This window comes from Melozone crissalis, unplaced genomic scaffold, assembly GCF_028551555.1.
Source record: "Melozone crissalis strain CALT ecotype California unplaced genomic scaffold, PUWL_Pcris_2 ptg000075l_1, whole genome shotgun sequence".
NCBI lineage: Eukaryota > Metazoa > Chordata > Aves > Passeriformes > Passerellidae > Melozone > Melozone crissalis.
Window position 1 is genome coordinate 2,437,445 of NW_026535852.1, and position 144,179 is coordinate 2,581,623.

The 144,179-nt window shown below is 46.0% G+C and overlaps 2 protein-coding genes across 5 annotated transcripts in view; one reads left to right on the forward strand and one right to left on the reverse strand.

Annotated features, from left to right (window-relative positions):
* Window positions 1-12,651: 12,651 nt before the first annotated feature.
* Window positions 12,652-116,563, reverse strand: DYRK1A (dual specificity tyrosine phosphorylation regulated kinase 1A). 3 transcript variants are annotated; one of them, XM_054290015.1, is made up of 12 exons: window positions 116,510-116,563; window positions 80,083-80,160; window positions 42,042-42,247; window positions 27,731-27,823; window positions 26,381-26,569; window positions 25,490-25,637; window positions 22,969-23,255; window positions 20,656-20,802; window positions 20,214-20,354; window positions 19,251-19,557; window positions 18,661-18,785; window positions 12,652-16,149 (listed from the first exon to the last, which is right to left on the reverse strand). In XM_054290015.1, the coding sequence occupies exons 2-12, from the start codon at window positions 80,090-80,092 to the stop codon at window positions 15,526-15,528; spliced, it is 2,277 nt and encodes a 758-aa protein (XP_054145990.1). In that variant the 5' UTR covers window positions 80,093-80,160; window positions 116,510-116,563; the 3' UTR covers window positions 12,652-15,525. The 3 variants fall into 3 exon arrangements, with proteins under 3 accessions (XP_054145990.1, XP_054145989.1, XP_054145991.1); XM_054290014.1 differs by lacking the exon at window positions 116,510-116,563 and adding an exon at window positions 116,002-116,167; XM_054290016.1 differs by lacking the exons at window positions 80,083-80,160; window positions 116,510-116,563 and adding an exon at window positions 57,991-58,047.
* A 21,280-nt stretch (window positions 116,564-137,843) lies between these two features.
* The window catches only part of VPS26C (VPS26 endosomal protein sorting factor C), a 19,505-nt gene continuing 13,169 nt past the window's right edge, over window positions 137,844-144,179 (forward strand). For both annotated transcript variants that reach the window (XM_054290017.1, XM_054290019.1), the window contains exons 1-2: window positions 137,844-137,915; window positions 142,765-142,908. In XM_054290017.1, coding sequence (XP_054145992.1) covers window positions 137,859-137,915; window positions 142,765-142,908 — 201 coding nt within the window. In that variant the 5' untranslated portion in view covers window positions 137,844-137,858. The remainder of the gene's footprint in view (window positions 137,916-142,764; window positions 142,909-144,179) is intronic.

Here is a 144,179-nt window from a genome sequence, read left to right on the forward strand (position 1 = left end):
TTATATTATATTATATTATATTATATTATATTATATTATATCGTATTGTATCGTATCGTATCGTATCGTATCGTATTGTATCGTATCATATATCATATCATATTACAATACATTACATAACATTACTTTACATTACATTCTATACATATAATGTATTTATATGTATCTTATATGTATTATATACATCATATTATGTATATAATACATATAAAATATAAAAAACTGAAAATCAGGCTCTGAGATTTTTTTTTGGTGGAAAAAAAGAAGAGGAGAAAGAGAATTTTCTGTTATTCAGTCCCCTGCTGGTATCAAAGAGCTGAGTGCACTCAGATATAGTTTTATATTATGTCAACAGATTATTAATCTCTTATTTTTATTATTATTAGTATTAATAAAATTTAAATAATAATAAAAATCTAAATAATAATAAAAATTTAAATAATAATAGAAATAATATTATAATTTAAATTTCTATTTAAAAATAAAATAAAACTATTTACATTTTTTCAAATAAAATAAAAAATTCAATTTAAATTATAATAATGATAAAAATTTAAATAATGATAAAGATTAATTTTATTATTAATACGTTATTTAATTAATAGTAATATTAATTTTAAAATTAGTTTTACATCATGTAACTCCTGGAAAAGGGACAGAGATGGCAAAAAGAATCACTAACTTTTCAGGGGAAATTATCACCTTGCACAGAACTCAGGGAAAATTTGCCTTTATACAAATAAATCATGAACCCACACCCTGCAAAACCAGGAACACATTATCTGCATTAACACGGTGATGTTGCTGATAAATGTTTCGCTACAATGTGCTGGAAGAAGAACAAGAAAACAACATTTTAATCAGTGTTTGAGTTCTGTTTGGTTGGTTGTTTGGGGGTTTTTTTCCTTATTTTTTTGTGGTTTTTGGGGGTTTTTTTGTAGGTGTTTTTTTTGTTTGTTTGGTTGGTTTTTTTGTTTTGGTTTTGGTTTTTTTGTTTTGGGTGCTTTCTTGTGGTTTTTTGGGGTTTTTTTGTGGGGTTCTTGGTTTTTTGGTTTTGATTTTTGGGTTTTTTGTGGGGTTTTTGTGGTTTTTTGTTTGTTTTTGCTTGTGTGGGTGTTTTTTGTTGGTTTTTTTTTGTTTGGTTTTTTTTGGTGGGTTTTTTTTTGGTGTTTCTGGGGGGGGGTCGGGTTTTTTGTTTGTTTGTTTGTTTGTTTGGGGCTTTTTTGGTTTTTTTGGTTTTTTTTTTTTTTCTCAAGGGAATTGAACTGTTGTGACTCCAAATCAGGAAATTTGGTGCTGGGGCCCAGGAGCGGAGTCGTGCGTTGAGCTCAGGGCTGCGCAGGGATTCCTTTCCCAGGTTAGAGCTGCAGTGCCAGCAGAGCTGCTCACGCTGCTGCTTTGGAGAAGCCCCGGTGGTTCTGGGTGAGCAGCAGGAAACACGAGGAGATTTTATGTGCAACAATTCATTCCTAGGAGGAATGAATTCTTATGTTTGGTTTTGTTCTGGTCCATGAAAATGGATGTTTTCCTCTAAACGTCTTAAGATTCGGAGCACTCGGGAGTGTCCATGCTGCCGCTGGTTCACAATTTACCATTTTCACATGGAATCAGTGCCGTGGTTTGAGAGGAAGTGAGGGGTTTTTGGGATGCTGTGGTCAAACCAATAGTGCTTAGCTTTGAATATTGGCACCTGGTGTGGCCACTGAGGACATGGATCATCATCGAGGTGGGAAAAGACCTCCAGGACCATCCAGTGCCACCCCAGCCCCACCAGCATCACCCCAATCCTGTCCCCAAGGGCCACATCCAGACTGCTCCTGAGCATTCCCACAGACAGTGACTCCAAACCTCCTCCATGACAGCCTGGGTTTTTAGATTAATACTGAAAAGCAGAGAAAAATGGGGTTTTTTTGATAAATGTTTCTCCTATAAAGTGCAAATCAGTCAGAGAAGCTCAAATCACTCACAGATATGGGAAGAAAAGAGGGAACTCTCCGCCAGACTCTTCCTTGAGCTGTATTTCATGGAAAGATCCCTGACACCAGCCAGGTGTTCCCTTTTCCACTCATTTTCTTTCCTCCATATCCCCATCCTATCTCAGGAAAAACCCCTGTCCTTGCCTACTAAAAATCAGAATTGCATCAGAAGGGTGGGTGGATCTCCTAAGGGTTTTATTCCTTTCTTTTTTGTGGCTCCCTTAAATTCTTCCCTTTCTTTGAGCTTTGTCCCCTCCCCTCTGTTCCTGTCACGTTCCTCCCTTGACTGACGTGCCCAAGTGCTCCTGCTCTGGACCCTGCATCAGACCCAGCCACCTGATACAGCTCAGCTGTTTCTCCGAGGTTTTTCCTCTGCTCTGGGCTTGGGCAGCTCCAGAAACCTTCCCTTGCTAAGGGAGCTCCAGCTCTAGAAATCTGCGTTTCGCGTCCCATTCCTGCAGTGGCAGGACTGAGAAGCATCCCCAATGGCAAAGATGCCTTTGCTATTTTTGCAGATCCCCCCAGCGGCATTTGTGCTCTCAGGTTTCCCCCCTGGCTGGCTCTGGGATTTTTCCCGTGTCTCTCATTATTAATAGCTGCTCCTCCTTCGTATCTCTTACCTCAAATCCACTCTCGGTTATTTCTGTGTTGACAGTTGCAGCCTCTGCACTTTATCTGATCCACCAAGCGTGGCTTTCCCCTTCTGGAATTCTGTTCTGCTGATGCATCCTGGTCTGAGTTAGAACTTCTGCCTTGCTGCCCCAGAAACAGCACAAACTCCCCTTCTGCTGCATTGGAGCTTTTCAAGTTCCCCAGTGAACATCAAAACATCTTTTTGGTTTTCCCAAGTGGTGGAATTCAGCCTTGGGAAGTTTCTCTGCCCATGGCACACCCAGACAAAATCCAGAACTCTGGGTTTGGACTCTGGGATTTTTGTTTCTTCAGCAGAGTCTTGTGAGCTTTTCCTTTGCCTCTTACTTGAGATAAGCCCCAAACTCCTCAGTAAATTCCCTGTTCCCACAGGGAAGGAGCAGGGACACCCATCCAGCAGAACTGGAATAATTTGTCTTATTTGCTGGGTCAGGTTGTGCCCAAATGAGAAATTATTCCAACAGATCCAAAAAGACGCAAGACTGAAACAATCCTTTATAAAAAGCTCCCCTATCACAGATTTTTGCAGCAGGGTTTGTAAGTCAGAAAAAGTGAAGGAGTTTGGCTGAAGCTTCATTGTTAGAGAATCAGCTCAGAGCCTCGACAGGAAAATCAGGGGTCACCATCACTCCAGAGCAGAAGGGAGGGGCTGCACACACCTGAATTTACTCTCCTTTCACAGAATCATGGAATTGTTTGGGCTGGAGGGGCCCTTAAAGCTCATCCAGTGCCACCCCTGCCATGGCAGGGACACCTCCCACTGTCCCAGGCTGCTCCAGCCCCAGTGTCCAACCTGGCCTTGGGCACTGCCAGGGATCCAGGGGCAGCCACAGCTGCTCTGGGAATTCTATTCCAGGGCCTCCTCATCCTCCCAGGGAAAAAAAATTCCTAATTATCTGATCTAAATTTGTAATTTCTCAGTGTGAAGCCATTCCCTGTGTGCTGTCCCTGCATCCCCTGGCCATTGTCTCTCTCCAGCTTTCCTGGGGCTCCTCCAGGCCCTGCAAGGCCGCCCTGAGCTCAGCCCAAAGCTTCTCCTGTGCAGGTGAGCAATGCCAGCTGTGCCAGCCTTTCCTGCCAGCAGAGCTGCTCCATCCCTCTGCTCATCCTGGAGCCTCCTCTGGGCTCTCTGCAGCAGCTCCAGCTCCTCCCTGCGCTGGGGCAGCTCTGCAGGTGGGAAATCACCTGAGGGACACAGGGACATAAACCCAATCCCATCCCAATCCCTTTCCTTCTCCTCACACAGCTTTGGATGAAGGCACAGATAAATATTCTCTCCTTCTCCTAAATTAACACTTGAGGGGAAATCCCACCAGGGTGTGTGGGATTAAACCAACTTCACCCCAGTTCATAAATGCACCATCAGTGTCCCAGGCCAAACCAGATTTAATTTAAATTTTCCCTTTAAGAGAACACCTTAAAGTGAAGTTAAACCAACTAAAAGTGAAAAGAATGAATGCTGAGGCTCTTTTTTGAACTGGCTTTAATTCTGCAGCCTCAATGCAAAGCATGAGGCCCAGCAGGATCTGGAAGGCTGCTGCATCTAAAGATAGGCTCAGAATTTGGGAGTGCTGAGGGCAGCCAGAGCAGCAGCTAAAATTAGAGCCCAGCAGCCCATGTCAGAAGTGTCAGGAACCCACTGCAAATTCAATATTTTGAATGTTTTTCAAGCAGGCCCTTCCACCCGGGCAGAGTGGAGTTTATTTCAGGTAATGATGGGGAGTTACTGCTCTGAATTTTTCCAAATTTGAGGGAAAACCAGTCAGGAGAAAAGGCCCTGCTCAGATCTGCTTTTTCCTCCTTCTCCTGTTACCCCTCCCAAAGCCTTGGTTGGATTTTGCACCACGCCTGCCCCAGCTCCCAGCTGTGGGACTTTGGCCAGGGCTCAGGAAAAGGGGGACAAGGAGCTTTTTGTGGGATGCAGCTGGGGCTGGGCCTGGGTTTGGGATCAGGGGGAGCTGCAGGGCAGCCCTGGGAGCCCTTACATGGACACAGTTTGGGATCTCCTGGGATCTCCTCCCAGATTCCACAGGCAGCAAGGGTGGCCAAGCAGCTTTTTGTGCCTGGAAGCAGCCAGGAAGCTTTTCCTAACCTTCAATAATTGGGATTGATGCCCCTCAGTGTCTCAATTCTGATTTTCCATTATCCATCATGATGCTTCCCCAGTGGATCCTGTGAGTTACACCACATGGAAAAGTTTGGATTTTCCCACTCAAAAATTCCAGTCCATTGCAACTTTTCAAGCAAAACAATTTCACCTCATAAAGACAAAGTTGTGCAGAAGGTCTGATATAAATACCAGTACAAATACCAATATAAATACCAATATAAATACCTGGGGTATTATTAATTCCTACAGACTTTTTTGTCTTTTCTCATTAAATAATCAGCCTGAGTCTTTCCAAAGTTACCCAAAAATCAGGCACCTGTTCAATACACCCTGCTGACCTTTTGCTTTGCTCAGCCTATTGTTTTTTTGGATCTGTGCCCTTACATGGACACAGATTGGGATCTCCTCCCAGATTCCACAGGCAGCAAGGATGGCCAAGCAGCTTTTTGTGCCTGGAAGTAGCCAAGAAGTTTTTCCTAACCTTCAATAATTGGAACTGATGCCCCCAGGGCTGAGGGGGTTCTCCTCAGTGAGTTAATTCTGATTTTCCATTATCCATCAGTGGATCCTGTGGGACCCATGGCAGTGACTTACATCACATAGAAAAATTCGGATTTTCCCACTCAAAAATTCCAGTCCATTGCAACTTTTCAAGCAAAACAATTTCACCTCATAAATACAAAGTTGTGAAGAAGGTCTGATATAAAAACCAGGTGTAAATACCAATATAAATACCAATATAAATACCAATAGGAATACCAACAGAAATACTTGGTGTATTTTTAATTTCTACAGGGTTTTTTGTCTTTTCTCATTAAATAATCAGCCTGAGTCTTTCCAAAGCTACCCAAAAATCAGGCACCTGTTAAATCCAGCCTGCTGACCTTTTGCTTCACTCAGCCTATTATTTTTTTTGTTTGTTCATACAATCAAGGTCTCTGCCTTCCAGTCTCCATCCAGGAGAGCTTTTCCATTCCCTTCATTTCTTCTCCTCCCCCCGGGCCCTTCCATGGAGCTGCAGATATCCCAGTGCCATTCCCTGGGTTCCAGCCCCAGGGAGCTTCCTCAGGTTTCTCACAGCTTTCCTGAACTCTGTCCCGGTTTGCCACATCATTTCTGGGATTTGCCATCACCCCCTTCCCAAATGGCTGCTGAGGATACAGAAAATGAGAAAATCTTTGCACCAGGACAGGTTGGGACTCCCAAGAGTTTTTCCCCTGGAAATTTCCAATTTAGGGAGAAAAGCTCTCTCAACCATTTTCACACCTGTAAAGCAAAAGGTTATAAAGACAAAAAATAAACAAAAAACGGGGAAATAGTTGAATAAAAACTAAAAAGTATTAATGGAGCATTTACAGGTCCAGTGGAATCTAGTCAGAATTATATAGGGAAAAAAGCACAAAAAAAAAAAAGGACAAAAGGATGTTCTTTCCTTCTTCAGAAGTAAGAATAAAGAAAGAAAAGGATGGGGGAGAAAAAGACCTGCAAAAGAGTGAAAATAAGCAGGAAGAGTTACAAGGATTGAAAAGAGAGGGGGAAAGGGAAAGGCAAAGGCAAAGGCAAAGGAAAAGGCATAGGAAAAGGAAAAGGAGAAAAGGAAAAAAAAGGAAAAGGAGAAAAGGAAAAAAAGGAAAAGAAAAGGAAAAGGAAAAGAAAAAGAAAAAGAAAAAGAAAAAGAAAAAGAAAAAGAAAAAGAAAAAGAAAAAGAAAAAGAAAAAGAAAAAGAAAAAGAAAAGGAAAAAGAAAAAGGAGCAGGGAAAGATCAAGAAAGGAATCAAGAGGGTTAAGGAAAAGAATCTTTTCATGGAGGGGAGGAGAAAGCAAATACCTGAAAAATGAGTGAAAATTAGGTTAAAGCACCGCAGGCAGTGGGAATGGGAAAGGAAAAGTAGAGAAAAGGGAAGGGAAAAGCAAGGAAAAGACCTGAAAAGCAGAGAAAAGTCTCTTAAGTATTGAAAAGGATAAGGAGTGGGAATAACAGCATGAAACAAAAGGAAAATATAAGAATAGAATTGGAAGGAAGAGGGGGGAAAAGAAATTAAATTAAATTACAAGAAAAAGCGTGGAAGAGATGGGGAAAAATGGGAAAAGTCAAAGCAGGGAAAACCAGGGAGGGGATGGGAAAATGAGCAAAGGGAAGAAGAAATGGACCTGGAAAACATATGGAAAAAAGTGGAGGAGGAAGGGGGAAGAAATTTGAAAAGCACTGAAGTGAGGAAAGGAAGCACAGAAGCACCCAAAAATATTGGATTTATGAAGAAAAAAAGAAGGAAAAAAGGAGAAAATATTGGAAAGAAGAGGGGGGAAAAGACCTGAAGGGAAAGCAAAGTGGGGGGAAACAAATGCAAATCAATGGAGGCAAAGGAAGTGGGAAAGAAAGGCAGGAAAAAACCAAGCAGGAAAGATGGGAAGTGAAAAGAAAATACAGGGAAAATAATGAAAATAAAGGGAGGGGGGTGGTCAGAAAGATCCTGAAAAAATAATGGAAGAGAACTCAAAGGAAGGGAGGAAAAGTCAATGCAGGGCAAAATCTGAAAGCACCAAGAAGAAAAAGGGAGAAAAGGAAAGATTTGGGAGGAAACCAAAAGGGGAAGGAGGAGGGAGAGGAATGGAAGAGCAGGGGATGGGGAGAAAGAAAAAACAGAGAAAGAATGGCAGGAAAACAAAAGCAAGGAAGGCACAGGAAAAGCTGTGAAAAGAGAGGAAGAGAATAAAGAGATACAGGGAGAAGGAAAAGCAGAAAAGATTGGGAAAGCAACAGGGGACAGAAAACAGGGGAAAGCAGTGGGGAAAGAAAAGAAAGGCAGAGATGGAAAAAGAAGGGGGGGGAAAGAAAAGCAGAGGGAAAATTCAAAGCTGAAAGGTGGGAAAAGGAGGGGAAAATGTGAAAAGGGAGAAAAAGTGTAGGGAAGCGGAGAAGGGTCAGAGTGGAAAGCAGGGAAGGGGAAGGAGAAGCACTGAGAAAGAACAGGAATTTGGGATGGGAACATAAAAGAGTTTGAAGTGCTTCTGAAGAGGGAAATGAACTGCAGCTTCAACTGAGAACCAAATGGAAAGGGCACTGAAATTCTTCTAGCCAAAGTGACAATGCTGGATTCTGACAGAACTCCATCACTGCTCCCATGAAGGAGCTCTGGGACACCTCTGCTTCTCCAGGCCCTGGCTCCTGAGATTCCTGATTTCTCCTCCTGGTCACTGTGACACTCAAGCTTTGAGAATTTCATTCCCAAATGGGGAATGGGCACAGCCCTGAGGCTGCCAGAGCTCCAGGAGAGTTTGGAGAACCCTGCCAGGGATTGGGATGGTTGGGGTTGTTGGGATTGTTGGGATTGTTGGGATGGTTGGGGTTGTTGGGATTGTTGGGGTTGTTGGGATTGTTGGGGTTGTTGGGGTTGTTGGGATTGTTGGGGATTATTGGGGTTGTTGGGGTTGTTGGGGTTTTTAGGGTTGTTGGGGGTGTTGGGGTTGTTGGGATTGTTGGGGTTGTTGGGGTTGTTGGGATGGTTGGGATTGTTGGGGTTGTTGGGGTTGTTGGGATTGTTGGGGATTATTGGGGTTGTTGGGGTTGTTGGGGTTGTTGGGATTGTTGGGGATTATTGGGGTTGTTGGGGTTGTTGGGGTTTTTAGGGTTGTTGGGGGTGTTGGGGTTGTTGGGATTGTTGGGGGTGTTGGGGTTGTTGGGATGGTTGGGATTGTTGGGGTTGTTGGGGTTGTTGGGGGTGTTGGGATTGTTGGGGATTATTGGGGTTGTTGGGGTTGTTGGGGTTGTTGGGGTTGTTGGGGTTGTTGGGGTTGTTGGGGTTTTTACGGTTGTTGGGGGTGTTGGGGTTGTTGGGGTTGTTGGGGTTGTTGGGGGTGTTGGGGTTGTTGGGATTGTTGGGATGGTTGGGGTTGTTGGGGTTGTTGGGGTTTTTACGGTTGTTGGGGTTGTTGGGGGGTCTGGGCAGGGCCAGGAGCTGGAATGGATGATCCCTGTGGATTCTTCCCACTCAGGACATTCCAAGGTTCTGTGGTTGAATTCCCTCAGCTTATTCTTGACTCCAAAGGTCTCCAAATTGGGACTTTCCTCGGAGTACAAATCAGGAAAGGTTTTGTTGAGCTCAGCTCAATGTGCTCCATTCAGGACGAGCCTTTCTTCCTGTCCTGGGTAAAGGGAGCTCCATCATCATCATCATCATCACCATCATCATCATCATCACCATCATTATCACCATCATCATCATGCTCATCAATATCATCATCATCATCATCACCATCATCATCAACATCATCATCATCATCATCAATATCATCATCATCACCATCATCATCATCATCATCATCATCACCATCATCATCATCATCATGACCATCATCATCATCATCATCACCATCATCACCATCATCATCATCATCAAATCACCATCACCATCATCATCATCATCATCATCATCATCATGACCATCATCATCATCAACATCATCATCATCACCATCATCACCATCATCATCATCATCAAATCATCATCACCATTATCACCATCATCATCATCATCAAATCACCATCATCATCATCATCATCATCCCTGCAGTATCAGAATTATCGATTCCATCCACCAGCTGCTGCTGTTGATGGGAAGGAATCCTGGATTCCTGCCTGAGCCTGAGCTGGCTGGCAGGAAAATCTGAAGGAAAAGAGAGCTTGGAAATGGTAAAGATGTCCCCAGGAATGGGGATGAGAGATCCTGAAGAAAGATTTATATTTTGGATTTTCTGCTTGAGATCTTCCATTAATTTCTTTAGAACAAACATTTGTTTTTCCATATATCATTTTCCATACATCATTTTCCAATCATTAACTCCCTGGTTTTGGACAACCAGCATCCATCAAATCCATCTCCTTTCTCAAGGGGAGGCCCACAGGAGGGGGATTTGGTTATTAATTTGGTCATTAATTTCTCCTGCCTTAGCCAAGCTCCTCTTTTATTGCTCAACACCACAAGCAATACCCATAAAGCCTGAAGTTCCAGGAAATTGTTAAAACTCCTGTGATTTTGAAAGAAATTCATTAGTCAGTGCTCAGCAGGACTCGGTGATCACACAACAGTTTTGAGAAGTTTTTAAACTGTTTATAACAGAATCAAAGAAAGCTTGGGGTTGGAAGGGACCTTAAAAATCCATTTCCACCTCTGCCATGGCAGGGACACCTCCCACTGTCCCAATGTCCTTTGCCAGTGTTTTACCCCTCATGGTAAAAAATGCCTTCCTTGTATTTACCCTAAATCAGCTCCTTGATGTTGGAAGCCATTCCCTGTGTCCTGTCCCTCCCTCCCCTGTCCCCAGTCCCTCTCCAGCTCTCCTGGAGCCCCTTGAGGCACCAGCAGGGACTCTGAGGTGTCCCTGGAGCCTTCTCCAGGCTGAACAACCCCAGCTGTGATCAACCCTGATGCTCCACAACATCCACCACAAAACATGAGCAGCAACTACAAACCCCTCAGGTTTAGGCAGACCCCATAAATTTGCCAGGGCTCCTACGGAGAAGTGCTGAAATCGAATCCAGGCTCCTTCATCAGTGAGGAAGGAACAGCTCAACAATCATCAATGAGGTGGAAAACTAAACACCAACTGCAAATTTCCAGCATGAAGAACCTGTAGAACCCCACAAAAACGGGGATATGGAACAGAAAACCACTGTTTGACTGCTTTGCTGTGCAGGTATTGTGCACTTTAACACGAATCATTCCAAGTAAAATATCACAGAATCCCCAAATCCCTGAGGCTGGAAAAGCCCTCCCAGCCCATGGAGTGCCAGCTGTGCCCGTTGCCCAAATTATCAAATATTGGGCCCAAGAGACTGAGGAAGGGAGCAAGACTTGAAGCAGGCTGGGCTCATGGTTGGTAAAACTTGGACCATCAGAGAAGTGGAAAGGAGCCAAAACATATCCTATTGAAAATACACCTTTTTATAGAAATTGGTGATGTGCTTTTGGTTATCAGCTTGCTTTCTGCCCTCAGTAGCTGCGGCTGGCAGTGCCCAAGGCCAGGCTGGGGCTTGGGGCAGCCTGGGACAGTGGAAGGTGTCCCTGTCCATGGCAGGGGTGGGACTGGATGAGCTGTAAGATCTTTTTGAATTTAGTCCTAGCTGTAGAATCATTTAGGTTGGCAAAGCCCTCCCAGCCCATGGAGTGCCAGCTGTGCCCCATGGGCACCCTGTCCCCAGCCCAGAGCACTCAGTGCCACCTCCAGGGCACACCTGCAGGGATGGGCACTGCAAAGCTCCCTGGGCAGCACCTGCCAAGGCCTGAGCTCCCTTTCCATGGGCAAATTGCTGCTGCTGTCCCAGCTGAGCCTGCCCTGGCCCAGCCTGAGGCCGCTCCCTCTGCTCCTGTCCCTGTTCCCTGGCAGCAGAGCCCGACCCCCCCGGCTGTGCCCTCCTGGCAGGGCCTTGTGCAGAGCCACAAGGGCCCCTGAGAGAATTCCAATAAATAAATTATCCAAAAGTCAGGCTGAACACCAACTACCCTCAGGAGATAACTCCCAGCAGTATCTGTACTCTGCAGCCACTTCTCCGTGTGTTTTTGACCAGACATTTCCTTTCTATCCAAAATTCTAGATTGATCATATTGGAATAAATTTGTTCTATAAACCAAATAAAACCGGTTCTGTGTCACCAGGTTGGAGTCTGCACTCACTCCCCCCTCAGGAAGGATGTTCCTGATGGGCTTCAACAGGAATTCTTCCACAGAGCATCTTCAAAGATTTCTTCAGCTGTCCAGTATAAAGTATAAGCACACGGATGGTGTGATGAAAACAAGGATGGCAGAGTGATAAATCATGGAGGTGAAGTCACATTTCCAGGTGGGTCCAAGCCTTGTGGCATGCAGGCCCCTGCAGACACCGCGGTACTTACAGGATGGAATCCTAAATCCTGGCACGGCAGCCACTGCCCAAGGAGCACTCAGGATGGAGAACCATCTACATTTTACAATCTTTTAATGCAAAGAACTGAGGCTGAAAGGTTGAGAACTGCAATCCTGGCAGGGATGAACAGACAAGGAACCGAGAGAGAGGCCCAGGGATGTACCTGCACCTCCTGCACACGCCCAGCAGGGCTGGGTGCAGCAATTCCAGCTTTCACAACGGGTCTGAAAACATCTGAGGTTTCAGAAGAGCCACAAGAGCTTTACAGTTAAAGGATTTGAGGAGGTTCATAATGTGAGCATATTTTTATGTGGAATAGTTTCAAACTGGAGCTGTTACTCCTGTTCTGCCAGGCTCTGGTGGCCACCAGCTGTAGCTCAGCAGTCCCAGAGCTGAAGGAGGACCTGGGAATGAATAACCTGGCTGAATCACTCCAGAGACACAGAGAACTCCGGGAAAACTCGGCAGAACCTGCAGGAAAATCAGCTTTGTCCCAACCAGGTCCAACTGCACCCCCAGCCAGGGAGCTGGATTGCAGGAGGAGCTGGGCTGGGCTCGGGGGATGACACCAGGCCAGTCCCAAAATCCCATTCCACGGCCCCAAAACCAGCTCGGCTGGGATGGGGAGGAAGCTGCAGAGCACATCAGAACACTCAGACTGAGAGATGAGGATTGAAGAACTCCAGCACAGTCCATGGGCATCGAGCAGAGCTGTGCTCACACATCAGTGACTTGCAGACCTCGCTGGTTTTCAATTAAAAACTCCAAATTAGCTGTTACGCCTCCAACTTTTACTTTCATATTTTTAAGTCTGTTTCAATGTATCTGATATTTACACATTATAGTATAATTATACCTACCATACCATGGCTTGGAGTAGGTTAATTGCATAGGAAGACTTACTACGTTTACATTTTTTTTCTTTGTTTTTTTTTTTTTCCTTAAATTACTCTTATTTTTTTTTTTCTTTTTTTTTTTTTTTTTTTTTCCTTTTTAAAAAGCACAGTAAAGAGTCTGAGGACAAATTATTCAACTGTTTATCATACATAAGACTGCATGACTATAATACAAAGGGCTTGTCTTTTCATTTAACGTTACAATATACACAGCAAGTCCGGACTAGATCTTACAATCTGAACACAGGTATTTAACCTTTTCCATGCTGTTTATGTTTACAATGCACAGAAGTCCTGTAACCAAACTGTGTAGTAAAGCACACAAAACTGGACTGTAACATAACACAGTATGCAGAAGCACTGGATTTTATGACTTTTTTTTTGTTTTGTTTTGTTTTGTTTTTCTTCTTGATGTAGAGGTTATTTCTTTGAACTGCTTTAGGTTTGGTGGGGGTTTTTTGGCGCTTGCTAAGGGGTGGCGCGTGGTGTTACCCAGATTCCACATTACCCTTCTGTTCCTAGACAGCAGTAAGAACTGGATTCCTTTGATTTGATATTGCTAAACTCAGCATTCTTTTCTAAGGTGACAGCCTTCCAAATCCCATAAACTTCTCTGAATTACTGAGCTTCAAAAGAAAACCAAACAACAACAACAAAAATAAACGGGGGAAAAAAAAATCCGCTTTCATCCACGGGGTTGATGTGTCGGTATAAAATGAAATATCTGATTAGGAAAATCATGATTTACAAAAGAAAACCTAATCCCAAGGATTCATTCCCATTCACATGGTAGTCAGCTGCTGTGTTGCCACTGTTGAGTATAAAAAATTCCACCTTTTTGACTGAAAAAACGACTTGGCCGCACGGAATTGACCATTTGCTGCTGAAATGAACTTTTCCAAGGGCTGACTGGCAGAGGTAGATCACTGCTTCTGTAAGAGAGGATGGGCAACACTGTTCATCTGGGATGGGCAAGCAAGAACTCACCTTCATTCCTTCACCAAGGTGTTTCTTCCTCATGCAGCTTTTTTTTTTTTTTTTCCTTTTCCCACAAAATAAAAATTAAAATTAAATCTCTTGGATGGGCCCATAAATTTTGCAACTGCCAAGCTGACTGTGTTATATTAAGGCAGCGTTACCCAAAAATTAGGCACCTGTTAAATACAGCCTGCTAACCTCAGGTCTCCCTTGAGGGTTTTGCTTTACTCAGCCTATTATTTTTTTTTTTTTTTGGACCTGTTCATGCAATCAAGGTCTTTGCCTTCAAGTTTACAATTTTGTTAATAAGGAATACAAGAATCAACTGCTGGTTTCATAGCTTCTGGATCTAGTGTCCCTTTTAACCTTCAGAAGCCTGAACACATTGATAATGTAACAGATGTTATAGTCTCCAAGTAGATGTCAATCTATTATCTTCAGTACACAGATTGCTGTAAATGTATTGGCTATGAATTCAACAACAGTTCCAGTTTTGTTTAAGCAATAGTACAGCCATAATTTTTCAACTGACATTTAAAAATGGTCTAGTTACACCTTGTGTCAAAGTGCAGAACTGCTACATTATTGGTTACAGACATCTATGTGCTATAAAAACAGCTTTGGTACAATAAATTATCAAAAAAGAAAATAAATTTTTGTAAAATTCACAGCATAATTGTGAGGCAAAAAAGCAGTCACATAAAATTCTGCATTTTTTTTTTTTTTTAAAAATGTTCAGGATGAACAGAAGACGTCTTTGTGCAGAAGTAATGGTGGAGAAAACCACGTGCCGAGAAAAAAGCAAAAGAAAAAAGTAAAAAGCAGGAAGGGACACAGTTGTAGCTATTTCCATCAAACGCAAACCACTACTCCTGTGACCTTCAACCAATAAGGAAGTCAACTTTATGACACACGCAAAGTGACCTTGCAATACCTTACAATAAGTGGGTCACAAAAGTCTATTTTTTTTAAAAGAAAGGCCTCTTGAATTACCCATTCTCTGTGTTTTCAGCATTAAGGACTGTCTGCAAAAGCATGTCCAAAAGTGATTGCATCTGAAATGGTAGGCTCTTCTAACTTAAGAGTCCAAATCCATAAGGCCAAAGGTTATCCCAAAGACCACCACTTAGACCTCCCCAGGACTGGCCAGGACCGACCCGTTGATTGCTTCTCAGTGCACCTCAGTTATGAAACCAGTCAGATTTCCATCCTAACTGCCCGCGGGCTCCCAAAGGTGGCACCCACAGAATTCCCATCACAATTGCTGCTTTGATCCTCAGTAGATTCAGAAAAGGAGAGTTCTGCTCACCGCCACTTGGCATGCTCAATGTGCCTCACAAACTCCGTCACAACCGTCCCTTTTTACAGCTGAAGAATAATATATTTGTGTAATCTGAAGGTCCCTCTTTCTTACAGTACTGCATTTCTGTGCCCATGGTTGTTTGGGGAACTAAAAAAAATATATATATTACTCACTCCCCCTCCCACCCAAAAAACTTCAAAGGGCCTTTTTTTAGAAATCATGTGCAATGCCTTTAAAAAGAAACTAGTTTGCAACTATGACTAACATTTGAACGATAACCCCTGTCGAATGAGAGCAAAAAAAATTTTTTAAAATTAAAATTAAAGTTAAAATTAAAATTAAAAAAATCAAAACCCCTCCCCCAAAAAACCAAACAATGACTAGGTTGTGGCAAGTTAAAATGGGGGAAGCAAAAGGTGAACACCACTAAGCTATCCGTTAAGGTGGGTCCAGACATGGCTCTTAAAAAAAAAAAAAAAAACCAACCAAAAAAACCTCCCCCCAGCAAAAAACCAACAAAACAAAAAACTTCATTGTCCCTTTGCAATCTTTTCAAGTTTAAAAAAATAGTCAACTTTGCCCTCCTGTAGCGGTTCAGTGAGTTTATCTCCTTCTGATTCAAGCAGCTTTGCACTTTGTTTTTTTTTTTTTTTTTTTGGAAAAACACCACTTCTATAAAAACACACAAGAAACAAACTTAGTTTCAGTTTAGTCACGAGCTAGCCACAGGACTTTGCTGAACACAAACTCCTGTCATGGGAGACTCTTCTCTATCAATGCCTTGCCTCATGGCAAGGTGTCCTTCAGTCATGTAATGGGCAGGACCTGTGTTAGCGGAGAACTGGTACGTGGGATGTCCGGCTAGGCCAGTTTCTTGGCGCGGATTAGAGTAGACTGTTAAATTCATGTCCATGGCTCCGTTCTGTCCAAAGTCCAAGGTGTTAGCAGCCACCGGGCGGTTCTGATAGGCCTGATTGCCTTGGTTACCAGTAGAGGAGGAAGATGTAGAGGAAGAAGTAGTTGAGGAAGACAGGGATGTCATGGAGTGGTGACTGTGGCCCACCTCCATAGAATCCTGGGTGGAGGAGCTGTTTGTTGGAGAATTGTAGACTCTCGGCCTGGTCCGGCTGCCCAAGGCTTGCTGTCCATGGTGGTGGTGGTGGTGGTGATGGTGGTGGTGGTGGTGGGAGCTGTTGCCGTGGTGATGGTGTAATGCGTTCTGTTGCTGAGGGTTGACGTGGAAGGTGGTTTCCTGAACCGGGTGGTTCTCCACGGTGACCTGGGTGGGAGCTTCGGTGGCTGTCCAACCGATGGGAGGGGGAAACTGCTGCCGAACCTGCAGAATGCCAAAATGACAGCGCTGACTCACGGCTGCCCTTCCACCCAAGCACAGAATCACAAAGGTTGGGAAAGACCATCCAACCATCCAAAACCATCCAACACCATCCAACCATCCAACACCATCCAACCATCCAACACCATCCAACCATCCAACACCATCCAACCATCCAAGACCATCCAACCATCCAAAACCATCCAACCATCCAACACCATCCAACCATCCAACACCATCCAACCATCCAACACCATCCAACCATCCAACCATCCAACACCATCCAACCATCCAAAACCATCCAACCATCCAAGACAATCCAAAACCACCCAACCATCCAAGACCATCCAACCATCCAAAACCATTCAGTCATCCAAGACCATCCAAGACTATCCAACCATCCAAAACCATCCAACCATCCAACACCATCCAAGACAATACAAGACAATCCAAGACCATCCAACCATCGAAACCATCCAACCATTCAACACCATCCAAGACAATCCAACCATCCAAGACCATCCAAGACAATCCAACACCAGCCAAACATCCAAAACTATCCAACCACCCAACACCATCCCACCATCCAAAACCATCCAACCATCCAAGAACATCCAACCATCCAAAACCATCCAAGACCATCCAAACATCCAAGACCATCCAACCATCCAAAACCATCCAACACCATCCAAGACAATCCAAGACCATCGAACCATCCAACACCATCGAACCATCCAACACCATCCAACCATCCAAGACCATCCAAAACCATCCAACCATCCAAGACCATCCAATTATCCAAGACCATCCAAAACCATCCAGCCATCCAACACCATCCAACCATCCAAAACTATCCAACCATCCAAAACCATCCAACCATCCAACACCATCCAACCATCCAAAACTATCCAACCATCCAAGACCATCCAACCTCTGATCACCATGTCAACCGAGTGTCACATCCAGTCAGTTCTTGAACAACACATGAGAGATTAAGTTATTCATATTTATGCCAAATTTCAAAATGTTAACCAAACCTTGATGTTGCATGATTATTCTAGAAATGGAGGCATGCCCTTAAAATTAATTTCCAAGACTTTTCTATATTGAACAATATATGAGAGATTAAGTTATTAATATTTATGCCAAAATTTTTTAATCTTAACCAAGCCTTGAAGCTGCAGGATTATTCCAGAAATGCAGGCAAGGTACTTAAGAATAATTTCCAATGCTTTTCTATCTCGAACAACACATGAGAGATTATTTATGACATTTTTAAAAAACATTAACCAAGCCTCAAAGCTGCATTATTATTCTAAAAATCCAGGCAATGTACTTAAGAATAATTTTCAATACTTTTCTATCTTGAACAACACATGAGAGATTAAGTTATTTGTATTTATCATTTTTTTAAAATGTTAACCAAGCTTTGCAGTTGGACAATTATTCTAGAATTTCAGGGATGCCCTTAAAAATAATTTCTAATACCTTTTTATCTTGAACAACATGTGGGAGATTAAGTTATCATATTTATGCCAATTTTTTTAAATCTCAACCAAGCCTTGAAGCTGCACGATTATTCTAGAAATGCAGGCAATGTACTTAAGAATAATTTCCAATACTTTTCTATCTTGAACAATATATGAGAGATTATTTATGCCATTTTTAAAAAACATTAACCAAGCCTCAAAGCTGCATTATTATTCTAAAAATCCAGGCAATGTACTTAAGAATAATTTTCAATACTTTTCTATCTCGAACAACACATGAGAGATTAAGTTATTTGTATTTATGTAATTTTTTTAAAATGTTAACCAAGCTTTGCAGTTGCACAATTATTTTAGAAATTCAGGCATGCCCTTAAAAATAATTTCCAACACTTTTCTATCTTGAACAATATATGAGAGATTATTTCTATTTATGCCAATTTTTTCAAAATGTTAACCAAGTTTTGCAGTTGGACAATTATTCTAGAATTTCAGGGATGCCCTTAAAAATAATTTCTAATATCTCTCTATCTTGAACAACATGTGGGAGATTAAGTTATTGTATTTATGCCAATTTTTTTAAATCTTAACCAAGCCTTGAAGCTGCACGATTATTCTAGAAATGCAGGCAATGTACTTAAGAATAATTTCCTATACCTTTCTACATATATCTTATGGAAAATGAATGCACATCCTGGATGTTATTTTCAATCACTTAAAGGGAGTCTGATAAGTGACTTTGTTGTCAAAATTATAGGAGCAGCTTTACATTATAGTAATAATAATAACAGTGTTATAATACTTATAAAAATAAAGCCCTGACCTCTGGCTCAGGAGCCTGGAGAGAATAAGCAAAGCAAATGAAATTAAAATGTTGTAGCTCATACCTTGAAAGGTGCCAACAGCATTAGAGGAACCACTGGAACAACACAGCTGATTAAAGGCTACTAAAAAAGCAGTTTTTGGCTACACAGCAAAGAATGATCTACACTGGGGAGAATCTCTGGTTCTGTGTGCCCTGCCTTACCTGTGGGCTGTGTGTCTCACAGTCCATGGCCTGCACGGCAGCAGTGAAGTGCCCACCGCTGTGTCGATGCTGGTGCGTGGGGTCCGACCGCGCCCTTCCGCTGTTGCTCGTGCCAGAAGATCCACCTGGAAAACCCCGACGTGCTCAGTGACCAAAGGAACACAGAATTTACAGCTATCAAACAATGGCAGCATGGAAGGTTTGTAAAGTGCTTCAAGGGAAAAGTGTAACATCAATGTTAATCACTCACATTTTTGCTCATCTAGTTGGGTTTTTGGGGGTTTTCTGTTTACCTGTCCCAGCTGATTAAAATAATTGTTTAGTGATCATGACTGGTATTTTTTTGACAGTATGGAAAAAAAATTAACTAAAAAATTGATATTTCAGAGAATCATGGAATATTCTGAGTTGGAAGGGACCCACAAGGATCATCCAGACTCCCAACAATCCCACCTGGGCATTCCCGGCAGTGCTACCAAAAGCTCCTGGAGCTCTGGCAGCCTCGGGGCTGTGCCCATTCCCTGGTGAGCCTGTTCAGTGCCCAACATAACGAAGCAGAATTTTATCACCTGTTGATGACCAAAACCCACCTGAGCTCGAAGATGTACTAGAGGTGGTTCCTGAAGACTGTGACTGCTCCATGGCAGGACTCGTGGACACGCTGTTACTCGTGTTGGTACCTTCGTCCGCCGTCTTCTTGAAGAAACTGTGCTGCAGGGCGTAGTAGGGCTGGATTCGTGTCTTGGGGTCATAGTCAAGCATCCTTAAGATGAGGTCTTTGAACTTCAAGTAGTCAGCTACAGTATGACCTGACTCCCCGGCACGGCGCCCGCCCGGCCCTCCTGTCTCGACTCCCAGGATATTGTGGAGTTTGCGAGTTGCCGGTGGTTTGTATTCCTGTGGGGAGGGAGGAATGGCTGGCAATCAGTGTGTGAAGCACAGATTCTGTACAAAAACTCAAATCAGAAAGCTGTTCAACACAACAGGAAGTGTTATTTAATTGACAAGACAAAACAAAATAAACAACTATTACAGCGTCTTGAGTGGGTCGCTGCTGGTGAGAGAGAGACGGAGAATCTTGTTTCTTGATCAGAAGGCTGGATTTATTGATATATGATATATAATACATTATAACTATACTAATAAGAATAAAGAGAGAGGTTGCAGATGCTTGCTAAGCTAAAAATAGAAAGAAAGAATCTAAAACAAAGTTGTGTCCAGGGACTCTGTCCCTAGCTTGCACTTTGTGATTGGCCTCTAATTATAAACATGGAACATGAGCTAATCAAGGTGCCCCTGCTGCATTCTACAGCATCTGATAATAATTGTTTACTTTCTCTTCTGAGGCCTCTGCCTTCCAGAAGACACAGAAATCTGAAAGAAAGGATTTTTGTAAAAAAATGTCTGCAACAAACAACAAAACTGCATTTTCAGTAAGACGATGCAAAACAAACAACTCAGCTGCGTTTTCAGTAAGACAATGCAAAACGAAGTAACAACTCCCCATTTTATATATTTTTATATATATTTATTATTATCCTAATTTTACCTACCCTTTTTCCATCTTTGGTCTTCTTCAAGTTCCAAGTGCTATCTGGCAACTTCTCAAAGAACTTTCTTGCTTTGGGTGCTTGGTCGAGGATGTGGGTTGGTGGAATCCCCAAAACTTCCACTATTTTATTCATCTGATCCACCTGTCCCAAATAAAACGGGTTGGTGAAGGACAAGTGACAGCCAGCCCAGCTGTGGCACAAATGTCAGCTACTCACACAAGTTCTAAGCTAATTAATTTAAGAAAAATTTAATATGGACAAAACAAATTAAGGAGTAAGAGGGAGACACAGAAAATGATGAATAGATAATTTTGTGTCCTGACAAAAGTCGTGTTATTGATGAGAATTACCAGATTTTCCTAATTGATGCATTCCAATAAACAGATGAAAATCATGCTGGGGATTAACAACAAAAAGCCCCAATTCCTGGGAGATAACTCACCTCATTTGCCCCACTAAAGAGAGGCTCTCCAGTGTGCATCTCGACTAAAATACACCCAAGGGACCACATGTCAATAGCAAGGTCGTAAGGCATTCCCAGTAGCACCTCTGGTGATCGATAAAAACGACTCTGGATATATTGGTATATCTGCAAGAAAAGCATCTCCAAGTCACCATCACACACAGCACCCCAAGGGAATGAAAATCCCAAGAGACAAAACACAGCTGCCATGAAATCCCATTCTGGTGCAGGGAAAGAGGAGGTATCAGGGATAATAAAATATATACGTGTATTACATTAATAAAAGTATCTAATTGTTAATTTTCACAAAAAGAGCAGGAAGTTCAGCTTGAGTCATGTCATGTTTTTGTAATTGTGGTTCTTAATATTTCAAAATTATCTTATTAATAATAAATCATGGATTTGGATAAATAATTCAGATGTGATTTCACCTGGTCTGTTCCTTCAGCCCTTCCTTTTAGTTTATAACAAAAAGTTTTTTGTTATAACAAAAAGTTTTTTTATTAATCTAAATCTCTGTTTCATTGCTGCTTTCAATCCAATATTCCATATTCTGATCCATTCTCCCTAAATTTATCCTGGGAAAAGGCAATGGGGTGCTGCTGACCAGTGCCAGCTCCTCAAGAGACAATTGGGGCACTTTTGGTGACCTCAGTCCACGAATTCCTGAATTCTTTTCCTACAGATCCAATCTGCAGCGTCACTAATCATAAACAGGGGATGTGCTAAAGGAATGCTCAGGGAAACAGGAATACAGATGGAATAAGATAATAATAAAGAGTATTTTATTTATTTATACTTAATTTTTTGTTTTATTAATTATCACTGCAGATTTCTACAACTAAGTGCTGGTGCATTCTCCTCTGACAGCACAAAAACACAGACAAGGATAAAGAAAAAAACATGGAAATTTATAACATGGTGGATTTTTATCTACTGGGGCACTGAAGGAAGTGGTGGATTGTCAAATTGTTCAAAATAAGGTGTGGATGTGACATTTTTGGACTTGGTTTAGTGGTGAACGTGGTGCTGCTGCTTCATGGTTGGACTTGATCTTAAAGATCTTTTCCAGCCTTGAAAATTCCGGGATTTTGAGCTCTTGTGGCCTGTGGATCTCTATTTAAAATTGAGTTATTATTTTAAAACTGTTGTATTTGCATTTCCCCCAGATGAAGGGAGGAATGATAAATCTGACTCCATGTACTCAGAAGGCCAATTTATTACTTTATGATATTATATTATACTAAAGAATGCTAAACCCTACTAAAGAATACAGAAAGGATGCAGACAGAAGGCTGAAAAGATAATAATGAAAACTCCTGACTCTCTCCAGAGCCCTGGCACAGCCTGGCACTGATTGGCCAATGAGTTAAAATAATTTACATGAAACCAATGAAACAATCACCTGTGGTAAACAATCTCTCAAGGATTCTTTAATATATTGTATTAAAGAATGCTATACTAAACTATACTAAAGAATACAGAAAGAATAGTTAATGAATGCTAAAAAGATAATAATGAAAACTTGTGACTCTCTCCAGAGCCCTGGCACAGCCTGGCACTGACTGGCCAATGAGTTAAAATAATTTACATGAAACCAATGAAACAATCACCTGTGGGTAAACAATCTCTCAAGTATTCTTTAATATATTAAACAATGCTATACTAAACTATATTAAAGAATACAGAAACGATACTTAAGAGAATGCTAAAAAGATAATAATGAAAAATTCACGACTCTCTCCAGAGTCTTGACACAGCCTGGCACTGACTGGCCAATGAGTTAAAATAATTTACATGAAACCAATGAAACAATCACCTGTGGTAAACAATCTCTCAAGTATTCTTTAATATATTGTATTAAAGAATGCTATACTAAACTATACTAAAGAATACAGAAAGAATAGTTAATGAATGCTAAAAAGATAATAATGAAAAATTTGTGACTTTCTCCAGAGTCCTGGCACAGCTTGGCCCTGATTGGCCAAAGAGTGAAAATAATTTATATGAAACCAATGGAACAATCACCTGTGGGTAAACAATCTCCAAACACATTCCAAAGGAGCACAACACAGGAGAGGCAAATGAGATAATTCTTGTTTTCCTTTTCTCTGAGGCTTCTCAGCTTCCCAGGAGAAATATCCCAGGTGAAAGGATTTTTCAGGGAATGTGAATGCCACATAAAACCATCATGAATGAAGCTCAATGAGCTAGATGAGTCTCACAACATAAAAATCCTACATTTTTCACCAGCACAAACAGAATTCTCACCCATTTTCCCCCCAAACTCACCCTCTGCCCAAGCTGACACGAACTGCCAAAATCCACGATCTTGATGGCGCTCCTTTTGGGGTTGCAGAGCAGGATGTTCTCTGGTTTTAGGTCACAGTGAATGATGCTGAGCTCGGGGGTGGCCAGGAAGAGCAGGGCCGTGCACATCTGCTGCGCGAACTTGCGCGTCAGGTTGAGCGACACGCCGCGGAAGTTGGTGTTCCTCAGCAGGTCGTACAGGTTGTAGGACAGCATCTCAAACACCAAGCACAGGTGGTTCCTGAACATGAAGTGACGCTTCAAATGCACTGGGGAAAAGGAGGAAATGGCATTAATGCACTCTGGGAATGAGGCGTTGTCACAACACGGCGTGGAGGAAGGAGGAGCGGCAATAAAATAACAGAGCGTCGTTTTTCTTCCCTGGGTCTGTGGTGTTTATAAAATATTTCTGACAAGGAGGCAGAAATTTCTGTCTTGGAGGAAAAGAGGACATTTCCACATCCTCAGGTGCACCTCAACAAAACTGGAAAATCTTGTGAAATCTTTCAAATGCTTTAAATGATGTGTAGGAACTGAGTAAAATAAGAGCATTGGGTTTTTTCCTGGTTCAATGTATTTACAAAACATTTCTGCCAATTTCTGCCATGCCTGGGGTACAGAGGGGCATTTTCCACATCCTTGGGTGCAAAATCTTGTGAAATCTTTTAAATGCTTTAATTGATATGTAGGAAGCTGGGCACTGAGTAAAACAAGAGCATTGGGTTTTTTCCTGGTTCTGTGGTGTTTACAAAATATTTCTGCCATGCCTGGGGTACAGAGGGGCATTTTAAACATCCTCAGGTGCAAAAATTTGTGAAATCTTTTAAATGTAGGAAGCTGAGCACTGAGTCAAACAAGAGCACTGAGGTTTTTCCTGATTCCATGGTTTTTACAAAATATTTCTGTCATGCTTGGAGGACAAGAGGACATTTCCACATCCTCAGGTGCACCTCAGTAAAATTGGAAAATCTTGTGAAATCTTTTAAATGCTTTAATCAACGTGGAGGAACTGAGTAAAATAAGAGCATTGGGTTTTTCCTGGTTCTGCGGTGTTTATAAAATATTTCTGCCCAGGAGGAAGAGGTTTCTGTCTTGGAGGGCAAGAGGACATTTCCACATCCTCAGGTGCACCTCAGCAAAACTGGAAAATCTTGTGAAATCTTTTAAATGCTTTAATCAATGTGTAGGAAGCTGGGCACTGAGTAAAACAAGAGCATTGGGTTTTTTCCTGGTTCTGTGGTGTTCACAAAATATTTCTGCCATGCCTGGGGTACAGAGGGGCATTTTACACATCCTGGGGTGCAAAAATTTGTGAAATCTTTTAAATGTAGGAAGCTGAGCACTGAGTCAAACAAGAGCATTGGGGTTTTTCCTGATTCCATGGTTTTTACAAAATATTTCTGCCATGGTTGGAGGACAAGAGGACATTTCCACATCCTCAGGTGCACCTCAGTAAAATTGGAAAATCTTGGGAAATCTTTTAAAAAGTATCTTTGAAGTTTATTGAAAGTTTAAGCATCTTATTTAAGCATTTATTTAAGTTAAAAGCATCTTTTAAATGCTTTAATCAATGTGTAGGAAGCTGGGCACTGAGTAAAATAAAGGCATTGGGTTTTTTCCTGGTTCTGTGTTATTTACAAAATATTTCTGCCATGCTTGGAGGACAAGAGGGCATTTTCACATCCATGGGTGCACCTCAGTAAAGCTGAATTAACCAAAAACTTGTGAAAGGATTATTATCAAAGTAACTTATCACTCTCTTACATATACAGAAGAAATATTTAATTGTGAGAATAATTTAAAATACACAATGACATCACTGCAATTTATAAGCTGATTACTTCAATTAATAAAATTGATCAATAATCCCAAGGAATTGTATCAATTTCCTTTCCATTTATGAAAGGAACCAATCCAAGACTTTTTTTTAATTAAATAAGTGAAGTATTCATCAGATTCCTCTGGCCAACAGTTTGCTATTGTAAAACCTTCAGGTTGCCACAAGCAAATTGAAATAGGAAAAACATTTCAGAGAAAAAGCAACACGCTCCCCTTTCTGGCATAATAAAATCTTGAATATGAGCACCATGAGAATCCAGACTTTTAATTAAGGTGGATTTTTGGTCAGCTTGGTGCCCATGGATTTATTTTCTCCATTCTCCCACAGCAGCTCCTTCTGTGTCCTTCACACCTCACCTGAGATGGAACACTTTGCTCCCACCCTGGTGCCATTTCCTGCCACACATCCTTGTCCAAATCCCTGTTTCTCACCTTTGGAATTCTCCTTCCCCCACTCCATGTCCTGCTGGGCCTCCTTCACTTGGTTCCAGCTCCTCCCCAGAGTTCCTGAGCTTGCTGGACCCTCCAGCTTGGCAGGAACCACCAAATATCATCACAAATATTCCAGAACAGATTTGGGAATCAGCCGGAAGCAGCCTGAGCTCCACAGCAAGATCCAAACCATTCATAAAGCAATAAAAATGAGGAGTATTTAATGCCATACCTATGTAGTATTTCATCTCAGTGTCATGTTTGTTCATCAGCTCGAGCAGCCTCACTTCAATCTGGGCCTGGTTTAGGAAAGCCTTCTTGTTTTTGATGATTTTGATGGCCACCCACTCCTGCTCCACTCGGTCATAAGCCTTCACAACCTGCAAGAGAAAAATCCATCAGGAAAATCCAACTCTCAAACCCACCCAAACTCCCTTGTTCACCTTTTGAAATTCAGAATTCTCCTTTTTAATTCTATTTCTTCTGATGATACAATAAAGCTACAACTCATTTGGTGATGTTTATTGCAGTGATGTCACTTAATATGCAAATAAATTATCTAAACCAACACTGTAAAAGGACTGGTAAATCTGAGAAAAACTAAAACCAACAAAATCAAATCTCCATCCTGATCCAGCTGTCATTGTTAAAGCAGCTTCAAATCCAAGTATTTCCCTCAAATTCCTGAATTCTGACTGAGAGAAGGTGTTGGCTGCAACTTTAGCCAAGGTTGCAGCTTTGGCTAAAGGGGCAACCAGTCAAAACAAATGCTGCTAATGATATTTATAGGAGGTAAGATCCAGCACTATTGTCTGAAGTTAAAAATCCAATTCAAACTAAAAACCTAACTCAAACTAAAACCAAAGTAAAAACTTAACTCAAACTAAAACCAAACTCAAGTTAAAAATGTCACAGATGGCAAAAGGTGGAGGAGTTCTCATTGTAAACTGAAATAGAATTAAATGTTTTCTGTAGTAACATGAAATAGCACAAAATATGAGAGTCTGAACAGGCACTCAGGATAACAGGAGTGAGGAAAAAGAGTTTTAATTTCAAAATAAAGCAGAAATAACACTTTAAATAAACCACACCTGTGATGCAGTGAACACTAAGGAGCCTTTACCTGTCCAAAGGATCCTTTGCCTATCAAGGAGTCGATCTCATAGCGGTCCATCCACTTCTCCCCATTTTTCACAATGTAGTCGTAGTTGTCATCATCATAACCATCATTGTAAACTTTCCTCTCCTTCTTGTGACTGGAATCATCTCCCTGGCCCTGCTGATGCCGCCGTTTTTTTTTTGCATAGTAAACCTGGAGGGGAAAAGGAACTTCCTTAAGAGCCTTGCTTAGAACAGCAGCTCAGGAAAAGAGGAAAATCAACTTTTATTCAGCATCCTGTGCTTTGAAAGTGGAATTTCTACAAGTGGAAAACCAAGCAAGCCTCTCCTCCTGTTGCTGTGGTTGAGTCAGGTCATAATTCCAAAGGAAAGTCTTGAATAATTGAAAAACTGGGAAAGCAGAGCTAAAGAAATGTACTGACACTAATAAATAATAGTAATAACTGATAAATGTATTAATACTAATAAGTAATAGTAATAACTCTGATAAATGTGCTGAGACACATTTATATAATATATATAATAATAATAACTCTGATAAATGTTCTGACACTAATAAATAGTAATAATAACTCTGACAAACATAGTAACACTGATCTCTGGAGTCACAGGTGCCAAAGGAACAGAAACACCCCAGCACACTGTGCACACAGTGAAATTCAAAATGCTAACTAGCCTGGAAACAAGAATTACCATTGATGTTCCCACAAAACTGGGAAAGAATTCCAAGAAGTCATTAATCACCATGAAAATCCCTTCACATTCCTTTTAATTGTCAAAAATTTGAAACTAACTGATGCTTTCCTGCATTAACCTGAACAACTTTGTATTTTCTATTTGTCTATAATATTTAATTCAATAATTAAGGGAAAACACTTCAGCATTTTCCTTATAAGCTAATCACCATAAAAATATCTTCACAATCCCTGTAATTGTCAAAAATTTCAAACTAGCTGATGCTTTCCTGTATTAACCTGAATAATTTTTTATTTTCCATTTGTCTATAATATTTCATTCAATAATTAAGGGAAAACACTTCAGCATTTTTATTCAAAGCTCTTAGAAACATAAATAAAGTTTTATTGAGCTCAAATTGTGCTTGTGCCACTCGTGTCTCCTTGTCCTGGAAGCTCAACATTTGTTTATAAAACAACAGAAAATAAATCCCAGGATAAAAGATTTCCTGTGTGCTGGACAGAAAACAGGACTGTGACAGCCATGACCTCAAACAGGACGTGAACAACTGAGAGAAAACTTGATTTTTGGATCTCTTGATGAGATTATTTGTAGAAAATCCATTTAAATCACGTGTTGTAACAAACATCAGTGCATTGAAGGCAGCTGCAGGCATTACCTCATTAATATGCTTGTAAGTTTTGATCAAATCTACGGAGAGTTTCCTCAGTGGAGCAGTGGCTGGATCACGAAAAGTTTGGGGCATCCGCCTCTGGAATGGGAATATGACAGAAATTAGAATAAAACTAGGAATTTAATGGTACAGTTACTGCATCAAATTGTGAAATTCCTCATGGAAATGAGCTATTTAAATGCAACAGGTTTTTTTTAACTGACAGTAAGAAAAACCCCACATCCAGTTTAGTTACTTTTTGATATATTAATAATTTTAAATGTATTGAGAATTTTTCAAAAAAGGGTAAATTCCACGATTCCTATCTCTCCTGCCCCTACACCCAACAGGTTTAATCCAAATCTCCTTAGACAACAAAGACTCTCCTCCATCACTCCTCGCCCTCAGGACTGACACGTGAACTGTCACCACATTTAAGGTACACACATATTTAAGTTCACAGGAACTGCTGGAGAACTGGGCCAGCTCACCACATTCAACTGCATTAAATTCCAAATAAATATTGGAATAAAATAAAACCAAAATCCAGGACTACCAAGAGATAAACCATCTCCAAAAGCTGTGTCCAGCACTGCTGGACAAGCTCTGGGAATTCTGTCCCACCCAACCGGAGCCTGATGGGGACTCTGGAGAGTGGCTCAGCCTGCCCCTCTCTCCATCCCAGAGCACAGATGGCTCTGGAATGTCCCCAGGAGGAGCCCCCAGAGCCCCTCTGGGCTCTGCTCAGGGCTGGGCACTGCCCAGGGCAGAAGTTGTGCCTCCTGTGAGGGGAATTGCTGGGCTCAGGCCCTGCCTGTGGCTCTGGGGCCATTGCTGGGCCTGGAGCAGAGCCTGGGCCTGCTCTGAGCTCTGCACACAGGGACAGACACAGGGACAGGCAGGGACAGACACAGGGACAGCCAGGGACAGCCACAGGGACAGCCACAGGGACAGCCACAGGGACAGACACAGGGACAGGCACAGGGACAGCCACAGGGACAGACACAGGGACAGACACAGGGACAGCCAGGGACAGACACAGGGACAGCCAGGGACAGCCACAGGGACAGCCACAGGGACAGCCACAGGGACAGACACAGGGACAGAAAGAGACAGACACAGGGACAGCCAGGGACAGACACAGTGACAGACACAGGGACAGGCACAGGGACAGACACAGGGACACCCACAGGGACAGCCACAGGGACAGACACAGGGACAGACACAGGGACAGCCAGGGCCAGACACAGGGACAGACACAGGGACAGGCACAGGGACAGACACAGGGACAGACACAGGGACAGCCACAGGGACAGCCACAGGGACAGACACAGGGACAGACACAGGCCCAGGCAGGGCTGAGGCCCCTCTCTCTCCCTGGGCTCCTCTCCAGGCTGAGCAGCCCCAGCTCCCTCAGCCTTTCCTGGGCATGGAGCTGCTCCAGGCCCTTGCTCAGCTCCAGGAGCTCCTGGCCCTGCTGTGCTGAGGAGCCAGAGCTGGGCACAGCAGCCAGAGGTGCCCCCAGGGCTGGGCACAGGGGCAGGGTCAGCCCTGACCTGCTGGCAATGCCCATCCCAATGACCCCCGGACACTCTGCTGGCCCAGGGACAGCTCGGTGTCCCCAGGTCCTTCCCCAGCAGGGCACCCCCAGCCTGGGCCTGGTCCCCCTCCAGGTGCAGGACAGAAAACCTCAGGGTGAGTTTAAGCAATTCCACCAGAGAAAAGGTTGTTCTGTGCATGTTTTCCACCAGAATTATTGAACTAATAAATGAGTTATTAAATGGAGATGTCTAAAGAAGGCCTGGAGGTGGCACTCAGAGCTCTGGGATGGGGACAGGGCACAGCTGAGATTCATCCTGAGAGACCTTTCCCAAACTAAATGACCTGGAATTCTGTGACAGCAACTTGAAAAAGCAGAAATCACCTCCTGTGACTGAGGAGAGTTTGCCATTGCCAAGTCTACCTTCTATTTTTTATACAATAACTTTATACTTATAACAGTTGCTGTAAAGAATCACATCAAAGCGACCCAAAAAAGGTCTCACAGAAAGAAATTATAGAGAGTTTGTGCTTCTGAAACTGGACATGCACTGAGGTACCCCAGGGACCACCCTAGAAAGCCAAACTCCCCTTCTCCTCCTGTGTGGGCAGGGGGAAAAACCATTAATTTTATTTTATTACAAGTACAAGCACTCTGTAAACATCAGGAAACTGTTTGAAAGTTTCCTAAACAAACCATCAGACATTTACAAAACATTTTTGTTTCTTCCTTTCATCTGGCAAACAATGTGGCCCATGAAATAAACCCCACCTCAAGGGGATCTTCAGGATCTCTCCCTCAGCACTGAGCAGCAGCAAGTCCTGACCCAGCCGTCATTGTTAAAGCAGCTTCAAATCCACACATTTCCCTCAAATTCCTGAATTCTGACTGACGGAAAGTGTTGGGATATGGGAACACTGGTGGGTTTGCTGGTGAACAAACCAGGAGGTGGCAGAGGAATATCAGGAATATTGGCAGGGCTGCATGAGCAGAACAGGATTTGATTCTTGAGGGAAAAGTCTCAATGTGGAAGAATTCCATAGTTCAGACCAACTATTCCCACAAAAAATTGCCTCTCATTTGGAAAGGGAGTTTGTATGCCAAGTCTTGATGTTTATTTTCTAATTTTTAAGTCAAATTTGCTTGCTTACTGCAAAAATAAAGATCGAATTTACACTCAAATAAACAGCCTGGTGAAACAAAAAAATTATCTGAATTATCACCATCCAAAAATTGTAAATAATTCAAATTCTGCAGGCTGCTGCAGCCAGTCCCTTCTTTAACAATTGTGCATTTTTACAGTCACACATTTCTGAGCACACTCCTGAACCTGCATGAACTTCTCAGAAGTTTGATTTTGCCCCCCTGGGTTCACAAAGTTTTGGGATGAATTTTTTTCCTCACACTTTTATACTGTGAAATTTGTAATATTCCCTTCTTTTTTCAAGAGAGAGATTCTTTCTTCCTGATGACGGAGGAGCATGGAACAAATAATTTTGTGTTCTATACAACACTGTCCAAACCTTTATTGTTGGGGCTACTCTGATTTCTGACTTGGATTTAAGGAATGCTCAACCACCAAAGAAAGGAGGAAAAGGGGAAAAGGGGAAAAGGGGAAAAAAGGGGAAAAAAAGGGGAAAAAAAGGGGAAAAGGGGGGAAGGGAAGGTTTCGGGAAGGGAAGGTTTCGGGAAGGTTTCGGGAAGGTTTCAGGAAGGTTTCGGGAAGGGAAGGGAAGGGAAAGGGAAGGGAAGGGAAGGTTCCGGGAAGGGAAGGTTCCGGGAAGGGAAGGGAAGGGAAGGGAAGGGAAGGGAAGGGAAGGGATGGGAAGGGAAGGGAAGGGAAGGGAAGGGAAGGTTCCGGGAAGGGAAGGGAAGGAAGGGAAGGGAAGGGAAGGAAGGGAAGGGAAGGGAAGGGAAGGGAAGGGAAGGTTCCGGGAAGGTTCCCGGGAAGGTTCTGGGAAGGGAAGGGAAGGGAAGGGAAGGGAAGGGAAGGGAAGGGAAGGGAAGGGAAGGGAAGGGAAGGTTCCGGGAAGGGAAGGGAAGGTTCCGGGAAGGTTCCGGGAAGGGAAGGGAAGGGAAGGGAAGGGAAGGGAAGGGAAGGGAAGGGAAGGGAAGGGAAGGGAAGGGAAGGGAAGGGAAGGGAAGGTTCCGGGAAGGGAAGGGAAGGGAAGGGAAGGGAAGGGAAGGGAAGGGAAGGGAAGGGAAGGGAAGGGAAGGGAAGGGAAGGGAAGGGAAGGGAAGGGAAGCTCCCATTTCACCAGCTTCAGTCTCTATCTGGTGGCCAGACAGCCACACTGCAAGCTCAGACCTCCCTCAAACCAGAACACAAATCAATGAGCTGCTGCATCTCAGGTCTGAGAGACAAGAAAATACTTTAATTGCAATTCTAAATTGCAATTAAATAATAAGGAAATAGCCATAAAAATGTCCCATTTATGTGTCCTCAACACACTGGTGACAAAGCACATTTTATGGCAACTGTGACTTTTAACTCAGCTGCGCTGTTTGAACTCCCGGCCTTTGGGGATGGAACACACAAATTCCTCTCTTTATGGGCATTTTCTTTTCTGTCCAAACCGATGGCATTGTTCCTTTTAAAAATATTTTTTATTATGGAGAATCCTGAGCTGTTTATGGAATGCTTTCATTCAGATTTTTTTTTTTTTAATCCGCATTCATTAAAAGAAGAAAGAAAAAAAGATAAATTTAGCTTGTGCATAGTACATGTTCCACTTCACAAACAAAAGAATGAAGTTTTCATTGTGTCAGGTCAACTTTTAGCAAGAATTCCAAATGGAATTCTTTAATTGACTTGCATGGCCTCACTGATGACAGAGACAGCTGAAGTTAAACCATCATTAACAATAATGTTGAACAGGTAGTGGGAATATCTGAATTATGGATTTTAAACTGGTGCTGCAACATGAACATGGCAATGATCTTGATGGGGTCAATAAAATCTCTGGCCAAGATGTGGTCAAAAAACATCAAATTATACAGATAATTATTTTTATATATACATATATATATATATATACATACACACACACATGTATATATATATTGATATATATACACATACATCTTAACATATTAATATAAATATATATTATATACTATATGAATATAATTATATATTATATGTACTATATATACTAAATATAGTATAATTTTATATATTATATTGTATATAATTATAGTCTATAATATATATTACATTATATATTCTATATTTTATATATTGTATATTATATCTTACATATTATATATTGTGTATTATGCATTATATACTATATACTATATATTTTATATTATGCATTATATATTATATTGTATTGTATTATATTAATTTATATTATATTACATTACATTATATTATATTATATTATATTATATTATATTACATTACATTATATATTTATTTTATAGATTATATATATTGGGTTTATATATGGTATATTTGTTTTTTAATATATGCGAATTATGTTAGATAATCAGAGCTGGAAAGGTGTTTAACACTCAGCCTGACCTTCCCATTCCAGGTGTTTCACAAAAGCTGAACCGCTGGAATTTGTTACCAAAATCTCACCTCAGCTCCTTTATCAGGTAAATCAATTTTCTAATAATTTTGTAATTAAATGAAAAGAGTTTCAGGCAATCTGAGCATCAAAACACAGCTGGAAATAAAAAGAAACTTTGAAGTTGTGACAACTTTTAAGCCCTTATCTTTCATTCCCATCAGGCTGTGTTGAACTCAAGATGGAACCAGTCAGAACTGGACAGAGAAATGTGAATTTATTGGCACTGCAGGAGAAAGATCCCAGAGATCCCAACTCTCCTGTTCTCCCCGGACCAGGTGCTCCCACACTCCCTGAAACTCCAACACTCAGCAGCCATGAAGGGAAAAAATGTAAAAAGACAGAGCTGGAAGGTTTAAAGTGTAATTTAAAACCTCATAAATAACTGAAAGACAAAACAATCTGGCTGCTCTTGGAGTATCTTCCTGCAATTCTTTGATCCTTGTCAGTGATGGGTGTGGGGACCACAGCCAGAAAGCAAAAAATTCAAGAGAAAATGATGTAAATAATCTTTTAAGAACAACTTAATGTAATTATTTCTATTATTTCCATTTATTATAAATACAGATAATTTCTATAATCTGAATATAAATTGTCATTACTGTTCCCTAACCTTTCATCTGCAGCTGTGAGTGATTCCCTAAAAACCAGAATATGGCCTGCAAGCCACTAGAACCCCAAATGCAAGCAGGACTAAAACCAATAAATTCACATTTATTCTCTGCTTATGAATTAAATTCATTCCAGGAACCTGAACCCGACACTGCATAAAAAAAGGAGTCAGAAAAAAGAAATAACGGGGCAGGGCGTCCTGAGGGAGCCCCGGGCTGGGCCCGGGAGCAGCGCGGCGGCGCGGCCAGCAGGGGGGGCGGCAGCCCGGGAACGGCGGCGAGCGGGAAAAGCCCCGTTCCCGAGCAAAATCCCCATTTACAGAGTAAAAATCCCCATTTCCAGAGTAAAAATCCCCATTCCCGAGCAAAATCCCCATTTCCCGAGCAAAATCCCCATTTCCCGAGCCTAAATCCCCATTTCCCGAGCCTAAATCCCCATTCCCGAGCAAAATCCCCATTTACAGAGTAAAAATCCCCATTTACAGAGTAAAAATCCCATTCCCGAGCAAAATCCCCATTTCCAGAGCCTAAATCCCCATTTCCAGGGCAAAATCCCCATTTCCCGAGCCCAAATCCCCATTTCCCGAGCAAAATCCCCATTTACAGAGTAAAAATCCCCATTTCCCGAGCCTAAATCCCCATTCCCGAGCAAAATCCCCATTTACAGAGTAAAAATCCCCATTCCCGAGCAAAATCCCCATTCCCGAGCAAAATCCCCATTTACAGAGTAAAAATCCCCATTTCCCGAGCCTAAATCCCCATTTCCCGAGCAAAATCCCCATTTCCCGAGCCTAAATCCCAATTTCCCGAGCAAAAATCCTCATTTACAGAGTAAAAATCCCCATTTACAGAGTAAAAATCCCCATTTCCTGAGCCTAAATCCCCATTTCCCGAGCAAAATCCCCATTTCCCGAGCAAAAATCCCCATTTCCAGGGCAAAATCCCCATTTCCCGAGCCCAAATCCCCATTTCCTGAGCAAAATCCCCATTTCCCGAGCAAAAATCCCCATTTCCCGAGCAAAATCCCCATTTCCCGAGCCCAAATCCCCATTTCCTGAGCAAAGTCCCCATTTCCTGAGCAAAATCCCCATTTTCAGAGCCCGACTCCCCATTTCCAGAGCCCGAATCCCCATTTCCCGAGCCTGAATCCCCATTTCCTGAGCAAAAATCTCCATTTCCTGAGCAAAAATCCCCATTTCCCGAGCAAAATCCCGATTTCCTGAGCAAAATCTCCATTTCCCGGGCCCAAATCCCCATTTCCTGAGCACAAATCCCCATTTCCTGAGCACAAATCCCCATTTTCGGAGCCCAAATCCCCATTTCCCGAGCCCAAAAATCCATTTCCTGGGCCCAAATCCTGACTTCCCAACCCCAAACTCCAATTTCCAGAGCCCAAACCCTGATTTCCTGAGGCCAAACCCTGATTTCCTGAGGCCAAATCTCCATTTCCTGCACCCAAATCCCCATTTCCAGAGAAAAAAATCCCCATTTCCTGAGCCTAAATCTCCATTTCCCGAGCCCAAACCCCACTTCCCGAGACCAAACCCCCATTTCCTGAGCCCAAATCCCCATTTCCATAGCCCAAATCCTGATTTCCAGAGCCCAAATTCTGACTTCCAGAGTTCAAATCCCAATTTCCAGAGCCCAAACCCTGATTCCCCCAGCCCAAATCCTGACTTCGAGAGCCCAAATCCCCATTTCCAAATCCTGACATTTCCAGAGCCCAAATCCTCATTTCCCGAGCCCAAACCCCAATTTCCACAGCCCAAATCCCCATTTCCATAGCCCAAATCCCAATTTCCATAGCCCAAATCCCCATTTCCATAGCCCAAATCCCCATTTCCATAGCCCAAATCCCCATTTCCATAGCCCAAACCCCCATTTCCATAGCCCAAACCCCAATTTCCACAGCCCAAATCCCCATTTCCATAGCCCAAACCCCAATTTCCAGAGGCCAAATCCCCATTTCCAGAGCCCAAATCCCATTTTCCGAGGCCAAACCCCAATTTCCAGAGCCCTCTGGAACAGCTCACCCTTCCAAAGAATTTATTTATGGAGCACCCAAATGGGCTATTTTAGGGCACCCAAATAAGTGACTTTTAGGGTACCAAATGGTGTTTTAGGGCACCCTAACAGTTCACTTTTAGGGCACCCAAAGAGGTTCTTTTATGACACTTTTAGGGCACCCAAAGAGGTGACTTTTAGGGTACCCAAATGAGTTACTTTCAGGGTTCCCAAAGAAGTTTTAGGGCCCCCAAACTGTTTATTTTTAGGGTACCCAAATGGGCTGGTTTAGGGCACCCAAAAAAGTTACTTTTAGACCACCCAAATGGGGCATTTTAGAGCACCCAAGAAGTGACTTTTAGGGTACCCAAATGAGTTACTTTCAGGGTACAAAGAAGTTTTAGGTCACACTAACAGGTTACTTTTAGGGCACCCAAATGAGGTATTTGAGGGCACCCAAATGAATTACTTTTAGAGTACTGAAAGTAAATTTTGGGCACCCAAAGAGTTTACTTTTAGGGCACTGAAAGAAGCTTAATGGCACCCTAACAATTTACTTTTAGGGCACCCAAAGAGGTTATTTTAGGACACCCAAAAAGTTACTCTTAGAGCACCCAAATGGGGCATTTTAGAGCACCCAAAGTGTCTTTTAGGGTACCCAAATGAGTTACTTTCAGGGTACCTAAAGAAGTTTTAGGGCACCCAAACTGTTTAATTTTAGGGCACTCAAACAGGGTATTTTAGGGCACCCAAAGAAGTTACTTTTAGACCACCCAAATGGGGCATTTTAGAGCACCCAAGAAGTGACTTTTAGGGTACCTAAAGGAGTTACTTTTAGGGTACTCAAAGAAGTTCTAGGAAACCCAAACTATTTACTTTTAGGGCACCCACAGGAGTTATTTTTAGGGCATTCAAAGAGGTTATGTTACTTTTAGGGCACCCAAATGGGGTATTTTAGGGCCCCCAAAGAAGTTACTTTTAGGGTATCTAAATGAGTTACTTTCAGGGTACAAATAAGTCTTAGGTCACCCTAACAGTTTAATTTTAGGGCACCCAAATGAGGTATTTGAGGGCACCCAAATGAATTACTTTTAGGGTACCTAAATGATTTATTTTTAGGTTACCCAAAGAAGTTTTAGGGCACTCAAGCTGTTTACTTTTAGGGCACCCAAAGGGGGTGCTTTAGGGCACCCAAAAAAGTGACTTTTAGGGCACCCAAAGAAGATTTAGGGCACCCAAACACTTTACTTTTAGGGCACCCATATGGGTATTTTAGGGCACCCAAGGAATTTACTTACAGGGTACCTAAATGAGTTCCTTTTAGTAGTTACTAAAAGTAACTACTACTAATTAGTTACTTTTACCTAAAACTAAGTTTTAGGACACCCAAAGAGTTTCCTTTTAGGGCACCCAAACGAGGTATTTTAGGGCACCCAAAGAAATTACTTATGGGGTGTTTTAGGGCACCCGAACAAGTGACTTTCAGGGTACCTAAATGAGTTATTTTTAGGGTAACCAAAGAAGGTTTAGGGCACCCTAAGAATTTACTTTTAGGACACCCAAAGAGGTTATTTTAGGGCACCCAAAAAAGTGACTTCCAGGATACCTAAATTAGTTATTTTTAGGGTACTGAAAGAAGATTTTGGGCACCCAAACAATTTACTTTTAGGGCACCCAAAGAAGTTATTTTTAGGGCACCTAAAGATGTTATTTTAGGGCACCCATATAGGGTATTTCAGGGCATCCAAAGAATTTACTTTTAGGGTACCTAAATGAGTTACTTTTAGGGTTCCCAACAAAGTTTTATGACACCCAAACAGTTTCCTTTTAGGGCACCCAAATGAGTTATTTTAGGGCACCCAAAGAAATTACTTATGGGGTGTTTTAGGGCACCCAAAGAAGTGACTTTTAGGGTACCCAAATGAGTTACTTTCAGGGTGCCTAAAGAAGTTTTAGGGCACCCAAACTGTTTCTTTTTAGGGCACCCAAAGAAGTTACTCACATGGCAAACAAATGGGGTGTTTTAGGGCATCCAAAGTGACTTTTAGGGTACCTAAATGAGGAAGTTTTAGGGTAAACAAAGAGGTTTTAGGGTACCTTAACGGTTTACTTTTAGGGCACCCAAAGATGTCATTTTAGGGCACTCAAAGAAGTTATTTTTAGGGCGAAAAAATAACCAAAGAGGTTATTTTAGGACACCCTAACAGTTTACTTCTAGGGCTCCCAAATGGGGTATTTTAGGACACCCAAACAATTTACTTTTAGGGTACCTAAATGAGTTATTTTTAGGGTACTGAAAGAAGATTTTGGGCACCCAAAGAGTTGACTTTCAGAGCATCCAAAGAAGTGACTTTTAGGCTACCTAAATGAGTTACTTTTAGGGTACTGAAAGAAGTTTAAGGGCGCCCAACAGTTTACTTTTGGGGCACTAAAGAAGTTATTTTTAGGGCTCCCAAAGAGGCTGTTTTAGGGCACCCTAATAGTTTACTTTTAGGGCACCCAAATGGGGTATTTTAGAGCACCCAAAGAAGTAACTTTTAGGGTACTTACATGAGTTACTTTCAGGGTGCCTAAAGAAGTTTTAGGACACTCAAACTGTTTACTTTTAGGGAACTCAAATGGGGTGTTTTAGGGCACCCAAAGAAGTAACTTTTAGGTACCTAAATTAGTTACTTTTAGGGTACCCAAAGAAGTTTTAGGACACCCAAAGAGTTTACTTTTAGGGCACCCAAATAGAGTAAATTACGGCACTCAAAGAAGTGATTTTTAGGCTACCTAAATGAGTTACTTTTAGGGCACTGAAAGAAGTTTAAGGGCACCCAAACAGTTTACTTTTAGGGCACCCAGAGAAGTTACTTTTAGGGCACCCAAAGAGGTTATTTCAGGACGCCCTAATAGTTTACTTCTAGGGCACCCAAAGAAGATACTTTTAGGGCACCTAAATGAGTTACTTTTAGGGTACTGAAAGAAGATTTTGGGCACCCAAAGAGTTTACTTTTAGGACACCCAAAGAAGTGACTTTTAGGTACCTAAATGAGTTGCTTTTAGGGTAACCAAAGAAGTTTAATGGCACCCTAACAGTTTACTTTTAGAGCGCCCAAATGGGGTATTTTAGAGCACCCAAAGAGGTTATTTTAGGACACCCTAACAGTTTACTTTTAGGGCACCCAAACTGGTTGTTTTAGGGCAAGACATTATTTTTAGGGCACCCAAACAGTTTACTTTTAGGGCACCCAAATAAGTTAATTTTAGGGCACACTAAGAAGTTACTTTTAGGGCACCCAAACAGTTCACTTTTAGGGCGCCCAGTTAGATTACTTTTAGGGCACCCTAACAGATTATTATTTTTACATCTGTACCCTAGCAGGTTATTTTGGATACCCAAGCAGGTTGGTTTAGGGCACCCAAGCAGTGACTTTTAGGCTGTGCAAAGCTGGGGCACCCAGGCTGTCCCAAAGGTCCAGGTCCCTGCTGACAGCGGGAAATTCCAGGAACTGCAGCTCCCAGACCCAATCCTTGTCTGTCTGATGGGTGGGAGCCCCTGCATGGAGAGGATCCAACCTTAAAGGATCAAACTCCCCGAATCTGCCTGAGGTCACCTTTTCCTCCTCCTGTTTCTATGGGTTCGTTAAAATCAAACTATCAAGGCTTCTCCAACAGCCAATTCCTTTTGCTGCATATTAAAATCTGGAATTTCTGGATGATAAACACTGGAGAAAAGGAGGCTCAGGGAACAGGGACAGGAGCAGAGGGAGCGGCCTCAGGCTGGGCCAGGGCAGGCTCAGCTGGGACAGCAGCAGCAATTTGCCCATGGAAAGGGAGCTCAGGCCTTGGCAGGGGCTGCCCAGGGAGCTTTGCAGTGCCGATCCCTGCAGGTGTGCCCTGGAGGTGGCACTGAGTGCTCTGCGCTGGGGACAAGGTGGGGATTGCTCACAGCTGGGACTCATCCTGGAGATTTTTCCCAACCCAAATGATCCTGGGATTCTGTGGGATGAACTGGCAAAGGCAGAAGTCACCTTCTGTGACCAAAGAGAGTTTGACACTATAAAAGGTTGGTTTGTGTTAGAAGCTCTACAAAGAGATGACAGAGAGAACAAGTGGTGGGATCCCACCTGAATAAAACCACCTAAAGATGCTTCCAACCATGTTCTCTGCAAGGTTCCTTCCCAGAATTGACATTTACAGGACAGAACTTTATCAAGTTTTTGGATAAAAACCTTTTCTCAAGGCCAGAGAGAGGTGGCAGCACATCCATGGCAATGCCTTGAATAAAAAGGATTCCTGCAGGAATGTCACAAAGAAAGAATCTGTAACATGCAGAGATCAGTGGGACACAAACCCCCAGATGTTGGCAGATCACATCTGGAGAGAAAAGCACAAAGCCTTCAACCACAGAGGTCAAGGTTCTTATAAGAAAAAAAGTTATTTTTTAATCAAGATGAGCCAGAGCTGTAGAAGGGCAACCCAACAGAAAGTACAAGGAATTTATCTGCAGAGAGACCAGGTCCAGAGCAGGTGATCTGAGCCACCAGCAGGAGATCTCAGCTGGATTTGGCTGTGCAGATAAAATCAGAAATGCACTGCAAAGACAAAAAGTTCCCACAGAGGCTCAGACAGAACCTCCACCCCAAGCAGGAGCCTGGTGAGGAGAACTCTTGGTGGGACTGGGTGATGGCAGAAGCACAAGAACCCGAGGGAGGAACGAGGCAGGGAAGGGAAGCAGCCAGCTGGCCACCATCAAAGCCAAGAACATGGATTCTATAGAGTTGTGGTGGTGGTGCAAAGACAGCTTGATTGCCATGGCCAAGGTGGCCAGCTGATTATTTCCTCACATGGATCATGTCCACACAACCTAAAGTTCCTTGAGTTTGTTTCCAAAGTCCCTTGAAAGGATTCAGGTGCAACTTTTCTCGACTGACCAGCCTCATTGCAGAAGTTCTGGGAGACCTTCAACTCAAAAAACTCAAAATGAAATGCCTCTGTAGATCCTCAAGCTACATATTATTGTATAAGAGGTTTCCTCTTCCTCCTGGAAAGGAAACCCATCCCTGGCAGCTCCATTCACTGGAGCTCTCCAAACCCTGGCCATTCTCATTCCCTCCAATCCTTTCCTCCTCCTGCCAAAGCATCTCCCCACCGCCCCAGAGCATCTCCTGATGGTTCTGGAGACTTTTCTGCCTAAAACATCCTGAGCAGCAAAAACACTTCAGCTCTGTCCTCCTCAGTGAAACATTCCTCATCAGTCTGCAGCAAATTTTCAATTTCTAAATTACAGGTTTTGTTGGAACTCCTCTGCCCTTATGTTTCCATAACTGGGCCATGGAATTTTTGAAAACCAACAGAATTCCCACTTATCCAGAGCCACAGCAGCTCTTGTGGCCCCTGGCACTCTGAGTTGAGGAGCTCCTTCAGCAGTCCTACCTACTCAAATAAAACCTATTTTGTGCAAACTTCTGTATTCCAAATACACCAGCCAGTGACTCTGCATTAATACTGCCCATCAGGATAAGTAATAAAGCAATCAGCTGCTAGCAAACAGCACAAAAATTTAAAAACCAGTTATTATTTTAAGAAGAGCTTTTCACAGTTCTCCCCGTGGCCAATATTTCTCTCCCCTTATTTAAAAAAACGTTACAAGTAGAATAAATATGTTCCAGAAGTTTAGAAATAACTTTAAAAAGTTTTTTTTGAAGTTATAGTATACATATACATATAGATACACATATAGATATACATATGGATATATATGTATATTATATCCATATATACATATATATGTATATAATATGTATATATATGTAATATATATATTATGATACATAATATATATTATAATATATATTATGTATTATAATACATATATATGTATATACATATATCTGTGTTATGCATATAATACATATAATATATAATATAGTATATAATATAAAATATAGTATCATCTATAACATATAAATATGAATATACATAAATATATATGAAATATGTATAGATATGGTATAATGTAATAATATTGTATATATGCATATATTTTGTGTATATATTATGTATATGTACATATATGTATATATTTATATATACACATATATATATACACGCACACATACATAGTTATATAAAAATATAAAATATATAAAATATAAATAGTTTTAAATATACTGTTGTATGTTAATTCTATCCTTACAGAGTTGGGAGTTAATTAGTTTAAAAATAAAACCCTACAAGAATAAAAGCCCTGATGCTGTAATTGATGGCTGGATAATGCAGGGACACAGGGGACGTTTCACAGGGGTTCAGAGTGACAGGACATGGGGGGAACGACCCTAAACTGAAGGAGGGCAGGGCCAGATGGGATCTTGGGCAGGAATTGTTCCCTGGCAGGGTGGGCAGGGCTGGCATGGAATTCCATCCCTGGATCCCTGGCAGTGCCCAAGGCCAGGTTGGACACTGGGGCTGGGAGCACCTGGGACAGTGGCAGGTGTCCCTGCCACGGCCAACTCATCTCTAAAGGTCCCTTCCACCCCAAATGAGCGCACACCTCCCTGTTCAAGAGCTGCCAGGTGCAGGAGCGGCCCTGGCCGTACCTGGTTTGTCAGGGGGATCGGCTGCTCGAGCTGCTCAGCGTAGGATAAGGCCGAGACCTGCTGGTCACTGATGCTCTGCTGCCGCCGGTCACTGTACTGCTGATGCGAATGGGACATCTGTCCAGCCATCTGAAGGCCAGCAGCATGGAATGAAAACGATGGTGCAAGCCGAACAGATGAAGGTTTGCATGCTGAAGTCTCTCCTCCTGCAAAGACAAGGACAGGGTTAGCAGGGGATGGGGGGAGAATCCTGCCCTGGGTTCTGAGTCCTGGATCCCGGAGATCATTGGCACCCAAGGGTTGTCACACACGGGGGGTTCCATAGGGATCAGGGATCCCAGAATTGTCCTGCAGGGCTGGGCAGGGACTTCTCACAGGGACACAGGGAATGGCCTTAGGCTGAGAGAGAGCAGGGTTGGATGGGATATTGGGAATGAGGAATTGTTCCCTGGCAGGGTGGGCAGGCCCTGGCACAGCTGTGGCTGCCCCCGGATCCCTGGCAGTGCCCAAAGTCAGGCTGGAGAAAACCTGGTCTGGTGGAAAGTGTCCCTGACCATCAGACCATTGTCACACACGGGGGATTCCACAGGGAGGGATCCCAGAATCACCCTCAGGGAAAGGTGATCCGCAGGGCTGGGCAGGGACTTCTCACAGGGACACAGGGAATGGCCTTAAACTGAGAGAGGGCAGAGCTGCCCCAGCCCTGCCCCAGCGCAGGGAGGAGCTGGAGCTGCTGCAGAGAGCCCAGAGGAGGCTCCAGGATGGGCAGAGGGATGGAGCAGCTCTGCTGGCAGGAAAGGCTGGCACAGCTGGCATTGCTCACCTGCACAGGAGAAGCTTTGGGCTGAGCTCAGGGCGGCCTTGCAGGGCCTGGAGGAGCCCCAGGAAAGCTGGAGAGAGACAATGGCCAGGGGATGCAGGGACAGCACACAGGGAATGGCTTCACACTGAGAAATTACAGGTTTAGATCAGATATTAGGAAAAATTTCCTCCCTTTGAGGGTGGGCAGGCCCTGGCACAGCTGTGGCTGCCCCTGGATCCCAGGCTGGAGCACCCTGGCCAGGTGGAAAGTGTCCCTGACCATCAGAACTCCATCTTTAAGGATCCCTTCCAGCCCAACCCATGCTGGGACTCTGATCCTGAGCATCCCTTTGCTCACAGCTCCCCCTGGGTGTCCTAGCTCAGTCAGAATTACACAGGGGTTATTCCAAACACACAAATTCTGCGTATGGATCCCAAAAAGCCAGAACACCACACAAATTCTGCCTTTCAGGGCTGCTCCCAGCATTCTGGACTGACTGTACCAAAGGAAAACCCAGTGTCCAGCCCCAGCAGCTCATCTTTGTTTGGGGATGGGGTTCAGGGGGGATGATGGTGGGACTGGGATGATCCCAAGGGGCTCCTCCAGCCCTGGTGATTCCCTGAATCCCTGATTTCCTGAATCTCTGATTTCCTGAATCCCTGATTCCCTGAATCCCTGATTTCCTGGATCCCTGATTCCCTGAATCCCTGATTTCCTGAATTCCTGAATCCCCGATTCCCTGGATCCCTGATTCCCTGTCCTCTGTGTTCCTGCCTCCCTACAAAGCACAGCAAACAAAGAGCAGCTGCAATCTGAAAGTAAAATTATCACTAAGGATTAAATTTAGAAGGAAGGTGTTAAACAGCCAAGCACCTGAGCAGCCAAGGGAAATCCCCACTTCCTTCACAGTCCAAACCTTGCAAGGAAACACAAGCACTAGAAAACAGGAGATGAGTGCAGCCAAGATTTGGCTTTCTTAAAAATAACTCTGTCAAAAGAAAACTAAAATATTAAAATTGACACTGCACATTGACTCAACACCTACCAGGGCAACAGAACTGCATGGATGGAATCAAACACCATTTTACTTTGATTACATTAAAATATTAACCATTTTAAGTCAGCATTGCACAGAAAATTGCTTTTAACTCTTCTACAAAATGTCCATTAAAAACTGAGATTCAGAGTTAATCTCCCATCTCTACAACTTGGTGGATTCAGTGAACATTTCCTGTTCAACATTCACTGAACATATGTAAGACATCATCCACTATCTCTACTTTTTGCTCTTTTAATTTCTGAGGTTCTGCTTAACCTGAAAAAAAATCATAATCTCACTTAGCAACATCATGGTGACTGAAGTAAAAGTCAAAACAATATTTAAATCAGAGAGTCAAAAATACCACTGATTCTGGAGTGTGGAGCCAGTCACTTTCAAAGTTTCAATTTTGTGTTTTCTTACCTCAGGCCACAGGTTTCCAATAGAGAGTTACTTGGCCAGTTACATAACTTTATAAACATAAATTTTATTTTTAAAAATTCTGCCCTTCCATGTGTCCCTCCAAAAGCAGAAAGCTCAAATATATAAACCCAAAAATCCTGGCAGCGTGGGGTTCTCATTTACTCCATAGGATCTTCTGGCACTCCAAAAATCACAACAAGTCTGAGGATAGACTGAACAATGCACTGCACACATTTAAAATAAAGTAAAAATGCAAAGTAGAAGAGTGTTAAAAGTGTAATTACCCCACAAAACAACAGCTGTGATGTAATACAAATGTTGTGATGTGATGTTTGGGTTCAGCTGGAAACTTTCCATGCTTGTAGACCTTTTCCTCCCAAGTCCACCTGCACCCAAATCTGTAATTTTGATTTTTTAGTTTAGAATTTTTTTGGGATTTGCTGTTTGTGAGTAACAAAGAGGTGGCTTGGAGGATAACCCCACACCAAATGTGACACCAGAAATCCAAACTGTGCCCAACAAGAACGTCCTTAACCCAGAGGCACAAATGGCTCCACAGCAAATCCCAGAGAAAAGAACAGGATTGGAGCCTGTGATGATGTGAAGGATGCCAAGGGGATGGATGGGAATTGGCCAAACCCATCCCAGGGCTCCCATCCCAATGGAAAAGGGTTTGAGACCCCCCTGAAATGGGACCGACCCCACCCAGCTGAGCAGCCCCTGGGGCAGAGCTCTGGCAGCTGGAATCCAGCACAAGGAGCAGCAGCCACGGAACTGCAGCCCCTGGGGCTGCCACACACCCCCAGGGCCCTGATGGGATCCCTGTCCTTGTCACACCCCTGTCCCTGTCACATCCCAGCCCCTGTCCCTGCCACATCCCAGCCCCTGCCACATCCCTGTCCTTGTCACATCCCTGTCCTTGTCACACCCCTGTCCTTGTCACACCCCTGTCCCTGTCACACCCCTGTCCCTGTCCCTGCCACATCCCAGCCCCTGCCACATCCCTGCCACATCCCTGTCCCTGCCACATCCCTGTCCCTGCCACATCCCAGCCCCTGCCATATCCCTGTCCTTGTCACATCCCTGTCCCTGCCACATCCCTGTCCCTGCCACATCCCTGTCCTTGTCACACCCCTGTCCCTGTCACATCCCAGCCCCTGTCCCTGCCACATCCCTGTCCCTGCCACATCCCAGCCTCTGCCACATCCCTGTCCCTGCCATATCCCTGTCCTTGTCACATCCCTGTCCCTGCCACATCCCTGTCCCTGCCACATCCCTGTCCCTGCCATATCCCAGCCCCTGCCACATCCCTGTCCCTATCACATCCCTGTCCCTGCCACATCCCTGTCCCTGCCATATCCCAGCCCCTGCCACATCCCTGTCCCTGTCACATCCCTGTCCCTGCCACATCCCTGTCCCTGCCATATCCCAGCCCCTGCCACATCCCAGCCCCTGCCACATCCCTGTCCCTGCCACACCCCTGTCCCTGCCACATCCCTGTCCCTGCCACATCCCTGTCCCTGCCACATCCCAGCCTCTGCCACATCCCTGTCCCTGCCACATCCCTGTCCCTGCCACATCCCTGCCCTGTCCCTGCCATATCCCAGCCCCTGCCACATCCCAGCCCCTGCCACATCCCAGCCTCTGCCACATCCCTGTCCCTGCCACATCCCTGTCCCTGCCACATCCCAGCCTCTGCCACATCCCTGTCCCTGCCACATCCCTGTCCCTGCCACATCCCTGTCCCTGCCACATCCCTGTCACATCCCTGTCCCTGCCACATCCCTGCCACATCCCTGTCCCTGCCACATCCCAGCCCCTGTCACATCCCAGGCTCTGCACTCCCAGCCCAGCCCATTCCCAGGGAACCCTCCCAGAAACCCTGGGGACACAGCAGGGGAAGGAGGGGAAGGAAGGACTGGCTAGAATAGAAATCCTGCCCTCCTTTAGTTCTAGGTCGAGGAGTCGCTCCAGAAACAGGGACATTTGTGACAGCCATTAACTGAGGCTCACACAGCCTCTGGTGGCTCTGGGATTGGCTTTGGGCTCAACTGGGGAGCTCCAGACAGCCAAAAAATCAGGGATCTGCTGAGCACCAGGGCAGGGCTAAAATCCACCAAAACCTGTTCCCACAGCCCATCCAGAATTAGATGGGTCTGAGATTGGGTTTTGGATCATCTGGGGAGCTCCAGACATCCAAAAAACAAAAATCAAGGATTTGCTGACCACCAGGGCAGGACTAAAATCCACCAGCACATCCAGAACTAGATGGGTTCCCATATCACATCCAGATCTAGATGGGTCTGAGATTGATTTTTTGCTCATCTGGAAAGCTCCAGACATCCAAAAAATCAAGGATTTGCTGACCACCAGGACAGGGCTAAAATCCACCAAAACCTGCTCCCACAGCCCATCCTGAACTAGATGGGTCTGAGATTGGGTTTTGGATCATCTGGAGAGCTCCAGACAGCCAAAAAAATCAAGGATTTGCTGAGCACCAGGGCAGGACTAAAATCCATCAGCACGTCCAGAACTAGATGGGTCTGAGATTGTTCCCACAGCACATCCAGAACTAGATGGGTCTGAGATTGTTTTTTGGCTCATCTGGGGAGCTCCAGACATCCAAAAGATCAAGGATTTGCTGAGCACCAGGGCAGGACTAAAATCCACCAGCACATCCAGAACTAGATGGGTCTGAGATTGTTCCCATAGCCCATCCAGAATTAGATGGGTCTGAGATTGTTCCCACAGCCTATCCAGAACTAGATGGGTCTGAGATTGTTTTTTGGCTCATCTGGAGAGCTCCAGACATCCAAAAGATCAAGGATTTGCTGAGCACCAGGGCAGGACTAAAATCCATGGGCACTTGTTCCCACAGCCCATCCAGAATTAGATGGATCTGAGATTGATTTTTTGCTTATCTGGAGAGTTCCAGACATCCAAAAAATCAGGGATTTGCTGAGCACCAGGGCAGGACTAAAATCCACCAGCACATCCAGAACTAGATGGCTCTGAGATTGTTTCTGGCTCATCTGGAGAGCTCCAGACATCCAAAAAAATCAGGGATCTGCTGAGCACCAGGGCAGGACTAAAATCCACCAAAACCTGTTCCCACAGCACATCCAGAACTTCCACACAGGACAGAAATATCTGAGAACAAGGTGCAGTCAATCATCAATTTTCCTTTTTTAACCACTTCAAGTTCAAGTGATCCCACCTTGTAAAGCACCTTGGGAAGAAAATGAAGTTTTTTAAAAACCCCCTAACATATGCCAAGATCTCTAAGCATGAAATACATTAAGGGAAAGGATTATGGATTTGGAGTGGGCAGAATTGTCTTACAAATAAGCCTTACCTAATGTTAGTTCAGGGGAGGCATAAAAATACCCACCTTGATTTGTATTTGCACTCCAAAGAGGCTCCCAGAGCTCTCTGAAAATAGACACACTGCAGAAATGGATCCCCTCATAAAGGAGAAGGTTTATTTCTTAAAGCATCCTCTCAACACAGTGGAAGAAGTTCAAGAATTTATTTATTTGTTTATTTGGGGAGGATGGAAAATACTTCTGTCATTCAAAATGGCTGTGTTTTAGATGTTTGGGGTTTTCTTAAAATGGATTTTTGGGGCCTCCCCACCCCTGGAAGTGTCCAAGGCCAGGCTGGGTTATCCCTGCCCACGGCAGGGGTGGCACTGGGTGATTTCAGGGTCCTTTTCAACCCAAACCATTCTGTGATTTTATGATTTTTTTAAGCAACAAATAAATTATCAACTGCAGGCATAACAAGTATTTGAGATAATGATTATTGAGGAGCCTGTGAATAAACTACACTAGTGTAATATTGGAAAAGTTTGTATACATTTTTAAATTTTTGCATAGATTTTTAAGAACTCCATGCAGATTCAATTTCCTCTCTCATCCATTTGAGATCCTGTTATTCCCATTTTGATATCAGTCCAGAGAACTCATTTAGACATTAAACCTCCTCCCAAAAAAGTATTTTTGGTGGTAAAACACATCCCTGGCCTTTCTTTTCAGCTACAGCAAGGCACAAACATTCACTGAGTGATGGGGAAGAGCTGCAGGTGACTGAGTGATCCCAAGTGGATCAACAACCCAGAAAAAAATCAGTGCATTGTAAATTGGATTGAAATCTATGGATTGTAAATTGGACTGATATCAGTGCATTGTAAACTGGATTGAAATCATTGAATTGTAAATTGGATTGAAATCCGGGCATTGTAAACTGGATTGAAATCAGTGCACTGTAAATTGGATTGAAATGTATGGATTGTAAACTGGATTGAAATCATTGAATTGTAAATTGGATTGAAATCAGCGCACTGTAAATTGGGTTGAAATCTATGGATTGTAAACTGGATTGAAATCAGTGCATTGTAAACTGGATTGAAATCATTGAATTGTAAATTGGATTGAAATCAGTGCATTGTAAACTGGATTGAAATCTATGGATTGTAAATTGGATTGAAATCAGTGCATTGTAAACTGGATTGAAATCTATGGATTGTAAATTGGATTGAAATCAGTGCACTGTAAATTGCATTGAAATCAGTGCATTGTAAACTGGATTGAAATCTATGGATTGTAAACTGGATTGAAATCAGTGCATTGTAAACTGGATTGAAATCAGTGCATTGTAAACTGGATTGAAATCTATGGATTGTAAACTGGATTACAATCAGTGCATTGTAAACTGGATTGAAATCTATGGATTGTAAATTGGATTGAAATCAGTGCACTGTAAATTGCATTGAAATCAGTGCATTGTAAACTGGATTGAAATCTATGGATTGTAAACTGGATTGAAATCAGTGCATCGTAAACTGGATTGAAATCAGTGCATTGTAAACTGGATTGAAATCTATGGATTGTAAACTGGATTACAATCAGTGCACTGTAAATTGGATGGAAATCACTGGATTGTACCCAAAACCCAACTGGCCACAGCACTGGGCAACCTCCAAAGGTCTCTTCCAGCCTCAGGGTTTCCACATTTCTGTGACACAAAGTCAGCACAAAGTGAGGTTTCTCTCAGGATCAGTTGTTACAGCAGCTCCTCTGTTGGGTGGGACTGCACCTGAAAATCCCAACAGTGATTCCAAGGTTTCTCTGCATTCCTGCCACCCACCCTGCTCATTAAAGATCTACTTTGCTTCTCAAAGTATCTCTGTGACTCTCTTTGTCCCTCTGTCACACTTCTACCTCAGTGCTCTACTGAGGAGAATTCATAGTGAAATATAAAAAAGGAGGCAAAGTCAGACAAAAACCATTAGAGAATTTAAAAAGTGACATTTCCTTAATATCTCTTCCTACTTCTCACCTCACAATTAAAAATCAGCCCCCAAAAAGTGACAGTTTGGACGCTGCGAGTGATGCAAATCTGCCTCAGGACTGACAGAGCATCTCCCAAGTGCAGCAGCAGCAGCAGATCTCGGCTCCATGACAAGATAAGGAGTTATCTTGCTGATAACAGAACCTCTGCAACAGCCTGAAAACACCTCCCTGCCTGCTGGTGGCTGTGCAAGATGAAGAGGTAAAGGCAGTGGAAGTCCCATCAGCATTTAGAGTTTAAATGCAGGAATTCCCCAAGTGTGGAGGTGCCCAAGGCCAGGTTGGAGCAATCTGGGACAGTGGAGGTGTCCCTGCCTGTGGCAGGGAATGGAATTACGATGATAAATCAAGTGTGGAACTTCCTCTGCACAATTCACCTGCCATTCTCTCCGCCTTGCTACAACTTTTCTTCCTTTTCTTCAACATCTTCCCTCCTAAGATCACTGCTCTGACCCAAGGTGCTGCGAGCTCCTCTCCCTGCCAGCCCACCCTCCCTCTCTCACCATGTGCAGCCATTCCCTGCACTCCCCCTCGGGGACGTGCTGGCAGCTGAGTGAGAACCTGCCAGAAAACACCACCAGGGAACACGAGTGTGAAGGGTCTGGTTGGCCACAAAGGCTGTTCTGCCTCCCACACCCAGAGCTCAGAGCTGGTGGGGCTGAAATTCAGAACAAGCACGGTTCTGACTGAGCAGGACAGGCTCAGACTTTAAATCTTTTTGTTTCCAACCCCTGCTAAACCACCACAGGTGAAGGCAAGCACTTCTTGCTGCTTTTTTCTGTGTTTAAGTTAGTGATGTGTGTGAAAAATGCCTATTTTATGATTGGCTTTTTGCAAATATTAACATGAATATCATATGCGTTGTGTTAAAAAGTTATGCTGTGTTAATTCTCTTAAGTAGTGTGTTAAATAGAGTTTTAGGTTACAAAAATTGTTAAAATAGAAACGATGCTATTAGGATACTTTTTTAAAGAAAGGACTGGCAGTGAGAGAGCAGCCACAGGACACCTGAATCTTTCAGAGAAAAAGGATTGATCACCCTCTTACCAGGAGAAATGAACTTTTTCCCACCTGAAGGCACTGTCAGGATTCAGAGGAAGAAGCTGACACTGCCCAGCCAGAATCCTGTGTTTGAATGGAATTTATGCACCATGGATGAGGTGTATGAATATGCAACAGGTTATTGTTTTTAAGGGTTAATCCTCTGTTAATGGGTGTCCTTTTTTGGGCTTGTGCTGCTCAGGAAAAGGTACCTGGACTGTCTGTAACTGTTTGTTTCTTTTGTCTCATATTGTCCTAATTCAAATTGTCCAAATCATTATTACTCTAATTGTATTACTATTCTCATAACCATTTTATTCTTATTAAACTTTCAAAATGTTAAAAACAAGTGATTGGCATTTTTCACAATGTGAAAGCCACCCAATGTCCACTCTAAGAAAACCCTGTGTTAGCTGAGGAATTGTACAATCCCTCTCCTCCACAGAAGATTATTTTTTTGCAAGGTTCATTGTTTTGAAGAGTTCTGGTCAACTTTTATTTTCCACCATCTCTGCTTGGAAAAGCTCTCAGCACCCACGAGCACTGAAGGGGGTCTGGAGAAGGGAGGCAGATCCCTGCGCTGCTCTGGCCCTCTGAGGTGAACCAGCACAGGCCGGAACAGCCAGGGAGAACCAGCAGCAGCCCTGGGATGGGAGAGCTCTCTGCCCACACAAACCCACGCTGAGGACGAGGCAGACCCAGCAGAGCTCACCCTGAGCACCACAAACGTCAGCGCTGGGGACGGCAGGGTTTGGAACAATCAGCGAGCAAACCCCGGCCTGAACTCTGCGTGACCTCCCGCCGCCCTGCCCTGCCCATTGTCCCCACGCGGTGACATCGTGGGGTGCAGGGACCTCCCTGCGCTCGGCCTGCAGTGGGAAAGGCTGAGAGAGCCCAGGGAACAAAGGGGAATTACCTGGGGCAGCTCCCGGAGAACAATCCCGTTATAAATATCCCCCGGAGGAGGAACGTGAGTATTGTGGGGGGATTATTGAGAATGGCTGCTCCACAAGTTCTCCTACAATGACCATTCAGCCAACTTCCCTGTACACAAACGCCAAACACTGCTTGCCCTGAGAGCAGAACGGAACCCTGAACTTAGAAACAACCCCCAGGGTTCCTCCTGCTCCTGTTCCTGCTCCTGGCTCCTGGCTCCTGCCCCTGTCCCTGTTCCTGCTCCTGTTCCTGCTCCTGCTCCTGTTCCCGTTCCTGCTCCTGCTCCTGCTCCTGTTCCTGCTCCTGTTCCTGTTCCTGTTCCCGTTCCTGCTCCTGCTCCTGTCCCTGCTCCTGCTCCCGTTCCTGTTCCTGTTCCTGTTCCTGTTCCTGTTCCTGTCCCTGCTCCTGTTCCCGTTCCTGCTCCTGCTCCTGTTCCCGTTCCTGCTCCTGCTCCTGCTCCTGTTCCTGCTCCTGTTCCTGTTCCTGTTCCCGTTCCTGCTCCTGCTCCTGTCCCTGCTCCTGCTCCCGTTCCTGTTCCTGTTCCTGTTCCTGTTCCTGTCCCTGCTCCTGTTCCCGTTCCTGCTCCTGCTCCTGTCCCTGCTCCTGCTCCCGTTCCTGCTCCTGCTCCGGTTTCTGTTCCTGCTCCTGTCCCTGCTCCTGTTCCTGCTCCTGCTCCTGCTCCTGTCCCTGCTCCTGTTCCTGTTCCTGTCCCTGCTCCTGCTCCTGCTCCTGTCCCTGCTCCTGTTCCTGCTCCTGCTCCTGCTCCTGCCCCTGCTCCTGTCCCTGCTCCTGTTCCTGTTCCTGTCCCTGCTCCTGCTCCTGCTCCTGTCCCTGCTCCTGTTCCTGCTCCTGCTCCTGCTCCTGCCCCTGCTCCTGTTCCTGCCCCTGCTCCTGTTCCTGCTCCTGTTCCTGCCCCTGCTCCTGCTCCTGCTCCTGCTCCTGTTCCTGTCCCTGCTCCTGCTCCTGCTCCTGTCCCTGCTCCTGTCCCTGCTCCTGTTCCTGCTCCTGTCCCTGCCCCTGCCCCTGCTCCTGTTCCTGCTCCTGTTCCTGCTCCTGCTCCTGTCCCTGCCCCTGCTCCTGTCCCTGCTCCTGTCCCTGCTCCTGCTCCTGTTCCTGCTCCTGCTCCTGTCCCTGCTCCTGTCCCTGCTCCTGTCCCTGCTCCTGCTCCTGTCCCTGCCCCTGCTCCTGTCCCTGCTCCTGTTCCTGTTCCTGCTCCTGCTCCTGCTCCTGTTCCTGCTCCTGTCCCTGCTCCTGTTCCTGTTCCTGCTCCTGTCCCTGCTCCTGCTCCTGTCCCTGCTCCTGTTCCTGTTCCTGCTCCTGTCCCTGCTCCTGTCCCTGCCCCTGCTCCTGTCCCTGCTCCTGTTCCTGTCCCTGCTCCTGCTCCCGTTCCTGCTCCTGCTCCTGTTTCTGTTCCTGCTCCTGTCCCTGCTCCTGTTCCTGCTCCTGTTCCTGCTCCTGCTCCTGTTTCTGTTCCTGCTCCTGTTCCTGCTCCTGTCCCTGCTCCTGTTCCTGCTCCTGTCCCTGCTCCTGCTCCCGTTCCTGCTCCTGCTCCTGTCCCTGCTCCTGTTCCTGCTCCTGTTCCTGCTCCTGTCCCTGCTCCTGCTCCCGTTCCTGCTCCTGCTCCTGTCCCTGCTCCTGTCCCTGCTCCTGTTCCTGCTCCTGTCCCTGCTCCTGCTCCCGTTCCTGCTCCTGCTCCTGTTTCTGTTCCTGCTCCTGTCCCTGCTCCTGTTCCTGCTCCTGTTCCTGCTCCTGCTCCTGTTTCTGTTCCTGCTCCTGTCCCTGCTCCTGTTCCTGTTCCTGTTCCTGCTCCTGTTCCTGCTCCTGCTCCTGTCCCTGCTCCTGCTCCTGCTCCTGTCCCTGCTCCTGTTCCTGCTCCTGCTCCTGTCCCTGCTCCTGCTCCTGTCCCTGCTCCTGTCCCTGCTCCTGCTCCTGTTCCTGCCCCTGCTCCTGTTCCTGTCCCTGCTCCTGTTCCTGCCCCTGCTCCTGTCCCTGCTCCTGTTCCTGCCCCTGCTCCTGTCCCTGCTCCTGTTCCTGCTCCTGTTCCTGTTCCTGCTCCTGTTCCTGTTCCTGTTCCTGTTCCTGTTCCTGTCCCTGCTCCTGCTCCTGTCCCTGCTCCTGTTCCTGTTCCTGCTCCTGTTCCTGCTCCTGCTCCTGTCCCTGCTCCTGTTCCTGCCCCTGCTCCTGTTCCTGCTCCTGTTCCTGCTCCTGTCCCTGCTCCTGTCCCTGCTCCTGCTCGTCCCCACTGGCCAGAGCTGCAGGGAGGCCTCAGGGCTCAGGAGGTGACCCCAAGCTCCATCTTTTCCCAGCCTGGAGGAAAAGCAGGCCAGGAGCAGGTTGATGAGCTGCTGTGCCATGCTGAGCCTGTCCTGGCCAGCTCCTTCCCTGGATGGGCTGCACAGGAGGTGGACTTTGGGCAGGACTTGTGGTTTGTGCATTTTGCGCAATCAGAGAACTCCAGTTCCCTTTCCTGGAGAAAAACCGCAGCTCAGATTTGTCACAGGGAAACACTGCGGGAAAAATCTACCAAAAAATAAAAAAAGCCACTTCAAAAATAAAAATCTGGTACCAGAAGGGCTGAATGCTGCTGCTCATTGTAATTCTCCCACTACAAGAGAAAGAAGTTTCTAAACTCATTTAATCCACTGGCAACACAGTATATAAATGCAGGTTTCATTAACTTATAAATATGACTTTGAGTACACTCCGGAGAATCTCAGAACTGAGAAAATGTTGTGAAAGTGAAACCACTTTTTTTATTATTAAATGAAGCCCAAGATTGCCAAAATTCTCAGTTAAAACCTCCAGGAAACACAAGCACTCTGAACTTTCAAAGCCCAAATGAAGCTCTGTGAGACCTCTGCTTTTCCATTTCTGCCCTGGACAAGCACCTGCCTTAAAGCACAGCTAAAAACCACCTGGAATTCCACAAGGAAACAGCAAACTGAACTGAAAAGCCACTGAAATGAAGAGAAATGAGGAAAGGCCAGAATCCTTGCCCAGCTTTAATTCTGTGCCTCCATGTCAATAAGTTATGATTCTGTTTAGCCCCATGAATGCCCTGTTTGTTTTAGGGGCAGAATGGAAGCAGTGCTGCCTCAATAGGTGGCCACACAATAGATCTTTTGATTTTCATTGTGTTTAACATAATATCCCTTGCCACTCTTCAGACTGTGCTCCAAATAAAATTATTCCTGGCTGCTTATACATTCTATAGAGGGCTCATTGTTTTTGCATCCTCGGAATTCACAAACAATCATTTCCTTCTGTAGAATTCTGCATTTTCTCCTGCTCTGCACAAAAACATCCAGACATGGGACAAACACCAAAGGGCTCCATAATTTAAATTTTTGGACTTTGCAAAGACAAGGGGCACATCCTAGCAGGTAAATCTGTGTTTTACAGAGCTCCACAGAGGAGCAGCTTTGAGGGTAAGTTAAAAAAGCTCCTTTTTCACCTTTGTGATCCTCCAAGAGAGGATATCCCAGGGTTTAGAGAGGAAATGACTGCACACACACCAACTCTTAGGGAAGCTTTTCCCCTTTTCCAACTCTCTTCAAGTTCTTCCCAAGTTTCCCTGGCACGCTGGAACTCTGTCCAGCTGCTCAGGAGCACTGGGCAAACCCCAGTACTTTGGCTGCTGATTCACCCCAGCGTGTATTTGTTTATTTAATGACAAATCAGTGAGTGAAACAATATCTCAGCAGTCAATACTTTATTGCTGAATGTTTAATAACCTCTATTTCAAGAAGAGACCTAACTTTTATTTTAAAACTGACAAATAGAAATTATCCAAACCCATCAATAATGGTGAAAATGTGCCAAGGTTGAGGTTCTGAGGCTTCTTTTTTTGTCTCCCCCTACAAATTCATGTGTAATTTATGATCTTATGCAATTATTCTAAGGTTTGTAATTTTTCTAATTGAGTGAAAAACCTGCCATTAAAAAGAGGGAATATAAAGGAGAGGAGGAAATGGAGATAAACTTTTTATGATCATGGTGAAAGTTCAAAGACTCACAGAAACAACAATGTTGGAAAATACCTCCAAGATCATCAAGTCCAACCTTTGACTGAACAAACATAACAACCCTTAAAGCAGAAATAAAGATTGAAGTGTGAATATTACTCCAAACACAGGTTTTCCAATAATTACTTAACTCCAGCTACCTCTGCATCTTTAATCCTGCTTGAAGACCCACACCTGTCCCTCAGTTCTGAGTGAAAACCACAAATACAAACAAAAAATTCTGTCAAATTCAGTAAATAAGGAGAAAAATCTTTTATAAACCACAGGAATCCCCTAATACAGCAGAAATTTAGGGACAAAAAGTTTAAATTCACATTATTTTATCCCTTAAACATGCTATAAAGAACTTCTAAACTGATTCTTCAGAAGGCTTCAACCAAACTCCAAGTACACCAAATTTTTATTAAATCTAAGTTTTCTGTTCTAGAAATCACTGAGTTTCTCTATGCAAATGTTGGCTTTATCCAAGAAAAACTAAATTTCCCTCTGCTGAACCTGAAGTTTTAGAAAACAGTCAAAAAATTAAAATTCCACCAAAGTAAAAATCCGATTTAACAAAAAATCTGTTTGTGACAGGAATTCCCACTATTACTACCAAATGCCAGATGGTATCAAACCACAGATACATATTGATATTTATGTGGAAGAGAAGGGGGAAAAACGGAAAAAATAGGGAATGTAGCTGGATTTACTCAGTTAAACAATTCATTATCCTTACAGTCAGATTTAGTGAGTTTGAAGGAGAGAATTTGAGCAGTTATGGAAGAAAATACAGGAATTTGACACCGAGGAAGAGGGAGGGAGGGAGAGGGAACAGGACTGAGGAAAGTGATCCATGACTGAACAGCAGCAAAAGCTGCTTGGGAAGGCAGGGAAAGGAAAAAAGGCCAGATACAGATGCAGATTTAAGCAGCAGAATATATTTTAAGCTCAGATTCCCCAATATTCTTAGACAGGAATGATATTTAGGACAGAAGAAAAACCAGGACTCAACTTAGAGCTGAGGAGGGGCTTGGTTATTGGTATGGAGTTTTTTTTTTCTTTTGTCAGGTGGGATGTGAATACAGCATTTTTGAAAGGTGAGTGTGTTTGTTCCAGAAATAGATTATTCTAAAGAAAAATCAGATTGAGATGCCGATCTCGGACAGCGAGAAGGGGCTGTGGTGTATCGTGAGTGATTGGTGAGTGTACCGGCGTTCTGCTTTCTACAAGAAGCTGGCTACTTTAAGGCGTTTTATTTAAATAATAAATTTTAAAACAGAGGGGAAGCAGGTGGGAAGCAGCAATTAGCCGAAGCGCTGGGAGGCCGGGCCGGGCCCGGTGTGAGGGCGGCTCGCAGCGCGCAGGCCCCGCGCGTGAGGGGGAAGCCGATCCCGCGCTCCCCTCAGCGCATCCCCGGCTGCCGCAGCGCGCCCCAGCAACAGCGCCTCATTAGCATAGCCCACCCCGGGCCGCGCCGCGCCATTGGCCCGCAGCGCCGCGGCGCGGACCAATGGCGGCGCGCTATGCAAATGCGGGCGCGCAGTTGCCAGGGCAGAGCTGGCGCGCGGCGGCCAATGGGCGCGGGCTCCATAAACAAGGAGCGCGATTGAGCTTTGTCACATTCGCCGGGCGCTGTTAACACTTTCCAGTTTAGGGCGAAATTAGCTCCATCTCCCGAGGATCAGGCTCATGTTCTACATTTCACCCCCACAGCAAGGGCAGGGCGGCGCAGCCATGATACACGGGATTTACGGATAAGCGCGCCCGCGTTAGGATTTCGCCTTGCCCGGCTCCGGGACGCCTTCTCCGGGGTTGGGATGCGAAAGATCCCCCAAGGCTGCCGGGTGGGAGCGAGCCCGGCTGGAATTCTTGCCGGGCCTTTAAAAAGCTCTAAAGTTCCCTGTCGCTGCCTTCCTTAGGCAGGTCACCTCCTAAAATTACTGTGTCAGGCCACTCCTGTCCTTCCCTTTTGAATTTATGTTTCATTGGTTTGGGTTTAACCCTAAAGACACAACATCCTTTATTATTAGTATTATTATAATTCACCCCCCCCCCGACAGATTTTAAGCAAATGAAATTTCAGCTCGTTCTACCGCCGCTAACGACTGAACATGAGCGATGCTGAAGCATCCTAAGGTGAAATAAGCAAATTTTTTTTTTCTTTTAAAGAAAAAAAATAAATAAAATATTATCTGCCAGCATATTGGTGTCTGTGTGCCTGTGACGGCGTGAATCCATCACTGACCAGCACCGCTCCTGCTGGGGAGATCCCCTTCCCACGCGCAGGGGGGATGCGGCTGTGGAAAACCGGCGGCTGGAAATGCAAAGAGTGACAGACAGACAGACTTACTCTGGAAGCCCCCGGCTGTCCCTGCAGCAGAGCAGCAGCAGCAGCAGCAGCAGCACTGTCCCCCCTCTCTCTCTCTCTGTGTCTCTCTACGCCGTGGCGGCCGCGGCGATGCCGGGCATGTTTTACTGCACTTTGCCGAGCCCGGCAGCGATGTGCCAGCGCCGCTGCGAGTCACTCACCTGCCGAGGGGGTGGGGGGGGCTTCCTGTTCTCCGGGGCTCCGCCAAGGTGCCACCGGACAGGGACAAGGTGCCGCCGGCCAGGGACGGGGCACGGAGCCCCCGGAGCCCCCGGGCACGGCGGGGACAGCACCGGAGCCCGGCCGCGCTCGGAACCTGGGCCGGGGCAGGAGGGGCGCGGGCAGAGCCAGAGCCGCTCTGAGGGGCCCGGCACGGCCCAACCGCACCGAGCTGCAGCGGGAAACTGATTTTAAAATGTCAGCTCCAACAGAACTTCACAGTTTTACCGGCTCCCTCATTCAAAAACTTAATCTTGGACATTTTAGTAGTAGAGAAACTACTGAAGTATTTCCCTCCGTGCCTTAAAACACCAGCAACACCCTCAGAGAAGCTAGTGAAATCTCCCCTATATAGCCCAAAACACCAGCAACTCCCTCAGAGAAGCTCCTGAAATCTCTTCCTCATTCAACAATTTCACTTTGGACATTTTAGCAGTTATGAAACTACTGAAATCTCTCCCTGTATGCCCCAGAACACCAGCAACATCCTCAGATTTCAGGAGTGAAGCTCCTGAAATCTCTCCCTGATTCAACAACTTCATTTTGGACACCTTAGCAGTTATGAAACGACTGAAATATCTCCTTCCATGCTCTGGAACACCAGCAACTCCCTCAGAGAAGCTCCTGAAATCTCTCCCTCATTCAACAACTTCATTTTGGACATTTTAGCAGTAGTGAAACTACTGAAATTTCTGCTTCCATGCCCTGGAACACCAGAAACTCTCACAGTGAAGCTCCTGAAATCTCCCCCTATGTGTCCTAAACCACCAGCAACTCCCTCAGTGAAGTTCCTGAAATCCCTCCTTCGTTCAACAACTTCATTTTGGACATTTTAGCAGTAGTGGAACTACTGAAATATCTCCTTCCATGTCCTGGAACACCAGCAACTCCCTCAGAGAGGCTCCTGAAATCTCTCCCTCATTCAACAACTTCATTTTGGACATTTTAGCAGTAGTGAAACTACTGAAATTTCTGCTTCCATGCCCTGGAACACCAGAAACTCTCACAGTGAAGCTCCTGAAATCTCCCCCTATGTGTCCTAAACCACCAGCAACTCCCTCAGTGAAGTTCCTGAAATCCCTCCTTCGTTCAACAACTTCATTTTGGACATTTTAGCAGTAGTGGAACTACTGAAATATCTCCTTCCATGTCCTGGAACACCAGCAACTCCCTCAGAGAGGCTCCTGAAATCTCTCCCTCATTCAACAACTTCATTTTGGACATTTTAGCAGTAGTGAAACTACTGAAATATCTCCGCACACGCCCTAAACCACCAGCAACTCCACAGTGTGTGTGCACTACACACCCCAAAAATCAGTGCTGCCCATTCCTTATCTCCTGGCAGCTTTTGGAACCCATTTATTGCATTTATTGCATTTATTTTGTGCTCACTTGCAGCAGCAGCGTTACCTGACAGGGGCTTACAGGATTTCCCAGCAGTCCAGGCTGGGCAGGCACTTTGCAGCACTAATTTATTGCATTTATTGCATCGTTTATTGCATTTATTTTGTGCTCACTTGCAGCAGTGTTACCTGACAGGGGCTTACAGGATTTCCCAGCAGTCCAGGCTGGGCAGGCACTTTGCAGCACTAATTTATTGCATTTATTGCATCGTTTATTGCATTTATTTTGTGCTCACTTGCAGCAGTGTTACCTGAGCAGGGGCTTACAGGATTCCCCAGCAATCCGGGCTGGGCTGGCACTTTGCAGCACTAATTTATTGCATTTATTGCAGCGTTTATTGCATTTATTTTGTGCTCACTTGCAGCAGCAGTGTTACCTGACAGGGGCTTACAGGATTCCCCAGCAATCCGGGCTGGGCTGGCACTTTGCAGCACTAATTTATTGCATTTATTGCATTTATTGCAGCATTTATTGCATTTATTTTGTGCTCACTTGCAGCAGTGTTACCTGACAGGGGCTTACAGGATTCCCCAGCAATCCGGGCTGGGCTGGCACTTTGCAGCACTAATTTATTGCATTTATTGCAGCATTTATTGCATTTATTTTGTGCTCACTTGCAGCAGTGTTACCTGAGCAGGGGCTTACAGGATTCCCCAGCAATCCGGGCTGGGCTGGCACTTTGCAGCACTAATTTATTGCATTTATTGCAGCATTTATTGCATTTATTTTGTGCTCACTTGCAGCAGTGTTACCTGACAGGGGCTTACAGGATTCCCCAGCAATCCGGGCTGGGCTGGCACTCTGCAGCACTAATTTATTGCATTTATTGCAGCATTTGTTGCATTTATTTTGTGCTCACTTGCAGCAGCAGTGTTACCTGACAGGGGCTTACAGGATTTCCCAGCAGTCCAGGCTGGGCAGGCACTTTGCAGCACTAATTTATTGCATTTATTGCATCGTTTATTGCATTTATTTTGTGCTCACTTGCAGCAGCAGTGTTACCTGACAGGGGCTTACAGGATTCCCCAGCAATCCGGGCTGGGCTGGCACTCTGCAGCACTAATCCCCGTGCTGGGCTCTCTCAGACTTTTATCAGCACTTCACCAGAGTTCCTGGTGATGGTGCAGCACCTCCTCCTTCCCCCACCTCCTAAGAACATTACTCACAATTTGCAGTTTGTAACACAAAACTAATTAGGGATGGAATAAATTACCTGCTGCATGGCAGGTTTTTCATGAGAGGTGAAAAACACCCAATATTTTATCCCAAATCAATACCCCAGCATTTCCAGCTGAACATAAAGTTAGCATAAATATCGGCATCGTTTTTAAAGCTCTCTTTTTGTACAAACAGATATATATATTTTTTTAAAAAAAATGAAAAAGAAATCTTTTGCTATGCATCAAACCCATCAAGGGAAATAACTTGAATTATTCTATTTCCCATTTGTAGTTACTGAGGCACAAGATATATTTAAACAGTTGGTAGAGAAAAAATGGGAAGCATCTCCCATATCAATGTACAGCCCGCATGCCAAACCATGAATGTAAGTGCTAAACAAGGGATGAATACATCATGTGCAAGAGTCTCACATGATATAAATTATTCAATACCTGACCAAAGAGAACAGCTTTCAGGAGAGAGGGGGAGGATCTCAAAGTACTTTTGTAGTTTGGATACAGGCAGGGTTAGGAATTGCTGCAGAATCTTTTTAACTCTCTGAAATAATCCCATGTATTTCCCAGCTATTTCACTGGGTGACATCCACCCAGCTCTGGTGTCTACCATAAATAAAGGTGGATTTCATCTAACACAGCCACGACAATTTTAAAATAAAACCAACTGTAAAAATAAAACAACTTGGCACGTGGGCAAGTGTGTATTTTGAGAATTTGGGCTGTCCCCTCCCTCCACCTGCAGGATTTGCACAGCCCTATTGATATGGAAAATCTTTTTTCCTTTCCTTTGTTTGAGTTGGGGATTTTTGGGATTGGATTTGAGATTGCTGTGAACCTATCACACATCTTTAACACACCACACACACACACACACAGAGGCTTTTGAAGTGAAAAACTGAACTACAAAAAAATATCCACCATTATAAATTCCACCTCAACTATGGGGAGGCTGCTGCTGTGATGATTCCAGGGAATTCCCTGGCTGGCTGATTTCATGGATGATTTTGAAGTAATTCATGTCACTCCAAGAGAAATTTATAGCACTTAAATTTTAGCTACAGAGCAGTTCTGTTGCATTTGAAGACATTGCTTTGATACTCTGTATTAATAACACAAATTCTGACAGAGTTCCCAAAAACCAAAATATTCTGTATTAATAACACAAAGTTCCTAAAATCCAGAATATTCTGTATTAATAACACAAATTCTGATGGAGGTCCTAAAAACCAGAATACTCTGTATTAATAACACAAATTCTGATGGAGGTCCTAAAAACCAGAATATTCTGTGGTAATAACACAAAGTTCCTAAAATCCAGAATATTCTGTATTAATAACACAAATTCTGATGGAGGTCCTAAAAACCAGAATACTCTGTATTAATAACACAAATTCTGATGGAGGTCCTAAAAACCAGAATATTCTGTGGTAATAACACAAAGTTCCTAAAATCCAGAATATTCTGTATTAACAACACAAATTCTGACAGAGTTCCTAAAAACCAGAATATTTTGTATTAATAACACAAATTCTGACAGAGTTCCTAAAAACCACAATATTCTGTATTAATCACACAAATTCTGACAGAGCTCCTAAAAACCAGAATATTCTGTATTAATGACACAAAGTTCCTAAAATCCAGAATATTCTGTGTTAATAACACAAATTCTGATGGAGTTCCTAAAAACCAAAATATTCTGTGTTAATAACACAAAGTTCCTAAAAACCAGCATATTCTGTATTAATAACACAAAGTTCCTAAAATCCAGAATATTCTGTGTTAATAACACAAATTCTGACAGAGTTCCTAAAAAAACAGAGTATTTTGTGTTAATAACACAAATTCTGACAGAGCTCCTAAAAACCAGAGTATTCTGTGTTAATAACACAAATTCTGATGGAGTTCCTAAAAACCAGAATATTCTGTATTAACAACACAAATTCTGACAGAGTTCCTAAAAACCAGAGTATTCTGTGTTAATAACACAAATTCTGATGGAGTTCCTAAAAACCAGAATATTTTGTATTAATAACACAAATTCTGATGGAGTTCCTAAAAACCAGAATATTCTGTATTAATAACACAAATTCTGATGGAGTTCCTAAAAACCAGAACACTTTAAAACTCTCAGGCACGCTGTCCTCATAAATCCACATCACAGTTCATAAATTAACAACATTCCAGGTTTTTCCTCACTCCAAAGTTGCCTGGAAGCCCCAGAACTGTTCCATAAAATCCTCCCAGGTTGTGAACTGCACCTAAACCATTTCTGTGCTGCTCTCTCCATGATTTCCTAACTGATATTCTGCATTTTACAGCAGGAATCTGAAGCCAGTCCTGACAAACCCCACTCCCAAGTCACTAAACAATAAATCATTAAAAAGTTCCAATATTTCCATGTCCAATTTAGTGCTCATCACAGAAAATAAATAAAAAAATCAGAAATAAATCCAGGCAGGATTTATTTGGGGGTTGACAAGTCCAGTCAAAGCTCACATCTGAAACCCAATTTCCTGCCTTTGTAGTAATTCTGTATTTAGTACACACACTTCCAAGTTTTGGCAATTACTTCTTTTGATTTGTCTCACCTTGAAGCAGCAGCTTTTAAGGAGAAAAATCCTTAAGTGTGGTTGGATCTGTGCTTGCAGCTGGAAACCACCAAAACCTGGGGATGCCAAACTTCACTGATCCAAACATGTGAGCCCAAAGTGGGGCTCACTGGGAACTGCGTTGATTTATCTCAAGTAACACAAACTTCAACCCAGAAAAATTTAAAACATAACAACAAAAATCATCCACAAAACAGACAAAAAATATCATTATTTCTTTAGGATGATACAATTATTTTTAAAGCGTATCTTGCATTTTTCCTTGTAAGGTTTTATTGTTTCTAGCATAAAATAAGGAGTAGGTATTAAAGCTAGCTATGAAAATTGGGGTTTTGTTCACACTAATAATAACAATGAGAGCAACACTACCCAACATCAGAGTTGTGCAAGTTTTAAAAAATAATTTTTGTCTGCATCTTGTAGAATCCTGGAATGGTTTGGGTTGGAAGAGACCTTAAAAATCAATCACCCAGTGCCACCCCTGCCATGGCAGGGACACCTCCCACTGTCCCAGGTGTTCCAACCTGGCCTTGGGCACTGCCAGGGACCCAGGGGTGGAATTCCAGCCCAGCCCCTCCCAAGGAACAATTCCTGGTTTATCCCACCTGACCCAGCTTTCCCTCAGCTGGTTTGCTCCATAAATCTGATTCCCAGTTACAAAACCCCCATCTGCCATCACTGGGCTCCTCCTTTGCCCCCTGTCCCCTGCAGGGACACCATGGAAGGTGCACAAAGCAAAGACTGCAACATCTGAGCCTCTCCTTCATCAGTCTCTGGCTTTTCTGGGATGCCAAACTCCTGAGAGCCGCCTGCCACCTGCACCTCTGTGGTCACCAAGGGGGTGCAGTGTTGCGGTGCGCTGTAATGTCCCATTTTAGACGCCCAGGTCACCTCCCAGGTGTGCCTGCACCTCTTCCCCCTCGCCCCTTGCTGAGTGAGTCCTGTCAATCAGGCTTAACATTCCAGCAAGGCGTTGTGTGGTTGGTCAAGTTCAAAGGATGCTCCCCTATGCCTGGGGGTCATTGGTCTGTCTGTGTGTCCCTGTCCCCTGAGACCCTGCCCCTCCCACCTGGCTGGTGCTCACCTGGTCCCTCCCCTCCCCCTGTCCCTGAGCTTAAAAGGTGAATCAGACCATGCAGCCGGGATTCTGTTGGAGCAGTTACTGACATTCAGACCTCGGTGACCATGGAATAAAGCTCTGGATATAAACCCTCCAGCAGAATCCTCTCCTTTTCCTCTTCACCATCGCCTGAAGCCTTTCTCCTGAGGTAAACGGAGTTCCTACTAAGCCTGCACTTGTTTCAGTGCCCAGCTGCAATCTCCAGCAAGCCAAGGTATCTCTGGGGTGAAACACCACAGCTGCCGCCTTTGGCCCAGCAGCGAGGGTCAGACTGGCCCAGGCACAATCTAACTGGTAATATTGGGATTCATATTCCAATAGTGCAGGAGGGAAGGAACCATCCCAGCACGTCCTGCAGGGTCTATGAACCGCACCAAGGGAAAGCTGAGTGGATATTGTGCCATGGTTTGGTGTTGGGGTGGGTTTCCTCACCTCCAGAGAGGTGCACAGGAACCATTCCACCTGAGGAAAGAGACTTGGATGTTCCCAAGGAAAGGTGATGATGGAAAATTATTTACAGGATCTAAAGGAAATCTTCAGGGTTCAGCCAACAACTGTTCTGGGAAAAGATGACCCCAAGTCCTGTTCACAGCAGAAATGTTCATGGAGTTCTGACCCCTAAAGGCTTTTAATTCAAACAAAATGTGCCCTGGTCTGGCCAGGGAATGTTCCCAGCTCCTGAGGGCACTGAAATCCACATTTACAGGCACCAGACATGAGTGTCCTGCGATGCAAAGGAACCACGGCCTCATACAAGGCCATGGCACCAAGGGTGAGGTCACTGCAAGTCAAGAGAAGTGAAATAATAACACACAAATTATTTATTTAAAAGCTGAGGTATCAATGAGCTCCAAAGGTTCAGCAATGAGGTTTTAGAAGTGTTCTGAGGGAACAGAACAGAGCTCCATGCAGGGCACAGGCAGGACTGCAAACACACACGTGAGGAGGAGTCTGGGACAGCCTGACTCTTCCCTGGCAGAAGGGGGAAAGAGGAGGGAAATTAGAGGGAAAGAAGAGAGAAGAAGTTGGAAATGCCCTCCTGCCATGAGTGAAAACTCACTGGAGTGAGGGCTGTGCCAGGCTGAGATGATTGAGAAAGGATGCAAAGAAATGTCACCCCAAAGAAATGTCACCTCAAAGAAATGTCACCCCAAAGAAATGTCACCCTAAAGAAACGCCACCCCAAAGAAATATCATGCTAAAGCAATGTCCGTGTCCCAGCAGGACATCACCAGGGACAGTTATCAAACAGTCCCCAAGGGAATGGGATTGAGGGTGGGCAGAGCAGCTGTGGCTGCCCCTGGATCCCTGGCAGTGCCCAAGGCCAGGCTGGGCAGTGGGGCTGGAGCACCTGGGACAGTGGGAGGTGTCCCTGCCACGGCAGGGGTGGCACTGGGTGGGATTTAAGGTCCCTCCCAACCCAAACCATTCTGTGATTCCACAAATTTGGAGCAGAAAGTTCAAACAAGCCCAGGATGTGCCACCTCTAAGATGTCTGTACAAAACAAGAGCCACGTAACTCATTATTCTCATCACTGCCACGGAGCCCAACTTTTCACCAAGTCCATGCAGAGCTGAAAGCCTTCCCAGGAGCAAAGATCAATATCATTTCTCATGCCCCAAAGGCAGTGCAGAGAGCAGGGTCCTGGTGCAGGAGGAGCCCCAAGCAGCTGCTCCTGTTCTGCCCAGCAGTGCTGACGCTCGGGGCTGGGCTCTGCCAAAGCACCACGGGGTTTTCTCTGGCCCTGCTGGCCAGGAGAGCACAGAACTGCTCCCAAATGTCCCCCCAGCTCACACAGCTCCTCAGGACCTCTTTGGGAATTTGTGGGATTGCTGTGATTGCTCTGCAGCTCCAGAGAGCCCAACCATGTCCGAGCAGAGAGGACTTCCTTCTTTTTCTGTCCCACAAAGGGGAGACTTCGCAACATCTCTGCAAACACAAGGGAGTGGACAGAGGTGGAAAATTGTCCTTGCCACCATCTGTGAGAGGAAAGCATGGCAGGCCCTTCAGAGGTGATGGCACTGAGCACCTTCAGCCACCACTGCAATGTTTCAGAACATCACCAAGGATGAAATGATGCTGCCAGGGGAGGCTCTGATTGCTGTCAGGAGAAACTTTCCATGCAGGAGGGGTCAGGCCTTGGGATGAGCTGCTCAGGGAGGTCTGGAGTCTCTGGGAGTGCTCAGGAGCAGTCTGGATGTGGCCCCTGGGGACAGGGTTTGGGGTGATAATCCTGAACACCAATATTTAACAACCCTCCCCATGAAGAAATTCCTCCTGGTGTCCAACCTGGCACAGCCTGAGCCTTTTCCTCCTGTCCTGTCCCTGTCCCTGTTCCCTGGGAGCACAGCTCCTGTCCCCTGGGGAGCTCACACCCCAGGGCCATTCTGCAATCCTGGATTTCACTCCTGAGGGCCAGAAGCACATCAGGCACAGTCACACCTGGGATGTCCTGGCCTTGTCCCTTCCCTTGGAGCTGTGCTGAGGACCCCAGAAAGGGCTGCAGGAAAGTCCCCCTGGCTCTCCAAAGCTGAGCACAGCAATGCCTCTCATGGAGCACCTTGTCCAGAGGCCTCCAAAAACCTCCTGAGGTGTTTTGTGTTCTCCAGAGCTGCTCAGTTCCTGTCTGTGAACGAGGAAAGCCAGGCCTCAGGTTTGCCATTAACACAAAGGTGCAGCCCCTCATTAGCTGCTCTGTGATGAAATCCCCACCATTCATTAGGAGCTGGTGCTGAAAGGAGCCCAAATCACTTTGTTTAAGGAGCTGCTACCCAGCCTTGCTCAGAAGACACCGATTCCCTTTTCTCTCAACTGATCAAAAGGCTCACCCAGGAGGGAATTACCCGTCTTCCTCATGGGGCAGGGCAGCTTCTTGGGCAGACAGAGCTCATCTGTTATCGAGGATAATGTGGATTTTTGATGGCAAAAAACACTGCTAATAAACTGGGATCCATGGGACAAAGGGTGACACAAAGTCAAACACCAAAATGCTGTGACCAACCTGTAAATACTGAGCACAGATCTGTGCAAAGGGTATTTATTTGTAGGGAAGGATTTGGTCCCTGTGAGGTGGGGCACAGGGTGCCCAGAGAAGTTCTGCTGTCCCATCCCTGCAAGTGTCCCAGGCCAGGCTGGACAGGGCCTGGAGCAAGCTGGGACCATGGAAGGTGTCCCTGCCATGGCAGGGGGTGGGAATGGGATGAGTTTTAAAATCCTTTCCAACACAAACCATTCCAGGATTCTATGAAAGCAAAAATTCCCTTCTCCTCTATCAACCCCTTCTCAGAAAAAAAAAGTGAAGCAGATTTTTCATTCATGGTGTGCAATTCATGGAACTGCAGGACACAAATGACTCCTCAGGTGCCTGAACATGCACTGAGTGTTTACCCAAACACCTGGAGCCAGAGGGAAAGACTCTGAAAAAGTGCAAAGACGTCACCACGGCTCTGGGAGTGTTTTGAACCCAAATCCCTGCTCCAGACAAAGTTAGCTCCCAAATTCTATTTAGGGAAAGTGCCTTCTATTGAAGAAGTGGAGTATTCAGCTGGCTCCCTTTTGGTGGCACTTTTTCTGAGCACAGAAGTGTCAGAATTTTTGCATTTGGATGGCAGCCTATAGAGCCTGGATTTCTCCCAAGAAAAAACGAAGTTGTGCTTCTTGCCTTCCCCTGGAGCTCCACATGCCTCCAGACATAAAAGAAAACACCAAACAAAGAAAAAAACACAACAACTACTTTTGCCTTTCTCAGGATCCAAACAGTCGTTGCCCGGGGCCTTTTGCTATCAGAATCTTTGTTGGAAAACAAAGCTGAACACAGAATTTAAGCTGAAGGTGCACAATCCTAACTTGAAAACTGACCCATTGATTTGGGTGTGAAACAGCCTCTTTTTATTCTGAGGAAAATCTCTTTTCTTCACAAGAGAAATCATGAAGACTCCTGAAGTCCATGAAGTCAGCCCAAGCCAGAGGACAAGAACAACTTTACAGATAAAATTTCTCTGAAGATGGAAGAAAAGCTGAACTTTCCAAGGAAAGCAACACAAAATTCTCCCAGGCTTTGTAAGGGAGAAAGAAGCAAAGGAATATTCCTGCAGCTGCAGGTCAGGAAAAAAGAAGTTATATTTCTATATATATTTATATATTATGTATATATAACAAAAGCTAGAAAAACCCTGGGGTTTTTTGCTTTGACAAGAGGGGGGGAAAAAGCAATTTTCTCCTGAGACATCATAAGTCCAAAGAGAAAGAAAAAAGGATTGAAGGACAACAGAGGAATTAAGAGCTGAGGAAGGAGGGAAGCAGCAGCTGGGTGTTATAGGTAAAAGTTAAGTTAAAACAGGATATAGTTCAATTATATTGTATTAATTATGTTATATTATTTGTATTATGTTAAAGGGGGGGCTTATAAGAATGTGCTAGAAGGGTCCAGGGTTTGGTGAAACCGGGCTCTGATGGGGCAAGGCAAGGTCCAAGAGAGATTGGATGAGACATCTGACCAATCATTCGAAGCCCTGCAGAAACGATTGGTCCAGAATGAACGGCGGTAAAGACCAATGAGAAGCCTGGAAATGGACCAATCATCATGAGGATCCAAAATGCACCAATCGTGGACCCGGGGGGGCCTATAAACGTGGGGAGTTCTTTTGGGTCGGGGTTCTTCTTCTTTTGGGGTCCTTGTTGTTTGGGAGAACCCAGCGCACTTGGGGTGAGCGCACTGTTTTCGTTTTTGGCTCGCTGTGTGGGTGCCTGGGCTTATCCTGGGCACTCCGTTCCTTGTAGCTATTTTAATAAACGAGAACCTCTTTCTCTGGAGAAAGTTTGGCCTCGTTCATATCCGTAACATCTTTTTTGGGGACTCGTCCGGGATAGGCCACGCCCCGAAACAGGGGCGGGGTCCGGGGTAGCCCAGGACCTGGGAGATGCGTCCAGCCACCTTTTTGGCTGCCAGAGGCTGGACTACGTTGGACTGCAGAAGGGTTTGCGCCTATACCCGAGGCCGCAAGGAACACAGCGCCCCAAAAGGTGAGAGCCCTCCGAGAGGGAGCGGGGCTCACGTTGCCTCAGAGCAACGTGAGTGGGGCTGATGTTACGGGTATTGAATTGAATGATTGGTCAGATGTTTCATCCGATCTCTCTTCGACCTTGCCTTGCCCCATCAGAGCCCTGTTTCACCAAACCCTGGACCCTTCTAGCACATTCTAATAAGCCCTCCCCCCTTTAACATAATACAAATAATATAATTAATACAATATAATTGAACTATATCCTGTTTTAACTTAACTTAACTTTTACCTATAACACTGGGTACCCCTGGATCCAGCACAGCCCAGGAATCCTTCCCAGCAGAGATGGGAATTCTCCAGGTACCAACAGGCAAACAGCTCCTTAGTCGGGGAGCTGGTGCTCAGAAACCTCCTCTGGCCAATCTGCAAATGGCAGAGCAGGAGAGGCTCAGCTGGGAACTGAATCTGTGAAATCCTGGGGTGTGGAGAAAGGGAAACACCCCAACAGCACTGGAATATCAGATATTGGCCAATAACTGCTCTGCTCACCTCCAGACTCTGGGCTCTGAAAAGAAATCCTTCTTTTTCTTTGAAGGATTTAAAGGAGTTTCCTGCTCTTATCAAACCCCTGCCCAGGGCCATTAAAGGTGAGGAATAATTCTGGGGCTCACCAGTGACAAACCACAAGATCACCACAAACTGCTCTAAATTAAAGCACCCAAGACTAACTTGTATTTTTTTACCCAGCTATTTATTTATTGTAATTATCCTAATGCTGGGATCAAAGTTTCCCTTCAACATCCCAGGGTGCCCAGAGCAGCTGTGGCTGCCCCTGGATCCCTGGCAGTGCCCAAGGCCAGGCTGGACACTGGCACAGTGGGAGATGTCCCTGCCCATGGGATTCCATGAGCTCAACAAGGCAATTTTGAAAAATTAAATTCTGGAGAAAACTCCAGAGATGTGAACATTTAGGCCTAGAAAGAAACACTGCCTTATATACATCCAGCACCAGAAATACCCTAAAATCCACACCTGGATCCACCACTGCGCTCAGGGAAGTCTCCAGGAATTTCTCAGCACTGGGAAATGATTACTGTAAAATTATTTTACAAAGGTTTAACTTTAGAAACAAGAAAAAATCAATTACCAGATTGCTGCTTTTTTTTACACAGTCCTTAAGGCCTAACTCAGAGCCTCCCATGCACATCTGGAACTCACCTAAGGTGAAGCTGGAAATGGAATTCTGATGGACATCTGCTGCCTCTCAGATCTCCTGCTAAACTTCACTAAGTGAAATATCTCAAAGGCCTGATTCCCACTTTTATTCCAAACAAAGCCTCTGCATTACTGGAAGGTGCAATACCTGGTAAATATATTTGGTGGGGTGTTTTAATTTATTTTACATTTTATAAGCTAATATAATCTATGTAAGCCATTATTCCATACCTACATGAAGATAAAATCAGTTTTATATTCAGCTTAAATTGTGGATCTAGTGAGAGGCATTAACAGCACGCCAGAACTCACACTAATAGGTGAGTTCCAATATGTGGAAATCCACATTAATGGATTTACCAACATGTGAAATCTTGGAGAAGCAGTTCATTCCTGAAATCTTGGAGAAGCAGTTCATTCCTGTTAGGCACCTTCAGGACCTTGCAGGAGCATGAAGATGTCAGCCCTAAAAGCTAAAGCTAAAAACCATGTCTGGATCTGCATGTGTTGCCAGAAGGAGTTTCTTTTTCTGGAGAGTCCTGAGGAATTGTGGACTTTAATCACAATATTAAACATTTCTCTATTTCAAGGCCTCACTGCCTACAAAACCAGGTAACAATGAAACCAACTTCATCCACCTTTACAGAGATCATCCTTCTGTTATTTCCTGGCACAGCACATCTGCTCATCCCTCTCCATCACATCTGAGGCAGCACAAACAAGTGGCAGGGTCACCCCAAAATACTGAGCTCAAATATTAAAATTTTCACTGATTTTAGTAAAGAAAAGCCAAGTGTTGGATGGTTTAGCAGACTTGAGGTTGGACTCTCTGATCACAGAGCAGATTCAATGAGGTGAAGGAGAAAATACTGAGCTCCAACAGGCAAGATGCTCAAATATTAAACTTTTCTGTGATTTTAATAAAGAAAAAGCCAAGTGTTGGATGGTTTAGCAAACTTGAGGTTGGACTCTCTGTTCACAAAGTGGATTCAATGAGGTGAAGGAGAAAATACTGAGCTCCAGCAGGCAAGATGATCAAATATTAAAATTTTCTGTAATTTTAATAAAGCCAAGTGTTGGATGTTTTAGCAAACTTGAGGTTGGACTCTCTGTTCACAAAGTGGATTCAATGAGGTGAAGGAGAAGGTAAGAGCATGCAGAAAAAGAAACCAGTTACAGAATTAACCAGTAAAGCAGAACTTCATTCTCTGCTCTCTGCTGTATCCCCAGATTTTAAAGGGATTTTCAATAACCAATCCATTAGGAAAATGCCAGCACCAACAGGAAGGAGGAAATCAAGAACAAATCTCTTTTCTCAGTGTGGAACAAAGCTGCTGCCCGTGTTCCAGCTGTGCAGAAGTGCCCAGCAGCTGCCTCTGTGTGCCATGAACCCAAAGCAAGGTCCCCAAAGGAATTTTGGGACAATTTAACTCAGCCAGAAGCCACCAGGGGCTGGGTGTGAGTGTCAGGGAGTGCTGAGCCCAGAACCAGGCTGTCCCTTGGGCTGGGCATTCCCTGCTCCTCCCAGGACAAGTGCAAGGTCAGAGCCTCCAATCTGATGTGTCACTGCTGAAAACAAACTCTGCTTCTTGCTCTCTAATCTGATCTGATCTAATCTAATCTAATCTAATCTAATCTAATCTAATCTCTGTCCTTAACAGCTTACCAACAAATGTGGTTTGAGATTGTGGCATCACAGCAGAAATCTGAGAGTCAAACTTTGCCACTTTTCCATTTTCCAAGCTTAACTGTGCTCCTGAATCCAGCAGGGTCTGGGCAGCCCTGCTCAGATATGTCTGAGCTGCACCCAGGGGCAGTTTGGATATCCCTGGAAATACCCAAAGTGTGCATGGAGAGCTGATGCACACTGGGACATGGAAACTCTGAAACCTGGGCAGAGCAACTTCTCCCCTGGATGTGTGTAACTCTGTCAGCAAGCTGAGCACAGCCTGGGCTGCTCTGGGAAACTGGGAACCCACCAGGATCAGCCTGATCCCATCAGGAACCAAACACATCTGGGAGCCCACCAGGATCAGCCTGGTCCCAGTCAGGAACCAAACACATCTGGGCACCCACCAGGATCAGCCTGATCCCATCAGGAACCAAACACATCTGGGAGCCCACCAGGATCAGCCTGGTCCCATCAGGAACCAAACACATCTGGGAGCCCACCAGGATCAGCCTGGTCCCATCAGGAGCCAAACACATCTGGGCACCCACCAGGATCAGCCTGGTCCCATCAGGAGCCAAACACATCTGGGCACCCACCAGGATCAGCCTGGTCCCATCAGGAACCAAACACATCTGGGAACCCACCAGGATCAGCCTGGTCCCATCAGGAGCCAAACACATCTGGGAGCCCACCAGGATCAGCCTGGTCCCATCAGGAACCAAACACATCTGGGAGCCCACCAGGATCAGCCTGATCCCAGTCAGGAACCAAACACATCTGGGCACCCACCAGGATCAGCCTGGTCCCATCAGGAACCAAACACATCTGGGCACCCACCAGGATCAGCCTGGTCCCATCAGGAACCAAACACATCTGGGAGCCCACCAGGATCAGCCTGGTCCCATCAGGAACCAAACACATCTGGGCACCCCTGCCTGCCAGAGGTTTGATAGAAATCCAAACCCACAGGGCACAAACTGAACTGAACTGAACAGGGAGCACCAGCCTGAGCAGGGAAAGAGAAACACAAACCTTACAAGTGAGTGTCCAATTTCAGCAGCATTTAGGAGCAACATTTGCCCAGTTCTTGCCTCCACCTGCCTGATGAAGGATTATAAATGGAGTCCTTACCAAGAACTTGCCAAGAACTGCCAAGAACTTGCCAAGAACTTGCCATGAACTCACCAATCCTTACCAAGAACTCACCAATCCTTACTAAGAACTCACCAATCCTTACCAAGAACTTCCCAAGAACTTCCCAATCCTTACCAAGAACTGCCAAGAATTGCCAAGAACTTGCCAATCCTTACCAAGAACTTACCAAGAACTTCCCAATCCTTACCAAGAACTCACCAATCCTTACCAAGAACTTGCCAATTCTTACCAAGAACTACCAAGAACTTGCCAAGAACTCACCAATCCCTACCAAGAACTTACCAATCCTTACCAAAAATTGCCAAGAACTTAACTTACCAAGAACTCACCAATCCTTACCAAGAAGTTGCCAAGAACTCACCAATCCTTACCAAGAACTAAGAACTCACCAGTCCTTACCAAGAACTCACCAATCCTTACCAAGAACTTACTAAGAACTCACCAGTCCTTACCAAGAACTCACCAATCCTTACCAAGAACTTACTAAGAACTCACCAATCCTTACCAAGAACTCACCAATCCTTACCAATCCTTACAAAACCTCTCTTAGCTGACCTTTAAGAGAGCCATCCTGTGGTGTCTGTCTGTGTTTTAAATCCCGACCCCAAAGGAACAGAACTTTGGGATGGGGGAGAGGTTGTTTCCACCTGGCTCCATGATTTATCAAGGATGCCTCCTGCAAAAATCTGCTGTCCTGGATTCAACACAGCAAATGCTCAGGAGCTCAAGTAAATTTGAAGTTCCATTTAAAGTCCAGCCTTGCCCAAGAGAACCTTTCCTTTTGTTCCCACCCTGAGCACTGACTTTAAAGGCTGCAGAAAAATCTCTGTATTTCCAGCATTCTGTTCATTGCAGAGCTCAGGCATTCTCAGTGGACTGACCAATCATTCAGGAAATGGGAAATAATTTTAATTGTTATTACTGCAATTTTTGAGCTGAATTTTCATTTGGTTTTGTTCAAAATAAGTTTTTTGTCTTTGCTCTTAGAAATCGGCAACAGAAATAAATTTCAATAAAGAAATCTCCTCCCAATTTAAAACTTCATTGGAAGTTACCTCAACAGGTTTTAAACAGAGGGTCACATGGATTGGGAGGCAAAGTGAATGGAAATGACTTTTCCAGAATACTGGAACTATACACAAGAACAGCAGCACCCAGAGGTTTTCTGGTTTAGATGCTCTGCTCTGTCCCTGAGTAAGGAAAGCAGCACCTCCCACCAGGCTGTAATCCCACACCAAAATCCTGAATTTTTGTTTCCTCTTAGATGGGGGCTGAGGCTGAAAATTTAATTTTCAATATCACAGGTACCGAGCCATTCTGGAGGAGGGGGGAGAAAAAACCTTTTCTTTTAAATAGGCAACTTCTTAAATATGGATGCAGGAATCTAACTTTAGCTGTCCAGGTTTCCACAGTGCTGCTCTCAAATGCAGAAAGTGGAGCATTAATTTAGTCTGTTGACTTCAAGGTTATCATTCATTGAGGTCAATGACTCCATCTCTGAGAAGCAGAACTTCCATTGCAGCCTGAGCAGCACAAAAACTCCAAAAACCAGCCCCAAACCCTGCTGCAAAGGGATTGATTTAGCCGTGGAAAAGCAGGGGGTTAATGCCAGGAATAGCCAAGGAAAATAAAAATAAAAAATATTAATATTTCCCAAGAATATCCAAGGGAAAATAAAAATAAAAAATAAAAATAAAAATATTTCCCAGGAATATCCAAGGGCAAATAAAAAGTTATAATAATAAAAATAATAGAAAAAAATTACTAAAATACTAAAATAACAATACTAAAATAATATTGATATTGATATTATATTATTATCATTATTATTAATAATATTAATATTAATATGTTGTTGTTGTTGTTGTTGTTGTTGTTGTTGTCGTCATCATCATCCCAGGAATATCCAAGCTCTCATTATTGATATTGATATTGATATTGATATTGATATTGATATAATAGTAGCAATAATAATAGCAATAATAGCAATAATAGCAATAATAGCAATAATAATAATAATAATGCCATCATCATCATCATCCCAGGAATATCCAAGCCCTCATTATTGATATTGATATTGATGTTATAGTAATAATAGTAATAACAGTAACAATAGTAATAGTAATAATAGTAACAATAGTAGTAGTAGTAGTAGTAGTAGTAATAATAATAATAATAATAATAATAATAATAATAATAATAATGATGTCATCATCATCATCATCCCAGGAACATCCAAGCCCTTGTATTTCAAACTCCCCTCCTCACGAGCAGCTCTGTCTCAGCCATGATTTATATTTATATTTATATTTATATTTATTTGGGTGGGATTTCTGAGCGGATCTGCCCAGCCAGGACCTGAACCTCCACCACAAACGCCCTGGGAGGCCCCAGCCAGGCAGAATCCAACTGGAACCAGCACCAAACCAGTGGGAGCCCCTCTGTGCCAGCAGGGAATCAGCACCTGCACCTTGTTTGTCTTTCAAACCTGATTTTCTGCCTCCCACTGGTGTTGGTCCCCTCAGAGGTCACCTGGCCACCCCAGGAACAGCCAGGGGAGGGGTAAGTTGGTGCTGGCCCAGGAATTTTGGATTTTCCTGGTAAAACTTCCAGCTCAGGTAACACAGGTGAGCTCCACACACACTTTGTTCTGAGTGCACAACAACAGAGGGGTTTTCTGCTTTGCTTTGTGGGTTTTTTTAATTAGTGACATATAAAAACATCCTTTAAAATAGCTACAGGCTCAATGAAATCAGCAACTGAAATGTGAAATAGGAGATGTGAGAGTCATGGCCCAATGCTCCACTTCCATAAAACAAACACCTGGACACTTGCAGGCCCCAAACCCAGCCCAGGAATTCCCAGAAATCCTCCTCTGCATTTGTTGTATGTTAATAATGAATTCAGCTGGGGCAGGACAGGGACCTGTGGGAGAACTGAGTAACTGCCCTTGCAGTGTCCTTATTGAAAAGGATTGGATTGGCTTTTTCTCTTCTCCAAAAATGACCATTTTTAATAAAATTAAGAGCAATATGAACACCTCAAACTTCACCACACCATTATGACATTTCCTTGGTGCTCAGCATCTCTGGTGCATCCAAGATAATTCCACGTTGATGAGAACAATTTGCTGTAACCATGATGTTACTCTGTTTTCTTACAAAGGTTACAAAAAGAAGTTTTGAGCTCTTCAAAAGCCTAAAAATCAGACAAGTCAGTGTTTTTAGATCCATATTCCTTAGGCTCCAGCATAACTACAAAAGTCAAAACCAGAAAGCTGTCATAAAACCAAATGATTTTTATAAGAAATTTCCATAAAAAAAGAGGGAAAAAAAGAACAACCAACCACTGAGTTACACAGGAGCAGGACAAGGGGGAGCAGAACTCTGGACACACCAACTTTAACCAAGATGAATCCCTGCCTGTAGGGACTCAGTAAAATCCCAAATGTGATGCCAGCACAGCATGAGAAGTGGATATGGGCAGGATGATCGATCACCAGCCTCACCACACCCAGCAGTTTGGTTCCTTGCTTTCCCCAAAGGTCCTGGAGGGACTTGCAAAGGACAAAGGAGTGAGAAATTCCCATTCTGAGAACAACGTGTCACCTGTGTCACCACAACCTGACTGAAATACAAACTTGGCTTTAAAGAGCTGAACCCCAGCTTTGCTTATGGCCCTGCTTCAGGGGAAAGCAGAACAGATCCTAAAAACCCACAAGTAAACAGGAATCAGAGAATCATTAGGGCTGGAAAACACCCCTGAGACCCTCAAAGTCCAACCAGTACCCAGCTCTGCCTGGTCCTTCTCCAGGCCACAAGCTCAGGTGCCCCATCGACAGATTTCTGAGCATTTCCCAGGCCTGAGCTCCCTTTCCATGGGCAAATTGCTGCTGCTGTCCCAGCTGAGCCTGCCCTGGCCCAGCCTGAGGCCGCTCCTTCTGCTCCTGTCCCTGTTCCCTGGCAGCAGAGCCCGACCCCCCCGGCTGTGCCCTCCTGGCAGGGCCTTGTGCAGAGCCACAAGGGCCCCTGAGCCTCCTTTGCTCCAGCCTCAGCCCCTTCCAGCTCCCTCAGCCCCTCCTGGGGCTCCAGCCCCTGCCCAGCTCCGTTCCCTGCCCTGGACACGCTCCAGCCCCTCCAGGGCTCTCCTGCAGGAGCAGAACTGGGCCCAGCCCTGGAGGGGCCTCTCAGAGCCAGCACAGAGGGACAATCCCTGCCCTGCTCCTGCTGCACACACAATTCCCCATCCAGCCCAGCTGCCAGGGGCCTCCTGCCCCCCTGGGCACCCCTGGGCTCGTGTCCAGCCCCTGTCACAGCACCCCCAGGGCCTTTCCAGCCCCTCTGCCCAGCCTGGAGCTCCCTGGGGCTGTGGTGACCCCACGCTGCTGCCTCACCCCTGGATCCTGTCCTGACCCTCCCACCCTCCAGGTCCTCACTCACTCCTGCCCAAACTGTGCTGCCCACAAACCGAGGGTGCACTCGATCCCCTGCTCCAGACCATCAATAAAATTACTGAAAATTTTTCACTTCTCCCAACAGCACCTTAAAGTGCCCTTTTGCTGGGTGTCCCACATATTATCCAGGGCAAAAAGACAAGTTCAATGTGCTGCAAGTTTGTTTTCCTGGTGATTCAAACTGGAAAACAGCATTTAATATCCCCATTTCTCCAAATTTTCACTTTCTTTTTTTTTTAGAAAGCAGAAGACCTTAAAACATTTCTGTGTTTTCAGCCTAGGTGGTGATCTAAAATTGAAGTATTCCATGGCAGAAGTGAAACAATCTTCTTCTTAGGGGATTGTTTCCCCAGCTCTGCTGTGGTCGACTGTTGGGCTTTGGAGCAGCTTCCAGGACAATGAAGTGAAGCCCATTAAAACACAGAATTTACCAACCCTGGAGAAGCTTCCCCCTTTAACCAAAGGTAGTTCAGACATTACCAGGCACCTCTGATCCATCACCCTCGAGAAACCTTTAAAAACACAAGAGAGCCATCCCCAAGAACCACAAGAACTTTCAATTTCAGGCCTGAGCTCTCCCCAGGCACTCTGAACTCGAGACCAAGAGCAGCAGTCACCAAATGACTCCTCCTGTCCCAGAATTATCTCAGGGCAGGGTCTCATCTGAAGGCCTGCAATTCTTGTTCATTCTCAGAACCCCAGCACACCAAGCCTGGCTCTTCTAATAAACACAAAATGCAAATAAATCTGAATTTTTTAACTCCAACACATCACAGGCATAAATATCCTGGTTTTTCATCTGAATTTATCAAGGGACTTGTAAATAAAGAATTTGGGTTGCAGGAGACGGAATTACCACTTAAATTTCAAAATCTTGTATCCATTTCAATTCTGCAAGCTCATAATTCTAAGAAGCTCAACACCATCAGAAATTCTGACCAAAACTGAAAGTGCTTCAGTTGGGAGTTTTAAATCAGAATAAAGCATTGCAATGTGAAACTGAATTCTCTCAAACACTGCCATGCATAAGGTACAATTTCATAACATCATCTCTCCTTTCACTTGTGGGATGAGTATTTTTAAAGCTTTCAAAACATTTTCTCAATATTTAGGTTCTATTTTAATCTGTCACTGCCTACTACACAGAGCTCCCCAAATCTGATGGGACATCAATTTTCTACACTTTTAACGCTGCTCCTTTAGATGAAGATATTGAAAATGAAATATAAAAATGAAACATAAAAACGAAATATCCCTTTGGAGAAGTTTTCCCTTCTCCTCTCCTTCACCCAACCTAATTTTAGAATTCTTTAGACCTGCTTTGACTTGAGCTTTCAGCACACAACTCACAGCCATGGGAGTGGAACGAGAGATGTTTGGTTTTCAGGGAATGAAATCTCCACTTCCAGCATCTTGGTCCAAATCCAAAGGCTCCATGTAAACAGAGCCTCCAAAGCTGTTTATGCAGCAACAGCTGATGCAACTGAAAACTGTCAATCAGGAGATGAGCTCCATGCTCACAGAAATCTGCTGGATTTTTTATTTCCCCAGCCCTAAGGATTCCTGGGGTTTAAACTGAACAACAAATCAAAGATCTGGTTGAAATAAGGGCATTTGGGTATAAGAAATTAGAGCAACCCTCTTGGACAAATTTAATTTTATTCTTGTGATTTTCCCTGACTGTATTTCCAGCGAAAGTAAAAACCAGTCATTGAAGCTGCAAATACACTTGGCACTTCCAGGATTTCTGATTAGCCAAAAAAAGGGAGAATTTCCTAAAAATATCAACCAGCACCTTCAGAAGCATTCCCAGAAAAACTCTGAAAACAATATTTCCATTCAGGAAAACCATTTTCTTCCTGGAAGAAGAAGAGTTTTCCAAGCTGCAGAAGAGTTTTGAAAGGGCAAAGAAAAATTCCAAAATTCTTCAATATTCTGCTAAGTTGGAACAACATCATTTGGGGGGACAGAGAATGGAAGAGCAACAAGAAGCACATCAAGAACATCCAACATTTGTCATTGTAAAAATCCAAAACATCAATCACCTGTATGCATCGTCTTCTTTCAAGTCTCATATCATCCTGCGGGGTTGTGGGGACAGGGGAGTCCAGCAGCAAACAACCCTGAAAAGGGAGAAAAAACAAAAATTAACTTCTGAAACTGCTCAACCCCCAGCTAAACCAAGGAATCCAAACGAAAATGAAGCTTTCCATCAGGAAAAGCAAAGACAGGCATGACAAAGATTTATTTTCTACTGATATCTGGTTTTATAAAAACTTTCTAAGTGTTAAAATGTCAACTATTAACTTAAATTTACACTGGCCATTGAATAAATCTCAAAATTAACATTATCCCAAAAAATTGTCAGTCACCCATCTTTGCCAAGCCCTTAAATATTTGAATTTTCACAGAAATTCAGTACAAATTTCTAAAACACAGCTGAACTTGTGGGATTTTCCCAAATCTACAAGACACAGAACTATAAACACATATCAATCCCTAAATGTTAAAAGTTCATTTCTCCTCATAGATGAAACTAAATTAGGTTCAGCTAGCTGCAAATAATTAAAATATGCTCAGAAAAATAGAATTGTATTTTCCATAGACAGAGAGATGTATAGATAGGAGTTTCTGTCAATATATAATATATAATACATAATATATAGTATATAATAGATACTATATAATATATACTATCTAATATATACTATATAATATATAATATATAATACAGTATATATTATCTATAATATATAATACATTATATATTATATACTATATAATATATATTATATGTTATGTATGGTATACAATATAGAATATACAATATATAATATATATTATATATGTTATATGTTATATATTATATATTATATATATTATGTATTATATATTATATATTATATATTATATAAATTTCATTTATATATTATTTTTATATAATATATACAAAGCATAAATAATAATATACATCATATTTTATCATTTTATATATGTCATATATTATGTCATATCTTATATCTTATATCTTATATATATTACATGTTTTATATTATATATTATAGTAATTATTATATATTTCTGTCTTTTTTAAAGAAAACTCCAACAGAAATTAAGAAGAACAGCAGAATTATTAACAAAAAAAAATTAAATTAAGCCCCAAACACAACACCCAGCAACTCAGCCTGGTTAAAGTATTTCCCAAGAATTTATTTCTGTCCTGTGCCACTCCAGCCCTGTCCCTGTGCCATTCCAGCCTGTCCTGTGCCACTCCAGCCCTGTCCTGTGCCACTCCAGCCTGTCCCTGTGCCACTCCAGCCTGTCCCTGTGCCACTCCTGGCCTGTCCTGTGCCACTCCAGCCTGTCCCTGTGCCACTCCAGCCCTGTCCTGTGCCACTCCAGCCTGTCCCTGTGCCACTCCAGCCCTGTCCTGTGCCACTCCTGGCCTGTCCCTGTGCCACTCCAGCCTGTCCTGTGCCACTCCAGCCTGTCCCTGTGCCACTCCAGCCCTGTCCTGTGCCACCCCAGCCTGTCCCTGTGCCACTCCTGGCCTGTCCCTGTGCCACTCCAGCCTGTCCTGTGCCACTCCAGCCTGTCCTGTGCCACTCCAGCCCTGTCCCTGTGCCACTCCAGCCTGTCCCGTGCCACCCCAGCCTGTCCCTGTGCCACTCCAGCCTGTCCCTGTGCCACTCCAGCCTGTCCTGTGCCACTCCAGCCCTGTCCTGTGCCACTCCAGCCTGTCCCTGTGCCACTCCAGCCTGTCCCTGTGCCACTCCAGAGTCACCCACAGCACAGGGAAGGGCAGCAGGACAAGGAGCTGCTTGTTGGGGCTGTGCAGGGGCAGCTGCTGCAGTGCTGGGTTGGTGTTTTAGGAGCGGGTGACTTTTTGCTGCTGTGCTTCCCCAAAAGGGGAAAACCCTAAAAGTGTCCATCCCACATCCTGAACCCACGGCCCTTTTATGGCTGCAGTGCCCTGGGATGGCACTGCCACATCCACAGCTGCCAGGGGCACTGCTGAGGCCACAGCAGGTCCTACACACCGGGCATTGCTGTGCCTGAATCACTTTGGTGTGAGGGAAAGGTGATGAGCCCACTGAGCCAGCTCAGAGCCCCAGGACTGAACAGCAACAAGAAGGAAGAGCAAACTCTGCTTTAAACAAACTAACAATGCAATCCCAGAGTGGTTTGGGTGGGATGGACCTTAAAGATCACCCAGTGCCACCCCTGCCATGGCAGGGACACCTCCCACTGTCCCAGGCTGCTCCAGCCCCAGTGTCCAACCTGGCCTTGGGCACTGCCAGGGATCCAGGGGTGGAATTCCATCCCAGCCCTGCCCACCCTGGGGGCAGGGAAGGATTTTTTCCCACCATCCCACCCAAACCTGTAATTTTTCAGTGTGGAGCCATTCCCTGTGTGCTGTCCCTGCATCCCCTGGCCATTGTCTCTCTCCAGCTTTCCTGGGGCTCCTCCAGGCCCTGCAAGGCCACCCTGAGCTCAGCCCAAAGCTTCTCCTGTGCAGGTGAGCAATGCCAGCTGTGCCAGCCTTTCCTGCCAGCAGAGCTGCTCCATCCCTCTGCCCATCCTGGAGCCTCCTCTGGGCTCTCTGCAGCTCCTCCCTGTCCTGCATCACCAGCTCTGTCCACCCCACACAGGTGCCCAGAGGCTGCAGAGCCTCAGTCCCAGCTCTGCAATCTCTCCCTGGCCAAAATCCTTTTTTCCCTTTACCTGCAGCACCCCTGGGTTTACAGCAGGATTACAGGAAGCCTTTGCCAGCAGCAGCTCAAGGACTGAAGGACTCTCTTGTCTTTACCCCCTCTTGTCTTTCCCCCCCGGCAGCTCCAGCACTGCCTGACCCCTCCCAGTGCCACCAGTGCCAGACCAGTTTCCATGCTGACCCAGCTTAGCCCAAACTATCACCAGAATTTGATCATTTTTCAGCCAAAATCCCCTGGAGTGCTCAAGCTGTGCCTCGTGCCCGTCCCAGAGTGGGAATGCTCGGCTCCCCCAGCAGCAGCAGGGGAAGCACCGAGCCCGGAGTTATTTCAGAGTTTAGAAGACGCTTTAAGAGGTACCAGCACTGAGCAAGAGCCGCTGATGCGAGAAAGTCATTAACAGGCAATTAACAGGAATCAACACATTGGCGCACCTCAGAGCTGACCAGAATTCAGAGCCAGCCCAGCCTCAGCCTCCTTGCAGCTCCCCATCAGCCCATCCTGGAGAATTCCAGGGTGGAAAAACTCCGTTTTCCAAGGAGGAGTTTGAAATCTCAGCAGAGCCCAAAGCCACCGAGTCCCTGTGACAGTAACAGTGTCACACGACATTAAAAAGTTACAATTTTGGGGTTTTTTAAATAAATACAACCAAACTGCACCCCATGGCTGCAGGGCAGCACCTTAACTCAGTGTCCCCAGCTGTGCCTGCACCGCCAAGCTCTGAAAGCAAAATGCCTTTCAGACAGGCTGCACAAAGGCTTCCAGGTTTAGATAATAAATTGATGATAAGAGGAGGCAAGAGCAAATCCTACTCATCACACAGTCTGTAAGATCATTACCAGAAGAATCCCCTCAGTAATAACATTTACTGGGCTTCAGGAACCCAGTTTGATCTCCTTACCAGCACAGAACAGAAGTGAATTGGAAAGAAAGGAGGAGAGGAAGGAACAGATGACAGGAAAGGTGTTAAAAAGCAAATTATTAAAGAATAAAAGCTGAAGTCTTTTACTAAAAAAAGAGAGAAATTCTTAGAAATCATCTGTGCCAAAACTCTACCTGGTGCTTCTGTTTCCTGTTTTACCCCTGGATCCCCCCAGCCCCAGGGATGGGATCCCTGCACACCCAGGGATGGGATCATTGCACACCCAGGATGGGATCCCTGCACACCCAGGGATGGGATCCCTGCACACCCAGGGATGGGATCATTGCACACCCAGGATGGGATCATTGCACACCCAGGGATGGGATCATTGCACACCCAGGGATGGGATCCCTGCACACCCAGGGATGGGATCATTGCACACCCAGGGATGGGATCCCTGCACACCCAGGGATGGGATCATTGCACACCCAGGGATGGGATCATTGCACACCCAGGATGGGATCATTGCACACCCAGGATGGGATCCCTGCACACCCAGGATGGGATCATTGCACACCCAGGATGGGATCCCTGCACACCCAGGGATGGGATCATTGCACACCCAGGATGGGATCATTGCACACCCAGGGATGGGATCATTGCACACCCAGGATGGGATCCCTGCACACCCAGGGATGGGATCCCTGCACACCCAGGATGGGATCCCTGCACACCCAGGATGGGATCATTGCACACCCAGGATGGGATCATTGCACACCCAGGGATGGGATCCCTGCACACCCAGGATGGGATCCCTGCACACCCAGGATGGGATCATTGCACACCCAGGATGGGATCCCTGCACACCCAGGGATGGGATCCCTGCACACCCAGGGATGGGATCATTGCACACCCAGGATGGGATCATTGCACACCCAGGATGGGATCCCTGCACACCCAGGGATGGGATCATTGCACACCCAGGGATGGGATCATTGCACACCCAGGATGGGATCATTGCACACCCAGGGATGGGATCCCTGCACACCCAGGATGGGATCATTGCACACCCAGGGATGGGATCATTGCACACCCAGGGATGGGATCATTGCACACCCAGGATGGGATCCCTGCACACCCAGGGATGGGATCCCTGCACACCCAGGATGGGATCATTGCACACCCAGGGATGGGATCATTGCACACCCAGAGATGGGATCCCTGCACACCCAGGGATGGGATCATTGCACACCCAGGGATGGGATCATTGCACACCCAGGATGGGATCCCTGCACACCCAGGGATGGGATCATTGCACACCCAGGATGGGATCATTGCACACCCAGGGATGGGATCATTGCACACCCAGGATGGGATCATTGCACACCCACGATGGGATCATTGCACACCCAGGGATGGGATCATTGCACACCCAGGGATGGGATCATTGCACACCCAGGATGGGATCATTGCACACCCACGATGGGATCCCCCCAGGGCCCTCCCTGCCCTGAGCAATCCCAGTGTGGAGCCACACCAGGCTCACACACACCGAGGGTGCTGAGCTGCTCCATCCCAATAAATCCACAGCACTGTGGGCATGGGGACACTGAACAACAAAACTTCTTCACGTTTCTGACTCCTCCTCACACCCCAGACCTGCTTTCCCTGCTGGCCTCTCAGAGAATTCAAGTTTTATTCCCTGTATTCCTTAGGAGCATCCACCCCCTCCTGCAAAGCTCAATACCCAGCACACATCGATAGGTTCAGTGCAGATCAAAGGTGGGTTCAGAGCAATCAGATTTCTAAACCCCTAAAAGTTAAAGTGCAAAAACCATTATTAACATGAAAATTTAATTAAAAGAGAAGTCTGCTGGGGAGGGGTTTACTTTTTACATTTTCCTAATTAAAACCCTTCATAGAGGGACTTATTTTCCTTATTCAGGATCGCTGTATTGTAAGATCCAATATGGAATATTTCTGCAAAGCCGCATTTGAGTTTTTCCTCTGTGAAAAGATTATTTTGTAATTTTTCAAGTCATACTGGTGGAATCCAGAGAAACCCCTGCATTTCTCATGACTACACACACTGCTGGCAGAGCTGAACATAATTCAGGTCACTGACCTTCGGTGAACACAGGCAGGCCTGTTGCTAGCAACATAAAATATAAATACTTACTTAGAAACCAAATTTTTTTATTTATTTACTAGGAAAATTATCCTGAGGTAGCCACCATGAAATTGGGGTTATTAACACACTGGAATATAATGGATTTAGACATCTGAACTACGCAGAGGCAATCAGTGATGAGGTTTGGTGTGAGACAAACTGAGCAAAAGGTTCCTCAAAGACACAGACGTGGTGTTTTATTTCAAATGTGAAGCACAATCAATGCAATTGGAATTAGATTAATAAATGTGCCAGGGTGCTCAGTGAGGGACAGAGCTGAGGAATTCCAGGATCATTGTTCTGCCAGCACCCAGCACATGCCTGTGCTTTGTTCCCAGGGAAATCCCGGGTGTTTCGTGTCCAAGCTGAACACACCCAAACTCTGCTGCTCCTGTGGCCAACTCAGGTGATGATCCAGCTAAGGAATAATTCATGACAATGAAAAGGGAAAAAAAAATGGCCAAGCTGCGCTGAGTTCTGCTTTGTGCAACAACTAAGGATCACCTGCAAAATCACAGCAGGAAATTAAAAGTAAATTATGATTCCAGCATGAAAGTCCAATACATCCCTTCCCTTTCTGGGCACTTGCAGGTTCCTATGTACTAAAATACAGATGAATGAATTTGTGACCAGCACCACATCTGTCCTGCTGCCAAAGTCACAGGTCCCCTTCTCCAGCTGTAAGTCCTGTGGGATCCTGGAACACTTTTTAGCTGAATATTTTCACTGTAACAGCAAATACTTTAAAACTACAGAATCATGGGATGGTTTGGGATGGAAGGGACCCTACAGATCATCCCTGGGCAGGGACAGCTCCCATTGTCCCAGGTGCTCCCAGCCCCAGTGTCCAGCCTGGCCTGGGACACTGCCAGGGATCCAGGGGCAGCCACAGCTGCTCTGGACAAAGGTTTTAAAACTCATCTTTAGGTTTTAAAATTCATAATTCAATAAAAATAAATAAGCTCTCTTCGGGTGACAGTGTGTATTCTACAGAACCATGAGCAGAGTCACCCTCTCTCTGATGGCACCTCACCCTCACACAGGGGCTGAAAGTTTCTCCTTCTTAAACGTGGAAAAAGAACATTAAAAAATTGGGAATTGAGCATTTTCCTGCATCACTGGGGAGAAGCCAGCAACAAGGAAAGTGAGTTGACAGCAGACTCCCCAGCTCAGCCCTGACCCCCCTGAGGAGCTGCACCGGGAGTTTCCACACCACGACCTGTGAGAAGCTCCAGAACCAAGCCCGGCCCAACCCCAACACGCCCAGCCCCGGTGTTCTGTGTGCTGCAAGTGATTCCCAGCGTTCCAAAGCCCCGGTGTTCTGTGTGCTGCAAGTGATTCCCGGTGTTCCAAAGCCCCGGTGTTCTGTGTGCTGCAAATGATTCCCAGCGTTCCAAAGCCCCGGTGTTCTGTGTGCTGCAAGTGATTCCCAGTGTTCCAAAGCCCCGGTGTTCTGTGTGCTGCAAATGATTCCCAGTGTTCCAAAGCCCCGGTGTTCTGTGTGCTGCAAGTGATTCCCAGCGTTCCAAAGCCCCGGTGTTCTGTGTGCTGCAAATGATTCCCGGTGTTCCAAAGCCCCGGTGTTCTGTGTGCTGCAAGTGATTCCCAGCGTTCCAAAGCCCCGGTGTTCTGTGTGCTGCAAGTGATTCCCGGTGTTCCAAAGCCCCGGTGTTCTGTGTGCTGCAAGTGATTCCCGGTGTTCCAAAGCCCCGGTGTTCTGTGTGCTGCAAGTGATTCCCGGTGTTCCAAAGCCCCGGTGTTCTGTGTGCTGCAAGTGATTCCCGGTGTTCCAAAGCCCCGGTGTTCTGTGTGCTGCAAATGATTCCCGGTGTTCCAAAGCCCCGGTGTTCTGTGTGCTGCAAGTGATTCCCAGCGTTCCAAAGCCCCGGTGTTCTGTGTGCTGCAAGTGATTCCCGGTGTTCCAAAGCCCCGGTGTTCTGTGTGCTGCAAGTGATCCAAAGCCCCGGTGTTCTGTGTGCTGCAAGTGATTCCCAGCGTTCCAAAGCCCCGGTGTTCTGTGTGCTGCAAATGATTCCCGGTGTTCCAAAGCCCCGGTGTTCTGTGTGCTGCAAGTGATTCCCGGTGTTCCAAAGCCCCGGTGTTCTGTGTGCTGCAAGTGATTCCCAGCGTTCCAAAGCCCCGGTTCCTCCGAAGGAAGACGCTGTCAATGGCTGCTTTCACTCTCAGCACGTGGTGCCAGCAGCCATGGCTGAGGTGTGACAGCTCCGGTGGAAGCAGCTTTGCTGAAATCACCCAATCCTCACCCAATTCCAGCGCTGGCACACAGAGCAGCGATTTCTCTCCAGCAGCAGCAGCACAAGGGAAGCTCAGCCCTTGCCCTGCTGCAGTGGGACAGCAAAGAGCACTGGGGGATTGGGGAGCAGCAGAAACCCCCAATTCTAACCCAGCTCGGTGCTCTGACATGCACATGGGCTGTGGCGCTGTCCCAACACCCCCAACCAAATGAATGAATTTGTGACCAGCACCACATCTGTCCTGCTCCCAGAGAAGTCACAGCTCCCCTTCTCCAGCTCTAAGTCCTGTGGGGTCCTGGAACACTTTTTAGCTGAATGTTTTCACATTTTCACAGTGAAAAATGAATGAATGAATTTGTGACCAGCACCACATCTGTCCTGCTCCCAGAGAAGTCACAGCTCCCCTTCTCCAGTTGGAAGTCCTGTGGGATCCTGGAACACTTTTCAGCTCAATGTTCTCACTGAAACAGCAAATATTTAAACCTACAGAATCACGGGATGGTTTGGGATGGAAGGGACCCTACAGATCAATCCCTCCAGGATTAACCCAGGCACACTCAGAGTCTCTGCAATACCTGATTCATAACACACCCATTCTTCTACAATACACGATTTTTTACAGCCTGGTTAGGAAATGCATCACTTCTAAACATGAATTGCTTCCCAGGTGTCTGAAGAAACTGAAATGTTAAATTTATAACTGACCCATCCAGCCAGAGAAGTCAGGATTTGGTTTTTTAAATATTCATTAATTCATGTGAACCCCAGAATAAAGCCTGTGGTTTTAGGAAGAATTAAACCGACACAGTGAGGGGGGAGAGGAGGGCAAGAAAAACCCCACAACAAAGGTCGAAATACTTGAGATTTTTTAGATAATTTGCATCTGATGCTTTACTTACTCACTGCCTAAAAAAAAATTAATTTTAGAAGCACAAACTTCAAATATTTCCAGTGCACTGACCTTATAAGGAACCCCCAATTAGAGGGGGAGTGGCTCTTTTTCCACCCACTTAATAGAGCCAGACAAAAGTCAAACCACCGGATTTGCATTCCCCTCCCTGCACCAAACAAAAGGAAAAGATGCTACAGAGCTGGAATTGCCCATCCCCTGCAATATCAGGAATAAAAAGTCCCAAAATGAACCACACACGAGGGCTGTAAATTAATTTAATTCATTTATCCACAGGAATATGACATTTTTTGCAGAGCTGAGATTTTTTTTTCTGCAGGTATTTTTTTTCCTACACAATGTCCTCAACAAGGCCAATAATTCCACGTAATTTTTAAATGAAATAAAACTTCTCCAGCTCCATTTTGGCACCAGACACTTCTGGTGTTGCTCTCCAAGATTTGAAGTCACTTATTTCAAGTATAACAATGGAGATGTTTGTTGCTCTGGTACAGCAGTACCTTTAATCTTGAAAGTTTCCAAAATATTTTCATACATGGAGATAGGCGCAGATTTAGTCTCCCAAATTAAAAAAAAAAAAAACCAAAACCAAATAAAAACCACAATGAAATAACCAAACACACAAAACCAGTCACACCAAGGTGGAAGTGCTGGCTGGCTCTGTACAGCAATGGTGCTAATTTGTAAGATTTTGGGTTAGTGGCTTTTTTTTAGTCATGTAGAGGTTTGGGAGCATTTTTAAGGATTTTTGGGCTTTTTCAAACACACCAGGACCTGCTGGTTAATGCTGCCCCTGTGGCAGCTCCCAGTGACACTGCAATGGCAAAAATTGCATTTCATTATTCAGATTTAGGTTGGACAGACACAGCTGGGTCCAGAAATGGTGCTAATTTGTAAGATTTTGGGTTAGTGGCTTTTTATTAGCCATGTAGAGGTTTGGGAGCATTTTTAAAGATTTTTGGGCCTTTTCAAACACACCAGGACCTGCTGGTTAATGCTGCCCCTGTGGCAGCAACCACTGACACTGCAATGGCAAAAGTTGCCTTTCATTATTCAGATTTAGGCTGGACAGACATGGACAGACATAATATTTAAAATATTTTAAACTACAGAATCATGGAATGGTTTGGGATGGAAGGGACCTTACAGATCAATCCCTGGACAGACATGGCTGGGTCCAGAAATGGTGCTAATTTGTAAGATTTTGGGTTAGTGGCTTTTTTTTAGCCATGTATAGGTTTGTGAGCATTTTTAAAGATTTTTGGGCCTTTTCAAACACACCAGGACCTGCTGGTTAATGGCAGCTCCCACTGACACTGCAATGCCAAAAATTGCCTTTCATTATTCAGATTTAGGCTGGACAGACATGGACAGACATAATATTCAAAATATTTAAATATTTAAAGCTACAGAATCATGGAATGGTTTGGGATGGAAGGGACCTTACAGATCAATCCCTGGACAGACACGGCTGGGTTCTCTCAAACTGCTCTTCCTGGCAAACACCACAGCAGCCCCAGCTTTCTCCAGACATGTCAGGGTAGCAGCACCAGGTTTAAAACCCTTGCTCACCCCACTTTCCAACAGCAGCTCCTGTGAAGTTCAGCTCAGAAAACTGACAGTGCCAGGTTCAGCTCCACAAAAATCAGCTGCATTGGAATCAATGGAATTATTTCAGTAAAATCATCATTTTAGGCTGAAGTGTCCCAAAAGCCAAGGGTGGTGCTGCTGTGGCTGCTGAGCTGGCAGAGCCCTCGCTGTGCCACACCTGGCAGTGCCCAGCTGTGAGTCAGGGCTGGGAGCCCCGGGCTGCATTTGGGCACTGCCCTGCTGGCTCTGACAGCCCCCAGGAGCTGAGGGACAATTCCTGCCGGGAAGGGACCCTAAAGCTCACCCAGGGCCACCCTGCCATGGGGACACCTCCCACTGTGCCAGGCACTCCAGCCTGGCCTTGGGCACTGCCAGGGATCCAGGGGTGGAATTCCATCCCAGCCCTGCCCACACTCACAGGGAGGAAGTTTTCCCTAATATCTGATCTAAACCTGTAATTTTTCAGTGTGGAGCCATTCCCTGTGTGCTGTCCCTGCATCCCCTGGCCATTGTCTCTCTCCAGCTTTCCTGGGGCTCCTCCAGGCCCTGCAAGGCCGCCCTGAGCTCAGCCCAAAGCTTCTCCTGTGCAGGTGAGCAATGCCAGCTGTGCCAGCCTTTCCTGCCACAATACCCTAAAACTCATCCTGGTGCCACCCCTGCCGTGGCAGGGACACCTCCCACTGTCCCCAGTGTCCAACCTGGCCTTGGGCACTGCCAGGGATGCAGGGATGGAATTCCATCCCAGCCCTGCCCACCCTGCCAGGGAACAATTCCTCATTGCCAACCTCCCATCAAATCCCACTCTGAGGCCATCCCTGGCTCCTGTCCCTCCATCCCTGTCCCCAGTCCCCTCCAGCTCTCCTGGAGCCCCTGCAGGGGCTCTGAGGTGTCCCTGGACCCCCCTTTTCTGCAGCCCCAGCCCCCCAGGCTGTCCCCAGGCTGTCCCCAGGCTGTCCCCTGTCTCTCTGTCCCTCCCTGGGCTCTGTCCAGCACCCCCACACCCCACTGTGGGGTCCCCACTCCAGGAGCAGAGGGGCAGATTCACTCTACATTAACATCAATAAATAAAGCTGCCACATTCTCCTCACATTGTTCACTCCCAGCCCCTCCATTTCTCAGAACACACACCCTCAGCAGCTCCAAACGTTTTTCCCTAAATGTGAATCATGCCTGGGTTGGTATTTGTTAACTTGCCATGGTTCAGGATGGGTTTGTGTCCCATCTGCAGCACATTTGCCATGGCCTTATTCCCTGGTTCAGGAAGCACTGACCTAGAAATCTCTCACTGGAGGAGGAGGAGATAAACTGAGAACTTCAGGAAATTCTCCCATCACCCAGGGATGGAGTCAAACACCTTTCTCACCCTCACAATTCCAAGCTTTTGTTGCATTATCTTTTCAGCTCCATCCATCCCTGCTGTTAAGCATAACATTCAAGCAAATCTTGGTATATCCCAAGGTATGCTGAGATCCAGACAGGGGGAGGTGATAATCTGCAAATTCCTCCCTTTTAAGTGGTATTCTAATCCATGAGAATAATTCAGGCATCCTACCCAAGTGATGAAAGCACGTGGATGCAAGGGGGAAAAGCCAGGGCAGACACTGGGTGCAGATCAAGCAGCAAAAGCTTCACTGGGTACATTTATTATCACACTGAACTGAGAATTATCAAACATTCACCCCCAAAAATTCAGTGATGGTAGCTCAATGGAGACTCCAAAATATTTGTCCTCCCACATAACACCCTTATCTTTAATGTTAAAAAAATAAGATGAGAATGTGCTAATTATAATCTGATATTCCTTACAATTTCCACCAGAAATTCCTTACAATTCCCTACCCCAATTCCTTACAATTTCCTACCCAAATTCCTTACAATTTCCACCAGAAATTCCTTACAATTCCCTACCCCAATTCCTTACAATTTCCTACTCAAATTCCTTACAATTTCCACCCGAAATTCCTTACAATTTCCTACCCAAATTCCTTACAATTTCCTACCCAAATTCCTTACAAATTCCACCAGGAATTCCTTACAATTCCCTACCCCAATTCCTCACAATTTCCACCAGGAATTCCTTACAATTTCCACCAGGAATTCCTTACAATTTCCTACCCAAATTCCTTACAATTTCCTACCCAAATTCCTTACAAATTCCACCAGGAATTCCTTACAATTCCCTACCCCAATTCCTCACAATTTCCACCAGGAATTCCTTACAATTTCCCACCCAAATTCCTTACAATTTCCTACCCCAATTCCTTACAATTTCCACCAGGAATTCCAAAAAGAATCCATCATTTGTAAAGCCTTCAGTGACCACAAAGTCATGACTCTCTCTCAAGTGAACTGACTGCCCATCACCCCCAGAAGTTGATTGTCTCCTGCTGATTAAAATGGAAAACAAGGATTTTCTGAGCTTCAGGAATCCAGAATGAGCCTGGAGGTGCCTCAATCCTGAGTGGACAGGTCCTGGAGTGCAGCTCAAGCTCAGCCTGTAAATTTGGGATAATTTTGGCCTGAATCCCTTTTTGAGAGCAGGCACTATGGAGAAGCTTGGAATTCACTTTGGATTCACTTTTATTCCCTGATGGCAGCTGTCAGATAAAAGTTTTAGAGATTTTTATGCCTCAGTGACACAAAGGGCCAGGAAAAGTCTCTCTTGCAGAGCTCTCTCACATCCATTTGGTCCAACTCAACTTTTATGAGGAGAAACAGAAAAAGTTGAACTTTTGGGACAAGTTTATGGGAACTTCCCCAATTCCAGCACCCCAATGTGGAGTTACACTGGTCAGTGTGGTGCTCTCCAGGATGCTCCTCTCCTCATTTGCTCAAGAAGCAGCCACTGCACTAAATCTCTGACAAACTTATCCAGTTAAGTATCTAGGTCACAGTGAGACTGTACAATTTTTATTAAATAAATAATCTCTGCCAGCATCACAAGTTGGTAAGGCCTCACCAGAGAAGTTTGGTTTCCTGTAGCATTTTTTTCCTTGATAACAATTCCTAAAATGGTTTTAATAAAGCAGGTTGCAAGAAGGAAATGAAGACAAATAAAGAAAATAAAAGGCTTTTAAATGCTGACCTTACAACCCTCCAAAGAGCACTCAGGATTGCCAAGTCCAAGGTACCCAGGAAATAAAAAAGCAAGAAAACCTTTAGTGTCCCACTGAAGTTCACACTCCCAAGAATAGCTTGGCATGGATGGAAAGATTCCAAAGCCACTTTTTCAGTAGATCTTTACTTTTGCACCAGTGATACTGAGCTGGTGCATTCCATGGGATGATGGGCTGGGATTCTTAGGAAAACTGCTGGGAAAAGGGAACTTTGGTGCTGCTGCTGCTCCCATGTCTGAAACAGCTCAGAGAGAGGTTCCTGACACATCCCAGGGGCTGCCCAGGGAGCTTTGCAGTGCCCATCCCTGCAGGTGTCCCCTGGAGGTGGCACTGAGTGCTCTGCGCTGGGGACAAGGTGCCCATGGGGCACAGCTGGCACTGCATGGGCTGGCAGGGCTGTGCCAACCTCAGGCATTCTGTAAGGAGCTGGGAAGGGGCTGCAGAATCCCTGAGGAGCTGGGAAGGGGCTGCAGAATCCCTGAGGAGCTGGGAAGGGGCTGCAGAATCCCTGAGGAGCTGGGAAGGGGCTGCAGAATCCCTGAGGGAGCTGGGAAGGGGCTGCAGAATCCCTGAGGAGCTGGGAAGGGGCTGCAGAATCCCTGAGGAGCTGGAAGGGGCTGCAGAATCCCTGAGGGAGCTGGAAGGGGCTGCAGAATCCCTGAGGAGCTGGGAAGGGGCTGCAGAATCCCTGAGGAGCTGGAAGGGGCTGCAGAATCCCTGAGGAGCTGGAAGGGGCTGAGGCTGGAGCAAAGGAGGCTCAGGGGCCCTTGTGGCTCTGCACAAGGCCCTGCCAGGAGGGCACAGCCGGGGGGGTCGGGCTCTGCTGCCAGGGAACAGGGACAGGAGCAGAGGGAGCGGCCTCAGGCTGGGCCAGGGCAGGCTCAGCTGGGACAGCAGCAGCAATTTGCCCATGGAAAGGGAGCTCAGGCCTTGGCAGGGGCTGCCCAGGGAGCTTTGCAGTGCCCATCCCTGCAGGTGTGCCCTGGAGGTGGCACTCAGTGCCAAGCTGGCACTCCGTGGGCTGGGAGAGAATCCCCAGCCATTTCCCAAATGATTCTGGGATTCTCTGATCCAGCAGCCAAGGCCTGGAATTTGCCCTTTTTTTTTTTTTGCCCAGACATTTTTGTCTGAAATATTTCACAGACAGTCAACCCAAAGCAACTGAGGGAAAAGAGAAATTTGGATCAGGAGAAATGCCATGGAAAGCCAACGAAGGGGGTGGAGGAGGGAAGACAAGCACCAAACACCAGAGCAGAATTCTGTGCCTGAGGAAGCTCAGCTGCTCCTGGAACTGAGCAGTGCCATGAAAAACCACCCAGAAACCAACAGGATGGACAGAGCTCACTGCAAAACCACTCCAAGGGATTAAGAAAATTAAGTAAGAAAATCATCAGTGAAGCTGTGACTCACCAGATACAGCATTTATGGGCAGTGATTTTATTTACTAACTGAGAGGGAACCACTGAACATCTCCAAACCAACTATCATAATTCACACTCTCACTTATGTTTATTATCATACAGGAATTCCAAAGATTGGGATGGCATGGAGAAAGCAGGTCCCAAAAACTCAGAGAAGCCAAGGGGATGAAGAAGAATTTCACTGCTTTTTTCCTGCCATAAAGAGTAAGTGCATTGCTCCATTTTCCAGTTTTATTTGAAGCCACTTTGGATTGTTAAAATATGGATGGACATTCATATGGATGGATTCAGATATTAAAGCATGGGCACTTCTACTTTCACAACTAACAGGTAAATCATGATCAATAACATTTAAATATTGTGTATCTGAATGCATGGATGTGAAAGTGGTCACCTGTTTAAGAGGACAAGCAAGCATGGCATTTCCAAAAGAGTTTGGGTTGGTTTTTAACATAACTGGCCCAGCTGGGGCCTGTGTGGAACAGAAACATTTTTTATGTCTCTTTGTAGGGCAGGAAGAAGAAAACAAAGCATCTTCACTCCACAATTCAGCAGGTCCTGCTCACAGCTTACACAGTGAAAATATCTTTTCTTACAAGTTAACTTTGGGAACTTCAATTCATCTTTCAGTTTGTCCAAAAAGGGAAAACACATTTTGTGTGTGCACGCCTATCTTAAGGCAATAGTGAAAATTCAAAAGTCAATGAGACAGACACAAAACCTGTATGTTGTATTGGTTTGTGGTATTGTTTTGGGGGCAATGCACAGAAAATTAAAAACTTGGGGTTTCTTAAGAGGTTTTAGTGTTTCAAATGGGGATTTTTTCCTATTGGGGAAGAGAAAGGAGAAAGAACAAACAAGTGAGCAAATGACAATAAGGGAGAACTGGGAGAAAAGGGCACAAGCAGAAGTTAGAAAGTGGTTTAAAAGGGGAGGGAAAGAAGAAGAGAAGGGAACAGAGAGCAAGAGGAGCAGCATCAGGGGGCAGGGAGGATTCCCAAGCCCAGGCTGTGCTGGGGTGCACACCAGGGCAGTGGCTGAGACAGCCAAAGCCAGAGAGCAGAGCAAGGAGGGCACAGAACGCCAGGGGATGATTTAGCGCCCGAGGGGGGGCACAATTCCCGGGATTGGCGCTCTGCAGCAGTGCCAGCCCTGCCAGGGCAGCTCCCCAAGCCCTGCCCTGCTGCCCACCCACACAGCCCAGCCCACCCCACCATCCCCGCGCGGCGTAACCCGACTCCCACCCACACACCCCGACGGCAAAAATACAAAATTCTCCATTTCAGCCAGCTCACCCTGAGCCACGGCTGGGCTGGCAAACAGCTGGGGCAGCCCCAGGCAGGTGGCACAGCCCCAGGGCAGGAGCTGCTCGAGGGGTCAGAACTCCTGCCTGCACTCCTTGCCTTGGAAAACCCTTCCAACAATCTCCGTCCAGGAGTTCCCATGCTCTGCACCCTGGGCAGGAACTTCCCACCGAGCCTTCACCAGGTATGGACAGCTCCAAAAAGAATCCATCATGTATAAAACCTTCAATGGCCAAAAAACCATGGCACTCCTTCAGGTGAACTGGCTGCAAATCACCCCCAGATTTTGATTCTCTCCTGCTTGCCAACACTTGTGACATCGGCAGGTTAATGCTGGCCCTCACCCCTCACAGACGAAACACAATCCCAGTTCTTTCTTTTCATCTTGATGCTGCTTTTGTATCAATTATTCCAATGGGAACAGGTACAGGTTTAGGGAGCAAGGTCATTGCCACCAGCCCCAGGAAAGCATGGACAGATCTGGGTGGGTGGAAGGAAAAAGGGGAGAAAATCGACATTTTTTGTGTCTTTCTCTGAATTTGCTGCTCTTGCTCTCATCCTCTCAGCACTGGAATGAGGCACCCGCCCATGGCCTTATCTCAATCCAGAACACTGATCTGGATAAAACAGAGATCAGGAATTCTAATGGCATTTCCCCCAAATTTAAGAGGGTGCAGCCCCAGAAGCCCAACAATTCCAGCCTTCATTCCCCAGCTCCAGCTGCTCCCCTCCCCTGCCAGCAGCACCAGCAGTCTCAGGGCTCTGTCACAAGTCTGGGCAGCTGAAACCAGAACGCTTTATTTTTAAAGAGTTTTATTTAACACATTTAGCCAGTTTTCCCTCTAAATCCAAGCACAGAAGAAGGTGGGGCACACCTGGCACAGGTAACCCTGCTCCCCAAACTGGTCACTCCTCAAGCTCAGAGCTCAGCCCTGCCAGGGAAGTTGGAGCCTCTGGACTGATGAGATGGAGCTGTGGATGTCCCATCCCTGAGGTGCCCAGGCCAGGCTGGATGGGACATGGAACAGCCTGGGAAATGTCCCTGCACAGGGCAGGGGGGAAAATGAGACAATCCCATGGTTGGATGGGACATGGAACAGCCTGGGAAATGTCCCTGCCCAGGGCAGGGGGGAAAATGAGACAATTCCATGGTTGGATGGGACATGGAACAGCCTGGAAAATGTCCCTGCCAGGGCAGGGGGGTGATGGGACAATCCCATGGTTGGATGGGACATGGAACAGCCTGGGAAATGTCCCTGCCAGGGCAGGGGGGAAAATGAGACAATCCCATGGTTGGATGGGGCATGGAACAGCCTGGGAAATGTCCCTGCCCAGGGCAGGGGGGAAAATGAGACAATTCCATGGTTGGATGGGACATGGAACAGCCTGGGAAATGTCCCTGCCAGGGCAGGGGGGTGATGGGACAATCCCATGGTTGGATGGGACATGGAACAGCCTGGGAAATGTCCCTGCCAGGGCAGGGGGGAAAATGAGACAATCCCATGGTTGGATGGGGCATGGAACAGCCTGGGAAATGTCCCTGCCAGGGCAGGGGGTGATGGGACAATCCCATGGTTGGATGGGGCATGGAACAGCCTGGGAAATGTCCCTGCCAGGGCAGGGGGTGATGGGACAATCCCATGGTTGGATGGGACATGGAACAGCCTGGGAAATGTCCCTGCACAGGGCCGGGGGGTGATGGGACAATCCCATGGTTGGATGGGGCATGGAACAGCCTGGGAAATGTCCCTGCCAGGGCAGGGGGTGATGGGACAATCCCATGGTTGGATGGGGCATGGAACAGCCTGGGAAATGTCCCTGCCAGGGCAGGGGGGAAAATGAGACAATCCCATGGTTGGATGGGACATGGAACAGCCTGGAAAATGTCCCTGCACATGGCAGGGGGAAGGATGAGACAATCCTTCCAGTCCTCAAACCCAAACCACTCCAGGATTCCATGTTCCCATCACACAAAGTGGGCAAACCCCTAAATGCTTCCTTCCCCTTCCATACAAAAAGTTGTATAAATGTCATAACCATTGAAATTCTCATTTATTCATTACAGACAACAACCCACCCAGTCAATCCAGCCACCCCAAAATGACACCATTTCCTGAAACACCCCACCACTTTCCACAAAATTCAGGTATCAGGATCAAATGGGAAAAGAAGTTGCAAATTAATAATCAGCACTTTTCAAAGACCAACTCTGTTTGGGAAAAATGAATTCAAACCCTAATTTCCCCAAATTTCCAAGCAAATCCTAAATTCCTTGAGCAGACCTGTATGTGGATGAGCAGACTTCTATGTGGATGTGCTTCCCCTTCCATACAAAAGAAGTTGTATAAATGTCATTTCCATTGAAATTCTCATTTATTTATTACCCAGATCCTTCTCATGTGCACACAGACAACAACCCACCCAGTCAATCCAGCTACCCCAAAATGACACCATTTCCTGAAATACCTCATCAATATCCCCAGAATTCAGGCATGAGGATCAAATGGGAAAAGAGATTGCAAATTAAAAATCAGCATTTTTAAAGACAAACTCTGTTTGGGGAAAATTAGTTCAAACCCGAATTTTCCCAAATTTCCAAGCAAATCCTAAATTCCTTGAGCAGACCTCTGTGTCGGAGGAAGGGGACCCAGACACCAATTGGTTCATCCAAGTCCGATTTATTGATCGAATACGGCGGGTTAAATATAGTTCTTAATAAGCTTCATACATATTGCAAAAGTTGAGCTCAGGATTGGTTAGTTACATATCAGTAACTACACCTACTTCTACATTCTTGTGCTTATTCTTCTGTTACATTCTGCAGATATTCAGGACTAATCTCAGCTCCCTTTCCTCATGTTGCAGCAAGGCCATCCGGCATTCTTGCCTGTCAGCAGTCACTGAATCAGAGACTGCTGACCTCCCTTTCAAGCTTAACCAGCGGCATTAAGTCAGTATGGCCTTTCTCAGCTAACCAACTCAATAAAATCCTCCACATTTCCCCCGTTTTCTTCTTAAGCAAGGAGATTAGTTTGCATTTTTGCTATCATACGACTGACCATGTTTTGAATACAAGTAAAAATACAAGGCAAAATAAGCAAAAACATTAAGATCACACCCAGTAAGCCGATAGCATATGTCACAATGTTCCTTAGCCATGGTCCAAGCCCTAAGCCTTTAAGCTATTCGTCAATTCCTAAACCTTCTTCTTCTTTGAGATTGTGAAGTCCCTGTTGTAGTTCTTTTATCTTAGTATGAATGGACACCGAATGATCAGACAAATTCATACAACACATTCCCTCAAATTCTTCACATCCATGCCCTTGTGCTAAGAGCAAAAAATCTACAGCAGCTCTATTTTGTAAAACTGCATGGTTAACACTTTGTACATCTGCGGTTAACATGTCCAGAATTTGGGATGTCTGGTTCAGCTCATTTCTTGTCCAGCACCCTAATTGTTTTGCTAAATTCATAGCCTTATTGGCAGATCCTCCTGGTAAGATAGTTGAAACTACTACTTGTCTGAATGTACCCCAAAACTTTGGATCTCTTATCTGGCTGCAGTCCAAGTCATGTATACTACGCCTTTTCCTGTTTGATGTTTGACTGAGCTGCATTAGCAAGGACACATTAGGGTGAAACAAGGACAATTTTCCCAAATAACAGGGTCCACCCTGTGGCTTAGCTGGTACACCATTCCACGCCCTGTCTCCACAAATTAGAAATATTCCTGTAGGTAATTTCATTGGTGCCGTGATGTTTGTGCCATTACATTGACTGTAATGCTGTGGAGAGAATTCACTCAAATTCAGGGATGAATCCAAGGTGGCCCATGTGTCTTTAGGTTGATTTAAATTTTGAACATCCAAGGGTTTGAAACTAAACTATCCTCCAGCTGTAATGTTAGGCATACTGGCATTTGCACTTCCAAAAAGATCCAATTCCTCAGGAGGAGAATGCAAAGAGGTGTTAAGTGATTGGATTAGTAAGCATTGGCGATAGCCATCACTCTGACCTGCAGTATATCCTTGCTGTGCTGGCAATGTGATGTTAGACATGTTACGCATGCATAAAGTTCGATTACTTATTAAACTGCATAGCATCAGGTAGGTTTAAAAGCAAATCAGCTTTACAGCGAGCTGCTATGATGCGTGAGGATGTAGTAATTTCAAGCTCTCTAAGTACTTGCTGTAATTTCCATCTAATATATGCTATAACCACTTGTTCTGCACTCTCAAAAAGCTCCAATCCTGCCCTTCCTGGCAGGCCAGTATTTTGTTCAAGAGCTCTAACCCAGACAAAATCTTGAATCCACTTCCCGAAACAAGGTCCACACCATAAATTTGCTATTGTCTTTTGTGAGTACCAATAAATCTTATTACAACCTGCACAAAGCAAAGCTATCCATGCATAGCACTTATCAGCATCCCTTTTGCAAACATAACAAGGAAGTGAATGTAAGTAGGGACCAGTATAAAAATCTGTCTCTTCGACCCAATGCAACCAATTTAATGGTGGTGATTGCAAAGCCTCTTCACCTTTCTTACTATATACAGCTACCAATTCAAGCTCCTTCTTTAATACAAAATGTATCTTATCTCGTAATCGCTGTTCTTGTTCTTCAACACCTATAGCATGCCACGAAGCAGGGTCCCATGGAGCTACATCATCCCACAAGGCAGAGTCCCATAGATGTGAAATTGCCCTAATCATAGAAAGCTAATTAGCAATCACTAATAGCCTTATTTAGATGAGGTTGTTCCCCATCTTACCTTCTTTTTCTTATCTGCTTTCAGTTTTGCTGCTCCTAACTTTACTGGTACTGTTACTTGCAAACTTAATTTTTGCAACTTTTCAATGCAGCAGTCTAGTGCTCTTTCAGGATTCCCTCTGAAGGACCCTACAATCGAACGTTGTGTTAAAGGTACTAATTTTCTACACCTTACAGAGACTATACGTGACTTTACTTTGAACCTCAATTCTATTTACAACACATTGTACTTCCCATTGATAATAAGCAAGAATTTTTTGTTCAGGAGACTCATAAAGATTTAAAGGTACATATGCATTTAGCCCTGTTTGTCTCCTTAATTCATCTTGCCAGCTTTTACCCCACGTGTGCTCGTGCTTACAAATGTGGCACCACAAATCCCATAATAATGATTGTTCTATCCAAAAAGTATTATCACAACCCCCACAACGTAGAGCAATCCAGGCAGCACAATGTGGATCATAACAGTCAAGGCAATGTTCCTTTGCTGGATTTGTTAAACGAAAAGTTGATAATGAGTCAATAAAACCAATCGGCTCCTGGGCCGTCAGATAGTGACGTGTCAGTGCTTTGTCCAACACTTTCGAGTGTCCCTTCAACTGTAACAGTAGTGGTCGTAGGACTAGAAACAGTTTCTTCCCCAGTAGCTCCTTGTCCTCCTCCGTGAGACAGTCCACCAGAGGCTGCATCAAAAACAGGTTTAGTCCACTTAGCAGGCACCCACAGAGGTCCTGTAGGTGAGGAAACACAAAGATATCCCCGATCCCAGTATAATACTTTTGCAGGTTTTTCCCATAATCCTGTAGTCGAGTTTTAATTTCCTGACCTGACCTCGGATGATGTTTAATTGCAGGAGGGATATCGTCTTCCCCAAAAATACATAAATGATTGATCACATACAGAACCTTAGCTAAGCATGATTGTGGGTCTGTTAAATCTTGATGCTTCTCAATATACTGCTTAAGGGTACCATTTGCTCTTTCCACTATTGCCTATCCAGTAGGAGAGTGTGGAATACCTGTCACATGCCTAACAGACCACTGATTCAAGAATTTCTGGACCCTAGCACTCACATAAGCTTGACCATTATCTGTTTTGATACTCTTTGGGACTCCCATAACAGCAAAACAACTTAACAGGTGCCTGATAACATGTGTAGCTTTTTCTCCTGCCTGAGCCGTAGCCCATATGTAATGACTATATGTATCTATAGTGACATGCACACACTTAACTTTACCAAATCTAGGTACCTGTGTAACATCCATTTGCCATTTTTCATTTATTTCCAAACCTCGAGGATTAACTCCCATGCCTAAACCTATTCCCTCATTATGATAACTACATATTGGACATGCTCTAACAATGGCTTTAGCTTCTGATAAACTCAGCTCAAAATGTTTTGCAAGCCCTCTTGCATTTTGATGATATCTGCTATGTGCTTCTCTGGCCAATGTATGCTTGTCAATAGGACAAGAGTTATCAATGGGTAAAGTAACCAATTTGTCTGCACGTTCATTCCCTTCTCCTAAACCTTCAGACCATTTATGACTCCCAATATGAATCACAGAATACACTGCATTTCTCTCTCGTAAAGCTTTCCTTAATTGTATCAATAACTCATACAATCGTTTATTATTCACTCCCTTAATTGCTGCTTCCTCTATTCGTCTGGCTACTCCGGCAACATACATAGAGTCTGTGACCACATTTAAGGCTCCTGTAAGTTAGACATTGCCCATACTACTGCTAACAATTCCAAAGTTTATAAACTATCTGCAGGATCTGCTGTAAGAAGTTGATGCTTCCATTGTCCTTTTTCTTGCCAGGTGACAGCAGCACGCCTTGATTTCTTTCCTGCATCTGTAAAAGCTGTAATAGCTCCTGTATCCAATAATCCATAAAGGGTTATGCTTTGATGCCCATGGGTAATTTCCACTTTTTGTTTTGGTCTATTTTGTAAATCCACAGTTAAAAGTGTAACACCAGTAGAGCCAAAACCCTTCTCATTCCGTATTTGCCCAGTAAATGATGGTATACCAGATGTCATTTGTGATAGTGGTATTAATTGTGCAATGCGTTGTCCTTTTGTTATTTTAATAGGAGGATAAAGGGTGTAAACCATGATTTGTATTTCCCCTGTATAATCCACATCGATAACACCAGGCAATACAAATAATCCCAGCATAGTTATTGAAGAACGTCCTAATAACAATGCTCCACATCTTTATCCATTTAATATAAGAGGACCCTTTACTCCAGTTTGTATCCTCTCAGGCCGGTTCGTCATTAGTGTGACGTCTACTGCTGCTGATAAATCCAAACCAAGGCTCCCTGCTGTTGCGGTTGCAGACAGGAGGTGACAGTGATGTTACGGCAGCAGCTGATGTCTCCGATGTCACGGCGGCAACTTGTGTCTGGGCGCGTATGTCCCTCATTGCCGCATCAGTAACACTTGATGAATGGTCTCGAGCTCTGCGTGTCCGCCAGTGAGCCGCTTCGGAGAGGAGCAAGAGCAGCTAACACCTGATTCTGAGCAGCTAACACCTGATTTTGAGTAGACTCTGCTTGCCTTTGTAACCCTAATCCTAATTCCTTTAAAGTATCTACTATAAATGCCTGTGAAGCTGTTGGCATTAATGCCATTCGCTCTAAAGCTTCCTCAATAGTCCAATTTGCCCCTAAAGTAGTTAACACTCTTGCATTTGCCTAACAGGTTCACTTTTTACTCCAAACTAACCATAGAACGTAATTGAGCTAACATCTTCCAATCTAAGGGAGTATATTCCGCTATATTATGTGTAAGGTTCCCCTGTGCATCATACTGTGGTGTGTATGTGACCGGACATGCAAGATTAGAAGCTACTTCCACCGCCTCGCCATCCCCCATCTGCATTACTTCTTTTGCCACAGCAGCCCAAGCTTCCCTCCTCTGTTTAGCCATCTCCCCCCATAGGTCACTGTGTGCCCCCGGGATGGGATCTGACTCTTTAAGGCTGCTATGCTGCTGGCACTTCGGTACCGAGACCGAGTTCTCGCACGGGGAAGGCGGTGGAGCAGGAGCTGACTCCAGCGCGGGGGAGGCGGCCCCCCCGCTGCTGGAGCTGACAGTGAAACCGAAGACGACTCGCGCGGGGGAAGCGGCCCCCCCGCTGCTGGAGCTGACAGTGAAACCGGAGACGACTCGCGCGGGGGAAGTGACCCCCCCTGGGAGCCGGCCCGCTCGGGGGAAGCGGCGGAGGCAAAGGCGGCGGCGGAGGCGAAGCTGGCTTGCTCTCACCCCCACCATCCGACCCGCCTGAAGCTGGCGGCGGAGGCAAAGCTGGCCCGCTCTTACCTCCACCATCCAACTCGCCTGAAGCTGGCGGCGGAGGCAAAGCTGGCTTGCTCTTACCTCCACCATCCAACTCGCCCTCCCCCTCTGACAGGAAGGGTGCAGATGGTTCCACTGTATCTAAGGGAAAATTTTCCACACCATTTTGCTGGGGACCCTTAGGCATAAGTATCTGAGTTACAGAAGGTGCTAAGGGATCATCCTCACGACCATACCCTATATTCCTCTTATGAGCTTCTGTCGCCCTTTCTGCTGCCTTTCTCTCAGAGACCTGCTGAAGTAACGTATTATACACCACCCGCCATAACTTGCCAAATGTCTTTGCTGACTTATCATCATCTAACACTGTATCCCACAGGATATCCCCAAACTTTTTCCACTCTACTATCTCATGAACTGTATATGAATTAGCAAAAATTGCTTTAGAATAACCATAAGCTAATAACCCTGGTAATTCCTTTTTTAAATCTATCCCTTTTACTCCTCGTCTTTCTAAATATGAGGAGAAGGGACCGTATGTCGCTTGCCTATCCATACCTATATATCAGCGCGCGCTGTTGCAGCTCTTCCAGGCTCCCGGCGACATGTAGAGACTTGAGATACCATTGTAATCCTCAAGGGTGCTTTTAAAATCCGGCACCGTCCCGGCTGCAAGGACTCTCACCCAACTTCCTCGACCGTGGCGAATTTATAATCCAAGAGAGCGAACGTTCAGAATGCTGCCTTTGCCCGCATTCTCCACCATTTGTCGGAGGAAGGGGACCCAGACACCAATTGGTTCATCCAAGTCCGATTTATTGATCGAATACGGCGGGTTAAATATAGTTCTTAATAAGCTTCATACATATTGCAAAAGTTGAGCTCAGGATTGGTTAGTTACATATCAGTAACTACACCTACTTCTACATTCTTGTGCTTATTCTTCTGTTACATTCTGCAGATATTCAGGACTAATCTCAGCTCCCTTTCCTCATGTTGCAGCAAGGCCATCCGGCATTCTTGCCTGTCAGCAGTCACTGAATCAGAGACTGCTGACCTCCCTTTCAAGCTTAACCAGCGGCATTAAGTCAGTATGGCCTTTCTCAGCTAACCAACTCAATAAAATCCTCCACACCTCTGTGTGGATGTGCTTCCCCTTCCATACAAAACAAGTTGTATAAATGTCATTTCCAGTGAAATTCTCATTTATTCATGGCACAGATGAGGAGAGCACACAGACAACAACCCACCCAGTCAACCCATCCACCCCAAAATGACACCATTTCCTGAAATACCCCATCAATACCCCCAAAATTCAGGTATGAGGATCAAATGGGAAAAGAGGTTGCAAATTAATAATCAGCATTTTTTAAGACCAACTCTGTTTGGGAAAAACGAGCTCAAACCCTAATTTTCCCAAATTTCCAAGCAAATCCTAAATTCCTTGAGCAGACCTGTATGTGGATGTGCTGAGTCACTCTCCAACCTTAAGAGGCTGCTTTTTCAAGTTACAGAGCACTCAGAATACAAACTCCAGGCAAATGAAACTGCAAATGCAAAGAGCATCCTGCTATCAAAGCACCAGACACAGAAATCCTTCACTCAGCTCCGCCCGCTGCCTCACCCCGGGACTCTGGGCACTCACAGGGCACCCAGGGAAATGTGAAAATATAGAAAAATATTCAAAGTTTTAAATGGAAAGAGTGAGAAAGTACTGGAATGGTTTGTCTGGGGAGTCCCCATCCCTGGGTGTGTTTAACAAAGCCTGGATGTGGCACTGGGTTCAGTTGGGGCTGGGTTGGACTCGATGGTCTTGAAGGTCTCTTCCAACCCAGGGATTCTGGGATTCTGGGATTCTGTGACTTCTGTGAATTCTGGGAATTGCTCTGCACAACTCCCTGACAGGAGGGCACTGAGGGGGGTTGGGCTCTGTTGTCCCAAGGGAAAGGAGGAGAGGAAATGGCCTCAGATTTAGGAAGGACCTTGGGACACTGAGCACATCCAGAGGAGGCATTGAGGCTGGAGAGGGGCTGGGAACACAAACCCTGTGAGGAAGCCCTGAGGGAGCTGGGGGTGCTCAGCCTGGAGAAAAGGAGACTCAGGGCTGTCCCCATCACTCTGCACAGCTCCTGAAAGGGGCCTGTGCTCACCTGGGGCTGGGCTCTGTCTGCAGCAGCACTGACACACCCAGAGCACACAGCCTCGAGCTGCACCAAGGGAAACACAGGCTGGAGAGCAGGGAAAAGGTTTCTCCAGCAAGGGTGAGAAAGTTCTGGAATGGCTGCCCGGGGAGGTGGTGGAGTCCCCATCCCTGGGTGTGTTTAACAGAGCCTGGATGTGGCACTGGGGACCAGGGTTCAGCTGGGGCTGGGCTGGACTCGATGGTCTGGAAGGTCTCTTGCAACCCAGGGATTCTGGGATTCTGTGACTCTGGGCACTCCCCAGGTGACTCTGGGCCGTCACTTCACCCTCCGGCTCTCACTCCCTGCTGGAGAGCAGCTCAGGGAGTTCTTTATCTCATGGACAGCACACAAAGCTCTACAAGACACCAAAAATCCCTGAATTTCCTCTCCTCTATCCCTAAAAACAGCAGCTCAGTGCCTTAGGTCAGGCTGGCAATGGGATACAGACAGTTTGGGTGGATGGGGGTTGTTTTATGTTAGATCCCAATCACTGAAAAACTTTTCCATGGGATGCTGGAAAAATCCATTAGAATTTACTTGATTCAGGTACTAAAATGTGGCATGAGAAAGTCCCAAACCTAAAACCAAGTGCAGGGTCTGGACAGTGATCGATCACTAAATTACACTTTAAAAATTAAATTTATATATTTACTGATTAAAATAAATATATTTTATCTATTACCTGATAAAAGATAGTTCAGACCACCAAAAGCAAGAGATGATTCTCCCATTTTTGTTGGTGCTTGAGTGTTTGACTTAGTTTGAGAATTTTTATGGGAATAATGAATAAAGGCAAGTGTAACTGCACAGAGACAAGACTGGAATGTTGGAGTCAGACCATGTTCCAACCTAAGGAATACAATCCAGACCTGGTTTCTCACGTACATCAAGGAAATTTGTGTGTTTGGCACTCTCAGGTTGGGGCTCAGAGGGTTCAGAACACTCATCATGACCAACACAAAACTCAGAAATTGCATTCTGGGCCCACTCTGAGATTACTAAAAATGAATCTCAAGCTTCAGCCTCACCTCAAACCACAGCCCTCAGATTCTTTTGTTTCATGCAAACAAAAATCATGCAAAGATGAAAATTAAGATTTGTTTTTTAAAGTTGCAATGGTCCAGAGGAATAAATAGCAAAGCAGCTAAAGAAACCTGTATCTGAATTTACCAAGGGACTTCTTCTCAAATATGGAAATCTGAACATCAAATTCTTCACCCCATATTCAAAGTCTTGTATAGAAATAATCACAAGTTCTCACATTTCAATAAATTAAGGTAGGAACTACAAGACCCAAAATCTTAACACAAGAGTGAGGCCAACACTTACAAAACACTGGGTTACACTGTGTAGGCCCAGGATTAAATTCTGAGGTAGGAAAAATAGTGATAAATATTTCAAAAATGAGGAATGACATAAGGAAGGTCAGTTGAGTCCACCCTCTGTCTTTGCAGACTTTGGAAATACACATTAAAGGACAACAAATATGAGCTTAGGAAATCCCTGTCACACACACAAAAAATTATTGACTGATCTCAATCAAAACATGTTCCTGATTTAAAAAAAATAAATAAATTAGGAAGTGGAAGTTATTACACTGGACAGAAAAGGAGGAATAAAAGAAAGGAAAAAAAAAACCCCAAACAAACCAGCCCAAGACAGAAAACCTCAGCACGAGAACCCACCATGAACTTGTCAGTGCCAGAGGAGATTTAATAGCATGAACTTCAAAGTGGCCTTTCCTTATTGTCAGATTCTAAAAATGCCTGAGATTGGGGTTTGTGCTGTGGAATCCAAGCCCCAGAGGTCACTGCTCAGCTCTTTGGTGTTCCCAACCCAAGCACCAGGTGTGGGCTGGCAGCAGCCACAGAAAATGTCCCTTTGTCACCCCAGGACGTCCCTTCCTCCACACACCAAACCCAGGGTCCATATTTTACATTTCAGCTAAACTCAATCAGGTTTTTCAATAAATCTGCTCCATTTTTATAAGTTTTGCAGGAGGGGGTGATTTCAAGATGCGTCACTGGAACTTTGTGACCTGGAAGCAGAAGTTGTTTTCTCATTTCTCGAAATAACTGGGTGCTGATGAAGAACATCCAGCAGAAAACCAGAATGAAATACTCACTTTCTGCAGGTGGAACACAACCATTATACAATGGTTACACAACTCTTTCTCTGCATAATAAGAAGAGAAAAAAGTGAGGTTTTTAAACCAGCCTGCAGAAGGGAGAACTTGATAACACCACTTGGCCAACTGGTTTTCCTTGCTTATTGGCTTCTGCAATAAATTAAATGGAAATATTCTAGCAAAAACTTGGGTTTGGGTTTATTGTGTGGCAGAAATCAAGTAAATGGGCACTGGGTAGAACCTTCAAACTCACTTGTGGAAATCTGTGTCCAGTTCTAATGGGAGAAGAGAATTTATGATGGGAGAACAGAATTTCTAATGGGAGAAAAGCATTTCTAATGGGAGAACAGAATTTCTAATGGGAGAAAAGCATTTCTGGTGCCCACCACACAGAGCAAACTCCTCAGGACCCCACTGAGCCCCAGAGGTGCCAGCAGCACCAAGGAAGGCAGGGCAGGGCCTGTGCTCCCTCTGCCTCCCCCTGTGCTCCTGCATTTCTCAGGGTTTCAACTCTGAGCTCATGAAGTTTTCAAAGGTCCATGCTGTGAACGTGACTCTGGTTAACTGAACCCCACAGAGATCCAGAAATGAATGCTGGGATGGGTCAGGGCTCACATGGACACTGCAATCATGGAAAACAGCTGAGAACATCCCCAGAGAGCCCTGCAGGACACAGGACCAACCTTCCTGTGGGCCACAGCAGGGAAAGGATTCCCATCCTCACCTCCAGATGATGTTTTAGACCTTCTATCATTAAGCTTTTGTAGAGCAGATTATCAAATTACAATAATTACCATTTTATTTACAGCAGGAAACCCAAACCACAAACACAGGGAGTTCCCCAAGGCTGTCCCAGAAACTCTGTGGACAGGGAACTCCAAGTCAGGAAATGTGACACAGAAACAAACAACACTCCATGCTGTAAACACAAACCAAACCAGAAATCAGATCCCAAGAAGGGTTTCTGACTAATACAACACAAAGACAAGCAATTCTTAATTGTCCTTATGGAAACTTTACCTGTACAACTCATCTCTAACACTCTTTTCACTCAGACTTCACTGACTCGTTTCTGATGCTGTCTCTGGTAGAGATAGTTCACAGAACACATCAGTTCACTTTGAATTTAAGCTTTATAATTAAGCTTTACAATTAATAAATGTATACTAAGCCTCTTAAAAATAATAAAGCACCACAGAAAGTTTGAGGAGCTACAAGAGCCATTCCAAGTGAAGCTGTAGTAACTGGTCTAACCCTAACCCACTGTCAGGGTTAGGGTTAGGATTAAGGTTAGGGTAGTTGCAGGGTAGTTACTACTACCCAGAGTTGCACCTACTCCTGCCTCTGATTTTGGGGCAGAGCCAGCAAAGTTTGGAGCCTTTGGACAGAGCCTGACTTGAGCTAAAGTTTCAAAACTTTGTTGAGGACAGAGACAGGGGGACCCATGGCAAGTGACCAGACACAGAGCTGAGTGGGACAGCCAGAGGGACCAGGGCAGGCTGGAGAGGTGGGGCTGGGAGAGCCCCGTGGAGCCCAGCAAGGCCATGGGGAACCCCAAACACAACCCAGGCTGGCTGGGGGCGGATGGAGAGCAGCCCTGGGAGGAGACTGGGGTGCTGGCTGGTGAGAAGCTCAGTGTGCTCCATGCCCAGAACCTGCCCTGGGCTGGGAAAGGGATTGGGATCGTGTCCCTGTGGGATTGTGTCCCTGTGTCCCCTCAGGTGATTCCCCAGCTGCAGAGCTGCCCCAGCGCAGGGAGGAGCTGGAGCTGCTGCAGAGAGCCCAGAGGAGGCTCCAGGATGGGCAGAGGGATGGAGCAGCTCTGCTGGCAGGAAAGGCTGGCACAGCTGGCATTGCTCACCTGCACAGGAGAAGCTTTGGGCTGAGCTCAGGGTGGCCTTGCAGGGCCTGGAGGAGCCCCAGGAAAGCTGGAGAGAGACAATGGCCAGGGGATGCAGGGACAGCACACAGGGAATGGCTCCACACTGAAAAATCACAGGTTTAGACCAGATAATTAGGAACAATTTCCCCCCAGGAGGGTGGGCAGGGCTGGGGTGGAATTCCACCCCTGGATCCCTGGCAGTGCCCAAGGCCAGGCTGGACACTGGGGCTGGAGCAGCCTGGAACAGTGGGAGGTGTCCCCATGGCATGGATGGGCTTTGAGGTCCCTTCCACCCCATCCTGTGATTCCATGAAAAATCTGATTTTACTGGAACACAGAGATCCATAGGTGCAGTCACACACACACCCAGCATTGGCAGGAATGCTCCTGCCCCTGCACAGGCCCTGCCACAACAATCTCAGTTTCTGAAGGAACACTGTGACATTGACACAAAGTCACCCCAAGTAAAAGAGCACAGAATTCCAAGCTGAGGAACGTCTCAGGATGGTGAAAAATGTGCATTGAGCTGTTATTCCACAACCCTGACCCAGTGCTTGTTGTATTTATGAGTAACTTCTATAGCAATGCAAACTCCCAAGATCTTGTAACATTAACAAAGCAATCAATGTATTCCCAACACTAACTCTGGCACGGCATTGCATTAATGCCTAATTATCCACAAGTTGGAAAGAATAACAATAAAGCAGCCAGAATCATGATCCTGGAAAGTTACTGAGCTTCCAGTATCAGTCAGATGTTGAAAGAGTGGATGGAACTGATTTGTCTGTGACCACACACCCTCCATGCATTTCATGTGTGAGTCCTGCTCAAACTGCATTTAAAAATTGGAATAAATGTGGTTCTAGAGCTGAGAGCAGGGAAAGCTGCAGTTGCACAGACAGGGCAGAGATCAGTGTGAGGGAGCTCTCAGTGACCAGGACAATGCAGAGCTGAGGAAGCACCAACACATTCACTTCCCTGACAATATTTCTCCCCTCCTTTAACCCTTCCCTGAGTTTTAACCCAAACTGAGAGCAGGGGCACAAAGCTGCTCTCTCTGTCCAGGAGATGCGGGGTGTTCCAACAGCAGCACAGTAAATGAGTTATTGGCATTTATGGAGTTCTCAGAAGCACAAACCATGAGCTGAACACACTCAGGGAACGGGGATTTGGAATGAAATGTGTTTGCAGTCAGGAAACCACAAAACCAGTGAACAACAGGTTTTGGGACACTTAGATTTAAAAGTTTCACTGGCAAGTTCAATTTAATTGTTAAAATTATTTACTTATGCTTTTGTGAACTAGTCATCCTACTAATTTGATTTTTTTCCAGTAACTCAACGTAATTCAGTCTCATTTTATTCCCATTATTTCTTGAAGGAATGACTCTGCCATCAGAAATCAATTTGTACATTTCCATCCCTCTCTCATTTCACCATCCAAACAGTTACCAAAAAGAAGGAGGAAACTTTTCAACACAAAGAGGTATTAATGTATTATTAACTATTCCTTTAACTGACTCACAACACAGTCTATTTTTATTTGCCTCTGGGGGAAAGGAAAAAGGGGGGGAGAAGGAATGCTAGGAGGCTTTGGAACTTTATGTAACAGCAACTGAAAGCTTGGTCTCTCCCAGCTGGAACAAAACTGACATTAATGGAGTTAATTTTACTTGCATTTACTCAGTTTCACTTTCAGGTACTTGGTGCTACCCAGAGCTGGAAACTTTGCCTGGAGAATGTTTACAAATAGGTGTCAGCCCGTGGTGCTGCAGTGACAGGAACATTTCCCTGCTGTCCAAAACTCAGAGCTGGGATTTCTTTCACAGGTTTTGTTTTCACACCAGTTTCCCACTGTATGGGTGCAGGCAGAGCTGCTGGGAATTGTCTCCCACATTTCCCTGGCCCTTCAGAGGGGACTCTCCCCAAAAATCCCAAGGACAGGACACTTTGGAGTAAATAAGGAGATGATAAAGCCAATTCCCCTCAAAGTGAGCCACACCAAGGGTGAGGACACAGCAGAGCCCTGCTCTGAGGGAATGAAATCCACTGGTACCAGCAAAAGCAGCCCAGATATTGTTCCAGTCGTTCTGGGACAAATGAGAATGAAATGCAGAATGAAATGCAGAATTTTCCCAAAAGATGCTAAAGCAATGGACACCACTGCAATTCCACTGGTGTGCTGTGTCACCCTGAAGAGCCAGCGCTGGGGAACTCCACATATGGAGCAAATCTTTGTGGAAGGAAGCACTCCTGATTTTCCAGAGTCTCCCTGGTGTTTGAAGCATGCAAAGACTACAGTTCCCATAAGCCTCTCCTGAAGGACCCGTGGAGGTGAGGAAGGAAAGGAAGAGCATTCCCAAGGAAAAGGAAGAGCATTCCCCTCTCCTGATTACTTCTTTCTCCCCTCAGAAGCTCACCAGAAAAGCAGCTGGCTCAGAGAGGTTTTTGGTATTATTTCAAATAATAAAAAATAATAACAACTAACAAAAAAGAACTCTCCCTGCATAAACATCAGAGTCTGAGGAGCCAGAAAGTTATTACATAATTCTTGTGAAAATGTATTTCTTATCAAGCTCTTTGCAGAGATGAAACTGTAAACTCAACAAATCATGTATTGTACTCAGTTATAAAGACAAAAGCAGCGGTTCTCTGTAAATAATCCTGTTCTACAACAACAGATCTATTTACAAAAGGATTTCAGAAGTTATACAACTCCCATAATATAAAGGTATCAGAAAGTTTTGTACTTTCATGTGGAGAACAGCTCTCCAAATGGCATTCAGCGACCATGGAAAGGCTGAACAGATCCCAGGCTGCAATTCCCACCCCAAACCACAAACTGTCCCACAGCTCCCAACCTGCAGCCCCACAGCCAGGCTTAAAGCACCTGAAACGAGCAGCTTTGCAGAGGAACTCCCAAAAGATAATCTAATTATAGCAACAAAAAGTGCTTTTTTTGGTACCAATTGTTTTTAGCCTTCAAATCAGCGCCCAGTCGGGCTGAGCTGAAGCTGTGAAATGCCTGCATGGCAAAGAAAAGCTCCGTTTTGCAGTGTTTATTCTCTCCACATCCCACCCGAGCAGGCGGTCCGGTTTCAAACACGCCTCGGAGAGGTGGCACATGTGAGCAGGTCTGTCCCAGTGAAATGTCACTGGAAAAGCCCCCCCAAGGCACGGCGTGCCCGGACCCCGCTGGGGCTCTGCTGCTCTGTTTGAACCATCGGGCACTCGGCACCAGGCTCCGGGGGCCACCAGGTGCTGATCCCGCCCTGCAGCACCCCCAGATTCCCCAACCGGATCCATTCCCGGGGTTTCACACCAGCAAGGGAACCCTGCCCATAAATCGGCGCTGAAGGGAGAACTCTTGGCTGCCATCAGGTAAAATTATCCTTGTCACTGTCCGGCTGGGGGAGGGGACGCCAATGACAAGTCCCAAATCCAGCCCAGTGTTGATGCAGGAACTGTAACACTCGCTGCTCCTGTAACCACCGTACCTGTAGGCCTGGAAACAATATCCAACTCCTGACCTATTGCCCTCCTGGCTTAAGAAAACCCCGCTGGCTCCTCAATTTTGAACAAGATATACTTGTTCAAAGTATATACTCTTCAAAGATATATACACTCTTCAAGATATACTTGTTCAAAGATATACTCTTAAACTCAATAAGCTTCATAAACTCGGATGGAATTTTTAATTCACAGCAGAAAAATGTAAATTTAACACTTCACACTCACATATTCTACTTCAGACTGCAAATAAAAAGTCTAGTTCTAAATAATTCATGTAAGCCAAAAACATGAAGCGTAGCCTACAAAAGTATCTATATATACACACACCAAATATATATAGATAATAGTTAACAAATACTAGCTCAGAGTTATTTTCAGTGTTATTATTCTAATTCTATAAAGTATAATTAATTTTCCAAAAATATCCAACCTACAGAGGTTGGGGGAAGGGCGGCGTGGAGAAAGAGAGAAACAAGTTTACAAAACTTTTTAGGGCAACAGACTATTCCAGGGAGGGAGGTTAAATTCTGCTTGGTTACAGGCAGAGAATTAAACGCCACCAGAAACTAAATGTTTTCTAATTTATCACCAGATATCATCTAAGTGTTCTTCAACTCCACACACCTTTCTTGAGGAAAAGGTAAGGAAAACACCAAGAAGATAATAAAAAAAGTTGTTAACTTGTTCAAACCCAGGCCCCCATGAAACTCCATCCACCTCAGTGGGACTGCAAGTACATCCTGGCAAAAGTTACCAGCACACTCTCATTCGGATTCAACCGGGATGGCTGTCAAAAACACGCCTGTCGATTGATTTTGGAGTCAGTTACTCTGTCCTCGTTGATTTTAAATAACAATAAGTGTTCATTTCCCCCGATGGCTGTGGAGTAATAGGAGAACTGAGTAACAGCAGCAATCGAGAGACACGATCAAAGAAGCCCTACGTGGTCTTTGGACGGGCTAAACCCAAAACTTCAAAGGCGACTGAGATTCCCTAATTTCTAAATTTCGAATTGCAGCACTTTAAAACGCGTTTTGTGCTGCCGCGGCGGCGGGAGGGAACTGGGGCCACTCAAGAGGAGCACCCAGTGCATCCCAGCACAGCTCCAGTTCCTCCAGAACACAAAGCTCAATCCTTGAAAGGCCGCGGCCGGCTACTAAAACATGGAACCAGGGAATCACTCGTGATGGAAAAGACCTCCGAGATCATCGAGCCCAACCTTGTCAAGCAGACCACGGCACCGAGAGCCACGTCCAGCCTTTCCCCAAAGAGCTCCGGGGCCGGTGCCTGCAGCACTCCCCGGGGAGTGCCCGTGTGTCCCTGCCTGTCCCTGTGCCCGTGTGTCCCTGCGTGTCCCTGTGTCTATTCCCAACATCGCTGCTCCCTCCTCCTCCCCACCCCCACCGAAGGGATGACAGGCACCTCGCTCAGGTAACTCCTTCCCCGTCTCCCCTGCACCTTCCCCACCCGCCCCAGCGGCCCCTCGCAGGTGCCGGGGCATCCCAATCCTCCCCTACAACAGGTGATGCTCCAAGTCCTGCCGCCCTCCTCGCCGCCAGCCCGGCCCGAGCCCTCGCACCCGCCCACCGCAGGGCGTTGCGCATAACACCGAGAGGCTCCGGGCGAGCTCCCTTCCTCCATCGCCGCTCCCAAGGCCCGGCAAGGCACAGCCGCGCTCCAAGGGGAAAAAGGCCGCGGGCTGCGGAGGGGCGGGCGGGGATGGATCCCGGCCCTGCCGCCGCTCCCGCTCTAAGATGGCAGCGAAGCGCTGCGGCCCCTCCGCCGCGGGCCCGGGCGAGGCGGCCCCGGCTCGTCCCGCGGTGCGGCGTCTCACTCACCCGTGCGGCGGCTTCTCCCGGGGCGAGGCCTCTCCTTCCGCGGGGCGAGCGCCGGGCGCGTCCTCCCGCTCTTCCCCGGGGGCCTCGGCGGCGGCGGCGGCGCCTCCTCCTCCCTCGGGCCGCGGCTCTGCCCGCGGTGGGAAGGGGAGCCCGGGCGGCCCGGCGGCTCCCCGGCCGGGCTCTGGCTGTTCGCTGCCCTCACAAAATGGCGCGCGGTCCAAACCTGCGCAGCGCCCGGCGGCGGCTCGGCCTCGCCTCGGCTCGGCTGCGATCGGCGGCCTGAGCCCCGGCCGGGAGCGCGGGGACAGCGGCGGGGGGAGCGGGAGGAGCGGGAGGAGGAGGAGGAGAAGGAGGAGGAGGAGGGGATGGGGGGAAGCGCAGCGCCGTACCGAGCCCCCGGGAACTCCTCGCTCCCTCCCTCCCTCCCCCGCCTGCCAGCCGCTACCTCCTCCCCCTCCCTCCCTCCCCGCCCGCTCCTCCTTCCCTCCCTCCCTTCTTCCTCACGAACCGGCTTCGCTTCCCGCACCGCCGCCGCCGCCTCAAGCTCGGCTGCGCATCCCCGGCGGGACCCTCGGAGCGCACTTTTTTTGCGTCCCTTCTTTTCCTTTTCCTTTCGCGGTGGAGGTCGGAAGAAGGAGAAGAAAAAAAAACTTTAAAAAAAAAACAACCCCAGAAATTCTGGCGGAAATTGAGCGATTTGCTCTTGTTTTTTATTGTTATTATTTTATTTTATTTTAATTTTTTAAATATTTTTAAATTTTTAAAAAAAACCCAACTGACAAAATGGCGGCGGGGGCGAGCCTGTTGCCATAGCAACTGTCAATCACCCGCGGCCGGGCGGGAGACGGCGCTGACGTGGGGAGGCAAGGGCGGGCCGCGCTCGCCATGGCAACGGCTCCTTCCCCCTCCTTCCTCGTCCGTGCCCGCCCGCCCTCCGGCGTGTGACGGTGTCGGCGGCGCTGCGGGCCGGGATGGCCCCGGCGGGGCGGGGAAGGGGAGCGGCCGCCATTCCCGGTGATGGGGGGAACCCGGCAGTTGAGGCGGTGCCGGCCCCGGCCCGCAGGGGGCGCCGGGAGTGCGAGGCCGAGCCCGCCGGGGCTTCCCGCCCGCCGCCGCCTGTGGGGAGGGACAGGGCCGGGCACGGCCCCCTCGGAAGCCGAGACGTGCCCGAAAAGCCGTTCAAAAAACGCTCTGCAAAGAGCCAGGAGTGCCCCAACCTGCTGAGGGAAAAACCGTTCAAAAAACGCACTGCAAGGAGCCCGGAATGTCTAAACCTGCTCAGGGAAAAAAGCGTTCAAAAAAAGCACTGCAAGGAGCCCGGAGTGCCTCAACCTGCTGAGGGAAGGCTCCTCTCCCCTCGGCATTGCGTCCACGGGTCTTTCTCGACCCGCTTAAAAATATCACCCCCAAAAAACGAGTTGGGAAATGTGCTGAAAGTCGTCCGGTGTGGGAGCCCCGACATGTTGGGGGAGTCCCAGGATTCTAGAGGGTTTCTGTCCCCTCAGAATTGCATCCAGGGGTGTTGCTCGGCCTCTCAGAAAATCTGTATTCCCCAAGAACAATTTAAAAAACGCACTGAAAGTCACCCGGTGTGGGAGCCTTGAGCTGCTGAGGCAAAGCTCCTTTCCACTCAGAATTGCATCTAGGGGTCTTTCTTACCCCCCCTATGGAAATCAATATATTCCCCCAAAATGAGTTTAAAAATGCACTGAAAGTAGCTTGGTGTGGGAGCCTTGAGGTGCTGTTGGAATCGTAGAATAAAAGGCTCTTTTTCCCTTGGAATTGCATCCAAGCATCTTTCTTGGCCCCTCAGAAAATCTGTGTTCCCCAAGAACAAGTTAAAAAACGCACTAAAAGTCACCCGGGTGGGAGCTTTGAGCTGCTGAGGGAAGGCTCCTTTCCCCTTGGCATTCCGTCCAGGGTTTTTCTAATTCTCAGCAGAAAACAAAAATACATTCCCCTAGAAGCAAGTTAGGTGTGGGAGCCTCAAGCTGCTGAGGCAAAGCTCATTTCCCTTCAGAATTGCATCCAGAGGTCTTTCTCACCCCTCTCTGAAAATCAATATATTCCCCCAAAATGAGTTTAAAAATGCACTAAAAGTCGTCCGGTGTGGGAGCCCCAACATGTTGGTGAAGTCCCAGGATTCTAGAAGGTTTCTGTCCCCTCAGAATTGCATCCAGGGGTGTTTCTTGGCCCCTCAGAAAATCTGTATTCCCTAAGAACAAGTTAAAAAATGCACTAAAAGTCACCTGGTGTGGGAGCCTTGAGCTGCTGAGGGAAGGCTCCTTTCCCCTTGGAATTTGGTCCAGGGCTTCTCTAATTCTCATCAGGAAAAAAAAAAAAAAAACCAAACCCCCCCCCCCCCCCAAAAAAAAACCAACCCCCCCCCCCCAAAATATATATACATATATTTATATATATGTATATATATATATTCCCCCAGAAGTGAGTTAGGTGTGGGAGCCTCAAGCTGCTGAGGCAAAGCTCCTTTCCCTTCAGAATAACATCCAGAGGTCTTTCTGACCCCACTCTGGAAATCAATATATTCCCCCAAATTGAGTTACAAATGCACTGAAAGTAGCTTGGTGTGGGAGCCTTGAGGTGCTGAGGGAATCGCAGAATAAAAGGCTCTTTTCCCCTTGGAATTGCATCCAGGAGTCTTCCTCATCCTCCTCAAAAAATCAATATATTTCCCAAAAAAATGAATTAAAATATGCACTGTAAGTAGCCCAGTGTGGGAGCCTCGAGCTGCTGACGGAAGGCTCCTTTCCCCTCGGAATTGCCAGATCGGAGCTTCCAGCCTAAATCTGTGACAGGGGGTTTTGAATGTATTTTTTTATTATTTTTAATTTCTGGAATGCCCACAAAGATCAAAAAGTAGAGTCTGGCCTTTATCTAATACTTTAATTCTGACGTGTGATACTTTAATCTAGTCATTTCAGTTCCCAGCCAGCCTCCTTGGAGAAATTAGGACATGTTACTTGTTCCATTTGCTTTTTCTTCCTGTTTTAATATTTTTTTTTATCTTGGCTTAAAAGGTGGAAATAAGCAGCCAAGGATTGGCAGACGGATGCAGCCACAGCCAAAACCCCCCAAATAATTGAAGTGTTGAGAATTTTACTTGAATTTTGTGATCACAGAACACCAGAGTGGCTTGGGGTGGAAACGACCTCAAAGCCCATCCAGTGCCATGGCAGGGACACCTCCCACTGTCCCCTCCCAGCCCCAGTGCCCAACCTGGCCTTGGGCACTGCCAGGGACCCAGGGGCTCCACAGCTGCTCTGGGAATTCCATCCCAGCCCCTCCCCACCCTTACAGGGAGGAAATTTTCCCTAATATCTGGTCTAAACCTGTAATTTCTCAGTGTGGAGCCATTCCCTGTGTGCTGTCCCTGCATCCCCTGGCCATTGTCTCTCTCCAGCTTTCCTGGGGCTCCTCCAGGCGCTGCAAGGCCGCCCTGAGCTCAGCCCAAAGCTTCTCCTGTGCAGGTGAGCAATGCCAGCTGTGCCAGCCTTTCCTGCCAGCACAGGAATGTCCTGAAACTCACCCGGTGCCACCCCTGCCATGGCAGGGACACCTCCCACTGTCCCAGGTGCTCCAGCCTGGCCTTGGGCACTGCCAGGGATCCAGGGGCAGCCACAGCTGCTCTGGGAATTCCATCCCAGGGAAGGATTTCTCCCTGATATCCCATCTAAACCCCTCTTTGTCAGCATAAGGCCGTTCATTCCTGTTTGTCACCCAAATCCCTTGTGAAAAGTCCCTCTCCAGGGACAGGGGTGCACAGGGGAGTTGTGGGGCCACCCCAGGAGTGACAGTGAGGTGTGTGGTGAGTTGGGATTCTCTATGGAACTGCACCTTCCAGCCGTGGGAGGTGCTGGGGAGCACCGTGATTTAAGTGCTCCTTTCTCATTCCCCTCAGCCCCAGGAAGATTTGAGTCACTTGGAGCTGCTTTTGATACTTCTCTCGTTGACTCTGAGCGTGGCCAGAATGTGGCTCCTGGCCTGGGATGTGGAAAGCAACTCCTGAGGGAGCTGGGGGGGCTCAGCCTGGAGCAAAGGAGGCTCAGGGGCCCTTGTGGCTCTGCACAGCTCCTGCCAGGAGGGGCAGGGAAAGGAGGAGAGGAAATGGCCTCAAATGGCACCAGGGCAGGCTCAGGTTGGAGACTGGCACAGAAAATGTCCCTGGCAGAGTGGTCAGGCCTTGGGCTGAGCTGCCCAGGGAGGTTTGGAGTCCCTGAATTGTCCCAGAACAGTCTGGATGTGGCCTTGGGGACAGGGATTGGGGTGATGGCACTGGGTGATCCTGCAGGGCCCTTCCCACATGGACAATTCCAAGATCTCCAGTGCCAACCTCTGCCCAGTCCCTCAGTCAGGAAGAACAGCTCCAGTCTCAGAGAGGAGCAGGGGGGACACTCCCTCATTCCCGGAGGATTTTTCCCTTCTGAAATCTCCTTCTGGTCCCTGTGAGTGCAGTGACAGAACAGTTTCTCTGTGGCTCAGTGTAGGTAACTACAAACCTCTCAGAAATTTGTTACACTGTTCACTGCATTACTGTAACGTCCTGGGGTTTGGGGTTTTTGTCAGGTTTTGAGAGTTTTATTTTGCTAACACTTAAAAATATTACAGAGTTTTCAAGAGTTTGTGCTTTTGCTCAGTCATCCTCTACCTTTATTTTGCTGGCTGTATCCAAGCTCTGGCACCTTGGGCAGAAATAAAATGTCTTTTAAAAGGTGATGGCATCTTTTTAAAATGTTATTTTCCAGCACAAACAACTAGATATTTTTGTTTGTTAATTTTATTTGCATAATGAATAACCCGCATGGTACAAAAGTGTTCTCTTCAATCTGCATTTCATTAAACAGCCGGGGGAGGTCAGGTTGGACATCAGGAGGAATTTCTTCCTGGAAAGGGCTGTCAGGAGCTGAACTTGTGTTCTGTGCTGGAGGTTTAGGGCTCAGTTAGGGATCCTCCAGGCTGGGATGCCACCAGAATCCTGCCTCACCTGGAAACTGCACAGAGTTGTGACCTGGATGGAGGGAATCCAACTTCTTGCTTATCAAAAGTTATCAAATCTTTCTCCTTTTTTATTTTCTTTAGGAAGGGAGGGACTGCCAAGAAGGAAAGACTCAAGAGTCCTTTTTTTTAAACTCCCCACCTGGAGCAGGTTTGCAGTGCTTGAAAACAGGAGGTTGTGAACATTCTACATGAATTAGTGGACAGCCTTGTAAGAAATACTTGGGTTTCTCCTCCTAAGAGACCACCTCTCAGAAAGCAGAATATTGGGGACCAAAAAAACCAATAAAAAGCAGAAAAATTGAGAAAAAATTAGAAAAAAAGCACATTAAAAATTAGGAGGAAAGAGAGTGGAGAAATGAGTTCTAAGACAGAAAATGACACAGAGCATTCTAGAGAAATGGAACAGATGTACAAGAAACAACACAACAGCTGAAGAGTTGGGATTGCCCAGCCTGGAGAAGAGGAGGATGTGTGGAGACCTCCCAGCACCTTCCAGAGTCTGAAGGGGCTGCAGGGAACTTGGAGAGGGACAATTCATCAGGGACTGCAGTGACAGGACAAGGGGGAGGGACTCCAAACTGAAAGAGGGGAGTTTAGGTGAGGGATGTGAAGAAGTTGTTCCCTGGCAGGGTGGGCAGGGCTGGGATGGAATTCCACCCCTGGATCCCTGGCAGTGCCCAAGGCCAGGTTGGACACTGGGGCTGGGGCAGCCTGGGACAGTGGGAGGCGTCCCTGCCATGGCAGGGGTGGCACTGGGTGGTTTTTAATGTCCCTTCTGACCCAAACTGTGATTCTATGGCAGTGGAGTGTGATTATGGGTAACATTTCCCATTTTTTTCCCCTTTCCAGCCTCCCTGCATGCAGCAGAGAGGCGCATCTGCCTCTCCCTGTGTGCTCTGCAAAGCTTCATTCCCTGCCCCCCCCCGCCCCTGCAGCCCTGCACTTTTCCTCCTGCAGCATTCCCAGCTCTGCCTGAACTCCAGCCATGGGCACCCTGACTTCCCCAGGGCCCAACATTTGTACTCTGGGGACAAGTTTTGGTGCAGATGCTGTGCTGGACCAGCAGCAATTCCAATAATCCCACAGCAAGAGGAGCCTCCTTAGGTCACCAGGCCCAAGCTGGAAGATCTTCAGGAAGAATTCCATCAAAATACAGAAGGAAAGGTTCTGCTGTTGTGTTTCTCCACCAAAGGCACCCCACAGCTCAGTTCCTTTGGTGCTGGGCCCTGTGTGGTGGGGTTCACAGGAGTCCCAGGATGAGGGAAGAGACGAGGATCTGACTCCATGTTTCAGAAGGCTGATTTATTATTTAATGATTTATATTATATTAAAAGAAAATTACATACTAAAATAATACTAAAGGAATAGAAGAAAGGATTTCATCAGAAGGCTTGAAAGGAAAGGAAATTATAATAAAATCTTGTGACTGACCAGAGAGTCTGAGACAGCTGACTGTGATTGGCCATTAATTAGAAACAACCACATGAGACCATCCCAGATGCACCTGTTGCATCCCACAGCAGCAGATAATCAATGTTTGCATTTCGTTTCTGAGGCCTCTCAGCTTCTCAGGAGAAAAATCCTGGCAAAAGGATTTTTCATAAAATGTGTCTGTGACACCCCTGTCACTACAGGACACCAAATAAAACAAGGCGAATACTGGAACGAAATGTTAAAAGTCAGAAATTAAACTTCTTTTTACCTTAGAAGGTAAAAAGAAGTTTAATTTCTGACTTTTAACATTTATAGACTTTCAAAAGTGACAATGGATTGGAGGATGACAGTGCCACCTTCTCCAATGGTCAAACCAACAGCCCATCAAATTTCTCCTCCTCCAGAAAAGAATGGAAAACAATAATTATTGACATAAAAGTGCGTGAGAAAGTTCCTTACAAGAACAGAAACATCAGAAGGCTTAGAAGAACTTAGAAGAACAGGGTGACAGGCCCCAACCCCAGTGAAGTCCCAGCAGAAGTTCTCCCCCATGGGTTACACCATCAGCCCTTCCCAAGCCCCGTGGCAGCTCCCAGGCAGCCTCAGCCGCACGTGGAGCCATCATCTGGAGGGAGCAGCTTGTGTTTCCCTGTCACAAAGGTGCTGCTGAGGAACCGATGTGGTCCAGCACTTTTCAGGCCAGAGGGGTTGCCATGGTAACCCGTTGGGATGGAGATGGATCAGCTTTTGAGTCATCATCAGAGCCGGCTTCGATAGTAGCGGCTTTGGATCGGCAGCCAGAGCTGCGCACTGTGGCGGCTGGCACGCCTCTGGACCAGAAGGTCCTGGAAGTGCTGCTGGATGAGCCTTGTTCCCAAAAAAAAGTGAATTTCCCTGAGTTCTCCCTGATAATCCCTGGAATTGTTCCTTGGTGTTCACACTCACAGTGAAGATCAAGTTCTTGAGCATGAAAAGTTTCTCTTCTGGTTTAAAACATCAGGCAGGAGTTTCTGGACATCAGGAGGAATTTTTCTTTCTCATGGAAATGGTTGTTGAGTATTGGAAGAGGCTGCCCAGGGAGGTTTGAGTGCCCATCCCTGCAGGAACACCTGGAGGTGGCACTGAGCGCCCTGGGCCTGGGGCACAGCTGGGACTGATGGTCCTGGAGATCTTTTCCACCCTCAGTGATTCTCTGAAAATCCTTCCCAAAGCCAAGGAGTTTCTGGGGAAGAATTCTCCAGGGAAAAGGCTGTGTTAGTTATCCTAGGGAAGGTGCATATTGGAAGTTGTATCCCAGAAGTCCTCCTCAGACCACTTTCCATGATAAATACATTTGTGGGAGAACAGCTCCTGTTAAAATCAGGCATTCTGAAGAATTGTGATGCTTTAAAACTTTTAAATCAGGTGCTGCAATGTCAAGTATCTCTCTACACCCTCAATTTCCAACTTTTAGAGGAATTTGGTTTCCCTGCATTAGAAAACAAGGAAAACAAACAAAAAGGTTAATTTAATCCAAAAGTTCCCCTCACATCCAAAAGGACCAGTACAATCCATGGATCTTTAAAAATCTTTAATTCTGCTGCCTGTAACATCACTGGATCTACACCTGTTCAATGCCCAGCTTTTACTTCTCTGTCAGAATTCCTGGAAGAGTCAAAATCTGTCCTCAATTCCATTAAAATCAGCTCTTTCATTGGCCCTTCCCTTTTCCACACCAATTCCCTGCTCCCTTGTGCAGCAGGATTGGTGTCTTTGCTGGCCAAAAGGAACACTTGGTTCTTGCTGTCAGGAGAGAGCTCCTTGTGCTGCTTCCACTGGGATTTTGTTCTTGAAATTCCAGACCATGATTTTTGTGGTGTCCTGACACCAATCCACTCAAGAAAGTTCTTAGAAGTAAGTTCTGCTTGGTCTCCACTTGATCAACCTCCTGCTAGCAAAGAAAGAGAAATTGTGATGGATTTTAAATAATTTTTTCTAAAATTGTCACTGAGGGAACTTCATTAGGCTAAGAAGTCATTCTTCAGTGGAAGCAGGAATGCTTTGTTGTTTGTTCTTTTTTCCCTCCCAGATCCTCAAGAAAGATGGAGAGAGACTTATTCCAAGAGCATGGAGTGATGGGACAAGGAGGAATGGCCTTAAACTAGAAAAGTCAATTTAAATTAGAGATTACAACAAAATTCTTTGCCTGTGAGGGTGGTGAGGCCCTGGCACAGGGTGCCCAGAGAAGCCCAGGGCTCAGTCACTCACAGGAAAGTTCTTCCTGATGCTCAGGTGAAACTTCCCACAACAGTTCAGCTTTTCCCAAGGTCAGAGGTGGTTTAGGGATTGGCCGGGATCAGTCCTGCACCCAGCCAGCAGCTCCCAGAACGTCTCTGAATCTCTTTATTCACCATCCCTGCCCAAGGTGGCTCTGTCCGAGCTGGCTGAGCCCTGTGAGGAAAAAAATAAAATAAAAACCATTGCAAGAGCTGAGGGTCCAATCAAGGGCTGATCACTCAGGATTCGGAACCAGAACAGAGTTTGTGTTTTCTGCAGAGGAGCTGTGAGGTGCATTCCAGTTCCTGGGTGTCCCCACCGCCAGGCCCTGGAGCTGCTCTGTGCCATCACTAATTAGGCTAATTGCTCTGGGGGCCAGCAGTCTTCTTTTGTAGGGCACCATTTGTGGGGCCTGCATTTCCCCTCTGCGAGCCGCTCCAGGGAGCTGCAAGGCAAGGTCAGTGCTGACCTTCAATTGCAGAGGGACCAGCCAGGCCTGCCAGGGTGGAGCTCCCAAAATAACTCTGGGCAGGGCAGGGCAGGGCTGTGCCCCCAGGGCAGGGACGTCCCCGAGCACGCCCAGGGCAGCTCCTCAGGCTGCTGGCACTCTGCAGAGGGCACAACACCACGGGGGAAGCACCGGGCACCACCCTGAAACTGCTGGCACACAAACCGCCTGGGGCTGGAGCCCTGGGTAAATCAGAACCAGTTCCTGAGGTGGAAAGGGATGGAGGAGTCCAGGTGTCCTGGGTTGACTATATGATGCTTTTATCCCCAATCGTCTCATTCTGTTTATGTTGAATAATAATAAGTTTTGTACCTTTAAGAGTGTTACAGAGAGTGAAGGGGGGGAGAGAAGAAGCGCGCAGTTTGTTTTCAGACGCTGCACTCGCTCCTCCACATTCCTGCTCCTGACTGTGTTGTCTGCGGACAGACGGCAGGACAGAGCTCTTCTTTTGCTTTTTAGTTAGTGTTAGCTAGCTGAGGCAAAGAAGTTCCCTGGACTGTTTTTTTTTTCCTTTTCTTTGGAGCTCTTGAAACTGCTCTGGACTGAACACCCAGGGGAGCACCGGCAGCTGCAGCTGAGGCCACCGGGCCGGGCCGGGCCTGCGACAATTCCAGCACTGAGGGACCGACCAGAGACCGAGCGAGCTGCTGCTTGAACCCGGGGTTTTCTCAGTTTGTCATCTCTTTTAGAGTGGCAAGGGGTCTCATTGTTTGATATTGTTTTGGTCTTATTGTTTAATAAACAGGTTTTTTTCCACCTTTCTCCAAGGAGGTATTTTTTCCCTCCCGGACCAGTTGGGGGGGAGGGGCCGATTGGATCCGCTTTTCCCACCGGAGCTCCTTCGGGGGATACTTCCCCAAATTTGCTCTAAACCTGGACACCAGGAAAACTTACAGTTCTTCATCCTTTTAAAGCAGCTTCAGGACTCCCTGTTCCCACTGTCACTCCCAGCTGCAGAAGTGCCAGGGTGAGTTCAAAAGCAGCCATGGAGAGTCCTGGCTGCCAGGTCTCAGGACTTCAGGAAACTTTGCAAAGGGTCCAGCACCGAAAACAAATCTGGGGTGGAATCACAGAGTCTGGTTTTGGTTGGAAAGGACCATAAAGGAGCGACAGGACAAGGGGGAATGGCTGCAAACTGACAGGAGGTGGGATTGGGTGGGATATTGGAACAGTTCCTGAGGGTGGGCAGGGCTGGGATGGAATTCCCAGAGCAGCTGTGGCTGCCCCTGGCTCCCTGGCAGTGCCCAAGGCCAGGTTGGACACTGGGCACAGTGGGAGGTGTCCCTGCCATGGCAGGGGTGGCACTGGATGGGCTTTAACCTCCCAACCCAAACCACTCTGGGATCTGTGATTCCCTGATACAAGGAAAATTAAAAAATGGGTTTAAACTGGGGACAATTGGTAGGCACTGGTGGCACAATGGAAGATGAGGTGTGTTGTTGTATAACTGATATTTCATAAACATTCATTTGTTTCCCAAGAAATGACAGGTTTGAAATTGTCCTTGGTGAAGTTGGAAATCAGTGGAGCTGCAAAGATTTCACTGAGCAGCAGCAGCACAGGAAAGTCTCTGAGGCAGGGGCTGCACCAAACACTGCTCTGCTCTGTGCTAACAGCACTGCCATCAATTCTCTCCTTTCTGCAGAATAAAATTAGCATCACTCCAGGTATTTGATATTTTGTGTGCAGGGCCCATCGGGTTGATGAATAAATTGAATTAGATGATGGGTTTAGATCTCTTTCCACTCAAATATCCTCTCCTGAGTGCTCACATCCACAGGACACTCAACACTCATGCTCCCAGCACTGAAAGTTTCTCTCTTGGTATATAAAACCAAATTACAAAAAACAAAAGCCTAAAAATCCCCTCAATCCCACTGTTCTTCCCTCTTCCAACCTATGTGTAACAGCAAATCTTTTCACACTAAACCTGAACTGAATTTTGATATATTGACAGAGCACTTTTTGAAAGGGATCACCTCAAAGAGGTGAAACTGGACTGCTGAACCCAAATTTCAGGCAGAACATAAAGATTTCCAGTTAAAAATTAAAATAAAGCTAAATGGAAAGCATTGAGAAAATTCCAAGTAGCCAAATGCACCTGTAGTAGTATAAATATTTTTAAAAATCAATGTAACATAACCTACTCTGGATATTTATTTTATTTCTTTTGTTAGAACAAACTAGTCCATTCTAGATGTATGAGTAATGTAAATCTCATCTTTGACATATAAAAGCTTAAATTAATACATTTTTTAAGAATTCTATTCATTAAATACTAATTCATGCCATTTATATACCTAAAAACCAATGCTCAAATTTACACAGGAGCTTTGTATGTATGGACAGAGCACACAGAGGATTTTCCAACATGAAACATCAGGAACAGAAAACTTCCTGACCTCATTTTGGGGATTTGAGGATACTTTGGGAGGTTTTGTGTGTGTCCAGAACATTCAGGCTGAGACAAACATTCAACTGATCCTCGTTTGTTTGTTTTCCATTGTTTGCAGGTTTGCCAAGCTTTAACTGCTTGGAAGAAGTTTCCCGTCCTGGGTGTTGCTTCAGGCTGATTTTTTATTCTTTAAACCTCCCCAAGCTCTTTTTTCCCCCCTTCTGTTTTAAGTGGAAGAAACAAGGAGAATTTGGGGCTTTTTTTGGAAGTGTAATATTTTGGTCAGGGAAATTTATAAGCAACTTCAAGTTTCAAAGGCTGAAAACAGCAGCAAAAAAATATTTCTTGCTTAAATTGTCACAAGAAAGAACTTTCTGTTGTCTTTTTTATGTTGCTTTTCAAGGCAGTGAAATTGATATGTAATAAATTATAGTAAATATGCCAACTCTGTGGTATTGATTTTTACCCAAATTCCAGATTCTGAGCATCACCTTCTTAGCCAAAGGGACAACAACACAAGGTTTTTACAGGAAACATGGGGGGAAAATTCCTTATTGGGAAACTTTTCCAAGCATTTGCTGTTCCTTTTCCCAAGTGTCCTAAAGCCCAAACCCAGGGCAGCACCTTCAGCTGTCCTTGGAGGCCATGGCTGAGGCGGGAGGCAATGCTGGGGTGAGGAGTTTGCTTCAAAATTCTGTTTTTCAGAGTTGGCATGTCGAGATCCCAGAATCCCAGAAATCCCAGAAATCCCAGAATGGTTGGGGTGGAAGGGACCCCAAAGCCCACCCAGTGCCAGCCCTGCCATGGCAGGGACACCTCCCACTGTGCCAGGGTGCCCAGGGCAGATCTGCTGCACCTGAGGGGACATCAGCCCTTGGCAGGGGGGCAAAGCAGAGTTAAAGGTTTAGAATCAATCATGTTACAGCAAGAAAATCTTAAAAATTATCAAAAACTCAGTGCTTGAATTTCCCCTTTGGACTCAAGTCCTGCAAGGCTTTTCCGTATGTCCATGTCATGCCAACTGCAGCAGCCACGAACAGTGGGATGATCTGCAGAGTGATGGAATCATGGAATGGTTTGGGCTGGAAGGGATCTGAAAGATCACCCAGTGCCACCCCAGCCATGGCAGGGACACCTCCCACTGTCCCAGTGTCCAACCTGGCCTTGGGCATTGCCAGGGATCCAGGGATGGAATTCCATCCCAGCCCTGCCTACCCTGCCAGGGAACAATTCCTCATTGCCAGGATCCCACCCAGCCCTGCCCTGTGGCACTGGCAGCCATTCCCTGTGTGCTGTCCCTGCATCCCCTGGCCATTGTCTCTCTCCAGCTTTTTTGTCAGCTCCTTCAGGTCCTGGAGTCCTTTCTAAGATGTCTGGAAGGGAACTGCACACACTGCTCCATGCACACAGAACTATGGATTTATACCAGGGCAGGTGTGCTCCAGTGTTCTCTGGTTTGTTCTTTATTTTGTGTCCTTAATAATTCTAATATTTGATTTGTTTCTCTCACTAAAAGGGAACATTGTGCTGATATTTTCATGGCAATATTAATCAGAACCCAAAGATCTCAGCTGTGAGTGGAAAACCAGCTAAGAGCCCACCCTTATGCACACAGAATTTCCCCCTCAGTAGTGTGCATGACTTTACTACATCAGATTTTCCCTGCCATTTTTTATCCAGTCCCTGAGTCTTGTAAGGTCTTTATTCAGTTCTCCAGCCCCTTTAACTGCACCTGACTTTGTCCTCTGCCTTTCCTTCACCTGAACTCCTCCATCCCTTCAGCAGCTGGGGTGTGTCCCTGCCCAGCCCCTCTCTCCAGATCATCAGGGATGCACGAACCAGCACCAGGCACAGCCCAGCTCTCCCTGCAGGCTCCTCCTGTGGCCTCCCCTTCTCTGAAAAGTGACCTTTCAGTGCTGTTTTATTTCTTTCCTCTCATCCTGCCAAGTTTTGATCTTCTTTTGCGTCTTTTGCATAAAGGCTTTTTTATTATTTTCCATATGATGCTTTGTCTGGTAAGCTCATTGTCTTAGGAAATCCTGGGGGCACTTAACCATGGATCTTCTTGTTTGCCTGCCCCACCTGCTTGGTGGGGAACACAGTGAGGCAGTTCTTCAGCTCTTGGACAGCAGGGATTTGGGACTACACAGATTTGGGGAAACAGGGATTTGGGATAACACAGATTTCACACTGAGGCCTGTGCCCAGTTCTGGTCCTGCAGGAGAGCCCTGGAGGGGCTGGAGCGTGTCCAGGGCAGGGAATGGAGCTGGGCAGGGGCTGCAGAATCCCTGAGGGAGCTGGAAGGGGCTGCAGAATCCCTGAGGAGCTGGGAAGGGGCTGCAGAATCCCTGAGGAGCTGGGAAGGGGCTGCAGAATCCCTGAGGGAGCTGGAAGGGGCTGCAGAATCCCTGAGGAGCTGGGAAGGGGCTGCAGAATCCCTGAGGAGCTGGAAGGGGCTGCAGAATCCCTGAGGAGCTGGAAGGGGCTGCAGAATCCCTGAGGGAGCTGGGAAGGGGCTGCAGAATCCCTGAGGAGCTGGAAGGGGCTGCAGAATCCCTGAGGAGCTGGGAAGGGGCTGCAGAATCCCTGAGGAGCTGGGAAGGGGCTGCAGAATCCCTGAGGAGCTGGAAGGGGCTGAGGCTGGAGCAAAGGAGGCTCAGGGGCCCTTGTGGCTCTGCACAAGGCCCTGCCAGGAGGGCACAGCCGGGGGGGTCGGGCTCTGCTGCCAGGGAACAGGGACAGGAGCAGAGGGAGCGGCCTCAGGCTGGGCCAGGGCAGGCTCAGCTGGGACAGCAGCAGCAATTTGCCCATGGAAAGGGAGCTCAGGCCTTGGCAGGGGCTGCCCAGGGAGCTTTGCAGTGCCCATCCCTGCAGGTGTGCCCTGGAGGTGGCACTGAGTGCTCTGGGCTGGGGACAAGGTGGGCACGGGGCACAGCTGGCACTCCATGGGCTGGCAGGGCTGTGCCAGCCCCAGGGATTTTGGGGTTCTGGGGAACTGTTGCACTGTGAACTCAGAAGCAAGAACAGGAATTTTGTTTTCTCTGTGATTTTGCTTTCTCTGTGTGTTCCTTTAACACCTTGATGCTCTCTGGGCCCTGCCCGCTCTGCTGCTGGTCCTGACAGGAGTTCTTGGGTACTTTCTGGGTACCCAAGGAAAGTTTGGGTAACCCCAGCCTCCCAGATTTGGCTGTGGGAGTCATTCCTTAAGCTCAGCTCAGACATCACAGAGCCATGGAATGGTTTGGGTTGGAAAGGACACCAAAGCCCACCCAGTGCCACCCATGCCATGGCAGGGACACCTCCCACTGCCCCAGGCTGCTCCAAAGCCTGTCCAGCCTTCTATGAAAGTTGGAAATAATTTCTATACTGTCCTTTACTCCAGCCTAAAATACTGAAAACATATCATTAAAAACATTAAATCAGCAGTTGTGGTTGGTGTCTCCTATCTATAATGGAAAAATCTCTTTAAAGGGCAGAGTTATGCAGTTTTCCTCCTATTTGACAAGAAAAAAACTTTAAAAGATCTGTGTTCAGTGCCTGAGGAAGCTCCAACCACCTGAGCAGCGAGGGTGGAAACATCCTGCCATGAGCAAACCCAGTTACACACTCCTTACAACCAGGAGCAAAACCTGAGCCATGAATTGTAACCTTACACTCGGAGTTTCAGAAGCTATTTATGTCGCAGGAAGATGTAAACAGCTGAGGGTGTGCAGAGCACTCACTGGGACCATTTTTTTCCCCTGGACCCAAATCAATATTAAAAAAAAAAAAAAATTAATTTTTTTTAAAAAATAAAGATTTAATTTCTTTTTCCATTCCAGTCCCCTTTGAGGTCACTACAAAACTTTGCTTCCACATAAATGTTGGGCACCACAATTTTTGTTTAATACAACTGTCAGTATTTACAATATCTGCATAAATCCCAAATTGTTTTTCAAGGGCTATCAGTACTCAAAGAATCAGTCAATTTTAACTTTTCATTCAGCTTTTCATTATTATTTTAATATTATTTGAAACACAAGCATCTTTTTTAACACTGTATCTACTTCAATTCATTGCTGCTGGCAGGATATACAAGTTTTAGTTGGAAAGTGCATTTATTTTGTATTTATTTGTGGTTTTGTTCTCCACACCTGTGTCCTGCCATAGGTTATTTAAAATATACATAAATAATTATAAATTATAAAAATAAAGACAATTTTATAAATAAAATATAAAAATAAATATAAATTCCCAAACAATTCCTCCATATCCATCAGTTCTCACACACAAGCCTGCAAAATTCACTATTTTGTAAAGAGTTTCTTTTACCATGGCAGTTGATATTTTTAAGTTGATATTTTTAAAGATATCACCTTGCCCATCATCATTTGGAAACTCACAACATCCAGTAACAACCTTTTACTAGGAAAAATTACCCAATTAGTAGCCAATTATTTAATTCTTTAATATTTTTTCTGATTCCTAAGTATTTTCATTCAGGATATTCAGTCATTATTCTCTTTCCCTGCCAAATATTTTTTTTTAATGTCTAAACCACTGGTTTTGTTTTATCCACTGTTTTTGGCACCCCTACACATTTTATAACATTATTTTCCTTATTTGCTAATTCTCCTGAGTGGCAAGAGAAGCTCAGTGCAATTTTCAGTCAGTCCAAGCCCTTTTTCAAAGTATCTAATGACAATTCCTCTGAGGGAATTCCCTTCAAAACTCTGTATTTTGGCAGGAAAATTAGTTCATTCTTAAATACCTTAAAAGATCCTTCACCAATATTATTATTATAATTTATGGGTTTTTTTTCCTTTTATTGTAATTCTCTCAATTTAAACACTTTATTTAGACTTTTTTCCCTGGATGTTCTCCCAGCTTTGTTTCATCTCAATCAGCTTTTCTCACCGTGCTATGTGAATAATTAAGTTTATTTTGCTGCCTTCTTTAATATTTTCTCATTAGTTCTTTGAAGTCTGATATATTTTAAAGCATCATTTTTAAAGAAAAGGAAATTTCTGTGCAGTGGGGAAACATTTTAGAAAATATTGGTGAGATTTAATGTGTGTACAGTCCCTCTATGGGGTGCAGAGATTTTAATTTCTTTCTTTATTACCTTCTTTCAGGATCACCACCCCTTGTGTGGCGCAGAATTTGTGGGATTTGCTGATTTCTCCACCAAAAATAATTATTTTCAATTCATTTCCTGTTCTTCAGGGCATCATTTTTTTCCTCCTCCCTCCTTGGTGTTACAGAGCAGCTTTTCCACCCAGGTGCTCTGAAAAACAATTTCTCAAATGTGCTTACAGAAACCATGGAATGGTCTCAAAATTGTCCAACACATCAACAAGATTTGAAATTATTTTTGTTTATTAAATTTAATCATCCATGAGCTCCTTAAAGTGTAGTTTTTAAATGATTTTGTATAAACTGTAGAACTTCTCCCATTGAATTCCTGAAGTTAAATCCCTTCCAATCCAAACTATTCTGTGATTCTACACCACTGTTCTCTGAGCAAAGATTTCAAAACTAATTAAAAAAACCCTAAAACCAGAAAAACAGGTTCTGGGTACCCAAAAAAGGTTTGGGTAACCCCAGCTTCCCTATGGATATCCCAAATGGGGAATGCTGTCATTCCAAACCAATTAATCCATACCTGTCAGCTCTGGGTTGAGGCAAATGCAGAAATGGAATTATTCTAAATCATTTAAATCTGTTTGTTAAATGATCCCTCAGAAATAACCAGGTAGAAAAGTGGAAGGGTTTGGAACTGGATGATGTTTAAAGTCCCTCCCAACCCAAACCATTCCTTGAGGATTCTGTGATAACCAGGAATAAAAAACAAATGTTTGGATGGTTCTGAGTTCATTCAGATTTTCCCTTGGCTTTCAGTTCAGGTTCATTTGTTACTGGAGTTCTTTTATTCAGTTCTGGCTCACCAAACTTGAAAACAACAAATGAAGATCCAAGTCAAGTTTGGGTCTGGTTGACTCCACGAGTGGAGTTCCATCCAAAATGGATTTCAGCAAAATCTGTGCCCTCCTGGTTGGTTCTTTGTGATAGACTCGGGAATAACCAGAATATTTTATTTATTTCATATTGCTCTTGCAGCTGAACACAGCAATGCAACCAACAGCAGGAACAATTAGAGAAATGATCAAGAGCTGCCAAACATTTCTTCATTAATCCAGAGCTCCTCATCACAGAATCCCAGAGTTGAAGGGACCTTAAACCCCATTCCAAAATCCACTCCACCTCCCACTGTCCCAGTGTCCAGCCTGGCCTTGGGCACTGCCAGGGATGCAGGGATGGAATTCCATCCCAGCCCTGCCCACCCTGCCAGGGAAGGATTTTTAGTTCCCAAAATCCCATCCAGCCCTGCCCCTGTCCATTTAAAACCATTCCCCATGACCTCACAAAAATGTCCTGCCCTGCAACAGGACTTCTTTTGGTTGATCCAAATTATAAATTTACAGGATATCCACTTCCTTCTGAATTATTTTGGGGGATTTCAGTAAAACCAGTGAAACAGTTTGAGCATCAGAGCAAAGCTGGAATGGTTGGCACTGAGCCCTCTCATTGTCAGGAGCTGCTGCATTTGTCCACTTAGAAAATCCACCCCAAATTTGGGCAATTGGAGACTGACAAATTGAGCTTGGTTTGGGAATGGGAATTCCTACAGAAAATCAAAACTAAAGGGGAAAGGAGCATCTCAGGGGAAAATTGGTGTCCCCAGCCTGGAGGTGGGAAGGGAATTCACCTCTCACTGCACTGGGCTGACAGTGATGGGGACATTTCTCTGTCCCACACGGGGACACTTCTGTCCTTGAAGGAGTTGTTTTACTCCTCCTGCTTTCTGGGTTTAGAGGGCTTTTTTTGTGTACGTTTTTTAATGTTGGTTTTCTTGTTTTGTTTTTTGTATGTTTCTTTGGTTTTTGTTTGGTTGGTTGGTTGCTTTTTTGTTGTTTTGCTTATTTGGGTTTTTAGTTGTTTTTGTTGGTTGGGTTTTTTATTTTTGGAGGATTTCTTTGGTGTGTTTTTATTTGTGTTTTTAGGGGTTTTTTTTAATTTGGGCTTTTAGTTGTTGGTTGTTTTTTTTTTATTTTTGGAGAGTTTCTTTGGTGTGTTTTTTATTAGTATTTTTAGGTTTTTTTTTTATTTGAATTTTCAGTTGGTTTTGGTTGGGTTTTTATTTTTGGTGGGGGTTTTTTGTGTGTTTTTATTTGTATTTTTATTTTTTTTTAATTCGAGTTTTTAGTTGTTGGTTATGTTTTTTATTTTTGGAGGGTTTCTTTGGTGGGGTTTTATTTGTGTTTTTAGTTGTTTTTTTAATCTGGGTTTTTAGTTGTTGTTGGTTGTGGTTTTTATTTTTGGAGGGGTTTCTTTGGTGTGGTTTTATTTGTGTTTTTAGTTTTTTTTTATCTGGGCTTTTTGTTGTTGATTGGGTTTTTATTTTTGGAGGGGTTTCTTTAGTGTGTTTTTATTTGTATTTTGAGGGGTTTTTTTAATTTGAGTTTTTAGTTGTTGTTGGTTGTGTTTTTTATTTTTGGAGGGGTTTCTTTGGTGTGGTTTTATTTGTGTTTTTAGTTGTTTTTTTATCTGCGTTTTTTGTTGTTGGTTGGGTTTTTATTTTTGGAGGGGTTTCTTTAGTGTGTTTTTATTTGTATTTTTAGGGTTTTTTTTAATTTGAGTTTTTACTTGTTGTTGGTTGGGTTTTTTATTTTTGGAAGGTTTCTTTGGTGTGGTTTTATTTATGTTTGTAGTTGTTTTTTTATCTGGGTTTTTGGTTGTTGGTTGGGTTTCTTATTTTTGGAGGGTTTCTTTGGTGTGTTTTTATCTGGGTTTTTAGTTGTTTTTTTAATCTGGGTTTTTAGTTGTTGTTGGTTGGGGCTTTTATTTTTGGAGGGTTTCTTTGGTGTGTTTTCTTGTTTGTTGGTTTGTTTCTGTGGGTTTTGGGGGTGGTTTTGTTTTGTTTTGTTTTTTTTAATAATTTTATTTCCCGCACCTGCAGAGCTGCCCCAGCGCAGGGAGGAGCTGGAGCTGCTGCAGAGAGCCCAGAGGAGGCTCCAGGATGGGCAGAGGGCTGGAGCAGCTCTGCTGGCAGGAAAGGCTGGCACAGCTGGCATTGCTCACCTGCACAGGAGAAGCTTTGGGCTGAGCTCAGAGCCCCTTCCAGTGTCCAAAGGAGGTTTTAAAAAGGAGGAAGAGGGATTTTTTATATGGACAAAGAGTGACAGGACAAGGGGGAATGGTTTAAACTGCCACAGGGCAGGGCTGGGTGGGATCCTGGCAATGAGGAATTGTTCCCTGGCAGGGTGGGCAGGGCTGGGATGGAATTCCATCCCTGCATCCCTGGCAGTGCCCAAGGCCAGGCTGGACACTGGGGACAGTGGGAGGTGTCCCTGCCATGGCTGGGGTGGCACTGGGTGATTTTTAAGTCCCTTCCCACCCAAACCACTCTGGAATTCTTTCTGCAGATGACGCACGCAGGGGGTGCTGAGCTCTCGGTGTCCCTGGGTTGGCACACGGGCTCCCTGTGTGCTCCCGGGTTTGTTTGTGGGATCGCTGTTGCCAGGCACAGGGGCAGCTCCTGCTGCTCCAACAGGAGCTTGTCCGGGACACGGGGCTCCAGTTCCTAGAAATGAGTAACTCAAGTACCTTGGAAAAAGTTTCCCAAGAAAAACAGCTGATTGTGAAAGGGATGGCAAAACGAACCTTCACACTCAGAAACAGCCGTGCTTCTTTGCTTTTTGTTTGGTTGGCTTGTTGGGTTTTTTTTGTTGTTTTGCCTATTCGGGTTTTTGGTTGTTGTTGGTTGGGTTTTTATTTTTGGAGGGTTTATTTGGTGTATTTTTATTTGTGTTTTTAGGGGTTTTTTAATTTGGGTTTTTAGTTGTTGCTTTTTATTTTTGGAGAGGTTTTTTGGTGTCTTTTTATTTGTGTTTTTGGTTGGTTTTTTATCTGGGTTTTTACTTGTTGTTGGTTGGGTTTTTTATTTTTGGAGGGCTTTTTCAGTGTCGTTTTTGTGGGTTTTTGGATTTTATTTCCCTCTTTGAATGGAGTAAAAAGTAAAACAAAAAAAAAATCCCTCTTTATCTGCCCCACACTAATTAATGACAGTAATTAGCTACCTCAGCTACTCAGCTACCTGAATCCTGCCAGTAATATTAAGTGATCCCAGTTAAATGCTCCTTTCTTTTTACAGTGACCAGTTTCTGTCTTCTCTGAAATGTGGGACAACTTTAATATTTTTTTTCCCCAAAACAGGAGCTCGCAGTGTTTTTTGCCAAGTTTTCCACAAGAACAGCAGAGGAAGGGACATGGATGGGTTTGGGTGCTGAGGGCTGAGCAGGAAGAGGACAGAACCATCCTCCAGGAACTCCCACCACTGACAAGGTTATGTTTATTTTAATAACGTAAATCTGAATAAAATCTAATTTAGTGAACAACATGTGAAGAATGAAGTGAAAATAATGCTTTAGGAAAGCATTAACATTTAGAACTCGACTCCTGCCGTAGAGATTTCCTTCAGGATTGCAGTTCCAGCGATGGACGAGTCCCGGTTCCGCTGAAATCCCGGGAATTCCGGCTGAGGCCACACCTGGAAGCGATGGCCGCATTTCCCTCAGCCCTCAGGCATTTCCACACCGAACATTTCCTTGCTCCAGGTTTACAAGGCGGAATTCCTCATTCCTCGCTGCGTTTTTCAAAGCTTTGCCTTTCTGAATTTATCGGAATTCAGGCTGGGGGAGCTCTGGGCACCGCGGCCGGACCGTGCTTGGGAACGCAAAGCGATGAATCCCGGTGGAATTAGAACGGGGACAAGTTCGCTCCTCGTTTATATCGGTGCTTGCGGCTGTGCAATGCACTCAGAGGAAAATATTTCAGGACAGTGAAGCCTTTCTCAGGCTCCCATTGTTACCGCCCCACAGTCGCGACAGGCGACATTCGCGGGCAGTGCGAGGCGGCGGCGGCCGCGCCTACAACTCCCATCAGCCCACGCGGCGCCCCCGCCCGCAGCGGGCGCTACCCGCGCGCAAAGCACGCCGGGATCCGTAGTTCCCCGCGGGTGACTGCGTTGCGTCACTCACCCCGCCCGCGCGTTGCTATGACAACCGGGGGCAGTGGGCGCGGCCGCGCGGGAAGCGGCGTCAACGGCTGGGAAGTGACGGCGGCGAGGACCCGGATGTGGAGGGGGCGGGGCTCCTGCACGCACCCCCGCCCTCGGGTCACGTGAGGCGGCGGTCACGTGACGGAGTGATGGGGACGACGCTGGACGTGAGGGTGAAACGCGCCGGGAAAGTCTATCGGGATGGGGTGCGTGTGTCGCGATAGGGACAGCGGGGAACAGTGGGGACAGCGGGGAATAGTGGGGACAGCGGGGAACAGCGGGGAACAGCGGCCGGGGAAGGCAGCGCAGGATGGGCACTGCCAGCAGGTTAGGGCTGACCCTGCCCCTGTGCCCAGCCCTGGGGGCACCTCTGGCTGCTGTGCCCAGCTCTGGCTCCTCAGCACAGCAGGGCCAGGAGCTCCTGGAGCTGAGCAAGGGCCTGGAGCAGCTCCGTGCCCAGGAAAGGCTGAGGGAGCTGGGGCTGCTCAGCCTGGAGAGGAGCCCCAGGGAGAGAGAGAGGGGCCTCAGCCCTGCCTGGGCCTGCCTGGCCCTGTGTCTGTCCTTGTGTCTGTCCCTGTGTCTGTCCCTGGCTGTCCCAGGAGCAGGGAGCTCATTCTGCCCCTGCACTGCTGAGGGCACACCTGTAGTGCTGTGCCCAGCTCTGGCCTCTCAGTTTGGGAAGGACCTTGGGACACTGAGCACATCCAGAGGGGCCAACGAGGCTGGAGAGGGGCTGGGAACACAAACCCTGTGAGGAAGCCCTGAGGGAGCTGGGAGTGCTCAGGCGACTCAGCTGAGAGGGGCCTCAGCCCTGGCTGTCCCTGTGCCTGTCCCTGTGGCTGTCCCTGTGCCTGTCCCTGTGGCTGTCCCTGTGTGCAGAGCTCAGAGCAGGCCCAGGCTCTGCTCCAGGCCCAGCAATGGCCCCAGAGCCACGGGCAGGGCCTGAGCCCAGCAATTCCCCTCACAGGAGGCACAACTTCTGCCCTGGGCAGTGCCCAGCCCTGAGCAGAGCCCAGAGGGGCTCTGGGGGCTCCTCCTGGGGACATTCCAGACCCCCTGCACGCGTTCCTGTCCCTGCTCCAGGTGACTCCGCCATCCCCAGCTGTCCCTTCCCAGCCCGGCTGTTCCGGGGCTCCCTGAGCCTGTCGGGGACATCTCGGGCTCTGTCGGGGACACTTTGGGGTCCCCTCTGGGCTCCGGGCTCGGCCCTGGCAGCGGGGACTCCGCGGCGGGCGGAGCCGATCGCCCTCTGCTGTCGGTGCTGCCGCGGTGTCGCCGTCTGGCCGTGTGTCCCTGTCCGTGTGTCCCTGTCTGCGTGTCCCGCAGCTTTCCCGGTGTCCCTGTCCGTGTGTCCGGGAGCTGTCCCGGTGTCCGTGTGTCCCTGTCCGTGTGTCCCTGTCTGCGTGTCCCGCAGCTTTCCCGGTGTCCCTGTCCGTGTGTCCGGGAGCTGTCCCGGTGTCCGTGTGTCCCGGAGCTGTCCCGGTGTCCGTGTGTCCCGGAGCTCTCCCCGTATCCTGGCGCTTTCCCGGTGTCCCTGTCCGTGTGTCCCGGAGCTTCCCCCGTGTCCGTGTGTCCCGGAGCTGTCCCGGTGTCCGTGTGTCCCGGAGTCTCCCCGTATCCCAAAGCTTCCCCGATGTCCCTGTCCGTATGTCCTGGAGCTTTCCCTGTCCGTGTGTCCCGGAGTTTTCCCTGTCCGTGTGTCCTGGAGCTTTCCCTGTCCGTGTGTCCTGGAGCTTTCCCGGTGTGTGTCCTGGAGCTTTCCCGGTGTCCCTGTCCGTGTGTCCCGGACCTTTCTCCGTGCGAGTCTCGGAGCTGTCCCGGTGTCCGTGTGTCCCGGTCCGTGTGTGCCGGAGCTTTCCCTGTCCTTGTGTCGCTGTGTCCCGGCGCTTTCCCGTGTCCCTGTCCGTGTGTCCCGCAATTTTCTCCGTGCGAGTCCCGGAGCTTTGCCTGTCCATGTGTCCCGGAGTTTCCCCCGTGTCCGTGTGTCCCGGAGCTGTCCCGGTGTCCGTGTGTCCCCGTCCGTGTGTCCCGGAGCTGTCCCGTGTCCCCGTCCGTGTGTCCCTGTCCGTGTGTCCTTTCCCCCTGCATTCCCTGCAGCTCTCCCGGCTCCCGGGCGTTTCCCGGTGTCTCCCCGGGATTCCGGCGTTGCCTTTGGGACCGAGCGCTGCTTTTTGTCCTTCCCCATTCCCGGAATCACGGGATGCCCCTGACCCGCTCTGCAGAGCCCGATGGGGCTTGAAAGGGAAGGAATATTTTTAATTTTTATCGGTTTTTACCCAGAAATCCCGAGCTGCTCAGCAGCAATGTTCAGGTCTCTCTTTTTTCTTGCACTTGTACTATAAAAATCCTTTCCATCCAGCGAAATTCCATTTATTGAATGATTTTAATCCTGGAAAACTGGATGTGAAAGGAAGGGTGTGCAGCATCTGTCCTGGAATTGTCAGATTATCCAGAGAGTGGCTTTGGCAGAGCTGAAGTATTCCCTTTAGGAATGGCTCCAGAGGGGTAAATACTGTCTGTGTCTCACTTTCACATCATTCTGTGCATTATAAAATTATAAATTATTAGCCTTTTGTTTAGTTATCTATTTCAGTTTCTCAGTGCTGTGTCCATTTTTAATTTGACTTGCTTTATATCACTTTTAAATTGATTTTTTTTTTGTATGGAAAGGAATATTTTCTCTGTTTTTAAGCTGAAATTAGGATATTTCTGGTCAATCAGTTTGTTAGCTTTGTTTTTACCTTCCACTTTAACTCCATGTGGAAGGTTTAATTTTAGTTCATTAACTGGCCCTGGAATGAAAACGCAGCAGTGGGAGAGCTCTACACCAGGGATACAACAGGGATTTTTAGCAGGAATCTCCCAGGGAGAGAAAGGAGATGCAAACCTTAATTGGGCATGGAAGGGACCCTAAAATCACCCAGTGCAGGGACACCTCCCACTGTCCCCTCCCAGCCCCAGTGTCCAGCCTGGCCTTGGGCACTGCCAGGGATCCAGGGGTGGAATTCCATCCCAGCCCTTCCCCAGCCTGCCAGGGAGGAAATTGTTCCTGATGTCTGATCTAAACCTGTAATTTTTCAGTGTGGAGCCATTCCCTGTGTGCTGTCCCTGCATCCCCTGGCCATTGTCTCTCTCCAGCTTTCCTGGGGCTCCTCCAGGCCCTGCAAGGCCACCCTGAGCTCAGCCCAAAGCTTCTCCTGTGCAGGTGAGCAATGCCAGCTGTGCCAGCCTTTCCTGCCAGCAGAGCTGCTCCATCCCTCTGCCCATCCTGGAGCCTCCTCTGGGCTCTCTGCAGCAGCTCCAGCTCCTCCCTGCGCTGGGGCAGCTCTGCAGGTGGGGAATCAGAATTTTGAGCTTTTTTTTGCATTTCTTAAGAAATATTGAAAGCAAATTTGATATTGAACTTCCAGCCATCCTTCCCCTCCCTGCCCCTTCCCACGTGCAGGCAGCAGCTCTGCAGTTGTTGCTGTGTGACAGGAAACATCTCCTTTGTTAAAGCAGTTCACATCTTCAGGCTGTCCTTGCTTCTCAGAGCTGAGCTGGGCTCGTTTTTAAAGCAATAGCCTAATTGCTTGTGCTAATTAAGGCCCCTGAGCAGAGCAGTGCAGAATTGAGGTCGGCTTTTCTTCGCTGTCCCTTTGTGCCCCTGTTCCAGCATTCCCCACTTGCTGCACTTCCTCTTCCCAGGCTCTCAGGGTCTCACCCTTGCTTGGATGGGGATGTTTGCCTGCTGCCTCAACCCTCCTGACCCATTTTTGCCACCAGGAAAGACAGAAATCTGCCAAAATTCCCATTGTGCAGGAGAGATGCTGGTTTGGAGAGGCTGGGTGCAGAGGGAGCAGTTGGGGTTGTCCCGTGGCTGGAGGGAGCTGTTCCTTGTCTGGGGAAGGAGCAGGGGAGGAGCTCAGGGAATTCTCCAGTTCTCAGCCCTTTCCAGCTGGGAATATTTCAGGATGGAAGGAGATTCTGTATGGATAACCATGGAATCTGCTCTCCTGCAGTTTACCAGGTTGTAAGTGTTAAAAACTCTGAGCTGACACTTGGAGGATGCAGCATTTTTGTGCAGAGGGATTTTTGTGGACAGCGCATCCTTCATGGCATGAGTGACAACATCTCAGGAAAGACAGAAATGTGCCAAAATTCCCATTGTGCAGGAGGGATCCTGGTCTGGAGAGGTTGGGTGCAGAGGGAACAGTTGGGGTTGTCCCATGGCTTGGGGAAGGAGCAGGGGAGGAGCTCAGGGAATTCTCCAGTTCTCAGCCCTTTCCAGCTGGGAATATTTCAGGATGGAAGGAGATTCTGCAGTGTGGGAGAAGGGAAGGATAAACCACTTTGAGGATGCAGCATTTTTGTGCAAAGGGATTTTTGTGGACAGCACATCCTTCATGGGATGAGTGACAACATCCCAGGAGTCACACAGCTCCTGCCTTTCATTCAGATTCACTTCAAAACTTTCTTTGTGTTTATTTTTTATATTTTAAATCTCTTCTGCTCCACTCTGGAGGTGAATCTCACCCTCAGCTTGGCCATCCCTTCTCCAGTTGTGCATTTTCTTCTCTCTCCTGTGCTGACCATCCCAATTTTCATACAGCAGTTCCTCCTGGCGGCTTATTCCAACACAAACACAACTTTTGTTTATTCCAACACAAACACAACTTGACCCAAAATAAAGGTTTTCCATCTTCCTGGACAGAAAAAACCTTGAAATTGGGGGAAGAAGTTGAAGCTCAGGTTAATACTTCAGCCAAGAGGAGGATGATATTTTTAAGGAAAAACCAAAAGTGCAGAGCTCTCATCTGAGCTTGGGGTTCTGATCCTGAGCCTGGGATTCTGGAAATCCAGGAATTCTGGTAGAGTTGAGATGATGTTGTTTCTCTGTCTCATCCTAAATCCCTTCATCAGGAAGGAAGGATTTTTTTTGTTTGTCTGTCCTGACAAGGTTGCACCATGCTTTGGGCACAGGAGTTTTTTGGAGTTTGGAGATCAGTTCCAGGCTGTTTGGATAACAGCTATGAAAAAATGGATTTAAACAAAAATTTTCCTCTTTCCTCTTAGGAAATCCTTTCTGGGGTGGTGGTGATAACCAGCAAGGACACGGTGCAGCACCAGGGGATCTCCTTAACCATGGAGGGCTCGGTGAATCTGCAGCTCAGTGCCAAAAATGTGGGGGTGTTTGAGGCCTTCTGCAACACTGCCAAGGTAAGGCTGCCCTGGTGGATGATTTTGGCACAGAAAACTCTCTTTGCTCAAGTGGAACCTTTCCCTCAAGGCTCTCAGGTGTTGTCAGGGTCCGTCCTAGCGGACAGATGACCTGATGGTTCGTAGGAATGATCTCAGAGTGCAAAACACCAACACGGTACAAGGGGGTTTGCAGTGATAATCAAATCAAATGCAGTTTTATTGAAATAACCACAGCAAAAATGCGATGGAGGGATTAAGGGAGAGAAAAAGAGAGAGAGAGAGAGGGGGGATATAGCTGCCAACGCAGAGATGAAGTCCTTTGGTGCAGTCCAGCCGAGGGTCCGCCCGCTACGCTGGGGAGATCTCAAAGGCTCTGGCTAACTCAGAGGTTTTTATTACTGAAATTTGTGAGGGGGGGGGGAAACAGATAAATGAGAGCCATTGTTCTCTTGCTCCAGTGGTCACAACCTGCAGGCAAACATCTCGCTTCGGTCAGCTTGCCTCCCCACACACCTCCCCTGGGCTGGGGGTGTCAGTCCCAGTCCTTGGAAGGAGCAGAGCGGCCTGTTAGGAGTTTCATGTCTCAGTCCTTGATGGAAAAGCTTCTCACATCTCAGTCAGTCTGTCACGGTGGTTGTGGAACAGGCGAGGGTCTTCTGTGGGAGACCACCTGAGACTCAGGAGAAGTCCAGCCAGGCCGAGAGCTGGGACAGCTCCCAGAGCTGCTGTTGTTGCAAACGGGGCACGGTGCCCTCTTACAGCAAACACTCCTGTGAAAACAACAGCTCAACGCTGAGCTTTCAGCTCTCAGGGCCCGTGGCTGTGACTTTTCTCCTTCAGAGCCAGATATAGACCAGGGGGGGGTCTTCTCTTCAGTGGGCTCCCAAGGACGATCGTGAGGCAGATGAGGGAAAATTGGGACAGACTCTCACAGGTGTCAGAGCTGCTCGTGCTGTGGAAGTGATGGAGAGCAGGGAAGGCTCAGCTCTGTGTGAATCACAGAGTGCCAGGATGGGTCAGGCTGGAGGGGAGCACAGGGGTCACTGCTGTCACCTCCCAGAGCACAGGGCTGGGTCCGGGAACTCTGGGATATCCCAGGGAGGGATAAATGAGGACATTTTAGGAATTAAATCACACTGGTGATTTTTATTTCAGGTGGGCAAAAAGGGTTACTGGATGATGCACTGAATCTGGGATTTATGGAAAAACAATTACTGTGTGTCCAGAAACTCTGGGATATCCCAGGGAGGGATAAATGAGGACATTTTAGGAATTAAATCACACTGGTA

Bases quoted from the DNA above. Each gene is read 5' to 3' on its own strand.
- DYRK1A (XM_054290015.1), bottom strand. The intron at 19,558-20,213 runs GTAGGTAAAATT...CCCTCCCCACAG, and splicing joins AGACCAAAGATGGAAAAAGG to GAATACAAACCACCGGCAAC. The intron at 18,786-19,250 runs GTGGGTTTTGGT...GGGGTTTTCCAG, and splicing joins TAGTACATCTTCGAGCTCAG to GTGGATCTTCTGGCACGAGC.